Source organism: Stegostoma tigrinum, chromosome 14 (genome assembly GCF_030684315.1).
Source record: "Stegostoma tigrinum isolate sSteTig4 chromosome 14, sSteTig4.hap1, whole genome shotgun sequence".
Taxonomy (NCBI): domain Eukaryota; kingdom Metazoa; phylum Chordata; class Chondrichthyes; order Orectolobiformes; family Stegostomatidae; genus Stegostoma; species Stegostoma tigrinum.
In genome coordinates, this window is record NC_081367.1 from 40,775,649 (window position 1) to 40,919,827 (window position 144,179).

The following is a 144,179-nucleotide window of genomic DNA, read 5'->3' on the forward strand; positions in this document are numbered from 1 at the left end:
CAGTTACAAGACATTATCCATGTGCAGTATGATGACATCAACCAATTCTATGGTGTAGAATGATCGGTCAGAACTATTAGCTGCCATGTCCCCAACATCCATCTTTATAGATGTGCATTTATTCTTCTTAGCAAGCGATTTACATGCAAAAGGAATTCTGAATCTTAAGGTTAGAACACTGCTTTCCTCAAACTGAGGCATGTTTCCTTTGCTTTCACAAAGGTGTCCTCCATTATATTTACATCCAATGCATTGGCAGTTTTAACTGGCCCCTCTGCAAATAATTCTTCAATTTCTCCATTGTGTTATTTTTGTTACACCTGGACTTTCACTCAGCGTAATGCAAAGCCTTGTCAGTTCTGCCATTAAAAGTCTCTGGTTGAAGATTGACAACTGCAGAGCTTCTGCACATTTTGGTAGAGTTCTTTAGAACAGGTTTTTCTTCTCTCAGCAGACGTGCTATCAAAGTATAATCTCTTATGCCCAAAACAATTCTAACTCTGTCTCAGTGCAGTCATATATAGTTAATATTCTCCCTATCTTCCCAAATTCTGATATTGAATACAGAAATAACATTAGTAAATGGTTCAAAATTATTCTAAAAGACTTCAAAATTTCTCCAGTCTGGCTTTTTTGCTCCTAAGTGTGGTCCAGGGTGCAATACATATTGTAGCACTCTTTCCTCAAAACAAGCAACTGTTTTGCTGCTCTTTTTTGTTTAGACTTGCTTTGGCTCCCTCACAAATTTGCACTGAGACTGTAAGGAGTTCTAATGCTATTTGAAATTTCAACAGGATCAAGCTTGGAAAACTTAAAGGAAATTCATCCTGCCATACAAAGTTTCCAACTGAACTTTTAGAATTGTTCCTTGGAGGTCCTTAAAGTAACTGACTCTCTTCTAGCTCTCAAAAATCCTCACAATTTCAGGTACACACTTCTATCGCCATGTTCCTTGTGCTGGCTTTAATGGTTCTTTCCCTTCCATGTAGAAAATAACCACATCAAAAGGTCACAAGTTAAGAAGTCCCAGTGTACAAGCTACAACACTAATAGATTGGATGGTTTCTACCTGTTCTGTAACTGATGCTGTATCATAGACAGCTCAACAATTTTGGCAAATAAATTGACCACAACAGTGGAAAAGATGCTATAAAACTGAGCATGGTACCATGTGCTACATTAGAGCAAACACTCCGCAACAGTGATAGCAGGCTGTCTAGAATGACTGTCAATCTTCTTACTGTGCATTCTTCCGTGCAGCCTCCCTTTAAAGTCCTTATCCATGCCACTCACACCCCTGCAATGCATGGTCACAACTTCTAACAGTTGTAGCAGATAAACCTTTTCTCTCCCCCCTACATCTGTTTGCAGCATACTCAGACCAGTGATTCGCCTTGTGCAGAGTCAGGCCCTATAGCGATCTGTAAATTTTCCACAGTGCCAATACCTGAGCCGGGAACAGTGGGTGCTAGATTAAAGGGTGGGGTGTCAATTGTGGAAGTCAAGTGCAGTTCATTTTTGTTTCACTGGTATTGCTGTGTCTAGCTGGAGGTGATGGGCAGAGGTGTCATAGAAGGATGCAGTCACTGACTTTGACAATTCAATTAAGATCAAACATCTTGTGGTAGTGCTGCCAAGTCCTCAGGTCCAGGCTGAGGGAGTTGACTTTGTCTGCCACTGGTTCCCAACCCCTTGTGAAGGTGGACATTCAGGGCTTTCTGACTATGTGTGCCTCTTCTTGCTAAGAGAGTCAGAGCACCACTAAGAGTCTCACATGCTGCTCTGCATGCAGCCAACCAGCAGCGCAGGTCATAATGAGTATGAGCAGAAATCCTGGAAATTAGCATGTAATATGCTGCTGTCTACCGAAATAAGAATAGGTGGGCACAGGTCACAAAATCTCAAAAAACATGGGCGTCAGTAAAATTTTAACTTCTTGTCTTCACATAAACACTGATGTATTCCATTGGCCTGTGTTCATCCAGTTCACACTTTGTTATCTTGGATTCTCCAGCATCTGCAATTCCCATTATCTCTGATCATAGTTTAACCTCACTGTGAAGCCTCTTCCAGGGATGCCTAACCTGAAGAAGCTACTGTCCTCCCTCCGGACCAGCCTCTGGAAATCTCTCTCCCACTGCAACCACCTATATTCTCCTCTATGCATCTTCAGTCCACCTCCCCCTCTCTCCCTATTTATTTCAGAACCCTCTCCCCATCCCCCTCTCTGATAAAGAGTCCAGGCCCGAAACGCCAGCTTTTCTGCTCCTGAGATGCTGCTTGGCCTGCTGCGTTCATCCAGCTTCACACTTATCTTGTATTCCATTACCAATTGGTTAAACCTAACTTAAATTTTTGAGTAATATATTTCCAATGAATCTACCTCAGCCTGTTTAAATACTATCACATCACGCCGACAATTAAGGATGTTCAAGATATATGCATTTTTAAAGCTGATGCAATTTGGTAATAGCTCTCATTCCCCTGTTTCCTCGAAAGCTACAGTAACAAACTCCTGGAGGGAAATTGCACATGTCTGATTTGTAGGCCCATTCATGTGAAAGTCTGACATTATCAAAGCATACTCAGCGCTGTTTACAATCAGAAGATAGAAGAAAATTAAACCAGCATTGATCACAATATTACAAAGGGCCACAATGGAAAAGTAAATAAGGTTCACACTGGTGTATCCAGAAAGGTTACATTAATTGCTATTAGCAACTCAAGTAAATGGTACATCAGCACTTTCTCAGGGACAATTAAGAAAGGGCAATAAATTCTGGCTTAGTCAATAACACTCACATCCCACAAACATATAAACTACAATCTGGGTAACTATAGTGAAGGACCACATCAAAATTGCCTGACTGAGAGAAATGGAGATAGATATTCACACTGTATAATAAAACAAAGAACTGTGGGTACTGGAGATTTGAAACAAACAAGAACAGAAATTGCTGGAGTAACTCAGCATCTGTGGAGAGAAGTCAATGTTTCAAGCCCACTGACTCTTCTTCAAAACAGGGATAGGTGTTCTAAAGAAAGGTCAGTGCACTCGAAACATTAACTTTGTTCCTTTACACAGTTGCTGGCAGACCTGCTGAATTTCTCCAGCACTTTCTGTTTCTGCTTATTTACATCATGTTCTTTGTCTAATAATCATCTCAAGATTTGACAAAGACCTTTGAATTCACAAGAATTATTTTCCTCAAGTATTTTGTTTCTTAAAGCATTCATCACTTTTATCGCTTCAAAGGTTGCAACATTTTTCTGACGATACACATCTCACCAAATATCATGCTAGAGTTGGAAGTTGTTTGTGCCTGTTAGATGTGGGAACAGCTATTTGACTGTAATTCATGTTCAAACATGGAGGTCAGAGCTGGCCTGAAATAGAAGCTTGCCTAAATCATTCGGATGAGCTGGACTTGCTCTCCCGTAGGAATGAATTTCAGGGTACCCATCTCATCAACAGTAATGTGCTGGGGAGGGCTCCACAAAAACACAATGGCAGTAATGTGCTATGCAACTAGGGGAAGCACTTATAAAGAAATTATTAATACTCATTGCTAGTGATTTTGTCTTAGATTACAGCATCCAGGAAAAATATGGCAGATTTAGTGCCTGCTTCACTCCAGAGGATGCTAATTTCTTGAGGGACCTTCACTTAGGTATGAAAAAGAGGCCTTGGAATTATAGAATCCCTTTAGTGTGGAAACAGGCCCTTTGGCCCAACAAGTCCACACTGAACCTCAGAGCATCCCACCCAGCCCCATCCCCCTGCAACCCACCTAATCGACACCTCCCTGAACATGATGGGTAATTTAGCATGGCCAATCCACCTAACCTGCACATCTTTGGACCGTGGGAGGAAACCGGAGCAAACCCGCACAGACACGGGGAGAATATGCAAACTCCACACAGACAGTCGCCTGAGGGTGGAATTGAACCCAGGTCCCTGGCGCTGTGAGGCAGCAGTGCTAACCACATAGCCACCGTGCCGTCCCACGGGAGTTGAAATATAATCTCCCATTTTTTCAGGTGCATGATTCGTAATCAGACGAAACCAGGTCCTGTTTAGGCAGCAAGCATACAAACTTAATACTGCCTCCTTGCCTGATTTTAACATTAATCTGAGCTTGGGGAACTTGCTGGCTGAACACTTAACAGAGAATGTGGCCAGCACACGTTCTAGTTAGCCTGTACGTCTTAAAGGGGATCTGCAGTAAGGAAACAATTGTCAATTGTCAGTATGACAAAAAGCTGAATAAATAGAACATCAGGGGATGGAAAGAGGGGTCTCATTTTCAACGATAAAATCAAAAGTCACAAGGTACCAGGTTTCTTTGAAATCACAAGCTTTCAAAGCACTGCTCCTCCACCTGACGAAGGAGCAGCATTGCGAAAGTCTGTGATTTCAAATAAACCTGTTAAACTATAAGCTGGTGTCATGTGACTTCTGACTTTGCCCACCCCAATCCAACAACAACACCTCCATTTTCGAGGATACATTAGGCCTAAATGATGGAGACATATAAGGAGAGATTACATTGCCATGCAGGGACTTGGGGCGTGCTAGTCCTGAAAGCACAACAGAAACGGGAACAGGTGGCAATGGAGGTCAGTGCTCACCAGTTTGTCCAGACGACATGAAAGCTGTGCCACAAGGCATTGAAAGGCCTTATGCTATGGTTATCACTTGTAGCCTTCAGGTACTTCCAAATATCCAATTATGGCAGACACATCATCCAAATATGGTGCATCAGCCACTGGCATCCTTCCATCTCTTGTACAGAATAAAGTACAAAATACACCTCTTCTTGACTCCGTTCCCTGAAAATAACAACTGGCTCAGGAGGAGAATTGAGAACAATACCACAGAATTGATAAAGCTATATTGTCACTTTATCTGACACTTGCAGATATCGACACTGAGGCAAATATGAAAAATAATGTTTGGTCTGAAACAAACAGATGAGCCACCAGATGCATGTGGGCTGCATTCAGGCCAACTATTGGGGGCATAACTCTTATCTCAACTCCATAATGTTAAGTCACACACAGTTCTGCTACAATGGATTCAGATGGGCACATTGATGGGGAAGCCTGCTGATGAATATTGATACCAAGATGCTTGGAGCTTTGCCAGGCTTACCAGACAGCCTCCTGTCACCATACATAAAGGTGTCACATGACTTTGCACACAGCCTGCAACCCATCCTATTAACCCTGGAAGTGGTGCCCAACACTATGACAGAACATGTGCGCCCAGCATGATGCAGGTTCTAATGTCTTCTGCCTCAGCTTCCATTAAAGGACAGTAAAAGCCACTCCACATCGCAGGGCTGCAACAGAAGCTCAGGCAGAGATCAAGATATCCAAGTTTGCTGCCAGATTGACTCAGACTGCTGTGATCTTGGCTGTGGATCACAATATTCAAAGAAGCTTGCAGATTTTCACAGCAGCCCAGCATTCTGCTCTCCAACAGATTGGGAAAATTGCAGGAATGTTATACTAGAGAAAGGCCAGTATTTCTATGGTGCAGAAACCTACTGCCCCCGCCCCCCCCCCAGGATGACTGTATTCATTCTCTCGCTATTGTACTGTGCCAATTTTGTTCCCTTTTAGCCAGCCAGCTCAGATTGCTCCCATTCAACATTCGCTTGAGTTTCTAACAAAGCCGTCCGCAGTATTTATTCCCAGTTTGGTGGCTCCTGCAGTCCCTGGGGCGGAGCGTTCCACAATTTAATAACTGAGTGAAAAGCTTTTCATCAACTGTTTTACGTAGCTGTTTTATTTTTAAACGGTGTCCTTTACCTTTAGTCTCTTCCACAAGATGAAACAGCCTTTCAGCATCCACCCTGTCTTAATCAGCTAAAAATCTTATCTTTTAGATTTTGTTAAAATTGCTTCTCATTCTTCTGTATGCAAATAAGCCGAAGACTTACTCAACTGAACTTTCTATGAATAAATGAACAAATAAAATAAAACCATAAGACTATAAGGCATAGGAGTGGAAGTAAGGCCATTCAGCCCATTGAGTCCACTCCGCCATTTAATCATGGCTGATGGGCATTTCAACTCCACTTCCCTGCAGTGTCCCCGTAACCCTTGATTCCTTGTGAGATCAAGCATTTATCGATCTCTGCCTTGAAGACATTTAACATCCCGGCCTCCACTGCGCTCCGTGGTAATGAGCAGAAGTCAATCATTTGGTCCCTTGAGCCTGCTTCACCACTCAATAAGATCAAGACTGATCTGTTTGTCTTTAAAATTCAACTTTCCCATCTATCCCGATAACCCATGGTTCCTCCACCTAACAATTATCAATCCATCTCTGTCCCAAATATATTCAATTACCCTGACACTACCACCTTCTGCAGCATAGAGTTCCAAAGCCACACAACACTCTGAGAAATGGTCTCTCCTCAGGTGTCCCTGAAATAATAGCCCCTAAAGTGGTATCCTTTAGTTCTGATTGACTGACAACAGGAAACATCCTTTTCATGTTCTCTTTGTCAAGACCATTCAAGATCTTAGACACTTCAATGAAGTCACACCTCACTTTTCTAAACCCCAGTAGAAACAACTGCTTTTCTTCAAGCATGCAGGTACAGCAGGCAGTGAAGAAAGCTAATAGCATGCTGGCCTTCATAACAAGAGGAATTGAGTATAGGAGCAAAGAGGTCCTTCTGCAGCTGTACAGGGCCCTGGTGAGACCGCGCCTGGAGTATTGTGTGCAGTTTTGGTCTCCAAATTTGAGGAAGGACATTCTTGCTATTGTAGGAGTGCAGCGTAGGTTCACGAGGTCAATTCCCAGAATGGCGGGACTATCATATGTTGAAAGATTGGAGCGACTGGGCTTGTATACACTTGAGTTTAGGAGGATGAGAGGGGATCTGATTGAGGCGTACAAGATTATTAAGGGATTGGACTCTCTGGAGGCAGGAAGCATGTTTCCGCTGATGGGTGAGCCCAGAACCAGAGGACACAGTTTAAAAATAAGGGGTAGGCCATTCAGAACAGAGTTGAGGAGAAACGTCTTCACCCAGAGAGTGGTGGATATATGGAATGCTCTGCCCCAGAAGGCAGTGGAGGCCAGGTCTCTGGATAGTTTCAAGAAAGAAATAGATAGAGCTCTTAAAGATAGTGGAATCAAGGGTTATGGGGATAGGGCAGGAACAGGGTATTGATTGTGGATGATCAGCCATGGTCATAATGAATGGTGGTGCTGGCTCGAAGGGCTAAATGGCCTACTCCAGCACCTATTGTCTATAAACATGTCCAGTCTGCCCAATCTAACCTCAATACAAACCAATTCATTCCAGGACTGCTTCAAACATCCTTTCTTAAAAAAGGGAAACCAAAACTGGATACACCAGTCAAAGTGTGAATTTACCAACACTTTATGCAACTAATGTAGAGCATCCACTTTGTATTCCATTCTCCTGATAATAAATGACAACATCTCTTTGCCTTCCTAATCACATGTTGTATATGGGTGCCATCTTTGTGGCTCATGCACTGGGACACCAAGATCACGCTGTGCTATGGAGTTCTGCGAATGGTCCCCACTTAAATAATGCGCTACTTTTGCATTCTTCCTGCAAAATTGAATACGTCCAATTTTTCCTCACAATATATTCTATAGCCAAATTTTCATCTATTCATTTAACACATCTATAACTCCTGATGTCTTCTTCACAACATGTTCTCTACCTACTGATTCCTTCGGCCAATTGGCAAATTAGCAACTGTAAGTTTGGTCACTTCACCAAGGATAGGAATTGCAGTCATACAATTTCCAAGCATAAATTGATAGTACTCCACTTTTCACATTTTGCAAACCTGAAAATGGCTGATTTATGCCTATTTTCTATTTCCCGTTAGCTAATTAATCTTAAAAACATGCTAATCTATAATTCCTAATGAATATTTAGTTAGTATTGTAACCTTAGATGTGGCACCTTATCATATTCCTTCTGAAAAACTAGCAATAAATTAGATGGCTAAAGTAAGTGACCTCCAAGAAGTCAAAATCACAGCTGCAGATGGGGGCGCAATCTGATCCAGTTGGTAACAATGAGGACCACAGATGCTGGAAGCCAGATTCCATAGGTGTGAGGCTGGTAAAGCATTGCAGGTCAGAAACATCAGAGCAGGAATATCAATATTTTGGGCTGAAACCAATAATCAGGACTGAGGGTTGGGAGAGGAGCCCATAAATAAATAGAGGGAGGGGGCTAGAGGCTGGGGGAAGGGTAGGCAAAATGGTGATAGGCGGATGCAGGTAGAGTGTTATTGCGTTTGATCAGTGGGAAGGGTAGAGTGGATTGGTGAGTAAGAAGTTGGACAGGTTAGGTTAGGTCCGGTTAGGGAGGTGAGAAGAAGAAGGAGAAGGGCTGGACATGGGATAAGGCTGGGGGTGGAGGGATTTTGAAGCTGATGAAGTCAGTGGAGAGGCTATTGGATGCTAAGATCCCAAAGTGAAATATCAGGTGTTGTTCCTCCAGTTTACCTTTGGCCTCACTCTGACAGCGGAGGATGCCAAGAGTGGACATGTAGTCAGGGGAGTAGGAAGAAGAAGTAAAATGGATGGCAACCAGAAGGTTGGGTTGGTGTGTTCAGAGTGCAGATGGTCTGTGAACTGACCCTCAAGCCTCCCTGATATAGAGGAGGCCACATTGGGAGCAATGGATGCAATAGATCAGGTTAGATGAAGTACATGTGAATCTCTGCCAGATCTGGAAGGATTGTTTGGGGCCTTGGATGGAGGTGAGAGGGCAGGTGTTGCAGATCTTGCAGTTGCCAGGAAAGGTACCCAGTATGATGGAGAAATTGATGGGGAGTGTAGAGCTGAGGAGGGAGTCATGGAGTGAACAGTCCCTGTGGAAAGTGGTCAGTGGTGGGGAAGGAAATATCAGTTTGGTGGTGGGGTTTGATTGTATGTAGCGAAACTTTGGAGGATTATGCATTGGATTCAGAGCTTGGTGAGGTGGTACCTGAGGACTAAGGGAACTCTATCTTTATTGTTGTTGGACAAAGAGATTTTGAGGGAAGAAGTGTGGTTGAGGACATCCTTAATTAGAGAGAAGGGGAAATTATGGTCCCAAAAGTAGGGGGAGGGCTGGGATGTCCTGGATTAGAATGCCTCATCCTGGGACCGGACAAAGAACAAAGAAAATTACAGCACGGGAACAGGCCCTTCGGCATCCAAGCCTGCACCGACATGCTGCCGTCACAGCTAAGACCCCCTCCTGTTCCAGGGACCGTATCGCTCTATTCCCATCCTATTCATATATTTAGAAGACTAACAAAACTCTGTAGATAAATTCAGGGGAGATGTACCCAAAAACCAGTAAATCTACCTAAGGATGTGAGGTAGGCCATTTGGGACTCAGATGAGGAGAAATTTCTTCACCCAGAGACTGGTAAGCCTGTTCAATTCTCTGCTGCAGAAAAAGAGGTCAAAACCAAAACATTGAACGTTTTCAAAAAGGAGTTAGGTGTGGTTCTTATGGCTGAAGAGATCAAATGATATGGAGAGAAAACAGAAACAGGGTACTGAGTTGGATGATCAGCCATGATCACATTGAATAGCAGAGCAGACTCAAAGAGCCAAATGGACTACTCCTGCTCATTATTTCTATGTTTCCATGCTACTGTTCATGAGCTACTATATGGGATAAAATGTCAGTGATGCTGTTGTAATGAACACTGCATCAACCATCAAATTTAGATCTGATCTGCAACAAATAGAATAAGGAGGCAATGGGGGTGTGTGGTAAAGGGGTGAGAATCTCAGAAATAGGAAAAGCACCAAAGTCCATGATTTCTAACCCTAACTTTGTTCTAAGTTATGTGAGCCATCTTATGAAAGTACCAGAGGGCAGCAAAGAGACAATTGTAAATGCTGGGGTTATAAGGAGTGCAAGACAAAGCTGTCAGTCACGAAAGGTACGAGTTACAAGCCTTACTTTAGCTAACCTTGTGACATTCATTGGCCTTTTTCTTGCATTGCAACCCTGCCTTTGGGCCGAAGCTTCTGTTGCATTTTAAGCTGCGAACAAATAACTGATTAGCATTGGCAAGCTACCTATTTTATTTAAAGCCATTAAGTCAACCACTATGGAGATTTTGTTCCATTCATATCTGATGTGTTCCAAGTGTAGTGCCTGTTCAGAGTCTGAAACTGGGCTTAAATCTACTTCATTCTATTTTGCCCATAACACACAGTTTAAAATTTGTCAGCAATATGATCTGATGCAGTATAATTAACATTTTCTGCCTGTCAGTGTGCTGACTCCAAGAACCATTTTCTCCAACAATTCCAAAGACAACTTGTCGGCTGAAAGTATTTCTCTCAAGTATTTGAAACATATGCTGTTAATATGTCATTGCATAACAACTGAAGTCATTTGATAATTATGGCTTAAAATAGACACAGAGGTTCTTTACATTCAATATGTGTAGAAAATATGCAATTAAACTCTCATAATGAGTATGCATTGCTCAGTTTGAACAGTTAAAAATAGGTTAGTTATTTTCACAGCTAGCATGCTTCAAGTATTACAGTCTTTCAAAGTGAATTATGGATATGTATACATAATTCCATGGTCTACCATGGCAACAAGCATTTCACTAAAACACTTTGAGGTGTGCGTCATCCAAACTTCCTCAGTGATCTTTCAGACACAGGCACTGAACTTTATGACCCAGTGTTAAAGCCAATATTCCTTGCTGGCGTTTCTGAAGTTCACAGGAAGGAATTGTATCCAATTTCAACCGAGGTCTTGCTTATGCTTTAATTTCAGTTTCAATGTAAGAAAATGTGTTTTTATTAATGCTGGTATCTAGCATGAAATGAATATACTAATTCTGACCACATGATGCATTTTCCACCTGTGTTAGCTATCTGGAGGACATCTTAACTCTACAGCCTTCAGGGAAGTATTTTTGAATCTTGCACAACCGCTTTGAAGCCAAAGTTCCATGAATGTGCTCAATTGTCAGAACAAAATGTGGCTATGAAACAGATTCAAATTTTTGATTTGATGTGATCTTCCTTTTGTAATTCCAAAGATGTAGCTCACATTTTTTATTACATCACAAATAGTATCAAACTAAATAAGCAGTCGTCAACACTTTGGATATTTGTAACACTGCCAATGATTGAAACTCTGCTCTTTTCTAAATAATATTATTCTGGGAAATAATAATGTTGGGGGACTGCAGTGGTCATAAAGTATGCGGAAGGGAAATATAAAGATCTTTTTCTTTCCGTAGACTGATGCCTCTGCCCAAAAAGCGGCTGAGCGAACAAATGTAATCCTACCACTTATTCATCTATTTAGTGAATGCACAGACAATAGATACCCTTGTTAATGCACTGTAATTGATACAAGTACATTATAAAGTGCCAATTTTCTAACTGAAATTGTTACCAGAGTGTTAAAGAATTGAAGGAAAGGGTGATGATTTCCTTTTGTTTTGCTCAAATTTAGCTACAGGAATGGTAAGGGGCAAATCATAAGATCACTGAATGAACAAAGCCCAACTGATATGGCCTGTTCTTTTCAAGTCATTTTGATATGTTTGAATTAGCATTGTAGCCAAAGGTTTGCAACAATGATTATAATGTGCTGCATTGTGCAGTACATGTGCAAAGTTAACATTAAGAGATATAAAATGCAGATAACATTTAAACTAAAGCATTTGGGAACGATTAGGTAGATTCTGATTTTGTATTTTTGTTTCTGTGACAAAACTGTACTTTCAAATCTGACTATTCATTGATATTATCCAGAAAAACTAATTAAAGAGAAGGCAAACATATTTAAAGGAGAGAGTGACCAATATGTTATTTGGGACTTTTTTCTCTAAGAGCTAACACTTCTATAGTACTAATGATAAGTTTTTGGGCCAAATGGTACCTCTGGGGGTCTACTGTAAGCAAACAAAAACATCTGGTTATATCTCTAAAAGCAATATTGCTGCTGGATGGAGAGTGAGAAATGGTCAGGAGATAGAAGTAAAGAGAAAGAAAGACTTGCATCTCTATAGTCCATTTTTCAGCCTCAAAAATGTTTATGGTCAGTGAAGGGCTTTAAAGTGTGGTTGTTGCTACAATCTAGGAAATATTTCATTATGTTGCCAAGTTGTGACAGTAAGCTCCCGCAAACAGCAATGCGGTAATAACCTGATAACCTTCTTTTAGTGATGCTAATTGAGGGGTAAATATTGGCCAGGCGCAAAGGGTCGCTCCTCTTGTTCTTCCCCAAAATAATGTCATGCGATCAATTTATGACTACCTGAGACAGCAGACTGGGATCATAATTTAGTGCCTACCTGAAAGATGGCAACTTAGATTTTATGTACTCCCTCAGTATTGAATTGTAGAGTCAGCCAAGATTTTTAAGCTTGATTGTCAGGACAGTGATTTAAACCTTCAATCTTCTGACTCACTGGCGAGATGGATTATGTCAGTAATGTTGTTTGAAGTATGTTTTGAAGTCCACTTAGGGGAGATAGAAAAAGGAAGATTTCCTCTTCTCAGGGTACTTATTTCTCAGCAGAAATTGGTCTGCTGCTAGGTGGAGTGCTATGGAAAAGCAGTTTGCAATGTTAGGGGGTGGAATCTGATGAAGAAACAGGATACAATCCTCCTGAGATGCTGCTGGGCCTGCTGTGTTCATCCAGCCTCACATTTTATTATCTTGGATTCTCCAGCATCTGCAGTTCCCATTATCACTGATACAATCCAGGTCTACCGAGATACGAATAGCCAGTTTTCTACTCTATCAAACGGATGATTAAATGTGTGTGCCTCTAATAGTTTTCCTTCATTGTCTGCACACTGTCTAAGGCCACATGCTGAATCTTTAGAACACCACTTTTTTCTAAATTATGCAGGCAAGACTACTCTACAGCACAGCATAATTAAAAACTAAAAGTTGTAGCTATTATTATTTGGTTACTTAAAAAGTGATACCATAAAGTCATTACCATGTAGCTAACCTGCATGTTCAACTATTCACACACATTGTATTGCGAAGTGGATAAATACAAACAACAAATCCTGTTTTTGTGAGCTGTTGTGGCGGTACGGTGGCTCAGTGTTTAGCACTGTTGCCTCACAGCACCAGGGACCTGGGTATGATTTCCCCACACTTGGGCGACCGCCTGTGTGGAGTTTGCACATTCTCCCCGTGTCTGCCTAGGTTTCCTCCGGGTGCTCTGGTTTCCTCGCACAGTCCAGAGATGTGCAGGCCAGGTGGATTGGCCATGCTAAATTGCCCGTGGTGTTCAGGGATGTGCAGATTAGGTGGGTTATGGGGGATGGGTCTGGGTGAGATGCTCTGAGAATCGGTGTGGACATGTTGGGCCAAAGGGCCTGCTTCCACACTGTAGGGATTCTATGATCTATGCCATATGTAATTGTGACAGCTGCAGTCCATGAGATTTGGTGGTAAGTATGTAAAGTGGCAGAGTTAGAGTCGTAGCCCAGAGGAGACGGTGGCACTTAACCTTGTCGAGCACAGATCATTGACTTCTCCCTGCTCTCCTGGACATTTACCCAGGGAATGGCAGTAGCCCAGACTGTCCTTTTAGCCCAGGGTAGCTGGGTCTAGTAAGTTGGCTTTCTTTGGTTGTCACCAGAATACAACATTACTCACCTGTTCACTGTCAGTATCTCCTGATCCCGTTCAATGAACCGAAGGACTAACTAGCCTGTCTGGGCCATTTCCTCATGGATAATAGGGCAGGACCACAATATGAATGGTAGTTCCTGGCCTGTAGTGACTGAAGTGGTGTGTAACTGAGGTTTAAAAATATAGTGTCCATGGCATGAGCTCTGCAATGCCTTGATAGCAGCAAACACTTCTATATCCCCTACAGCACAATTTCATGAGAGCTATGGTACTCCAGGTGTCATGTATCTCCCTCCAGAGAGTGGGAAATTAAGCACGATATGTAGAAACTTACTGATGTAGTCTTGAATATATACAATGATTGAGACTCTTAACCTTCTAGGGCAGAATTCTAGAAATTTACTACCCTATGAATGAAAAATTCTTCCAAGCCACAGTCCTAAACATTCTGCCTCATATCCTGAGACTGCATTCTCAAAATCTAGACACCCCTGCAAATGGAAAATCCTCCCTGCCATTACCCTTTGAGCCCCACCAGGAATTTTCTTTTTCTGAATTAGATCACCTCTCATTCTTCCAAATTCCAGACAATAAAGGCCCAGGCTGTTTAATCTTTCTATGTAGAACAATACTTGCATCCCAAAAATTAGTTTGGTCAACCTTATTGCACATATATAAAATGAATTATGAGCAGGAATAGGTCTTTTAACCCTTGGGGCCTACTCCACCATTCAATTGCTGAAGTGTTTCTTTTCTTTATTCTTCCTAGTTATGTGGATGTCACTTGCAAGACCAATGTTTGTTTCCTATTCTTAACTGCCCTTCAATTTTTTGGATTACTAGCTGTTAGGATCCCCCTGATGGTAATACTGGAAAATACTTACTCAAAATACTTACAGTGCAGGGCTGGCACGGTGTCTCAATGGTTAGCACTGCAGCCTCACAGCACCAGGGACCTGGGTTCGATTCCAGCCTCGGGCAACTGTCTGTGCAGAGTATGCACATTCTCCCCGTGTCTGCGTGGGTTTCCTCCAGTGCTCTGGTTTCCTCCCACACTCCAAAGATGTGCAGGCTCGGTGGATTGGCCATGCTAAATTGCCCGTAGTGATCAGGGGTGTGTGGGTTATAGGGGGATGGGTCAGGGTGGGAAAGCTGCAAGGGGCAGTGTGGACTTGTTGGGCCAAAAGGGCCTGTTTTCACACTGTAGGGAATCTCATCTTAAAAAAAACTGTAACAGAAAGTGGGGAGAGGGGAGGAGTTGCCCTGTCTATCCAATGTCTACAGGAAGCAATTTTCTTATATCCCGGCAACTGAGGAACAGTGCCAATCATGTCATCATTAAGGATGAGCTGAGTGAACTTTGACACCTCTGCAACTTCAGAGTAGGATGAGGATGGCATTCTTTGATACAACTGTAGCCTAAGGTTTTCCTGCCAGTTACAGTGGAGGTCTGTCTCAGGACAGATACAAGTTCCAGTGCAGACTTGTGCTGATTGATAATGATCCTATACCAAATTTTGTATTTCACATTAATCAGTGAAATGTTGCAAATTTCTGATCTCCTATCTCTTGCATGCATTAACTGAAGATTTGCATTTGTACATTTTTTTCTAAATTCAAGCGGTACTATTTATATATGCAATATTGTGATAGTGAACTTCCTTTGACGAATTTTCTTCTCAGATGAGATGGACGAGAGATAAAATATGAGATTTCCCACATGCAGGGAGCAAACAAAATAAGCAGAGATAGGCTAGCCTAATAAAATATGCTTCAGGTTAGACTCACTGCTACTGGCCAAGATGCATTTCTGACAGATAACTGATGTACTGATTTTGTCACATTCTCAAAACTGCTGCTTACTGGATGGTTTGATTCATAATTAAACATTAGCCATGCTTGATGCAAGGCATATTTATCAAAATATTTGTGATTCCAAATAATAATTTGTTTCTGAAAGGAATAGTTCAGAAACTGTATTTAAAGGATTCATTATCTATTAGAATATCTAGCTCACAGTAAGTAGCAACTTGAAGAATAAATGTCAACAGTAAGTAGACAGATATACTTTCAATTTTATTGTATCATTTAGACCACATGATGAAGAGTCTTCCATGAGTAATAATTTACAATTGATGGATTAGCTCATTCATTTCATCCAAGAACTTGTAGAATGATGAACTGTTGAATGAGACTGATGTTCTTTCTGTGCAAAAGACCTACTGTGTGAGATTGTGAAGACTCCTGTCCACCAGGAACATGGCTGAAGCACCTAGAAAACTGAATAGTTACACATTACACCTGCCTATGGTTTGTGTATGGAGTGTCCGTCTCCACCCTTTGTTAATAATTGATGGCAATAACTGATTGGCAGAGGAATCACTTCTTTTGACAAATATATCCATTTCTTCTTAGATAAGAGCAAATAAAATAAATTTTGCAAAGAAGTGTAGATATTGTCAAATTAGCTACATATGCTAATGTTAGCTTGCTTTGTCTCATTTTACTATCAACAAAAAAGAGTGAATGCCATTGCTTAGTCTTTGCTAATGACCTATGACTATCACATCATTGTAAGTTTGGCCTTTGGTTACTGCATTTAGAATGTTCACATTTTAGGACCTCACTTCAAATTTGATGATTAATTGTCACAAGTTATATGAGCCATAATTTTGGTCAGATAGAATATTGTTTAAGTTGCAACAATGTGTCTTTCATAATCTTTGTACAAAGTTTTATAACATACTTGGACAGTTTTCGTGGCACGCCAGTGTAGGGACGTTGCATGCTCCAGCCTGAAAGAGCTTGCCAAAAAGAATTTCATGATCATTGTCAATCAGATCAAAAGTGCTCTAAAACTGCTATCCACCCTGAATCAGACATGCACTTTAATGAGCAGGGGAACGTTTGAGAATCTCACAACTCGGAAAAGATCAGCTTTGTGCATGACAGGGGATGCATTTCTGCCTCATCATGTAAACCAGCAGGAGAATGTACTTAACAGAAACAAACATTTAAAGAAAGGATAATGAGGGGGGAATTTACAATTGGACACAATTGCTCTATACAATTGTAAGTAAAACAAATAAATTAAGTTAGTGAGTGAAAATAAGAAAGGTTTTTAATCAAACCAAGGGTCAGGTAGAGCTGCACTATGCCAATGTGCTGTATCAAGCCCTTACCAAGTTGATCAAAAAGCGTGTAGGCCTCAGAGAGGTGAAAATCTCAGGCAGCAGAGGCAAACAGGTCAACATACATAGATAAGGTCACAGTTGTTAGCTCTGTTTGGTTCGCAGACTAATGAACATCTAGTAACTAAGAACAATGAATAATACAACACAGAAACAGGCCCTTAGGCCCTCCAAGCCTGTGATGATACTTTTTATCCTCCCATACTAAAGCTGTCTTCACCTACAGAATCCATAGTCCTGTATTCCCTTCCTATTCATAAATTCATCCAGGTGCTTCTTGAATGCAGCTATTGTGCCTGCTTCCACCACCTCCTCTGTCAGTGCCTTCCAGACTCTCGCCACCCTTTGTGAGAAAAACTTTCTCTCCCTGCACCTCAAACCTGGGTCCCCTAGTAATTGACCCGTCCACACTGGGAAAAACCCTAATTGTTTCCACTTTATCCATGCCATTCACAATCTTATAAACTTCTATCAGATCACCCCTCATCCTCCTGTGTTCCAGTGAAAACTGGTGGCACGGTGGCTCAGTGGTTAGCACTGCAGCCTCACAGCACCAGGAACCTGGGTTCGATTCCAGCCTCGGGCAACTGTCTGTGTAGAGTTTGCACATTCTCCCTGTGTTTGCGTGGGTTTCCTCCGGGTGCTCCGGTTTCCTTCCACAGTCCAAAGATGTGCAGGCCAGGTGGATTGGCCATGCTAAATTGCTCGTAGTGTTCAGGGGTGTGTGGGTTATAGGGGGATGGGTCTGGGTGGGATACTTCAAGAGGCAGCGTGGACTTGTTGGGCCAAAGGGCCTGTTTCCACACTGTAGGGAATCTAATCTAATCAAACACTGTCTATTCAACCTTTCTTCTTCACTGAAGTTCCACATACCAGACAACACCCTGGTAAATATTTTCTGTATCCACTCCAAAGCATCCACTTTCTTCTAGTCGTGTGGTGACCAGAGCTGCATGCAATATTCCAAGTATAGCCTAACTAAAGTTCTATGAAGCTGCAGCATAACTTGCCTGTCCTTAAACTCAATGTCCCTTCCATGAAGGCAGTCATGCCATAAGCCTTTTTTACTACCTTATCTACCTCTGCTGCCACCTTTAGTGATCTGTGGACCTGCACATCCAGACCCCTCTGTGTATTAATACTCCTAAGGGTTCTGCCATTCACTATGTATTTTCCATCTGCACTTGGCCTTCCAAAATGCTTCATCTCACATTTGTCAGGGTTAAACTCTGCCATTTTTCTGCCTATGCCTCCAACTGATCTATATCCTGCTGTTTCCTCTGACAATCCTCCTCTCTATCCATAACACCACTAATCTTTGTATCATCTGCAAACATACTAATTAGACCAGCCACTTTTTCCTCCAAATCATTTTTATAGACTATGAACAGCAGAGGTCCCGGCGCTGATTCCTGTGGATCACCACTAATCACAACCCTCCATTCCAGAAAGCATCCTTCCACCGCTATCCTCTGTCTCAATGACTAAGCTAGTTCTGTATCTATCTTGCCAGCTCACCACAATACTGAGAGACTTCACCTTTTGTACCAGCCTGCCATAAAGGACCTTGTCAAAGGCTTAAAATAAAATCCATATGAACAACACCAACCCCTTTTCCTTCAATTATCTTCGTCACCCCCTCAAAAAGCACAATCAAGTTAATGAGGCATGACCTGCCCAGCACCAAACTATGCTGTCTATCGCTAATAAGTCCATTGGCTTCAAATGCATATAGATCTTATCCCTTGGAATCCTTTCCAATAATTTCCTTGCCACTGACGTGAGGTTCACAGGCCTGTAGTTTCTAACTCGTTCTAACTTATTGTATATGCCTCTGATAGAATCAGACTGAGGTTAACGCATGATTGGGCAACGCAATAAACACACTCTTCCCATTAGACCACAAGATAATGACCTTCACACACAGTAGAATACTTTACATTCTTATTATAACAAGTCCCCAGGTGAGGTTTCTCAATTCATTACAGTTCAGACAAGATATTGTAATCTGGTAAGCTATTAGATAAAGAGCAGTGAACAGGCTCCCTTTGATTGGCATGGATCAAAGTTACTTTAAACTGGATCCCTTCCCTTGTGGAACATGTCTTAGAGACCCAAACTTGCATTTGAAAAAAAAATTAATCACTCCATATTTAATTAACAAAATGAGTGAGTTTATTAATAACAATGTAAGAAATAGTATTGCAACACACTACACAGATTAGAAGTGAGATATAGGTCCAAGATAATGCAAGGTGTGTGATTTATAAATTTTTTAGTAAAAGCTATTTTGACGTTTTGGATTATAAACTAGTGGCATATGGGTTCTGTGTCTCTGATACTGTTTAATGATTAGCTTGTAGATACTCTAGCACAATGATGAATAATTTTTTTCTTTAAATAGTCTCAGAATAATTGTTCAGGAAGGCAAATGGGAATTTGTTTTCTTGGGAATGTTTATGAGCAAACAAGGTAAACAGTGCGGTGCATTAGACTCTCAGATAGGGGATTCTGATTTTTTTTTGAACTTGGGAGAATTTCCAATAGCTTGAGAAGAAACACCTTTTACCTTCAGTTGGGGCAGTTTGCAGAAGTCTTGACTGAATCTGGATGCACAAAAACAGTCGCTTCTGAGAAAGTTAAGCATTATTAATTGGGAGGTTACCACAGTCAAAGGAATTAAGTTCCAAACCAGAACTGTCGGATAAACTCCTGAATGAGTTATGTGAAACTGAAAGAGTCAAAGGTCAGTTGATGAAGGCTCCAAGAGAGGCTATCAGGTTTTCAATACGATGTAACCACAGTTAAATTAAACATTATTGATGTTAAGTAGTAGGAAATTCTGTCTGCTGCGTTCTGAAAAGGAATGCCTTGAGGTTAATAGGATTGTTCTCTTACCATATGTTTCAAAATCTTTTTGTTATGTTATTTGGAAATAGTATGGTTCATTCAAGTTTATCTTCATTTCTTTTTTGTAATAAACTTTTGTTTTACTTTTAAACCCAGCATTACATCTTTATGTTTCAGTGAAAGACCAGTCCATTAAAATAAGACAGTCATGACAAATCTTTTTCAGTTATTGCCAAGAAGAATCACACCATTGGTGTGCTCAAAAGGGGAGCTATTTTCATCTGCTTCAAGTCAAGGTGGTAAACCAGTAAAGATAATGAGAAACACTGGAGCAAATCAATCACCTTTTGATTTCCAGAGGAGCTAATGACAGAGAAAGTAATAGTCAGAGGTTTGCTTTGATGCTACAAAATGGTTTCATTGTAGAGAATTGGATTTAAGAATGGCTTGGTAAATGAAAACTTTTTGTGGGAGCGTAAAACAATATCCAAAAGAAGCAATTGGCTTTATTTTAGAAAATGACCTGTACAGGTTTAAGAATATTGATATCACCAAGAGTGATTGAACAAATAGTGGAGGTAAAAAAATCCCATCTTGAATTGCTTTGTGACTTTATTCTGATGAGATCAAAGGGTCAGAGATTTGGATAGGATGAAAAGGAGTCTATGAAGCAGGGATAGTAGGAACTACAGATGCTGGAGAATCTGAGATAACAAAGTGTAGAGCTGGATGAACACAGCAGGACAAGCAACATCAGAGGAGCAGGAAGAAGGGTCTGAAGAAGGGTCTAGGCCCAAAACATCAGCCTTCCTGCTCCTCTGATGCCATTTGTCCTGCTGTGTTCATCTAGCTCTACGCCTTGTCATCTCAGATTCTGCAGTTCATACTATCTCTGAAACAATTTTAACCCCACTGCGAAGCCTCTATGGATGCCTACCCTGAAGAAGTTACCCTCCTCTAAGGAGGGGTTAGGCCCAAAATGTCAGCCTTCCTGCTCCTCTGATGCTGCTTGGCCAACAAAGCAGGGAGTTGATTTAGCAAGTCCATTATTTGATACAATTTTCAAGTATTAAACTAAAAAATACGAAGGTGCAATGAATGAGGCTAAGAAGTTTAATCCATCTTCTTTAATAGAAATGGAACAAATGGATTCAGAATTGAAAACCTTACATAGAATAGACAACTCTGAAATTAAATCAGAAACAATACCCGAGTGTTACTTTTGAAATACAAAGTACTAGTGAGGAAATGGAAACCATCTCAATACCCAGTGATGAGGATTTAGAACATAGAACATAGAACAATACAGTGCAGAACAGGCCCTTCGGCCCTCGATGTTGCACCCACCTGTGAACTAATCTAAGCTCCTCCCCCTACACTATCCTATTATCATCCATATGCTTATCCAAGGACTGTTTAAATGCCCCTAATGCGGCTGAGTTAACTACATTGGCAGGCAGGGCGTTCTACGCCCTTACCATTCTCTGAGTAAAGAACCTGCCTCTGACATCTGTCTTAAATCTATCACCCCTCAATTTGTAGCTATGCCCCCTTGTACAAGCTGAAGTCCTCATCCTCGGAAAAAGACTCTCACTGTCCACCCCATTTAATCCTCTGATCATCTTGTATGTCTCTATTAAATCCCCTCTTAGCCTTCTTCTCTCCAATGATAACAGACCCAAGTCCCTCAGCCTTTCTTCAGAGGGCCTGCGCTCCAGACCAGGCAACATCCTGGTAAATCTCCTCTGCACCTTTTCCAATGCTTCCACATCCTTCCTGTAATGGGGCGACCAGAACTGCACACAATATTCCAAATGAGGCCACACTAGCTTTTTGTACAGTTGCAGCATGACATCATGGCTCCAGAACTCAATCCGGCTACCAATAAAACCTAACACACTGTAAGCCTTCTTAACAGCACTATCAACCTGACTGGCAACTTTCAGGGATCTATGTACATGGACACCAAGATCCCTCTGCACATCCACACTACCAAGAATTTTTCCATTGACCCAGTATTCTGCCTTCCTATTACTCTTCCCAAAGTGAATCACCTCACATTTATCCACATTGAACTCCATTTGCCACCTTTCAGCCCAATTCTGCAGTTTATCCAAGTCTCCCAGCAACTTGCAACATTCTTCCACATTGTCCACCACTCCACCGACTTTAGTGTCATCTGCAAACTTACTAACCCATCCGCCTATGCCTGCATCCAAGTCATTTATAAAAATGACAAACAGCAGTGGTCCCAAAACAGACCCTGAGGCACACCACTAGTGACCTGACCCCAAGCTAAATATTTCCCATCAACCACCACTCGTTGCCTTCTTAGAGAAAGCCAGTTTCTAATCCAAACTGCTAAATCTCCCTCAATCCTGTGCCTCTGTATTTTCTCCAATAGCCTACCATGTGGAACCTTATCAAAGGCTTTACTGAAGTCCATGTACACCACGTCAACTGCCCTTCCCTCATCCACATGCTTGGTCTCCTTCTCGAAAAACTCAATGAGGTTTGTGAGACACGACCTGCCCTTGACGAATCCATGCTGACTATCTCCAATCAAACTGTTGCTTGCTAGATGGTTATAAATCCTATCTCTTATAATCCTTTCCAAAACTTTTCCTACAACAGACGTAAGGCTCACAGGTCTATAATTACCTGGGTCATCCCCACTGCCCTTCTTGAACAAGGGCACAACATTTGCAATCCTCCAGTCCTCTGGTACTAAACCTGTAGTCAATGAGGACTCAAAGATCAAGGCCAAAGGCTCCGCCACCTCCTCCTTAGCTTCCCAGAGAATCCTCGGAAAAATCCCATCCGGCCCAGGGGTTTTATCTACCTTCACATCTTCTAGAATTGATAACACCTCCTCCTTACTAACCTTAATCCTTGCAATTCTAGTAGCCCATAACTCAGTCGTCTCCTCTACAATATTTTCCTGTTCGTCAGTGAAAACAGATGAGAAATAATCATTTAGCACCTCTCCGATCTCCATGGGAGAAGCTGGAACACATGCACCAACAGGTTCAAGAACAGCTTCTTCCCTGCCATTATTAGACTGATGAATGGTCAACTATCAATTAGTTGGTAGTTTTATCTGAGTGTGGTGGCCTGCCAAATTGCAATGACAAGTTATCTGGGCATTAGGAAAGCATTAAAACATTTTGCTGGCCAGGGTTAAATAAAAATGTAACCAATTTTGCAAGCCATGCCATGTGTAGTGGGAACCTCAACCCTCAATTAAACCTGATCTTCCATTCCAATATCAACTACTTATGATCCATCTAGCTGGTTTTTTAACAGATTTATAGGACCCCAACCTAAAACCAAGATTGGGAACCGATAGTTTCTAACAGTTACAAATGTTTCCATAAGATTGACAGTGTCTTTAGGGAAATTTACTACAGAAAATATAGCAGAATCATTAGTTCAAATTTTAAAAAGATGTGAAAGAGATAAAATGAGGCCCAGGCTCACGTTTTAGATAATAAACAGTCAAAAAAAGGATGAATGGTTCAACAGCAAATCAATTTACATCCTCTGCTTAAACCCATTATTTTAAGTTTCAGTAGAAAGAGGGCATCAAACTTTGAAAGATGTTATGAAGTTTTATTGCTAAGAATGACTAGATGATTAGGATAAGGGAGTTATTTTGTAACTGTTTGCCATGACTAATTCCAAGAGCGCACAGTATCTTTGCAGCAGCATTGCAATAATAGAAACCAGTGCACCACAAAATACAGTGCAGAAATATACTGTAGGTGATTCAGAGATGCGCTATGAGTGTGCAGAGGGGATGGTCTGTCATTTGTCAACATGGTGTTGCTGTCCATAGAGATGCCATGAAACAATGATGCTGGGTATCCAGGAGAGAGGTCCAGAGGTACAAGCGACATGCTGCAGTCACCAGATATCCACTGTGACTCTCAGGTCAGAAATTCCCTAATTCCTATCTGAGGTAGGTTGAGGAATTGGAGAGTGCAAATTAATGAGGTGAGATGTAGCCATAACAACTGCTGTAATGAGCAACAATACCTGTTAACAGGCCTCTCATTGCTCATTAGCAAGAATCTCATCTCGACCCCTAGAATGTAGTTGAAAAATGCACCTTGTTAACTTTCTTGATATTGAGAAAGGGCTTACTCAATTTCTAATGCTATTCTCCCAAAGTTCTGTCCACAGCCCATATCATCCAGGTCCCGTGAAGATTCCACCATATAGTTTTCTAGGAAGTGATATTTGCTAAATCTTCCAGTGATTTATCATGCAGGCAACTTGCCTGTGAAATAAACAATAGATAAGTGTCAACACTAAGTTAACCAAGAACTGAGTAGATTGTGGCTTGTGTTTCAAGTCAGGTTTAGGGCAAGTTTGCAGCAGGAAACATCACTTGTGCCCAGACGTTTGTTGAAATTCTTTGTAGCACCTAAAAGTACTCAAATAATTTTTGAAAGTCTACCAGCAATGAGCTGGACTTCTGAGATAGCAAGCTGAGAAGACAGAAGGTGAACAAAAACAAAGTTTCTGGAAAAGCTCAGCAGGTCTGGCAGCATCTGTGAAGGAAAAAAAAATGAGTGAACATTTCCTCAGAACAGCATAAGTCCAGTTCTGAGGAAGGGTCACCGGAGCCTAAATGTTAACTCTATTTTTTTCCTTCATTGATGCTGCCAGACCTGCTGAGCTTTTCCAGCAACTTTGTTTTTGTTGTTGACTCACAGCATCCACAGTTCTTTTGTTTTTTATGAGAGAGAAGGTGAGATAGTTTTAGATGTATGACAAAGAGGTAATGAATACTAGAACTAGGAGAGTTCTGACCTGAGGTGGTAGCATTTAAGATGTTGGCGATGCCTGTCTTAAATAAACAGTTTACAATGTGGGGAAGGAGATTTGAAGGGGATATCTTGAGAGAAGTAAATGGAAGGCCCAAGAATTTTGAAAATCTTGCTATCAGGAACAAGTAGCTAACATTGTAATAGCCTAATAAATACCTCACTTGAGTTTGTTGTGGGTGTGAGCCACATTGGAGTAGAAGGAAATGTGAGTTAAGAAGTTTGTTTTAAAACGTAAGCCTGTGTTTATAATAATTTTTGTAACTACCATGACTATATAAACTACAAAGTATATATTAGCATTCATGCAGTTTGATAATTAATTAGGGATTTATTCTGAGTAAAACTTTAATCTTGTTTTTGGATTGTTTAGTAACTACCCAGGTTTGACACTCTGGAAATATCTAAATTATTATGGATCTCTACCTGTGTTCGTTATACTTAAGTAACTAGTAATGTTGAGTACAGAATGTTTGGCCTGCTGTGTTCATCCAGCTCCACACTTCCTACATTACTATGGTAAGGGATTTACTCAATTTCAAATTGTTAGGAAAGAAATGGTTTCTTCATGTACATTTACAGGGGAGGTGCAGCACATAAAGGATCAAGTACTTGAACCGCAATCATCCTTAAGGAGTAGGAGCAGGTGTAGGCTATATAGTTCTTCAAAATTGTTCCACCATTCAATAAGATCATGGCTGCTCTCGCATCAAATTTTCTGTTTTCTATGATCCCTGAAATATCAAAATTCTGACTAATTCAACTTTAAATATAGCCAAAGATGGAAAACCCACAACCCTGTGAACTGGAGAAATCCTAAAGATTCACAAACCTCCAGTGAATCAATTCCCTTCTTCTGAGTGGTATAGGATCAGTCCCTATCTTGCCAAAGTGCCCCATGTTCTCGATTTCCAGTCAGAGGAAATTACATGTCAGTATCTACCTTATCAAGCCCCTTCAATGCAATCACATATCATTCGTTTGAACTCCAGAGAATATAGTTGCAGTTCACTCAGCCTTTCATCGCAGGCCAACCTTCTTATCCAATGTACCAATCTAGTGAAATAGCTCATGTATGCATTCCAATTCCTCCACAATAGGTTGCTACTTTCAAAGCAAGGATAGGAAGAAAGGTTCCAGCTACCTAGTTGCTCCAAATACCTGCCCATTAAGGTCATCAGAAGTTTCTACTGGACTAAAAAATGCCATAAGTTAATTTAAAACACCATAATCTGATCCACATCAGCAAGCAATGGTTGAGTGCTCTCTCAGAAGTATTCATGCCATTTTGGGAAGACAGGGTTATTTTCTGAGAGTGATTTACTCCCTCTCATTGATCACGTGCCCACTTAACAACACTATGATGGTTGCAATAGAAACCCTGGGCTTTTCTTAATGCAAGAAATGGAAGCAGATGCACCATTTTAGTCGCAGTAAACCCACTTTAATGATCTAACAAAGCAAGTCATGCCAGTGAAAATTGTATCAGAGATAATGGAAAGTGCAGATGCTGGAGAATCTGAGATAACAAAGTGTGGAGCTGGATGAACACAGCAGGCCAAGCAGCAGCTTAGGAGCACAAATGTTAACTTTCCATTTGATTTCAGCAGGAGGCATACTTCACACAATTATTTTGTTTGGAAGAGGTTTGTGTTTGTTCAAAACAAAATCATCTTTGACATCAAATTGCAAAATTCACTGTGATATGAAGCTTTTGATTTCATCTGCTCACACTAACTTAATGAATAGAGAAACATGGGAGCTTAAATTTCTTTTGTGAGCATCCATGTGCAAAATTCTGTGTGTAGAATATTAACACTAAATGTTTACAAATACAGGAACAGAGGCATAGAAAACAGCTCATGCAAAGGAGTTCTTCCAACATCTGACATGGGCATTATTCATTACCTCTGCTGTTACAAGTGTCCATATTGCAGATGGCAAAGCTCCCTGCTGACTTTATAGTACCAGTTGGCCTTCACACATCCACCAGTAAGCGTGCCAATGCTTGCAATTATGATTCACAATGGTTCAAGCCCTACAAGGCATGTGGCACACAAAGAAAAGAGTTCTTTGGCAGGTGTTAAATGAAGGTAAAGTTAAGGAAAAAAAATACATTGCTGATTTGTAGAAGTTCAGTGCTCAGCGTTAACCTGTTTATTTATTTTGCAGCTGTTAAATTGATAATGGGGGTCAACTTTGTGTGAAGCACAGGTCAGGCAATCGAGGGGACCGGCTACTGAAGTTATTGATTGGTCTCTTACCTGAGAGTGATAATTGGCCTTTTATGGTGACATCAATGGGTCAGTTATCAATGATAATGATGAGTCTATTAGATATGACATTTGTTCTGTTACTGATGTTATTTGTTCTCCTACTAATGGTGTTTGTCTGTTAATGCTGATGTTGTTCTGTTACTAGTGTTGATGGACCTATTCCCATTGATGCTGACGTAATGTCAAATTGACTTTAGTTGTGTCTCATGTAAAACCGGCAGAACAAATCATTTATAAAAACAGAAATTGCAGGAAAATCTCAGCAGGAAGTAAAGTTAATGTTTCATATCCAGTGACCTGTCTTCAAAGCACAGTCTAGTTCTGAAGTAGGAATTCCTGTTTTTGTTTCAGATTTGAAGCATCAGTTCTCTGTTTTATTTTAAAACAATTAATCAGCAGTGCTGCTTATAGGCAGCTCACTGTTTCGGAGGGTGACAAACATGGCAGACCAGTTTTTCAGCAGCACCTTAAAGTTGAAAGCTGAGAGCACTGAGAGTTGAATGGAGCAACAGTTCTCATGTCCTGGGAAATGATGTGAGGCAAAAGCAAATTGTGTGCAAGGTCTTAAAATGATTTGTAATGACTTAGCAATTCATGGCAGCCTTCGTAATTGCCCCCAGCTGACATATTCCAAACAGGTGTAGCCTGCAGAACCCAGTACAATTACATCTTTCATGCAAGGTCTATACTCCTACTTGTCATGCCAATAGTAATCATCTGCTCATGGAAATTCTGTTTGTGCATATTTAAATAAATTCTAGCATAAGATCCTTAAATAAAGTCCAAAATAACACAGTCAATTGTTTGCCTTTCCCTTGGACTGCTATTTGCATTTTTCTAGCTCCTTTTCTCTAAGGTACAGTCTGAGGACGATCATTTTCAATGGAAAGCTTACAGGTTTGAGGTGGCCCTGATATCATGACAGTCTGTTTCGAGGAAGGGGAGGTACTGACATCTGTAGCCTGATAGTTTTTGTGACATTGTTGCATTCTTTCTGCTATGCTGTTACACAGCCCATGTGGTAATAAATGTATCAGGAAAGAGGTTCCCTGCCACATTTCTGTGAACAACTGGAGACAACTCACTTGTAAATTTGAGTCTTGCCAGTATCACCCACATCTTGCATGTACTTTCCAGAAGTCTTTTAACAAGCCATCCAAATAAAAAATTTCAAAAGACATTTCTAACATCCACAGATTTGTTGAAGCTTTTCAAACACGTTTACTGCCAACTGATAGAGAGTGACATTCTACCCTATAAAAATGACCTAAAAATCCAGCACAAAGGATTTACTCATCTCTCTCTCTCTATCTCTCTATCTATATGGTACTTCACTGAAAATTCTCGAGGGGTGAAAGGTGAGAAGATTAAACGTTCATCAGCTGACTTTCTGCAAGACAGACTTTTCTGTGGGAGGTATAACAGGCCAGCTTCAATATATAGCCAAGCTGTTTTCAATTACCAATGGGACTGTAAAGTGGTTATTTATTGTATAATCAATGTAGTCTCACTTCAGCATCAGGAGGAGATTACATCTCAGGCAGTATTTCCTTCTGATTTCTATCACAATCAATGCAAACCAATTAGAGGTGACTTCACAACTTATCACTGTGCATTCCCTTCAGATGACTGATTTGTTATAGAAGCCATCTTTTTACTATACTTTTTGGAAAAGAATAACTTATTAAAAGAATAGAAATTTGGCCAACATGACATGATAGTGAAAGAATATATACATTTTGCTATTACTAATGTCATGTATTGTCGTGTTATGAATGTAGATTAAATAGTTGTGTGTTCACTTTACCTGAACGCTCAGATGGTTCATTAACAGCATGGACTGTCACTTGAAGTTACAGAGAACTATGTCTACAACTCCTCAAGCAATAATAAAGATTCTTATTTTATTTCCCAAGGTAAAATTACATATGCTAACAGTGAAAATGTGTGTACATTGTGGTAGTTACAAAACTATTTATACAGAAACAATTATTGAAACAGTTCAAAGTTTAAGAGTCTGGAGAATATACAGGGATTGACAATCTTCCAGAACTTGTGATGGTATAACCTTCCAGAGATTTAGACTTCACACAGGATGTCTATACAACTACAAATTGAGGACATCCAAAGTGTTTTTAGCAGGTTGATGTCTTGATGGTCTTCTGCAGCTTCATTATCTTCGCATATTTTACGTGTGTTTTGTGTTCAGTTAGAGTATTGTACAGTTCCATAGGTCAGCTTTTGTCTTTCCTCAATGTAATTTCATTCAATATAATGACATTTGAAGATCTACAGTCACTGCAACTTAGGATATCATTGCAAGTAACTATGGTCCCTACGTAGCAGGAGGTTCTACATTGGGCATGGGCCATTCCAGGATCTGATGTGTCACAAATGGTATTGAACATTGAGCAATGGAGATCATTGATCAAGCAACTGGACTTGGGCCTAGGATTTTACCCGCAGCCACTCCAGCACAGATGTCCTGGAGCTGAAATGACTTATCTCCAACAACCACAGGCACCTTCCTTTTTGTCAAGTATGCCTCAAACTAGTGGAAAGTTTACTCCTAATTCCCAATGATGCCAGCTTTGCTAGGGCAAATTGATGACACATGCAGTGAAATGTGGCCTTGATGTCAAGGGCAATTATTCTCACCGCTGGAATTCAGCTCTTCTGTTGATGTTTAAACCAGCCTGTAAAAAGGTCAGTGTGAAGAGTGGCCCTGACAGAGCCCAAAGTGAGTGTCACTGAGTAGGCTATTGATAAGCAAGTGTTGCTTGACCATACTGTTGATGACACATTCCACCACTTCATTGATGATCAAGGGTAGACTGATAGAGTAGTAATTACTTGTTTTTAATTTGTCCTGATGTGTGTGTCCAGGACATACCTGGGAAATTTTCCACATTGTTGAGTAACAACCAGTGTTGTAGTTATACTGGAATTGTTTGGATAGGACCATCACAAATTTTGAAGCACAAATCTTCAGTACTATTGCCTGTATCTATCCTAATTCTAAAGTGCGGAAGAATTTAAATATACTATTGGATGATTCACAAAAATAAAGCGGGCAAAGAAAGTAATTAAGAAGGAAATGGGGTGTTATGCTTTATTAAGAAATGAATTGCTGAGAAACTAAGAATGTTATGTCTTAATTGTACAGGGCGTTGGTGAGACCACACCTCGATGATTATAGGCTGCTTTAATATGGTTAAAGGTAATCCAAAGAGATTCTACAAGTACATTAAGAGCAACACAGCAAACTAGGGAGAGAATAGGGCCCCTTAAAGAACAATGAGGTTGTTTATGCATGGAACCACAGGGATGAGAGAGGTACTGAAGAAATATTTTGCATTTTTTTCTCTGGAGAAAGAAATGGAGTCGAAGGAACTCAGTGAAATAAATATTGATGTCTTGAAAACAGTCCACATTACAGAAGAGGATATGCTGCAGGTATTAAAACATATTAAGGTGGATAAACTTCTGGCACCTGATCAAATGTATCCCAGGATGTTGTGGAAAGTTAAGAAAGAAACTGTGGGACTCCAGCAGAGATATTTATGTCATCTACAGACATGGTTGAGGTGATGGAGGACAGAAGGGTGGCTAATATTATGCCCTTATTTAAGAGAAGCTGAATCTGATATCAGTGCCGGGTAGGTTGTTGGTGGGAATTCTGAGAGATAGGATTTACATGCATTTGGTGAGGCAAGGAATAAATAGAGATAGCCAGCTTGTCTCTGTGCAAGGGAAATCATGTCTCACAGACTTAATTGACCTTTTTTTTGAGGGCGTAACCAAAATGGTTGATGAGGGCAGAGCAGTTGATGTTGACTACACAGACTTTAGCAAGTCCTTCAACAAGTTTCCACATGGTAGGCTAATTAGTATAGTTAGATCACATGGGATTTAGGGAGAGCTTGCCAATTGGACACAAAACTGGCTTGACAGCAGGAGACAGAGGGTGGTGGAGGGTTGTTTTTCAGACTGGAGAGCCACAGGCAGTGGTGTTCCACATGGATTAGTGCTGGGTCCACTGTTATTTGTCTTTGTATACCATTTGGATGTGAGTATAGGAGGCATGGTTAGTAAGTTTGAGGATGACACTAAAATTGGTGATACAGTGGACAGTGAAAGAGGTTATCTAAGATTACAAAGGGTTCTTGATCAATTGGGCCAATGGGCTGAGGAGAGGTAGATGAAATTTAATTTAGATAAACGTGAGGTTTTGCATTTTGTTAAAAACAAGGGCAGGACTTATACAGTTAACTGTAGCACCTTAGATAGTGTTGTCAAACAGAAAGACCTAGGGGTTGTGGTATATAGTTCGTTGAAAGTTGCATCAAAGGTAGATAGGGTGGTTAAGGAGATGTTTACCACGCTTGCCTGCATTGCTCAGATGATCAAGCTTGGGAGATGGGACATCATGATGATTTGTTCAGGATGTGGGTGAGGGCACTTTTGGAGTAATGTGTACCGTTCTAGTCAGCCTACGGTAGGAGGGATATTATTAAATTGGAGAGGTTCAGAAAATATTTACCAGGATGTTGCTGGAACTGGAGGGTTTGAGTATAGGGTGAATAGGCTGAGGCTTTTTTCACTGGACCCTAGGAGTTTGAGGGTTGACCTCATAAAGGGTTATAAAATCATGTGGGGCATAGATAAGATGAATAGCAAATTTTCCCTAGGGTGGGCGATTTCAAGACTAGGGGGCATTTTTTTAAGGTGAGAGGAGAAAGATTTAAAGGGGACCAGAGGACCAACATTTTCGTACAGAGGGTGGATCGTATGTAGAATGAACTGCCAGAGGAAGTGATTGATTCAGGTACAATTACAAAATTTAAAAGACATTTGAATAGGTACATGAATAGGAAATGTTTAGAGAGATTTGGGCAAAATGCAGGCAAGTGGGGCTAGGTTAGCTGTGTTGTATGATTCTATAACTCCACGACTCTATGATCTCCTTATTACGGAAAAACTATATTGGAGCAATTCAGAGGAAGTTTACTTGTTGGATTCTTGGGATGAATTGGTTGTCTTAAGAGGAAAATTTTGAGCAACTAGGTTTTCACTGGGCTTTTGGAAAGTGAAGGATGATATAATTGACGTATACACGGTGGATGTGGAAACAATGTTTACTCTTGTTGGTGAGTCCAGGACTAGGGAACACTGTTTTAAAATTAGTGGTCTCCTTTTTAGGACAGAGATAGGGAACTTTTTTTTTCCTTCAGTGGGCTTGAGACTTTGGAGCTCTGTGCTTTAGAAGGTAGTGGAGGCAGGATCATTAGGTATTTTTGATATAGTGGCAGGTAGACTCTGGTCAGGCAGGAAATCACAGGTTAGTGGTAGTTGATGGGAATATGGGAATAACAAAAGGTTCAGATACAATCATATGGATGGACAGAGCATTTTTGAGAAGCCAAAACACATTCTTCTGCTCATATTTCATTTGTCCACATAGAACATGTGGCGACAAATGCTGGAGCCAGTGTTTCATGCACTACATTGGAATAAATGGATTGACGTTTGGGTCCAAATACAACTTATTTGCCATCTTCCACATTCCTAGCCCTTTGAGAGGTATCAATTTTCAATATTGTCTTCGTCCTGGGGTAACAACACCGTAGAATATTATGCATTTATGCTGACAATGCTTCCTTCAGTGATTTGAACACATGTCGATGGTCCTCCTATTGAGTCTACGGTACATTTTTCATTAGAGTTCGCTTAATGACAATGCTTTTGGGAAAGTTTAGTATGCATGAGGCTAGAAAGTTCAAAACTATCAGTCATCTCTGCAGGTCTTCTTTATATTGGGAAGTAGACAAATGTCTTACATCTTTGTCTTTTCCTCAGTAAGGACGGATTTTATTTCCACAGCTTGAATAAATAGAGTCATAATAGTTATTCTGATCCACATTCACTTGACACAACTTGGTGATGAAAAAAGTCCTCTGGAAGTGGCCATGATTAGAGGATGGTCACAATATTGAGATGCCAGTAATCCTGCTATTGCTGATTCACTTGTGTGCACCAGGTTTGATGAAAAATTATCATAGCTGCTTGTCATCAATGTGCTAGTGCAAGGGCTTGGCATTCATATATATTGTTGCTCTTGTCCATTTTATCATTATCTTCCAGAAATCCAGGTACATGTCCTTCAGGATTCTGCCTAATGGATGTTTACAGTAGCTGTTGTGTGATTGCCAATTTTCATGTGGCATTTGAAGATACTGGTGGTAAAACTTCTTGAATTCATCCGCACAATGTGTCACTTTCTGTTTGAATCTTCTTGCACTCTGAATTTTCACCACGTTCTATCTTAATACTAACATTCTGCCAGTGCTTAGATTTATGCAGGTTTTTGTTGTTGCTGCAAGAAGGTTGCAAATGCTTATTTTATTTTGTTGTATCCTTTGTACCTTCCAGCAGTAATTCTGGAACCATATGTTTGCATGGGCGAGCTCATTGTCTTTTTGCACCACATGATCCTTGCAAAGATTCTGGAACACAGTAAAGCTTTGCTATGGGTGCAACAGATGGCACTGCCTACACAACAAGCTTGCTTTCTATGTCCTGACTACTGTGCTAATACCAATAACTGCACCAATGCTTGCAGAGATTATTGCCCAGCAACAATGGCTTCATACTTTCTGCCATCTTTTAGCAATTTATCAATGTCATGAACTTTCTTTTGCTCCATGATGTCATTTTGGAAATCTTCATCTTGTGGCAGTTCTTGGAAGACATCAACTCTCGATGATGCTTTCTGAAACTTATTTTTATGTGAAGTTGTTTTTCTTGCATTTCCAATAGATTTTCAGTTCACCTGGATCCTCTTCATACAGGCCTGAAGTGTTGATTTTATGAAACCTCTAATTTTTAAAGACTACTTTCTTTTCAGAGCTGTTGCAAGCAAAGTGTAAAAAGTATAGCTCCATCCTTCTGCTGTCTTTTGCAAATACTACCAATAGACAGGCAAGAAGGGGTAAGATAAAGGAACCTTGGATGATGAGAGCGGTGGAACTTCTTGTGAAAAGGAAGAAGGTAGCTTACATAAGGTGGAGGAAGCTAGGGTCAAGTTCAGCTAGAGAGGATTACTCACAGGCAAGGAAGGAGCTCAAAAAAGGTCTGAGGAGACGCAGGAGGGGGCACGAGAAAGGCTTGGCAGAAGGAATCAGGGAAAACACAAAGGCATTTTACATTATGTGAGGAATAAGAGAATGGTCAAAGAAAGAGTAGGGCCGATCAGGGATAGCATAGGGAACTTGTGTGTGGAGTCTGAGGAGGTAGGGGAAACCCTTATTGAGTTTTTTGCTTCTGTCTTTACGAAAGAAACAAACTTTGTAGTGAATGAAACCTTTGAAGAGCAGGTGTGCATGCTGGAATGGATAGAGATAGACGAAGCTGACGTGCTGAAAATTTTGTCAAACATTAAGATTGACAAGTCGCCAGGCCCGGACCAGATTTGTCCTCGGCTGCTTTGGGAAGCGAGAAATGAAATTGCTTCGCCACTTGTGAAGATCTTTGCATCCTCGCTCTCCTCTGGAGTTGTACCTGAGGACTGGAGAGAGGCAAATGTAATTCCTCTCTTCAAGAAAGGAAATAGGGAAATCCCCGGCAATTACAGACCAGTAAGTCTCACGTCTGTCGTCTGCAAGGTGTTAGAAAGGATTCTGAGGGATAGGATTTATGACCATCTGGAGGAACATGGCTTGATCAAATACAGTCAACACGGCTTTGTGAGGGGTAGGTCATGCCTCACAAACCTTATCGAGTTTTTTGAGGATGTGACTAGAAAAGTTGATGAGGGTCGAGCTGTGGATGTGGTATATATGGACTTCAGTAAGGCATTTGATAAGGTTCCCCATGGTAGGCTCATTCAGAAGGTCAGGAGGAATGGGATACAGGGGAACTTAGCTGCTTGGATACAGAATTGGCTGGCCAACAGAAGACAGCGAGTGGTAGTAGAAGGAAAATATTCTGCCTGGAAGTCAGTGGTGAGTGGGGTTCCACAGGGCTCTGTCCTTGGGCCTCTACTGTTTGTAATTTTTATTAATGACTTGGATGAGGGGATTGAAGGATGGGTCAGCAAGTTTGCAGACGACACAAAGGTCGGAGGTGTCGTTGACAGTATAGAGGGCTGTTGTAGGCTGCAGCGGGACATTGACAGGATGCAGAGATGGGCTGAGAGGTGGCAGTTGGAGTTCAACCTGGATAAATGCGAGGTGATGCATTTTGGAAGGTCGAATTTGAAAGCTGAGTACAGGATTAAGGATAGGATTCTTGGCAGTGTGGAGGAACAGAGGGATTTTGGTGTGCAGATACATAGATCCCTTAAAATGGCCACCAAGTGGACAGGATTGATAAGAAAGCATATGGTGTTTTGGCTTTCATTAACAGGGGGATTGAGTTTAAGAGTCGTGAGATCTTGTTGCAGCTCTATAAAGCTTTGGTTAGACCGCACTTGGAATACTGCGTCCAGTTCTGGTCGCCGTATTATAGGAAAGATGTGGATGCTTTGGAGAGGGTTCAGAGGAGTTTTACCAGGATGCTGCCTGGACTGGAGGGCTTATCTTATGAAGAGAGGTTGACTGAGCTTGGTCTCTTTTCATTGGAGAAAAGGAGGAGGAGAGGGGACCTAATTGAGGTATACAAGATAATGAGAGGCATAGATAGAGTTGATAGCCAGAGACTATTTCCCAGGGCAGAAATGGCTAGCACGAGGGGTCATAGTTTTAAGCTGGTTGGTGGAAAGTATAGAGGGGATGTCAGAGGCGGGTTCTTTACACAGAGAGTTGTGAGAGCATGGAATGCTTTGCCAGCAGCAGTTGTGGAAGAAAGGTCATTGGGGTCATTTAAGAGACTGCTGGACATGCATATGGTCACAGAAATTTGAGGGTGCATACATGAGGATCAATGGTCGGCACAACATTGTGGGCTCAAGGGCCTGTTCTGTGCTGTACTGTTCTATGTTCTATGTTCTATGTTCTATGTTCTATTTAAGGGTTGTTTTATTTTTCAACTCTATCCTGTGCTGTTTTGAGCTACTACTCATTCTTATCAATAATTTGTTCCAAATCAAGTACTCAATGTTTGTGGAGTGTGTTTTTTTTTGTGTAGCCCTGGTGTGAATCAACTTGAGTGCTGTTTCAAGTCTTGTTTGAGGGCTTCTGAGGAGTTCAAGCTTGCATCACTGTTTTAAATTTTTGGGAGAAAAAAATCCCATCACTGAACTTCATGTCATGGTTTCTTGTGTTATCAGTAACACAGAGTAGCTTGAATTCAGTCTACCTAAAAAGCTCAAACAGGTTTATAAATAGCTTAGAGTACAACTTGCAGTTCCAGATAAGTACAAATGCTACTTCCTGGTAGCATACCTTCTGATAGACTAGACATAGCACTTAATCATGTGGATTACATCCTAGTGCTTGACTCATCTTCATAGAGCTTCAAAAGTGATAATACAACAACAACCAGTAGGTCACGTTTACCATTGTCTTAGATACAAAAAAACTTAGCTGGAGACGTTTGTTTATCCCATAGCTCCACATATGTGTCATATAGGCCGAAGATAGGTTACATGATGCATGTGTCATCTTTCTGTTCAACATTTTTTTTACGAATTCAAGTGAAATGTAAGCACAGTTGTAATATGAGCCCCACTTAAATGGCAGCTCTTGCAACTAACACACCCATTAACTCAATACTTAACTGAAGCAATGACAAGACAAACACTCCAAGGCATTTCACCAAAAGAGGACAACTACCCAGCTGGAATTAAAGAAAGATTCATGGGAGGTAACTGAACCAGATTTAAAAAGAATATGTCTTGAAGGTGGACAGTGACATACTAAATATATATATGAAATGTTCTGTGGAAATATTCCAGTGTTTAAAGCATATGGCAGAAGGCTCCAACAATGATTCTGATGCAGTGGGAATGAGGGAATTGTGTACAGAAGAACAGATTAAGAAAGATGGAGCATACTTCCTAAGCTTGCAAGTTGGACATTGTTGAGGACATCAGTACTAAAATCAATGCACTGTGGGAAAGAAACAATCCAGAAGAGGTCCTAAAGTTTCCAAAGCCTTTTTATACATGAAACCTTTAATTATATTTCATCAAACATCTAAATTCAAGCAGAATTTATGGAAGTAATTTTCTTAATTTAACCCTTTAAGCAAGCCCGAGTCCAACTGTTATAATGTATTCTGCGCATTCCTCAAACCCTTTCTCTTTTGTTTTTTTCTCAATCAGATTCTTCTCTCAACTAAACATTCGTATGTCTGAAATATTCATTAACAAATTGTGATGAATATAACCTGGTCTCAAAAATCTTCCCCATGGTGAGTGATGCATTTGGAATCTGATAGAAATAATAATTGGTTATCTTCGGCCACAACTTGGATTAATCTTAAAAGTACTTGGACAGTTTACAGCACAACTGTAAGCACATTTCTGTGATATTGGGAGCCTGAAGCATTATTTTTTTTTCTTCTGCATTTGGACATTGTTTGAACCTGACATCAGAAACTCATGCTGGCCATAAGGGTGTACATGTATGCCAAACTGCTTTACCGCCATATCCCCAGTCTTACTTGAATGGGAGGATATTCCAGTTTGTCTTTTACACATCCAAAGTGGATACTCCATATGACATAGCATTTTTTGTCTCATTTAGAACATTGGAAATAGGAATAGGGTAGGCCATGTGGTCCATTACACCTACTACCTTAAAACATGGTGGAATTTACTCATCGACTCTACTTTCCTATTACAATTTCCTTTGGCTCCCTTCATATCTATCATCATCATGGGGTCAAAATCCTGGAACTTCATTCCTAACTGCATTGTGGATGTCCCTATATTCCAGGGACAGCAGCACTTCAAGAAGGCAGCTCATCCCACCTTCCCCAGAGCAATCATAGATAGGCAAAAGAAAGTGTTGGCCTAGCCAACGATACCTGCATCTCACAAGCAAATATATTTTTAAGAATTCAGTCTTGAAAATATTAATCTACTGAACATTCAAAAAAATCTGTAGAATACAACATAGATTGCTGGCCCTCCAACTTGGGTGTCCATCCCATCTTTTGCCACAGTCACAGGGCCTCTGCAATATCGGGAAAATCATGTTTTTTTTTGAAATAGCAATCTGAAAAGGTTAATGTATATGAATGACATGTTTGGTCATTCACTTAGAATTCAACTTGATCTCAGAGCACTGCAAAATGAAAATTGTACACAGTTGGGAATGATGAGACAGATGTTTGAAATTGTCACAAATAAGAAATCTCATTATATTACGAAAACTTTTTAAAAACTGTATCAAATGATCCATATTTCAAAGTAATTTATATAACTGCATAAAACTGACAGAAGCGTAGTACAAGAGATATACAAACAGACGAATTTTAAAAATCATTTAATTTCATTCAATAGTATGAATTTTAATGACAAAATTTAATTTCAATTTTGTTTTAGAAATTTGGTACTTTATATAAATATTATTTGTGCAGGTATATTTGACTGATCTTTGCTGACTTTTTAAACAAAATTTAAGAAGTGAGTAGGATTTTTGTATCTCAATCTGGAGATTATTTGTTTTAAAATTCTTGAGATATGAAAACACAGTCAAGTTGCTGTCAAAATAAATTTGGACATTCTCTTACTCACAAATCGCTCTTAATCTAAACACCTTGGCATCAAATAACACCAAAAAATTATGAAGTGCATCATATTGCCACTAATACTCATACTACAATATTGAGAGTGACAATCCTTGACTATCAGTTAGACAAGAGGTTTACAAATTTGACCTTTACATCAATAATGACCACTGAAAGTATTTCCTGCAGTGAAATAGACAGCATAATGTACCTGCAGCTATTACTGACAAAATGAATGATGTGTAATGATTTTATTGGACAGAATCTTGTAGGGGTCTGAGCAATTTGGACTGTGATTGTGAAGCATAATAAAGTGAGAAGCCTTCCTCAATGTTTTATGTATTTGCATCTTTTATGATTTGCTGAGTGGTGAGGCAAGTTTTCTGCTAAGCAGTGGCATGTTGCCAAATAAAGTGGATTATAGCATGTTAAATGTTTTATTAATGACCCAATCTACTTCATTAATATTCAGCTTCCTGCAATACCAAAGGCACTGAACAAGTTAGCTGTCAAGAGTTCTCCATGTGGATGTTAGACTGGGTACTCGGTGATTTCATTTCGCTGCCAGCTGCAAGGAGCAGCCCATGTTGCTCAGCACCAAACAAAACTCAGGGCAAGATCCATGGCTACCAATCACAAACATCTTTCATCCACGGACATCGGCTTCTGAAATTTTGCCAACTTTGTACAACCGCTGTAGTACAGTCCAATACGCTTGCCAGCTGTTTAGAAAGAACAGGGCACACAAGCAACTAAAATTGAAAGGCTACTGCAAAGATACTTTGCATGCAGAGGACAGATATCAGGTCTCAAATTGGACAAGGCGACATCTTAGGGTTGTTTGCTTGCTCTCTTACCACTCGTTCATTTTGTGCCTAACTGCATGGTCATGCCATCTATACTTTGCCTTGCTTTGTTACGCAATGCCTATTAACACACTAGCACAATCAGGCAGTCCTCAGTCAAGGGGCTATACATCTTGCTGCAAGCACAGACACAGGACACAAACCTGGGAAATCCCTAATCCCAGGTGAGTCTAATGCATTGCTTTCCTATCAGCAGTCCATCTCCATGCCCCAGACATTGCTGACTACCTTACTCACACTAGCATTTTTGGACAGAGAGGCCAGGAAAAATATATGCATGTTACAGGATGCAGGGCAATGGTTCAACTGAAACCATAGCCCTATATACGCCTTGTTCAACTTAATGCAGGCTCTCAACAAAGACCTCAATCCATGGTATATCCTGAGTGGACATGGAGTTCAACTCATTTATAATCAGTGCTCCACAGAAAGTCACAACAAAAAAGTATTAGAAAGACAATGACCTGGAGAGGGTGGCCTTGCCAATGCATCCTCTTAGGCTTCAGTTCTATCATCCTCAGAGATTGATGAGATGGCTTCTAGCTGAGCCAACTGTTTCCCTGTGGTGATGGCGGGCATCCCACTTTGGCAGGGTGGCTCATGGTTAGCACTGCTGCCTCACAGCACTAGGGGCCCAGGTTTGATTCCAGCCTTGGGCAACTGTCTGGGTGGGGCTTGCATATTCTCCTGTGTCTGTGTGGGATTCCTCCTGCAGTCCAAAGATGTATGGGTTAGATGGATTGGCCATGCTAAATTGCCTATAGTGTCTAGGCTAGGAAATGTGGACAAAGGGTAGAGGGTAGGTCTGAGTGGGATGCTCTTCAGATGGTCAGTATGGACTTGATGGGCTGAACGACCTGCTTCAAAGCTGTAGGGATTCTATGAATTTGCAAAACAGAAGAGGGATGGGGTAGCAGCCAATAGTTAGAAGTGGTGTGCAATGGATAGCTAACAGCAGGGTTAATGTGAGAGTGGAGATGAAATGAAGACTTGCTCAATTAGCAGGAAAAGAAGTATTTCTATATCCCCACAGGAATGACCCCAATTTTCTTCTGTAAGTGCCAGATTCACTCCTAGGAGGGACTGAGCAGTCTGATGCCAGTCTCCTCTTACCCATCTGGGCCCTTTCTGCCTTTTTGATGGCTGCCTCCTGCTGGAATGAAAGAAAGGGAGGCATTGAGTGAGTGGAAAACAGGAATTACTGCTGTTAGTGCTAGTGCAGGTGCGGGACAGATGGTAAGGTGCCCTGGGCAATGGAGCAGGCAATGCACTGGCCATGCAGGGTTAGTGATGTGGGAGTTTGGAGAGGTGGAGAGTTAATGAAGGAACATGTTGAAGGCAACTGTCAAGAGTGGAAGTGCATGAGCCCTGGTGGGAACTGAAAATAGTGTCAGAGATAGAATGAGTATGAGGTAGCTGGGAGCAGGGTGTAACACTGGCGGAGCAGAGAAGGTCATTGGCCTTACCAATGCTGGCTGTTCCTCCATACCACAGAGATTATGCTGACCCATATGACAATCTCAGACCAGTCTTCCAGGTGACATGACCTTCTCTGCCAGTGTTGTAGAAAGAGGACTGTTCTCTTTGTACCATTAAGTCTACCAGGACCTCAAACAATTTTGGCACCATCTTGCCCATTAGCAACGTCTTCATTCTGAGTCTGTCACTAAGCAGGACAACTTTGGAATGCCAGTGCTAATCCAGGTGCACAGCAACTTTTTAAATATGGTGGGGGGGATGCTGGTCTCTCAGTTGACATCTGCTGAGCTGTAAATTCCTCTGGGAATGGTGTATGGTAAGAGGGTGGAATTGGAAATGAGGAATGTCATGGGACTGGGGTAAGTAGTTAAAGAGGTGAACTGATTAAGGCATGATGAGAAACCTTGCATAGCTCCATGACAAAAAGCCCTGTACAATCCTTGTCCCTAAATGCTCACACTTTGGCAAAAATTCATACGATTCAGCCCACAGTCATTTGTTTTATTTTACTACAGACTGATTGTTGAATTAATATTGGGAAAATGGGAACAAACAACCATGAATTCAGTAATTATTCCATCTTCTGGTGTTGTTGAAGCACATCCAGAAAACCCAATACCCAATACATTTCTACCACCAAACAACAGCAGCAACTTCTTAAAAAAATCTTAAATCAAACAATTTGCTGAAACAGGCCTCTTCCAGATACCTTGAACTACAAAATCAGGGGTGCATGTTTACCACAGATTTGAGCAATGATGTTGCACAAATGTCACAACCTGAGGCCAAAATATACAAGCAACACAAGCCTTGATATTCATTTTAACATGAAGCGTGACATAGATGGGCATACATGTAACATGATGATAGTTGTGTCTTGCTCCACCTTCTATTACTTATCATTTTTGCTAAAAATGTGTTGGTAGCAATATTTTAAAAATCAAACGTTGTGCAATTCTTTCTTCCGTTATTGATGATTCCGTACAATGCATTTCTCAGTCATTCCAGTGCTGCAGCACTGTGTTAAAAATGTCAGTCTGGGGAAAAAAAAATCTTTTTTGAAAACACAAGCAAGTGTTTTAAATCACTTGGATGTATCCTTGTGCAAACATGTACATAACTGTTCATATTGCTAAAACAATATTGCCATCTACTGATGAGCACTATAAATATACCACTATGGTTTTTACCCGACATTCTTGTTTATATATTTTCTGCTGTTTTCTGTTCAGCATGTGATTAAAAATTATTTAATCTTTCATTTTCAGTTTTATAAAGTGGGAACCGCAAAGTCCAAAAGAGTACTTCAACTGTCTGACAATATTCAAGGCTGCATTTCATGGCAATAGGGTCACATACATATTTAGACGCTGAAGATTTTGAGAAATCAGCCCAACTTACATAAATTCACAGCACCGAACTATTGTATTATCTGTGAAAATATGATATATGCACATCCTTTAAAATGCGCACTAGCAGGTAGATCAGCATGGGTATTATACTCACTCTGCGCTCACAGACCAATGTGTTTGAGACAATTGCACTGCATTTGTACACACTTCAAAAGTATGCAATTACTCAGGTGGAATTACTGTCCCAAAAGTATTGTAACAAGACCTGTGACAAAAATACCCTTTGGATTTCTTTTACATTTTACAACCATGGAACAGTATGCATATTCCAGATACTGCAGCTATCAAGAGCACTTAGACTCAGTGCAGGCAATGTCAGTGAGTCATTTGTCTGACTTTAATAATTCATTTTCCTTCCATAAAACTGTCAGCTCCAGTATCTAGAGGATTGTCAATTTTGGGCGCATACATATTTGCATTGGAAAGGTAATCCTCTTAAGGTTGTTTACAATCAAGTGTTGAATTCCTAATTGTAACATGTTCGACTTGGGCCAGTCAATTCAATCTATCTTTAGCTTTTAAATTGTTCAGTTTGATGGACTGCAATTCTTCCACTGCATTGTTTTACATTGCAGTTTGCAGGTTCCAAATTTCAGTTTCCACATGAACGAAAATATTTGGTTACAAGATTGAATATGTTATGAATGTTTTCTGATTTTTTTTATTTTGTGCTTTGATACCTGCATTGTTCTTCACACCTTTGAAAACCACTTAAATATATGTGTGTGTGTGTGTGTGTGTGTGTGTGTGTGCGTGCGTGTGTGTGTGTGGTGTCGCAGTTATACTCATTTGGGATTTCTGCATGACATTATAGCCTTGGGATTATGTTACATGTGAGGGTGCAGCATGCATTCTGTGCACACCTAATGAGGCCCATAATAGGATCAAGGTAAATTGGTTGCTGGTTTCATCAGGTCAATATCAATGAGAAGCAGTCAGCAGTTGATTCACAAACAAGTGTGATTATTTCTGATTAGAATGCTCTTCAAACTTCTCAGGTCTGTCCTAGACAAGGAGGCTACTGGGGAAAGAATGAACAGTGGTTGGAAGTATCTCACAAAGAAAAAGGAGCTCTCTTATTCCTGTCAGCTCCACATTATTTTTTGGTGGTAGTTTCCAGCATCCAGCAATCCTTTAATAGGCAACTGTGTTGGCAGAATGTGTTTGAGAAAACTGATCCCATGTACATATCGGGCACACTTTTCAGTTTAAGATGTCTACCCTACATGACCAGAGGGTACACTTCCCAAAATCCTTTGTTGATGCACTTTCAGTAATGAGGGAGTGCACCCACTATACACCATGTCAAGTCCTGCAGATCTCATTTTGCACACAAAAAGTAGACAGCACACAATCAAGTCAATACCTTTGTCAGACATACATTTTCCCCAGGACTTTTTTTCCGTTTGTTTTGTCCCAACATGGATTGATTTCTATTTAATTGACAGGAAAGAATAAAAGTTGCAAGCATCCTTCTACAGGAGTAATAAATCAGCATTATTCACCTAACAGTTTTATCATAATGTAAATACTCTGTCAGAATCTAATAAATTTAACTGAGGCATTGCCAATGCTGTCAACAACTACTTCAGCTATATTTAGCCCTTCCATCCACTCGTGTTCCAGTTCCATTACAACAGGCGTTTCTTCACATAACTATCTTTGGAAGTACACAAGTAGTTCTGTGTTGCTTAAGTGAACTGTTAAGTGGGTTCTACATTAATGAGGAAGGCAGAGGGATTCACAATAGCTTTTTTAAAGGAAGATTTCTCACTTTTTTACAAAGTGTCACTTGATAATATTCATTTTCTATTTTCTTAAGGCATGTGATAACTCAGATGTAATATAATACAAAGCTGCTGATCAGTGTCTAATATTTAATAGGCTGTCCAAAATCAGAAGAAGAGAGGAGAGCAGTTTACAAAAGCAGTACCAAAGTATACAAACTTAGTCAATTCAGTTGCTCAAGGCTGCTGTAAAGATTGAGTGGGATCAGGTTAGTTTGTGTTTTGTTTGTCTACAGCAGGTCAATGTGCATGTTTTAACCTCTTCCCTGCCTTTCACAAATAACAATTGAGGAAGATAAAACAAAGTAAATCAATCCCATGGTGAATTGCTGCAGCATGCATCATATGAATGCAATTTTTATATTCTGTGGCAGAGGATGTTTCAGGTAATTTAGAAAGCACTTAATGTTGAAAGGAATGTTTGAGGATACAAGCTGTGAAAATGTTCAGGAGCTATATAAAGCAAAGAACTTTTTAAAATGTGGTTTCATCATGCTCTGAACATTTTGAGCAAATATGTTAGGGAGCCTTTTTTGCTTTGTAGGAAAGTCACATTCAAATCTGGCAAATTGGATACATGCCACAGTTCATCTGTTTCAGGAGAATCTGTGCATTTATTACATACATTTCCACATTTTATAAAAATTAAATGGACATACAATAGAAATGTACTTCGAATTTTGACTTAAGGAAAGGGCTAAGTAGATTTTTAGCTAAGCAGTCTGTCAGAGAAGTTCAATGCACTTTGTTCCTATTTTTGTCTGCGTAGTTCTGCGCAATCTTATTTTACTTGTAAAACACATATGGTAACTGATGGAATGCTACACAGAGAATTTATTGAAAGAGTGTACATAGGGCAAGCACTGCTTATATAAATCAGTTAAATTTATTTTATTTGACACTGAAGTCAGCAATCGTTTGAACTTATGAATGTTATTGTGGCTGGGTTCTAACTGTCTGTTAAAGAGAAAACAGGCATGTAGGGAAATGCCTTAAGCTTCATGAAATTTCTCAGAGCTGACAATGTGGTTTATGGAAAGTAACTACACACTGTTATTATTGTAGGCTGTGTACCTAAAATCACATTTCCACATTCAAAGAAAGTATACAGAGACAAAAATATAATTTTAACATGTTTTATTCTGAAAGGAAAAGAATATGAAAAAATCCATATTATCCCACAGAAAACTCAAAATTACTTTTTTCAAAATTGATTATTTTGGAGTGGGCGGGAAGGATGGATGCCATTTCCGTCAAAATCAATAGAAAACTTTAATGAAAGAATCAATGGCTCTTTTCAGCTGGGACTCAATCGCAGTCTGAATTATATTCTCTTGAAGGTTTGGCAATATACCAATAAATAAGATTTCCAAAATTTAGATTTTTACATGCAATAAATGTTTTGTATTACAAATATATTCCAAGGAGATCGTCCTCCTCTTTGCTGATATTTTATGTAAGCTTCTTCTCCATAGTTTAAAAAATGTTACGAGCAAAACCAAGGTATGTTACGTGGGAGACAGTGTAATTTGAAGTGTGGCAGCAGTGATGAAATATTTCATCTGTATTCTTGGCAAGGTTCAAGATTTTCAAGTTTTTCTCTAACCCACGGAATCATACGAGGTAGCCATTTGGCTCAGTATGTGCTGTTTATTGCTAGACAAGCCAAAATTTCCCAGTTCTGCTCTTTTTCCGGTCTGTAACTTTATTTCAAATGTTTATCTGCCTTTCTCGAAAAAAAAATTCTTGCTTTAATTTTTCTCTGTGGCAAAGTATACAATGCTCCAATGAAGTTCTGCATATGAACATGTCTCCTGACTTCTCTCAATTTGTTTCTGACGATTTTAAATTGAAAAACCCATGTCATTGTCTCCTCAACCAGAGGAAGTGATCTTTTCCTATCTAAATTCTTCACAATTTTAATCACCTCTATTAAATTTGGTTTTTGACCGACCTGCTCCAACAAAAATTGTTTCAATATTTCAAATCCCTCCTGGTAATTGTAGCTTCCTGTCTCTGTTAAATCTAGACTGTCTGTTTTGATATATTTTCCATAACGGAACACCAAATCTATATATAATGTTCTAGTGTCATGGGAAGCAGGTTTTTAAAAATCTTATATTAAATGTGAAACTAGGTGAAACACTGGTGATAGTTTCTACATAAAGGTAAAACTACAACTCTTGTCAACCTGGGTTCAGTTACTTCCCTTCCTTTTCCTCCTTCCTCCTGTAGTTCTGAAAGGGTCCATTTTGGAGGCTGCATTAGAATCCATCCAATCAGATGATGTCACACAGTCTTGGGTGGAAAATAAGGCTGTCTAGCATGAGATAGATGAAGACACATGTCACCATTGGCTTTTGATATTCTCTGCAAATATATCTAATTAAATCAATACAAACATATGAATTAGGAGCAGGAAATAGGCCATTTGGCCCCAGAGCTTGATCTGCCATTAAATGTGATCATGGCTGATCAGATCACTCCAAATATCTGCACGCCTATGATCACCCCTTGCCTAACGAGAATCTACCTATCTATCTTTGCCTTAAAATATTTTCAACAACTCTGCTTCAGCTGCCTTTTAAGGAAGGGCGCTCCAAAGATAATCTCCTCATCCAAGTCTTAAATAGGCAGCCATTATTTTAAATCAGCAACCATTAATTCCATAATCTCCCACAAAAATGAAAAGTCCTTTCCATGCACACCCTGTCAACACACCTCAGGATCTTATGTGTTTCAATCAAGTTGACTCTTAGGGTTCCAAAGAGGATGCAAGCCTAGTTTGTCCAACTTTTCCTCAGAAGTCAACTATTCACCCTGTACGTTATTCTAGTAAACCTTCTCTCACAAATTTCCTATTTACTTGCTGTACCTGTATTCTAACGGAATATGCTTCGTTCATGTACTAAAACTCCTAGATCACTTTGTATCTTGGAATTCAATAACTTCTTGCCATTTAGATAATGTTTCCTTTTCTCCATCCTACCAAAATGTACAGTTCCACACAGTGAGATAAGAAGGTGTATAAAGCATTATGTGGAACTAGAGATCGTAGGAACTGCAGATGCTGGAGAATCTGACATAACAAGGTGTAGAGCTGGATGAACACAGCAGGCTAAGTGGCATTAGAGGGGCAGGAAAACTGACAATTTGGGCCTAGATCCTTCCTCAGAAATTTCTGAAGAAGGTTCTAGGCGCGAAACGTCAGCTTTCCTGCTCCTCTGGTGCTGCTTGGCCTGCTGTGTTCATCCAGCTCTACACCTTGTTATGTCAGATTCTCCAGCATCTGCAGTTCCTACGATCTCTAGCTCCACATAATGCTTTATTTGCCCAATCTACAGCAAACCTTTTATTAACCGGCACCTATGGGACCAGGAATGTGTCAGTTGATCAAAAAGTCCACATAATCAATGTAAAAGCACACATTAAGATAATACAAAGGGCAAACACATCACTGTTATCCTTCATTTGCAACAAAAATCATGTAAATAATAATGCAACTTTGACTTAAATAAAACTTATTTTCAGAGAGCCTTCTCACTCACACCCTTAATTCAATACTCAGATATCGCAGAAATTGTAACAGTACAATAAACTTCCAGTATTTAAAGTATATAGTTATTGCAAGTTTGTAACGTGCCAATTAAAACAAAGCTTGCTGTATACCCCTTTGAAGCCGCCTTATCTCCTCTTCACAGCATACTTTCCTATCTATCTTTGTGTCATCAGCGAATTTAGCAACCATCATTTTGATCCCTTCATCTAATTTATTTGTGTTAATTGTAAAGAAGTTGAGACCTCAGCATTGATCCTTATTACATACCACTCATTATATCTTTCCAACCCAAGAAAGACCCATTTACACATACTCTTTGTTTCCCCGTGGTTAGCCAATTCTTCATCCATGTCAGGAAACTACTTCACACAATGAGCTTTTAGCTTCTGCTTTAACCTTTGGTTAACCTTTGCTTTATTAATTGCCTTCTAGAAATCTAAATTCTATGCATCCATCAGCTCCCCTTTATTCAATCCAATAAGCTGGTTAAACTTGATTTCCCTTTCAGAAAGCCATGTTGACACTAACTGATTACCTTGAACCTTTCTGAAATATAGGACAAAGTATACAAAAAAGGTATTTTTGGGTGCTTGTGGTAAAGAGATCACAGTCATCTTGGGCAATAGTAATCTAAACTGGAAAAGTCTCCTTAGCAATGAGAACCTGGGTGAGGAGTTTGCAGATGCTTTCAAGACTGTTTATTAGGGCAGTATGTTCTGGAAATGACCAGAGCACAGATTATTCTAGATTTCATTTTGTGTAATGTGACAGGATTAGTAAATGACTTCAGAGTCAAGGCACTGCTAGGTAAGAGTGAGAACAATATAGTTGAATTTAATATCCAGTTTGAAAGGGGGAAGAGTAGGTCTAAAACTGGTATTTTAAATGCATAACTGAACTGGGACACTAATTCAGGAATAGGTCAATGGAGAAACAGTAGCATTCTGTTCTGTTACCCTGATGTACTTATGTAAGATATGATTTGTCTGGATAGCACCCAAAATGATACTTTTCATTGTATTTGGGTACACGTGACAGTAATAAATCAAAGCAAATTTTCAGAGGATATTTCAAAATATTCAGAATACGTGCATACCTACTGTGAAGAAAAATTCTTTGTGGAGAACACATCATCTATGATTAACCAAGAATTAAACTTAAGGAAATAGCATACAATTACTAAAAGAGTGGCTGATTAAGTATTTGGGCAGCATATAAAGAATAGTACAGAATAACTAAAAGATTAATATGGAGAGAGAAATTAGCGTATGAGAGCAAAATAGTTAGAAATGTCAAAATAGGTAGCAAGGATTTCTACAGATACCCAAAAGGTAAAGATAGAGTTAAACTGAGTGTTAATCCTGCAGAAAGTGAGAATGGGAAGTTAATAATGATTAAGAAACTGGCATGTGGAATGAATAAATATTTTGTTTCTATGTTCATTTTAGAGGGTACACAAATATTTCTGTAATAGTTGTAAATCAGGAAGTGGAAGGGAGAGAGGAACTGAGCATAATTACATTCCCTGGGGAGGAAGTGCTGAGCAAATTTGCTGGAATTGATGGCTGACTCGTCTCCATAGGACCATTGATCTAGGAACAGAATTAGGCCATTCAGCCCATCAAGCCTGTTCCACCATTTGATCATGTCTGTATGTTCCTCAATTCCATTTTCTTGCCTTCTTCCCATAACCTTTATCCCTTTATTAATCAAGACCTTCTCTATCTCTGTCTTAATGCACTCAGTGATTTGGCCGCCACAGCCTTCTCTAGCCCAGATCCACAGATTCCCCAGCATCTGCCTGAAGAAATCACTCCTCATCTCAGCTCTAAACAGCTACCCCTTCACTCTGAGACAGTGTCCTCAGGTCCTAGTGGGAACACTTTATTCACGTCCACTTAATCCAGGCCTCTCAATGTTCTGTACATTTCAACAAGACACTCCTTCATTCTCATAAACTCCATCAACCACAGACCCAAGAATCCTCATATGACAATCTCTTCATCCCCGGGATCATTCTTATAAACCTCTAGACCCTCTTCAAAGCCAGCACGCCCTTCCTTAAATAAAGGGCCAAAACTCCACACAGTATTCCAAATGCACTCTGACCAGAGCCTTATACAGCCTCAGCAATACATCTCTGCTCTTGTATTCTCGCCTTCTGAAATGAATGCTAACATTGTATTTGCCTTCCAAACTGCCAACTTAACCTGTGTGTTAACCTTAAGCCTGAACTTGGACTCCAAAGACCATTTCTACTTCAAACTTCCAAAGGCTTTCCCCATTTAGAAAATATTCTACGCCTCTTTTCTTCCAAACAAAGTGCATAACCTCACACTTTCCCACACTGTATTTCACCTGCCACCTCTTTGCCTACTCTCCTATTCTTAAAGCCTGTCTGCAGCCTCACTGCTGTGTGTCCCTTCATCTATCTTTGTGCCATCTGCAACTTTGCGCAATGCCCTCAGTTCCATCATCTAGATTGTTAATGTATAACATGATTAGTTGTGGTCCCAACACTGAGCCCTGTGGAACTCCACTAGTCACTGGCTGCCTTCCTGAAAAGGGCCCCTTTATTGTCACTCTCCACCTTCTGCCAGTCAGCAATTCCTCTATCCATGCCAGTACCTTCCCCTAATACCATGGGCTCTAATTTAGCAGTGTCCTGTGCAGCACCTTGTCAAAACTCTTCTGGAAAGTCAAGTAGATCATGTCCACTGGCTGTCCTTTGTCTAACTTGCTCATTACCTCCTCAAAGAATTCTTAAAGATGCGACCACCCCTTGACTCAGCTCTATTTTACCAAGCACTTCCAAGTACTCTGAAATCTCATGCTTGAAAATGAACTTTAAAATCTTACTAACCAGCCTAAAATTTCCAGTCTTCTGTTTCCCTCTCTTCGTAAATAGATCTGTTACATTTGCCATTTTCCACTCCCCGGGACACTTCCTAACTCCAGTGATTCCTGAGAGATCACTACCAATGCTACTACAATTTCCTCAGCTATCTCTTTCAGAACCCTGAGTTATAGTACGGCTGCTCCTGGTGATTTACCCACCTTCAGCCCGTTCAGCTTCCCTGCCACCTTCTATTTAGCGATGGCCACTACACTCACCTCTGTCCCTTGATTTTCGTGAAATTCTAGTATGTTACCTGTGTCTTCCACTGTGACAATTCTGATAGAATTTGTCCTAAGATTGCAAAAGATGAGGTTAATGAACTAGGTCAAGATAATGGGAACTGCAGATGTTGGAGACCCTTCTAGGCCCGAAACGTTAGCTTTTGTGCTCCTGAGATGCTGCTTGGCCTGCTGTGTTCATCCAGCTTCACACTTTGTTAATGAACTAGGTGATGTGTTAATGCAAAATTCCCAGACTTGCTAGATTCTGGAAATGTTCCTTCACATTAGAAGAAATCAAATGTAACTTTTCTATTCAGAAATGGGCAGAGGTAAGAAATAGGAAAGTGCAGGTCAGTCAGCTTGATGTCCGTCATGGAAAAAAGTGCTGGGATCAATCATTAAGGATATTATAGCTGTACACTTGGAAAACCTCAAGTTGATAGGGAAGTGATAATGGGAACTGCAGATGCTGGAGAATCTAAGATAACAAAGTGTGAAGCTGGATGAACACAGCAGGCCAAGCAGCATCTCAGGAGCACAAAAGCTGACATTTCGGGCCTAGACCCCTCTGATGAAGGGTCTAGGCCCGAAATGTCAGCTTTTGTGCTCCTGAGATGTTGCTTGGCCTGCTGTGTTCATCCAGCTATACACTTTGTTATCTATAGTTGATAGGGAAGTATCCGTTTTGTGAAGATAAAACATTTAACTAATTTATTGGTGTTCTTTGACAGTAACATGTAGACGTATTCTACTTGAATTTTTAGAAGGCATTTTACAGGATTCCACATAGTGTGTTTAGTGTGTAAAGTTGGAACTCACAGTCTAGAAGGTAATGCATTGGCATGGATAGTAGATCAATTGACCAGCAAAAAACAGATAATATGTATAAATATGTCTTTTTCTGATTGGCAGGATGTAATGAGTCCCACAAGGGTCTGTGTTGGGGCCTCAGTTTGTTTTACAATTTACATCAATGACTTGGACAAAGGAAATCAAGGTATGGTAGCTAAATTTGCAACTGACACACAAATAGGTAGGAAATTATATTGTGTCAACAAAGAAGATGCAAGTTGATATGGATAGCTTAGGTGAAAGGCCAAGTATCTGACAGATGTTGTATAATATGGGTAAAAAGGTATTGTTCACTTGGGCAGAAACAATATCAAGTACTACCTAAATAGAAAATAGTTCCAGAATTCCAAAGCACAGAGGGGCTGAGGTGTTCTAATGCAGAAGTCACAAAAAATTAGTGTGGAGGTGAAGTTATGATCTTATTCAAGCAAGGATGTAAATGCATCAGAAGCAGTCCAGTGGAGCTCTACTAGATTGATAGCTGGAATGAGCAGACTGTCTTATGAGGAAATGTTGGGTAAACTGGACTTATTTCCATTAGGCGCAGTGGCTCAGTGGTTAGCACTGCAGCTTCGCAGCGCCAGGGACCCCGGTTCGATTCCTGCCTCGGGTGACTGTCTGTGTAGAGCTTGCACATTCTCCCCGTGTCTGCGTGGGTTACCTCCAGGTGCTCCGGTTTCCTCCCACAGCCCAAAGATGTGCAGGTTAGGTTGATTGGACTTGTTGGGCCGAAGGGCCTGTTTCCACACTGTAGGGAATCTAGAGTCTAGATGAGTGAGGAGTCACTTAATTTGAATGTGTTAGCTCCTGAACAATCTTGACAAGGTGGTTGTGGAAAAAAAATGTTTCCACTTATAGATGAATCCAGAATTGGGGGCACAAATCAAATATTAGGTGTTGCTCTTTTCGAAGAGAGACAAGGAGATTTTTTTTTCTCTCAGAATTTTGTGACACAGTGGAAGTCTCCACCACAGAAAGTAATGGATGTAGAGTCATTTAATATTTTAAGGGGAGGAAGATCGATTCTTGATAAGCAAGCAAATCAAAAGTTATCAAGGACAGAAGGTAATATGGAATTCAAAATATAAACAGATCACCCATGAACTTTTTAAATGGCAGAGTACAATCGAGGGCCAAATAACCTATTTCTCATCATAAGTTTTATGTTAAGATGCAAATGTCCTACTAAAAGTATTTCATAAAAAGCTTCTAACATTTCCTTCTGACAAAGGTGAAGGTATATTTCCTGTATTTCCTTCAAACTGTATTCCTCACTTTTTGAATTAAGTGGTTTCATTTGCTATTTTCCCAACTAATGGGATTTTCTCCATATCAAGGGAATTTATGAAAATTTAATCCAATACATCAACTACCTCACTGGCATAACAAGGTGTAGAGATGGATGAACACAACAGGACAAACAGCATCAGAAGAGAAGGAAAGCTGAAGTTTCGGGCCTGGACCCTTCTTTAGAAAAAAATGGTCCAGACCCGAAACATCAGCTTTCCTGCTCCTCTGATGCCACTTGGCCTGCTGTGTTCCTCCAGCTCTACATCTTGTTATCTCAGATTCTCCAGCATCAGCAGTTCCCGCTACCTCTGAATCAACAATCTCACTGGCCCCTTGTTTCAAAACCTGCAAGTGAAGTTCACTATGAGCTGGGAACTTGTTAGCCTGCAGCTCCGACAGTTTTCTCAGTACCACCTGGTGGCTGTAATTTTCTTCAGTTTCTTCCGTTTTCTGGTTTACAGCTATTTCCGATATCTCATTTGTGTTCTCTGTATTGAAGACAGATCCAAATTCCTGTTCAATTCAACTGTAATCTAGTCACTTTCTTTTATTAATTCCCTATACAGTTGTTAACTCTTCTTAAATGTCTATTGGGAAGTTTACCATCTGTTTTTATATTTGTAGTTAGTGTTCTGTTACACTTTGATTTTTCTCTCCTTAAATATTTAATCTTTTACTTTAAATATCATCTCTAATCTTCTGGCCTGCTTCCCAGGCTTGTGCCATTTCTTTTGTTAAAATATGTTTTGTTTAGTCAAACATTGAAGGTAGGTCCATACATTGAAATTTTTTTTCTTGTAAGAGCATGTTTTCTCCTTTGTATTTTGAAATACCCCCTTCAATATCTGCCACTACAATTCTATTTACTTATCCTTTAACCTAATTTGCCAATTTACTTTGGCCAGCTTTACCTTCATGCCTTCATAACTGCTCAAATTTAAGTTTCAAACATGAGTTTGGATATAGTTGTCATTCCTCAAACTTAATGTAAAGATCAAACATATTATCTCTGCTTCTGCCTCAAAGCATTTACCCAATCAGATCAGCAATTAATCCGAACCTGTTTCACAACACCAGATCTACGATAATAAAATGTGAGGCTGGATGAACACAGCAGGCCAAGCAGCATCTCAGGAGCACAAAAGCTTTTGTGCTCCTGAGATGCTGCTTGGCCTGCTGTGTTCATCCAGCCTCACATTTTATTATCTTGGAATCTCCAGCATCTGCAGTTCCCATTATCCCAGATCTACTGTAGTCTACTCTCTGGTCAGCTTCAGAACACTTAAAACATTTGACAGCTTGTCATCTAGGTTAACTTTGCTCATCTGCTTGTTCCAGGCTATATGTAGGTTAAAATCCCCTATGTTTATTGCCATATCTTTCTGACAAGCTTTCAGTGTTTCTTCTGTATATTTCATCATGCTATATAGTTACTCATAGGGAACCTGAATGTGACATGAACATTTTGCCTTTCTTATACCCCATCTTTACTCAAGCTGCTTCTACATGCTGGTTTCCTGAACTTAGTCATCATTCTCTTTTGTGCCAATAATATATTAACAGAGCTACCCCTCTATCTTTCCCAGTTTCCTGTTCTTAATTAATGTAATGTATTGCTATCAAGCAGGAGACTAAACTACATCTTGTTGAAAACTGTTCTCAGTAAGACTCATTAGAGGTTTCTCTCTACCTCTGTTAATTAGAAAAGCCCATTTACTCAGCAATTATAAGGATAATTGGTGGCAGAAAGCTTCTCCAATTGCAAGCTACTGGTGTTGGTACCCTAAGGTCAAGTCAAGATGGTGTCCTAGGAGATATCATCATAAGTGAAGTGTGAGGTAGTGAGAACCCATTGTGCCCTGCCAAGCAGGGTGTACCTGCTGCTGTTCTGGACCATCTGCAGGACAACTGCTTCCAAAAGCATGGTTGATTAAGCAACTAACTGGAATGAAGGAGCAATACCTGGATGTCATTTTTTGTTTTTGAATCTGTTTGGTTAGAAGCAGATTTGGCCTGGCATAATCAAGATACCACAACCGCTATCATTGTGTGTGGGAGGAAGAGCAGAAAGGAAAAGAAAGGAAAGGTTGCTTTGTTAAGTGAATGCAGACTAAATTGAGAGATAATGGGAACTGCAGATGCTGGAGATTCCAAGATAATAAAATGTGAGGCTGGATGAACACAGCAGGCCAAGCAGCATCTCAGGAGCACAAAAGCTTTTTTTTTTTTTGACGTTTCGGGCCTAGACCCTTCATCAGAGAGGGGGATGGGGGGAGGGAACTGGAATAAATAGGGAGAGAGGGGGAGGCGGACCGAAGATGGAGAGTAAAGAAGATAGGTGGAGAAGGTGTGGGTGGGGAGGTAGGGAGGGGATAGGTCAGTCCAGGGAAGACGGACAGGTCAAGGAGGTGGGATGAGGTTGGTAGGTAGCTGGGGGTGCGGCTTGGGGTGGGAGGAAGGGATGGGTGAGAGGAAGAACCGGTTAGGGAGGCAGAGACAGGTTGGACTGGTTTTGGGATGCAGTGGGTGGGGGGGAAGAGCTGGGCTGGTTGTGTGGTGCAGTGGGGGGAGGGGATGAACTGGGCTGGTTTAGGGATGCAGTGGGGGAAGGGGAGATTTTGAAACTGGTGAAGTCCACATTGATACCATATGGCTGCAGGGTTCCCAGGCGGAATATGAGTTGCTGTTCCTGCAACCTTCGGGTGGCATCATTGTGGCAGTGCAGGAGGCCCATGATGGACATGTCATCAAGAGAATGGGAGGGGGAGTGGAAATGGTTTGCGACTGGGAGGTGCAGTTGTTTGTTGCGAACTGAGCGGAATTGATCTTTATTTCAAGGAGATGATGAGCTGGAGAAACAATGGGGGAGAAGGGGGGTCAGGAAAAGGCTGAAGTGAAACATTGCCCTCGCCACCCCTCATCCTTGTTTGCACTAAAGAAGGACTGAGCCAACCTGCAACCTCCCTGCCACCTCACTGCCTCCCTCCTGAGGCAATGCCTGAGGTTATCAGCATACCCTCAGCCACTGTCTCAGGCACCAAAACCTGTGAGAAAGCTTCTGAAGAAGGGTCTAGACCGGAAACGTCAGCTTTCCTGCTCCTCTGGTGCTGCTTGGCCCGCTATATTCATCCAGCTCTACACCTTGTTATCTCAGATCCTCCAGCATCGGTAGTTCCTACTATCCCTGTAAGAAGGCTATTTTCTTTTTGAGGATTGAGTGTATAGTGGACCTGGTTATTGAACAGGAGCTTGTTATCATTCAGATCTTTTTGGGAACGGGCCCCAAGAGTTGACAATGCAGTAGGTCACTTTATCAAATTTCCTGATTTTCCTTTCCAGTGAGCTCCTCTTCCCCTACTTTTGCCAACTGGGATAGCACTGATTCCATTCCGCCTCAGAAAGTGTAGCCTATGCCACGTTTTTTCCTCAACACCAGTTATTCATTATTCCAGGAGGAGATTGAGCAAAGAGATTTCACATAAACTATGAAGGCGGCTACAGATGACTTACTGATATTTTATGAAATGTTGGTCATTGTGGTTTCGTTGCTGTGTGAAATCTTAGACAAGTTGCATCAGAGACACTTGAGGATTACCAAGTGCAGGAGCAGGGATTGGGCATCATTGCGGTGCCCGGTGATCTCAAAAAGAGATCGAGGATCTCATAACTGACTGTGAAACTTGTGCTATTCACATGCTCGAGTAGAGAGAGCCATTGATCCTCCTTGCTTTGTTCAGCAAACCATTGGAGCAAATGGGAACCAAACTATTTATGTTTGAAAAACTTTCATACCTTAGTGCTGTTGACTATTTTTAATCGTTGATAGCGTTCAAAAGTTTACATACACCACCTCAGTTTTCAGTTTCTTGTATGAAATGTTCACCAAATGTCTCATCCCTGATGTGATCATGTCTGAAAATGGCCCAGAGTTTGCAAACATGTCTTTCAGCCAATTTTCAGCCACCTCTGGATTTGAACATGTGACCAGCTGCCAAGATACCCAAAGTCGATGGGAGGCTGGATTTGGGGTCCAGATGGTCAAATCCCTTTTGAAGAAAAGCCTTGATTTATATATAGCTTGGTTAAATTAGTGGTTCACCCTATTCCAAAGTAGATTATTGTCCTCAGAATTGCTAATGGTGAGTCAACTGAAGGCTCAATTTCTGAGGTTGAATTCACAGTTGAGTCCATGAGATTATAAAAGAGTTTGTAACAAGGAGCAGTTTAATCAGGCGTAGCAGGCAATTCACTAATATTGATATTATGCTTTACAATTGCCACGCTTGTACCAAAGGCAATGGGTGTGGATTAGGGACATTAACAGGAGTGGTGTGGTTGTCCAAGAGTCAGCAGACCAAAAATAAGTGTATATTACCCATACAGCTGAGGACATTGTATGGAGGGACCATAGGTATTATTGTCTCCTTGAAAAATTGTCCACTGTTGTTTGATTGGGAGAATCTAATGAAGAATGTCATGACAGAAGTGGTTCACTGACTAATGATGGTCAACGTTAGAATCAAACTTGGTAATGCTCAAGATAGAAACCTACTAATGTTCCAACTCCAAAGAGGTTACATCATGAAAGATTTCTGAAATCTCTAGACGCCCGAATTTGTAAGTCAGAAACTTAGCACAAAATGTGGTATTAAAATTAAAATATCTTTGAATATATACATGTTAACTGTAGATAAAGGGCTTGTGGAGATATGCTGAATGCCTTTCAAAGAGTTAAGGTTGGTGATTGCATTAACTTCCTCCCACCTGATGATGTCTCCCAGTTGCAGGTGTAGATCAGGACCATTTAACACAACATCTCAATGGAGATAAAAGTGTCATCCCTGGCAGACCATTTTTTAAATCTGTGTCTAAATAGTCAGTTAATGTAACTTACACCTGTTGCTATTATACACGGAACTACATCTTGGTATTAAGACAAGTGCCTTTTCACATTAAAACTGAATAATGGTTTATAATCTAACAGAGATAGGGCCTTTGATCCCAGTATAAAATAAGAGAGGGTCCTCTTGTGGCACAATAGTAGTGTCTCCCTCTCTGGGTTCAAGTTCCACCTGCCCCAGAGGTATATCTAAATCGGCTGATAAATAGTTCTTTTTTAAAAGGGGAATTGGTGGTTGCTGTCTACTCAAACATAATCAGTTCGTACTGTAACAGATGGCTAAATGTATTCAAACCCTAATCACCTTGGCTGTTTTAGGGTTGTGATTGACACATCCAGTTTGTGACAATTATGCTGAAGAGTGTAAAGGAATAGTTGAAGCAGTTCTTCTAGTCAAACCTTTTGATTCTGATCTGCATTTCCCTGGTGTTGGGCAATACTGAAGCTCAGCACCCTCAGATCTTTCTGTTCATCAACATGTGTTAGTATCATTCCACCGAGTTTATACTCCGGTTCTTTATTTTCTTCCCAAAGTCCACTTCTTCATAAATGTAATCATGTTGCCACAGAGATAAGGATGTGTGCATGGGTTGTCAACCATAGTACAGAGACAGAGTATTTACATTTTCATTTCCATTTGACAAAATTCCTCAGGTTTACCATTGAAGTTGAGGTTTTAGCTTTACATTTGTGTACACTTTTATTCTATAATCTGAATGCTGAATAACATCCCAGTTGGTGATGCAAAAGCTTGTTTCTAATCTCATAGATGTACATCATGAAACAAACTGTGTCATTGACAATGGTAGAATTTGACTGGCATTTGAAAGGCAACTCCACACCTTTTCAGAAGGGTAATTATTCCACATTTCCTTGACATGCCCACAACGTTTCAGATTAAAGCTGTTTATTTTCACTTCTTTGGTTCAGGATTCAAAATTACCCTTTGTACACTGTTTAAATGACACATATAATTGGTTGTTATTACCCAATCATAACCCAAGGTGCTCTTTAATTTGCAATAAGTAGTTATTTACTTAGTTTAGTTCAATAAATCTATTTTTCTCTGTCAAGACATACTGTCCAGCAAGGTGACAAAATCTATCATGTGCTTACTTGACTTCAAGCATTCAAGTACACAGTATTACAATTAGAATGATATTTATCTCTGGATCAAGTAACTTCTGTTAAGGAAAATCACACAAAAAACACATACCACGTATGGATCACAGAGGAATTACAGCGAAAGAGAAAACAGTACTTTAAAAATCTGAACTGTACTTAACTGTGCTGAAGCTCCTGAGGCAGAACTCATTGCAAGTAAATTGTCAGACCATATGTTCGTCATGTTCAGCATAAGTCATTAAACCCAAGATAAAAAAAATACAGAATTGTTTATACTACAGAGAAAAATGATCAATGAGACCAAATTTAGTATGTGACTAATAACTATCATTTCAAAAAAGGTTGCAGCTACAAATAAATTTTGATACCGTCTGGATGTTGATATTAGAAGGCTTTTTTATGTTGCTAAAATGCAGTTTTTTCTTGTGCTAAGTCTTAATATTTCATGTCAATAAGATATAGCTAGTTTTCTACTCATATCTTGCAATACTTTTTTAACAGCATGCTACTGGGATTCAGGACCCGATGAAGGGTCTAGGCCCGAAACGTCAGCTTTTGTGCTCCTGAGATGCTGCTTGGCCTGCTGTGTTCATCCAGCCTCACATTTTGTTGTCTTGGATTCTCCAGCATCTGCAGTTCCCATTATGACTGGGATTCAGGAGATAGTTTTGTGTTGATTCAATCTAGAAAACTTGTACCCACACAATATTGTGTAGGATAGATTTTTCATGGTATCATTTTATATCTAATCGAATTAAAGACAGATTCCATCATTTGGAAAAAGAACAAAAGAGCAGAATTACATATTTGTCCTGAAGCCAGAGCAATTAATATTATAAACAGACTTAGAGTAAATATCAGGGTCTGTGAAATGCTTTCTTTTAACTTCCACTACATAAAGTCTAATGTGACACTATTATGACGGATTACTGTGCTGTCAGAAGTGCTATTTCTAAGACAGAATACCAAACCAAATCCCCATTTGCCCTCCCAGTTGCTCGAACTTCCACAGCACAATTTCAAAGAAGGACAGAGGAATTTTCTCCAGGGTCTTGACCAATTCTTCTCCTCAACCAGTGTCAACAAGACAGATTTTCTTGGGAATACCCTGTCTGCAATTTCGCTACTGCATTTCCTACATGACAAAAGTAATTTGATGTGGAATTTTTACAGATCTGACTTCTAGATGGATGGATAGATGGAGGACAGGTCATGATTGGTTAGGGATGGGAGTTGGGAGACATTGAACCGAGGAAGCTCTGAACTAAAATGGAAGTAACAGATCATAAGAGGAGTGGGCAGTGGGGCCATGTGGTAGAATTAGATCAAGGTGCCATAGTTGGAAGGATAAAAGAGATTAGAGGGAATAAGAGGTGGGGGTTGGAGCTGCAATTGAGGAATTCCATGAGGAGGGCACCTGATCAATGTAATGAGTGTGAAGGTAATAAAGTCAAGTCAGCATAATTTTACCAGGGCAAAGAGCTCCTCTCTCATTTAAGAGCATGGCTTGTAGTAATTTAACTATACCTTGGTGGGGCAGGGTTGGGGGGGGGGGTGGTGTGTGGAATGGCATTCAGAAGGATAGTTCTTCCTGGTAACCTCAGTCAGTGATGGGAATTGAGTCCATGTTGTTGGCATTGCACTGCTTCACAAACCACCCATCCAGCCAACTGAGCTAAACTGATGCCTATGAAGGTGACACTGCTACATGAAATGACTAAACTATTTATGAAATGATCAGTAATAATGTAAAAGTATTATATGAGCTATTATATGAACTATTATGTACTTTTTTACACCATTATTTTCATAATTTGAGTGGAGCATTTACTAATGCGAAGTATTAAAACCAATTGACCTATTTATGTGCCACATATTTATGCACTAGTAAAATTAAGCTGAAGCAGCCATCAATGCTTGAACCATTTTAATTCTTCCAAAATGTTTTGGTCGATGAAAACTACTGATAGATTTCCCTGATTTTGCAGAATTTATTCCCACTGTGTTGCTGGAATTTTGAATGGGACAGTTTAAATAAAATGTAGAACTAACCCACCAGGCTTCCTGCTCAAACCTGCTTCTTCGTGTTTTGAGCGTACAACACAGCAATGTGTGCAACACGATGGGTGGAACCTTCAAGGGGCCTGAATGGCATGGTGTGCGCTGAGAAATGTGGCAGATACAAAACAACATTTTTCACTGTACCTCAGTACACTGTGCCTCAAACCAAGTGGCATCTCTGGGCCGTTTGCTTACTCTCTTAGCACCCACTCATTTTGAGTCTAATTGGATGCTCACAGCATCTCTGCCAATGCATTGCCATGCCTTTCCCCATCAAACAGAGATACCAGACTGACAGTACTGTTGTATTACCAGGCCATTTGTCACAGGCACAAAACGAGGAACTTGTCATGGTAATCAGCATTCCTCAATCAAGTCAAGAGTGATAGCCTTTGGTTAGGGTGTCCCAGCACAGTAAGTTAAGGGCAGCACCTAACACCAGTCTATAGGCTTGGACATAATCAGAAAACCACACGGTGCTATCAGAGTCAGGACTCTCTCCTACTAAAGGGTGAGGAGCCAGATGTTGGATAGTTCTTGATTATTTTTCAGACATATTGTGACTTGTTTACCTGGAATGAGAGAAAAGCAGGTTAAGGTGAAATTGGGTAGCACAGCTTTTGATTTTGGTACTGGTTGGAAAAAGTCCAGAGTAAATGTGTTGGCAGCATAGAGGCCATGCACGATTAGTGATGTGAGGGCTTGTGGTGGGTAAGAGTGAATGAAGATAGATGTTGCAGGCATTACTGAACATGGTAAGCCACAAACCTTGGGTGGGAGCATGGTACAGTAACAGATGGATTGAATGTAAGGTATCAAAGAGAAGATGATAGAACTTATGCTGGTGAAGTAGTGAAGATGTCATTGACCTTCTTCCTACATTGCTGTAATTTCTCCAGATGGTTGAGCCTGTACTCACCCAGGTGGCAACTTCAGGTAGTCAGGTTGGGTTTGATGTGGTGATCTCCTTAGCTGGTCTGGGGGAAGAGGACGCTCTGCCTTGGCAACACCCTGATGTCCAGGTTATTGCCCACAAATTGAGGGGTCAATCTTCCATGATCTGTCTTGTACAGGACAAATGCCAGGAATGGTGTAGCCTACTCCACATAAACAATGCTTGTCTGGGTGAACAACGACTCTTTAAAGATGACAATGGCTGCAGAGATATTGGTTGATTCGAGGATAATGTATCAGTGGCAAGTTGCTTCAGGGAATGAAAGTGTAGAGTGGGGCTAGAAGCACACAAAAAGGTGCAGGCGGCAGGAAAATTAGTTACCAAAGCAAGTTAATAAGATGCAGCAAGAGAGTTGGCTAGACTTTGTGGAGAGAAACCATCAATGAAACTCAATGAAGCTGGGGAAGATTCAATCCAAGGTCTTCATTGAATCCTGAGACGTCCACCTAACAGTGCATGTACCTCATAGCAGAGATAACATGACTACAACAAATCAGGAAGGGCATTTGCACATGATTGGACATCAATCTAAACACTTCCTTTCTCTTATATACAAAAAAGCCAATTTGCTTTTCAATGCAAACACACTATCTGTTTGAATTATGAGAAGGGAAAGTCCTCTCAAAGCAAAGGTAAGTTTTACTGAGAACATACAGAATGGACTACAATGACAGCACTGGGGCCTCGACTGTAATATTAATCTGAGGCTTGCGCAGAAAAGGTATTTTTGGTCTCCTCAGCAGACCACAGGTGTTGGAGATGAAAAACCGCTTCCAGAAGAGGATGAAATGGAGAAGTTACCCTTCAGGCTATGAGGAACAGTCAGCTTCGCTTACTTAATGCTGGGGTCCATTTCCCTAATCCCTGGTGACACTGCCCCTCCATTTGATATTAATAGCCAGGCAGCTGCTTCCCACCACTTCCAGATTTTTTGAGAAGGATATTTGCCAATGGAATAGATGGGCCTGGCTGTTAAAATCCTGAACATGCCAAGTGATTGTATCATCACATTCCAACCCAGAACCTGTTTTCCAGTAAGTGGCCAAGCTATGTGGATCAGTAGCATCTATGTTTAATCACTGGTTTATACAAAAGTTATCTGAATTAACTCATTTGTATTGGAGGTGCAATGTTCACGCACTAGCATAAAGTCTCAGTATATGAATTAGTTCAGGTGATGCAAATAGATCATTGTGACTGGGGGAAATCAGCTATTTCGAACAGATTGGGAGCAAAAGCTCAAGCTCAACCGTGATGATTCCTGCAGTCAACATCTTGCAAGGAATTAATTGTCAAGGCAGACAGATGTATAAAACAATGACCAGGACGACAAGGACATATTGAGCTGTTACAACAAGGAATTTGTAAAATTTACAGAACTGGAGCAGATAGAGACTTCAAGAAGAATTGTTTTCAAAAATAATTGAGCATCTATATCTAAAAAGAACGTGTTAGGACATTGTCGTACCAAATGTCATAGGAACTGGAGTAGGCCAATCAATCCTCAGGCCTGCTGTGCAGTTCAGATAAATCGTGACCGATATGTACATTTTACTGTCTCTGCTCCATATCCGTTGATAGTCTCACTGAATAAAGACTTATTATTCTTTAGAGTTACAACTATCATAGTATTAACATGTTTCTGGGGAGAGTTACAAATTGCCAGCAAATAGGTATGGAACCATGCTCTCTGATTTTGTTCCTGTACAGCTGAACTGTTATTTTAAGATTATATATATTTCATATCCCCACCAGAAGAAGTAGCTTTGTATGTATACTGTCAAATGCTTCCAAACTTGTAAACATGCATTAACATTATATATCAAATTACATTAGCCACTTAAACAAAAATCAAAACAAAATAAAACTGACCTTACCACTTGGATAAAACATGACATTATGCAAAATTAATTGTATGCACAGTTCTAATATGCAATGATGTGACTGTGGAAATTACAACAGAAACTAAATTAGGCTATTAACTTGCCTTTTTTTCAAATCCTCGTTTCAGTCGCCTCTTTTGGGGCTCTATATTTTAAGTAACAGCAAGACTTGTTTTCATGTTGTGCTCTTAATAAATGCATGAAGTTACATTTTCAGAAGAACACACAGAATTGTAAAAATAATTCATAAAAATATGGGCCATAAATTCATTAAAAAAGCCAGTACATATTAACATCAAATTATACTGAAATATTAGTTATTTTTGTGTGAATAAATTGATGATATTAAAACAAATTTCCAGGACCTATTTATTAAACACCACAAATTTAGGTTTTTAGCCATGACTGATTATACACTCGATGTCTCCTTTGTAGGCAGTCATCCAAGATGAATGAATCAATTAGTGTTCTTAGACAGTTACCCTAACCAGACAGCACAATTACACAAGCCATTGCTATAACATGGATTTTCCAGATGTTGACCCAAACAGCTTTCTAAAGAACAATCGCCTGCCCCAACTTCAATTTGTACATGCATTTGCACACAGATAAGCAGAGATGGTGTATAGCAGCACGTCGAATACATAACGTTTACAACTGTAAGAACAAGAAACAGATGCAAGTAGGTGAGTCCCTAAAGCCAGCTCCACCATTTAATTTGATTATGTTGGATCTGATTGTAACTTTAAATCGAATTCCTTCCTTCCCCTGATAATGGTTCACCTAGTTGTTTACCAAGAATCTATTCACTTCTCAATTGACACAATCTTGTCAGGAAGTCAGTTCCAGAGACTCATAACCCCTCTGAGGACAATTTAACCTTATCTCTGTTTTAAATGGGCAACCCCTAATTTTAAAGCAGTGACCCATTAATTCTAGATTCTCCCAGAAGAGGAAACATTCTCTCCACATCCACCCTATCAAAGTCCCTCAGGGATCTCATATGTTTCAATTAAATCACTTCTTAGTTTTCTAGAGGCCAAAGGATACACGTCTAGTCTCTCCAACCTTTCCTCATAAGACAAGCCATCTATTCTGGTTATTAGTGTCATAAACCTTCTCTGAACTGCATTCAGTCCATTTATATCCTTCTTTAAATAGGGTGATTAATACAATACTCCATATGTGGTCTCCTCAGTTCTCTGCACAACTGAATTAAAATCTCCTTACCTTTGTATTGAATTCCCTTTGAGATAAATGATAACATTATATTAGTGTTATGTCTCACAGTCAGTGTGTTAGTAACCTTAAGGGGTATGTTCATGATATCATCAGTATATCATAGCAATTGATCTAAGGATATGAAGATCTTATGCTTCAAATCACTCAATTGTAGAATGGCATTGACTGGAAACATGTTCCTCTGCTGTAAGCTACTAACTTAATAATAGCTCATGCTTGTGGGTGCCTGAGGAACATAAAATTTGTATATAATAATTGTAAAAAATATCTGGATACTGTAATGTCCACATTTAGATTCTTATTTGCAGGAGATAACATACATTAAAGACAGAGATAGTAAGAACTGCAGATGCTGGAGAATCTGAGATAGCAAGGTGTAGAGCTGGATGAACACAGCAGGTCAGGCTTTTTTCTTAGAAGGGTCTAGGCCCAAAATGTCAGCCTTCCTGTTCTTCTGATGCTGCTTGGCCTGCTGTGTTCATCCAGCTCTATACCTTGTCATCATACATTAAAGACACCCTGTTAAAGCTAAACACAGCATTGTTCAAGCAATGGCCATAAAACCATAAGATGGAAAGGTTTAGGCCATTCAGCCCCACCAATGTTCTCCACCATTCAATAGGGCCATGACAGATCTGACAATCCTCAGGTCCACTTTCTCATCCTTCCCCCATAACCCTCAATTCCCATCCTGAACAGAAATCTATTTCAGCCGTAAATACACACGGGGATTCTGACCCTACATCTCACTGTGGCAAGGAGTTCCAATGAATCATGACCCTCAGAGAAGAAATTTCTCCTCATCTCAGTCTTAAATTGGTGCCCCTTTATTCTGAGACTATGCCCTCTGGTCCTAGACTGTCCATGATGGGAAACATTTTCCCAGCATCTACCATGTCAAGCCTCTTAAGAATCCAATATGTTTCAATGAGATCGTTGTTATGGACCAGATGGAACTATATCAAAAATATATCAAAATATATTAAGACCATAGCCTAGATCCCACTGTTTTAAAAGACAAGTGTAAGGTGTTGTGTGCCAGATTCAGATTCAATTTGATTGGTCAAACTACCAGGCTTGAAGCAAAACATTCTTACGCAGTAGTTAAAATACTGGCAAAAGAAAGAAAGAACAGAAATAATTTAGCTCCACTGTCAAAAGTAACAGAATAATAGATTATTTAACTACTAAACAGCAACTGTTCCAATATATCAACATCCTGTAAACACACTCTTGGCAAAGGCAAATTCAGCAAACTAGATTGTCTGACATAAAATTCTGGCAACAGGGAGTGAACCCAAGCATTTAGCTGTAAGAGAGAGAAATAAGAGTTTCTACATCGAGCTTCAAGACTCCAGCAACTACTGAAAGTTAAACTAAAATCCTGGTTCTGTGCGAGTTTGACACCATGCCTTCATGCTGCTTCTATTATTCCAACTTTAAAAAAAAATCCAAGGGCCTCAAAAACAATTTATTTTATTTGTTGGGAAGAGACTGTTTTAATCCTTTGTCTCAATCTCTTCACATAAAAAAAGGACAAAATACACCTTTTAATGCCATAGTATTGTCACATCACCTCTTGTTCTTCTAAATTCCAGTGAGTAGAGACTCAACCTGTTTAAAATATGTTCATAAAACAATCCTCCCATACCAGGATCATCCTAACGAACTGCCCCAAAGAAATAATATGTCCTTAAATAAAGGGACCAGAGTTGCTCAATGCTTCCAGGTGTGGTCTCAGCAGTGCTGTATACAGTTGCACTAAGACTTTTCTGCACTTTGACTTGAAATTCCTTGAAATAAGGTCCTGATTACCTTCTGCACCTATGTGCCAACTTTCTGTGTTTCATGCACAAGTGTCTTCTTGTTGCAGCTTTCTTCAGTTTTTCTCCTGTAGCTAATAATCTGTTCTTTTATTTCCTCCTCCATATGAGCAATTTTGCATTTCCCATATTGTACTCCATTTACCAACCTTCTGCCTGGTTACTTTACTCACCAATATCTCTCCGTAAACATTTTGTATCCTTCTCACAATTTAGTCTTTCCACGTTTTTGTGTCATCTACAAATCAAAAAAATCTAATATTTTGATGGAAGATAACTTTGAAAACTAATTGAAGACCATCCAGACAACAGTGAATTTTCACAACAGAGAATTCAGATAAAGGGATAATTTCTTAGTCTTCAACAGCACCAGTTTCTGAGATTACAGAAAGTTGCATGGATTTATAGAAAGCACATGAACCACCAAGAAAACTGACCTAATTTCTTTTTGATTAGAATTTTTTTTTTAATGACAAAAACATACCTAAAATTGCCTTTAGCATAAATAAATGTGGCTGTCTAACCAACACCTAACAAAGCACACAGGGGCCCAACACAAGCCAGAGAAGGAGCAAGACCCTGTAACTGGTATAATACAAGTTTTATTCAATGAACTGGAGTAAATTAAAATGATCATAACAACATTGACATTGCAGTCATCTGTGGATGGACAGTGTTAGTTATTACATTTGCCCACAGGACCTCTGGGGCCTTTGTGAACAAGGTAAGAATGTGTGTTTCTCTTTAGTTAATCACAGTAAATAATCTTTACTAAGATGTGGATGCTTTGGAGGCAGTGCAGAGAAGATTGGTCAGGATGTTGACTGGTCTGGATGGTTTTCGTTATGAGGTGAGGTTGGATAAACTCGGATTGTTTTCACTGGAAAGATGGAAGCTGAGGGGTGACCTGATGGAGGTCTGCAAAGTTATGAGAGATATGGATAGGGTAGATAATCAGAAGCTTTTTCCCAGGGTGGAAAGGTCAACTTCAAGAGGACAGGCGTTAAAGTTGAGAGCAGGAAGGTTTAGGGGAGAAGTGCAGGGAAAAGCTTTCACAGAGGATGGTAGGTGCCTGTACAAACTGCCAGTGGAGGTGGTGGAAGCAGGTACAAGAGCAACATTTAAGGTGTATCTCGATCGACACATTAATGGGAGGTGAACAGAGGGATAGAAACCACATATGGGCAAAAGTAGCAAGCTTAAGTAAGGACTAGGAATAGGAGCAGACTTGGTGGGTCAAAGAGCTTGTTCCAATGCTGTATTGTATATTGTATTATATGAAAGCAGGCCTGAGTTTTCATTCTCAAAGTGGGCAAGAGTTGGGAAAAACTCTGGCTTTGCATTTCTGCCTTGAGGGAAAGTACCCACAAATGTGGAATGTTTGTTACTGAGGGATGGATAGGGGCTGCAGCCTGCAACTTAGCAGGGAAAGAGATTAGAGGCAACAACAGGGACTGCTGAGTAGTAAGACAGCGTGTTTAAATGGTCTACCTCAATGTTTTTGGATTTCTTTCCAGTTAGAATGAAAAAATTATAGCCTTTAGCCATCAGCCCTCACACTCCCTCATCACCCCACACATTCTACATTCGCCACCAATGGCAGCTCATGTACCCATTAATCGTGTATGGACCCATGACCTGCCAAACTATGGCACTTGACATACCAAATCACCTCACGGTCCCCATCAGTCCCTAATGGATCCTAAAGCTCCGAGCCAAATGATGGCATTTCCGTGTTCTTTTACTTACTATAAACCACAAAGAAGGAATGATACCTATAGTGGCATAAGAAGAGTTGGAAAAAGCTTTAACACAAATCCATTCATTCATTAATTCCCACTTACTGCAAGCCAATAAGTATGTCAATCATCCCTTTAAAATATTAATAGTAGAAACTGCAAGTATTTGAGATATGTTAGCCTTGTATAAATACAGATTGATCTATGCTGTCTGTTGCACACAGCGCCAGAGCTATCAATCAAGCAATGATTTCCATGGGACTCATGCGTTTCAAAAGAGTAACGTATTTCTAGGTGTTTTGACAAACTTCATGAAGCATTCTTGATTCAGTGCCCAAAAATCCATTAATATGACAAAGTCATTAGGAGGCAATTCTGAAGTTGTTTCAAAATACATACGATGTGTTGTGGCTCATGACTATTTAAAAAGCTGGCCCAAGCCTGTGAAAATTGAAGAGGGCTATGATATGCCAAATACTGCAATGGTGCTGTCCAAAGGTACAGACTGCAAGGTGTGGATTCAGAACTCAACTAGCCTGCACCCTTAAAAGCCACTCCAGAAATTCAGAAACCCTGGGACTGGGATAGGGAATCCCAGAATCAGGACTTTCCAACATTTTTAAAGAGCTCCCTTGTCGGCATACTTAACACATTGATTGCAATTACACACTGAATTCATTATGTTAATTAACATAACCTGCATAAGCATTTTAATTTAATTAGCCATTTATCAGACACACGCTTAAATACACCCACACACACACGCACACGCACACAAATTATTTCATCCAAAATGTTTGCATAGTTGCAGATACATTCTGTTTTGTTCAAAAAAGCTGACTCCAGTTTAAAATATAGATAGATTCCAAGCAAGACTTCACATCTAAAATGCAGTGTCTGACTTAAGAAGAGTCTGGATTTTGCATTTCAATCAGTAGTCTCCTTCCTAATTCATTAAAGATTCAACAAGAGGCATCCAGTTTTAGGGTTGTTACCTACCTACTTATAAGTTGTGCCTTATAGCCTGTCTCTCACACTATGCCTGAGGAAGGAGCTGAGCTACAAAAGTTTGCATTTTTTAAATCAACCTGTTGGACTATAACCCAGTGTTGTGTGATTTTTGACTTAGTTTAGTTAGAATATAGTATTGGTCAATATCAAGTATCTGAACCCAGTGTGAATCTCTGAATTGCCAAACTGTGAGAATAGTTTAACTCTCAGTTGTCATCTCACTTAGCAGGACTGAGAAAACCTGAACATGACCAGGGGAAAAGAACAGTTGCATCAGTTATTTGTAACAATTCATGACATTTTATTTTGGATGATTTATTCTGTTACTGATAGCAACAAGAACAATTCTTTTCCCCAGGTGTACTAAATTCCTTTTAGAACAACCGTGCTTGACACTGCCCACCATGGTGAATAGATGAGATAACAAGGTGTATAGCTGGATGAACACAGCAGGCCAAACAGCATCAGAGCAACAAGAAAGCTGATGTTTCGGGCCTAGACCCTACTATCTCATGGTCAATAGATGGTTAGTTCAATAGTTACCCGCTATGTGAGCTATCCCTTTTCTGATGCTGTTAATGCCAATGGAATACAACAATAGCAGCTATTGATTCTCACAATAAGAGCTTCAATATGATCCTTTAATAACTTGTATCTACCACATTGTGACCTGTCATGTCCTCTACCTGGACAGCAACATTATTAATGTTGAGGTATTGTGACAGCAACAAAACGATACAAAGACAATTGAGTAAATATCTCATATACAAACTAGAGAACTTCTTTCATGCGCTAACAGAATAACATTCCAAATATATAGCTCTAATTGACCTAATGCACACCAGTGGCAGTTAATATAAAGATGACTTGAAAAATCTGCCATTGCAACATTTATATTACTGACAATATTACTGTACCAATGACAATAAATCTATTGAACTTATTAAAGGATAGGCTCTTACTGTAAAGCAAAATATATGACAACAAAGATTGTCTTCAGTTTTGGCACTGAGTGTATGAGTTTACACCCAAATGGTATGTAATATGCCAGACTCCATTTTGGGTAGGTCAGTAGCTTCAACACCGAGAACGTACTTCAGAAGTATGTATGTCAGACAGGTAGTGATGTCAAACATCATGTAACACTGATGCCATTTTGAGTTAATGATTAAACATTCTGTTTAGTGGCTTACTCTTGATTTCATGTGTATTCAAGAGCTGGAAGGACTGTCCCTTAACTCTATCCCAACTTATTCAGAGATCAATTCTCAAATTAGTTGCAAGTTGATTTTAACAGTCTTCTGCTGAGTTAGTCGAAAATGTTTGGTGGTGTGCACTGTGAAATGAAGTAGTCCATAATGGCACATATTGTATCATGGCACATTGTGGAGACATAAATAATGTTTTGTGGGAAGCACAAAACTCAGAAACATGCCAAAACTGTAAATGATTCCAACTCCTTCATTGTGCACCTGGGTTTTATGGCCATGGTCAGTGTACCAAAGGTCAATGCCCATTGTCTTGGCAGGCATATGTCTTTATTCTGTGCCGGTCCACTAATCAGACAGCATTTTAAGCCTGTTGAGAGATCAGAGGGTGGCTAATGGGCAACACGGGTTATTCCTGAACACTTGGTGCGTGGGTATGCAACCCGCCTACACACGGGCAACATACATCTAGTGGCAGCCATTGTATCACACAAAGTGTCATCAAACAGATATTGGAATTCTTAAGCAATGCCATTATTGGATGGATAACTCTGAAGGAAGTCTGCAGGGCTTTTCCAAAAGGTGCAACACAGTATGGCATGGTCTGCTGCATCCTGCATAACATCATTGTCATAAGGACATAGGCCATATCACCAGATACAGAGCAAATACAAGGTTAAGGAAGACAAGCAGGATCCAATCACCTTTTCTAGCTGGTCTCTGTGTGATTGGATGGTCTGACTGTGGTATCAGTTAACACAGTGCAATTCCTCATTCCACAGTGCCACATCCACTTCTCTCTGCTGCTGACAATTATAGTATCCATTGCTCACAATGCAAACAAAAAACATAGAACAAATATTCGAAACCAATTTTATCAAATAAATGATCTATGATTATATCCAGAAGTCAGTTCATCCTCCTATCTATTCCATAAATGTCTGTCTTCAGAATACCTTTGCCTGCCCTAGAATTTCTACACAATGAAACATGGATAGCTGAATCATGGCTAATGGGAGGCTGCTGACATTCAATGAGTGAGAATGCAGATAACGTTCATTTTGGACTGTCCACCTTGGCATGTATGGCACCAATCTGGGCTGGTTGGCTGACAAAGACACTGGCAAAGTGATATTAGTGGGAGAATGAATGATTGGCGTAAGCCTGCAAGAGGACAGTAGGTTAGTGTTCCACAGATGCACAGCCAGTATTCCTGGAGCAATGTCTCAGTAATCCTGGTAATTTGCTGGAGCACAGATTGTTGGAGTTTTGTGACATCAGACAAGCTCCATTGAGTATTGGCATTCGCGGCAATGATGGCAGAAGTCTGAGCATATATAGTAGTAAGCTGAGTGTGCATTGCAACAATCAGAAGATGCAATGCCTTGAGTTTGAACTTGCACTGTAATAACATCTATATCTGTTTAAAAATTGTATAATGGGTAAAATCAAGTTCACTTCCAGGTTCAGCATGGTAACTCTGGCAACACTTTTTTCCTAAAAGCTGTAGAAACAAAAGCAAAAAGCTTAGCAGCTGCACAGTTTTCTCCTCTGATTTTCCAGCAGTTATCCTATGATAGAAATATTTCTGGAATCTTTTATGTTGTCTGGTTTATAATGATGACAAATGTCCCTTAGTGGCTCCCATTTAAGTGATTGCATCCAGCTGCTAATGTCGTGAACAGTAAATCTCACAAGCAGACAGCAAAATAGTAGAGCGCTGTCTGAACCAACCGGTTCAAATTTTACAATTTTCACAGACAAGAAGAGATGAGAAAGGGTTTGTACTGTAATACCAACCAGCAAATCAACCCTGATAATGAGAAAAAAGAAGTATTTACCTCTAAACACCCAAAGCCAAATGTCCACACTCTCTTAGATAAATACCATTCTGCTTTGCTTGAAGGAACGTTGTATTAGATGAAAATTCTACATCAAAGCTAGAAAATAATACAAATTAATTGTCTTCAGTAAATTATTTCCAAAATGGTCTAATGCACAAAAAGAACAGAATTTAAATTCACAATTAGCAAAGTACTGTAATAGAAATAACGTTTTAAATCTATATCTACAATAGAACTTAAATGTGGTGTGTACAACTTCCTGGTCAAAGTGTTGATCAACCATAGGGATATGGGGATGAAAAGCAAATATATCAATGCAATCATTTAACTCATGTCCAGGTCTTCCAGTCTCCAGATATTTGCTAACTGTCTGGGACCTTTAACTTTCTGTAGGACATTGCCCGGCACCTGGAGTCCTCCGAGAAAGTTCCTGATGCTGACTTTGCGTCAGAGGCATTGGAAAGCTGTGGCTTAGGTAGCTGGATAGTTAGTCAAGAAAAGTAAAAGAGATTAAACATATTATAACATTTGGTTGACTGTAATTTTGATACCCCAATCACTCACACAGATCACCCCACCTGAAACCACAGTTAACACTCAACATCCCACATCTTCACTCTACACCCAGCCAACATGTCCTCTTCACCCCACCCACGTTGACCAACCCTATCCAAAACATGACTCCAGTCCTTGACGTTCTCCTCAATCTGATTCATCCAACCCTCTCAGCTACTTCCTAACCTATGCCATCACCCAACTGTTGGCTCCTTAACCCTGCACTCACTTACCCAGCTTCCTGGTGCTCTACAGCTTTATCTGCCAAGCACTTCTACCAATCCAGCACAATACCTCATCACCCACCTACCGCCCTATCTCTTCACCAGTCATTCGACTAACCATCTCCTCACCCAAGTGTCACCCTAACTTCTAACCCACTTAGCAACTGATTTCCTTGACAGCCTGGCCCATTGCCCCCTTATCCTCCAGCTGCCCTATCCCTCACACATTTATTTTACACATTTTTTGTTGTCTGTTATCAAAGAGGTTTTTGACCTTTATGTTTCAGAGAACAGCGATTACTGTTGGAGGGTTGAATCAGAAATATGGAACTCTGGGGGAGGGTAAATAAAAAGGAGAAAAGTGACTATCCAAATGGGATTATCATTCCTCGGAAGATTCAGACCATAGTTCCTCCTCATTTTTCTTTTCTTTATTGATACCAGACCAGAGCCAGCAAAAGGCTTGGATGGCAGTCAGCTGGAAAGGTTGAATAAAGGATATGCTTAATGTTTATCTTCATAACAATGCTCACATAAAGTGATTATTCAGTATTTTTTAAAAATCCCCTGAAAATAACCTCATGCTGTCATAAGTAGGAATAATCTTGAATGCAATATTGGATATAAATTATTGCCATGGGTTGCCACCAGTGTGGCTGACCCTGTCTATTTTTAGTACATCACTAACATAACGTTAGACATATTGTTAGCCAACGTATGGGAAAGTATTTCATATTCTGGTATTTTTAACTGATCATAAATTTTATATAACAGCTGAAGCCGGAAGCTTCTTTTTTCCCCTCAATTGGTGTTCTAAGTTTGAAATGATCTTAATTATTTATGTTAGTTCCTGAGTCGTGGTTGACTTAATGCCAGCTGACAGAATAGCTCTTTAGTTTGAATGTGAGGAATTTTGTTATTGGTTGATTTTTCAAAGAAAGTTTGCTTTAATCTTATTGAATTAAAATAAAGCACAGTTCATCAATCTCTTCTGCAAAACTTTGGAAAATGTTTTTCTTTCTCACATGGTTTTGTTTTCAATATACTGATTAAAGGAATGAAAATGTGCTGTGAGTGAATCAACTCTATGTAAACCAATATGGGGGACTTTCTCATGGCCTAGAATTGACATTATTTTCTGCGATTTGACATCACTAGAACGGTTGTAGCTTTGCAGAACGCCTTAGCACAAAATACAGAAGATAATGGAATTGAAATTCACTCCACAACATGAATTCTTTGAAGATTTCATCAAATTCCATCAATGTCCAACTAACTGACAGCAAATTGAACAATTTTTTTTTGGCTATCTTGACTGAATTAAGGGGTGGTGGATCACACCCATACAGCTAGTAACAAATGGTGGTGGCAGACGCAGGACATGCAGTGGGCAGAATGTTGGTAGAGAACAAAAACAGGCGACAATAAGAGGAGCTCAACAACATTTACCCCAGCAGAAGGAACTGTTTCCCTGAGGAACGTAATGACAACAGCAGAGATGGAATGGAACTTAAGAAAGGGGATGGAGGTGGCATGAGAGGGATAGCGTGAAAGTTAGAATGGTATGTAAGGTGTGGATGTAATGATGGAATTAGGGACTCTGGCAAAGGTAGGGAAAACTCATTGATATAATTTAGTATTCTGCAGATATTCTACACAGTAGGAATGAGGAATAATTAGATTTGAGTGTTAGAAAACTGCTAAGTGAATTAAAAGGCAGCAGTGGTATTGATTCTGAGACGTTAACAGTCCATACAGTGTACACAATCTAACTTCAGATGTAATGTGGGTTTTGTCTCCAGCAGGGCATTTGTACTTGAATTAGCAATGCTAATGTTAGCTCTTGTAACAAAAGAAATAGACAAAGATAGTTTGGTATTGAACATTTCACCAGATGTTTATTATAGCTCTTGATATTTACAAATATAGCATTCACAAGCATTTCATACCTGGGGTAATATTAATTTGTGTCACAAAGAATGGTACATTTCAGCCAACATGTCATGCTTCAAGTGATCCCGGTTAAGATAGAACGTGACATTGTTATATCCTCATGTGATGGTACAGTGATGATATCATGAGCTGGATCTAAAGGTACCTATAAAAATAACTGTGAGATGTAACACAAAATATATGCAAGGGAGGAGCTGTTATAATCAAACTTGAAAGAACTGCAGATTTTTAAATCAGAAACAAAAATACAGGTTACTAGAAAAGTTCAGTAAGTCTGCTGAGGTTTTCCAGCAATCTCTATTTTTGGAGCTCTTACAATGTCACCCTAAAACTTTACCCCTAAGCAAGACACCAAATTTTCACTTCTGACATAGGTGCAGACTTAAGGAATTCCCTGGCTTCAGAGAAAAAAGTGCACAAAATAACAGGATTTTTGTTCCAGGAAATTGGAAGGGTATATCATGTGGGTGTTTTCTGGAATTGGACCAGCCATTTCTGGCAACAGTTTGTATACTGTCAAGGGCAGAAACAGGCTGCTCAAAGAGCCCATCTCTACAATGTAGGATTTTGTCCCAGTTATTGGGTTGATGGCATTAAGGCCATTGCTCTTCACATATCCTCACCCCAAACCACGCTTTACCCATGCCAAGCAATGTCCCCATTCTGAACCATGTTCACTCATATGAAATAGTCCATCATACACTCAATGCCAATTCCAAGGGCCGCTTATGCCCTCCCTGTGAATTCATGACCTTTTACCTAACATTAATGTCCCTCATCTAACCAAAGTTGACCTATGCTCCTCCATTAATTCCATGACCCCTCACAGGCCCTATGCAAATGTAGCACTGACACATGCCAATGACCCATCCACTCCACCGTCCATACTTTGCTCCTTACACACTCCATGCCACCTCATTCTGGATACAATAATGCGAAAACCTCAGAATCCATCCTGAGACGTAACAAAATAAATCTCTCAGCATTTAATATTGTTTTCTGTATAGTGAACTGTCTGATTCTTAAAGGCCAATCAATAAATTTGAATTCCTTCAAGTATTCCTTATAAAAACAAATATTTGTATGACCCCACAAAAGATTACTAATCTGAGACTATAAAATGTGAGGCTGGATGAACACAGCAGGCCCAGCAGCATCCCAGGAGCACAAAAGCTGACGTTTCGGGCCTAAGCCCTTCATCAGAGAGGGGGATGGGGTGAGGGTTCTGGAATAAATAGGGAGAGGCGTGAGGCGGACCGAAGATGGAGAGAAAAGAAGATAGGTGAAGAGGAGAGTATAGGTGGGGAGGTAGGAAGGGGATAGGTCAGTCCAGGGAAGACGGACAGGTCAAGGAGGTGGGATGAGGTTAGTAGGTAGGAGATGGAGGTGCGGCTTGGGGTGGGAGGAAGAGATGGGTGAGAGCAAGAACAGGTTAGGGAGGCAGAGACAGGTTGGACTGGTTTGGGGATGCAGTGGGTGGAGGGGAAGAGCTGGGCTGGTTGTGTGGTGCAGTGGGGGGAGGGGATGAACTGGGCTGGTTTTGGGATGCGGTGGGGGAAGGGGAGATTTTGAAGCTGGTAAAGTCCACATTGGTACCATTGGGCTGCAGGGTTCCCAAGCGGAATATGAGTTGCTGTTCCTGCAACCTTCAGGTGGCATCATTGTGGCACTGCAGGAGGCCCATGATGGACATGTCATCTAAAGAATGGGAGGGGGAGTGGAAATGGTTCGCGACTGGGAGGTGCAGTTGTTTATTGCGAACCGAGCTGAGGTGTTCTGCAAAGCGGTCCCCAAGCCTCCGCTTGGTTTCCCCAATGTAGAGGAAGCCCCCGGTGTGGCTTCCTCTACATTGGGGAAACCAAGCGGAGGCTTGGGGACCGCTTTGCAGAACACCTCAGCTCGGTTCGCAATAAACAACTGCACCTCCCAGTCGCAAACCATTTCCACTCCCCCTCCCATTCTTTAGATGATATGTCCATCATGGGCCTCCTGCAGTGCCACAATGATGCCACCTGAAGGTTGCAGGAACAGCAACTCATATTCCGCTTGGGAACCCTGCAGCCCAATGGTATCAATGTGGACTTCACCAGCTTCAAAATCTCCCCTTCCCCCACCGCATCCCAATACCAGCCCAATTCGTCCCCTCTCCCCACTGCACCACACAACCAGCCCAGCTCTTCCCCTCCACCCACTGCATCCCCAAACCAGTCCAACCTGTCTCTGCCTCCCTAACCTGTTCTTCCTCTCACTCATCCCTTCCTCCCACCCCAAGCCGCACCTCCATCTCCTACCTACTAACCTCATCCCACCACCTTGACCTGTCCATCTTCCCTGGACTGACCTATCCCTTCCCTACCTCCCCACCTACCTTCTTTTCTCTCCATCTTCGGTCCGCCTCACGCCTCTCCCTATTTATTCCAGAACCCTCACCCCATCCCCCTCTCTGATGAAGGGTCTAGGCCCGAAACATCAGCTTTTGTGCTCCTGGGATGCTGCTGGGCCTGCTGTGTTCATCCAGCCTCACATTTTATTATCCTGGATTCTCCAGCATCTGCAGTTCCCATTATCACTAATCTGAGACTAATCTCTTACAGTTGGCATTTAAACTATGAATTTACAGACCTTCCAACTCAGACACAGCCAGGCTGTTTATTCCCAAAACTTGAAGGCCTATGAATGTTATGAACTTGCCAGGTTGACAGTTCCACTAACCTTATTTGTTACTACAAGATAAAATCCACTACCCAGCAAAAATTGGACCTGTTTGAACTCAGTACTTCTGAGTCCAGGCTTCTTCCATGTTTGCACGACTTTTGTAAGGTCTGGAGACCATGAAAATCTCGGCAAGTTTGTTTGTTTATAAACGGGAAGATGGAAACAGAGTGAAAATATACATCGATCACCAAGAACAGTAGGCAGATAGCAATACTAACTATATGATTGCAGGGGTTTTTTTAACTGCTCCCCTGCCAGTAAAATTATTAACTCATGTCTTATTTGTACCTTTATTTCTATTGATAGATTTTCCTAACTCATGCCAAATCATTTGCCCACTATTTGGTTCAGTTCTAGTTTAACTCAGGATAACAAGAGCTCCTACTACGCAACTCCAAATACCACTTGCTGGAACAAGATCTCATAAAAGCACACTTTAATCCAGACAGTCGTCAGATTTGTCTATCCCTCCTTTTTAAATTGCTGCTCTCGATTTTCATTGGGTGGGTTCCCAACATCAGACACTAAACCCATTCAGTTTTCACCACAATATGTTAATCATCAAACTCAGAAGTACTAAAGGGTTCACATTCAGAAAAAAAACCCAACTTACACAGCAGCTGAGGGTAATAGAAAATTATATTCTAAGAGTTTTCTTTTGTGCCGAGTTTTTTTCCCAGTGTCTTTTCTGTACTCCTCTCGTAACATTTGCAATATACAGCCACAGGCACATGTCCACAAAGCACAGTATGAAAGCTAGTAAATTAGCAATAACTTTGCAATTTTTCACTAAGTACATCTTTTCATGGTCACAATTTATGGAAATACCTGAAATGGCCAATGACCTTGACTTTTTCCAAACTAATCAACATAAATGAGTTGGCTGCATTTCATAAAACATGGACTACACAGATTGAATTTCTATGTTGTAGTACTGACCTGCTCATTCTAAACACTTCAGTAGCATGTTGATTAAAAAGTTTAAATCTGGTCCTGAATTTTCAGAACATTATGGCTATTGGATAAATCCAGTAACCAATTTTCAGGATCTAATTCATTGCACCATAATCCGCACTGAAAATTAGGAGCTGTTCATTTCATTTACCCAACCCTATTTAGAAAATCAGGGACACACAACTACATGGTACGATCACAAAAATCAAAATACTGAAAGCAAGAGAAAGCTCCAGCATCCAAAAGGTCAATCGGGAATACAACTGTTTCTCTTTGTTAGGCTTAACCAGAAAGCAAAGTAGTACTGATTACCAGAATTGCCATGTCAATGTCAAAAATATTTTTCTTTAGCAGCTTCTATTGATTAAACGATTAATCTTTTACAACTATATTCATATTGACAATTGCAGAATGTCTGAAACATGCAGTTTAATCCTGGAAGGATATTGTCTGGATAGATAATTGTAGAACACAGATTGCTGATTGCCTCCCAACCATATGCTCATTCCCTCTGCCTTTAGGAAGGACAAGCTTTGACACAGTATGAAAATAAGCAGCTGAACTTTTGAACCTAGTTCTCAAGGTCCCGATAAAATGCCATCATGTCATAGAAGACTGCAGGCCTACTTTTCATTAAACCCAGAATAACTTCAGGTTTATCTGTAATACGTGCCAGAAGTAACATTCATGGTTCACTAGAAGGTTAGTAGGTTATATTTTTCACATTATATTCACACCCTTCCTGTCTACATGCCACTTTCAATTAAACAAGTTTTAATATTTGAAGTATTCATGCAGCTGCACCATAACATACCACACATCACTGTTGGTTTTGCGCATCACACGTGACAAGATGACCTCTTTTTCCAAGACTATTCTCGAAAAAATAAATGCGATGGCTGCTTTTAAAGTTAGAACAGTTTGTACAATTGGCGCAAAGAAATATTCAAATTATCTTAAAATTAAGTAAGTGTTGTCACAATCAGTTGAACATTTAGCTAAGAAAAATGTATTATGGTGATTTTCCAATTCATGCGTTAAGTAGAACCACAAATCATCTATGTATTGTATTTGTCCATTTAACAATAGATCTATTCTGGCACAAGATTGCTTTCAAAAGATTATTAGGTTCCATTCACATTGAGGCCATGTCTATGAGTTGAGGACATCTGGTTCATTGAGGACTATGATTCCAACAGTTTATGCCTAATGACACAGGTGCAGAGTGCTACAGTTAAACATAGCATGGAATACTAAAACAATGTCACAAAGAACTGTGTAGAGCAACAAATTGCGTATATTTCTCACGAGGTGGAAAAAAGACTGAAAATAATGTAGAAAGGAATCTGGACCTGAGATTCATTCCAATGTTTAGCCTATAAACTCATTGTGGAACAAAAATAAACAAAGCAAACTGAATGCTGATTAAGAGTCTCAAGAATTGAATTACAAAGAAAGAGAGAAATCTGAAATAGGGGAATCTTGTAAATATTAAAGTTTTCTTATAAAGAAAACCAAACAACTACAGTCTACTGTTAAAAGTTAACAGATGAAATAAATAAGAGTTAAAGTAAACTTTATAAATTACTGTGTTGTAAGAAAATGACATTCTGGTGTCTAAGACATAGCTTCTTCTGCTGAGAGTTACTTGTGGCCCATCTTCACCATAGACCACCAAACAGCCACTTAGATTAGTACAGGAAGGAGGATTGGTAGCGGAACCGTACTCCAACCACAAGCCACTGGTGGCTGGTACCTAGGTATCATATCATATATAACTAAATGGCAATGGTAACCTGCTCATCACTGTTGTTACAGTAATAACATATATAATTTTGTATCCAAAATAACTTTAGCTAGTTCATCACAAGTCATCTATCTTCCTTCTTCTGTAGAGGTGCTATTAATTAATTCAACACTGATAGATTAGGATGTTTAGAAATGACAGAAAAGGAAATGATTTAATTATGAATAGTCAGTGCTATTTAAAATCAAAGCTGAGGAGATTCAGGGCAAAATTTAGATTGATACTTTGGATAAAAAGATTGGCTATAGGGTAGAAAACAATGGATACTGGATAGAGATATAAGTTTAGGCTGAGAGCAAATATTGAGCAGGGTGCCTGAAGGCTCAGTATTTGGATTACTGCTCCTTCTAATTTCCTAGAGTGACTTAGATTCTGAAAGTAAATAAGTTAATATTGCACTTGGGAGCATGCTAAGATGGGTAGTGGAATTGAGCAAGGCACTTCTTATTACAGAAATACAGAATTAATTCTCAAAAATGACTGTATTGAATAGATAGTTGATGATCTCAATATAAACTAGTATTGCAAATAGGGGAGAAACAAATAGATACTATGATCTTATATGACGATTTACAGTAGAACTTATTCACAGCCACATCCAGAATAAGACAATTCAACCTTTTTTATATCCAAGATAACAAAGTGTGAAACTGGATGAACACAGCAGGCCAAGCAGCATCTCAGGAGCACAAAAGCTGACGTTTCAGGCCTAGACCCTTAATCAGAGAGGGTGCTTGGCCTGCTGTGTTCATCCAGCTTCACACTTTGTTATCTTGGATTCTCCAGCGTCTGCAGTTCCCATTATGTCTTTTATATCCATCTATCTCAATTGTACCAACTGATGCACAGACACTGATAGCCTAGTGCAGATCAGATGAGCGAAACTCTGCTATCACCTAACATTAATACATGTGACCAATCCATAAGGCATTGCCAAATTATACTTAAGATTAGTAAATTTTTGATTGATTCCTCTCTAGCTCAAGGTCACCAAGACTATTCAGAAAATGTATTCCACCAGTGCTAGGATAAGCTAACTCAGCTCAGAGTAGGAAACTGAACCTTTCAACTTCCCACTCTACTAGAAAATCATAATGGTCATAAAGGTAACCTAAATATTTTTACTTGCAGCTACTGTTTCTTCAATCATCTCAGGTCACATTGAGAATAATGTTTACATTTTTTGACAACTGGCTACATATTATGAAATGCAGGGCAAGACTACCAATGATGGAAACAAATGTGATTCATTTATTCTGTTCTTTAAAAACATTGATGCCATCTATCATGCAATATCTGTGAAAAAGATTTGTTCTAATCTCTCAAAATGTACAAGGAAAATGTGAATGAAGTCATCATAGGACGCCGACTGCATAAATGTACAGTCACCAAATGATTAAAATGAAGATTTGTAATCTTCTTAATCAAAAGTACTGTCCAAAGGATTAAAAGTCACCAACTTGAGAATTGTAAGTAGGGTGGTATTGTGAAGATTTTTTGAAGCAATACACATTTTACCAGCAGCTGACTTGATAACCAAAGAAAGCAAGAGTTCATTATGATCAGTGCTATAGGTGATGCATAGCTAATATTCCATTAAGCTCCATCGCATAAATTGTTTATATCAGTTATAAATTAGTTAGCTAACAAGGTTAACAAAAGAAAAAGGTGGGCTGGACAGTGCACATTAATTCTATGAAGTTTGATACCAGTGAAGTTGGAAGCAGTGTTGGTTTTTCATTAACCCATTGCCTAATGATGTGGACTTACCTTGTTTCAGCTATGAAGGTCTGTTAAAATGAAATTCCAAAGGGGAGCTGAAGTATTTAGAATGTCATGCCCTTAAAATTAGCAAATAACTTTATTGATGCACTATTAAAATGTGGTAAAACTTACCGCCAATTTCTTGAAACTGCCTACAGCAATTCAAAAGTCATTTTGATGGTTTAAATTACTGCAGACTTCCACTATGTTACCCCAACGTATGTGCAGCATCTAATAACATGGTATTCATTCAAATAAAGAATTCATGCAAATCATCCTCATTGTACTCATAATTTTGTTAATACATCCAAAGACAGTTAATAAGATATAACCTCCTTAGGACAGAACATTTCATTCATGTCTTATGTGGTGAATAGTTAACCAAAATTGCTCATCAACTTTAGATACTATTCAAGCCTAAGGGTAGAAGTCAGCGATAACAGTATTGTAATGCATATCAAAATACTCATGGGTCAACCAGAACAGTAAGAATAAGTTCTGGATTTAGCTACAAAAAATTAAACTGTCATGAATGAGGTCAAATTGAGTATGTTGAATTGTTTAGCCAGACAATATGTTACCCAAATGCACCATAATGTTAGTTAGAAAAATATTATGCTTCTTAATATGTAAAACGTTCATATTATTTCTGTGAGAGTGACTGATTTGATTTATTTCATAAGATTTGAAACCAGCTCAGCTATACCATGAAATTGGGAAAATAGTGCAGTATTTTACTTATGCGTGCATCATTTGAAATCTATTTGATGTAAGATTTTGTTATTTATTTTTCCAGAGTTGTTTTTGTATAATTGCAGTTATAATAAGTTTTATCTTAATCCCTTCCCATCTTTTGATTCAATGTAATTTTAATCTTCTTTTGTTCCTCCACTCCCTCTAGTTTGAATGTTGAGAGAGTTGAGATTAAATGTGCACAAAGTTCTAACCCCTTGCTAAGTAACTTCACCTTCTAATAAACCTATTAAAAATATTGCCACAGCTCTGTTTGATCACATGCCAGATTAATCTTTTCACAAACAAAAAGCAATTTGGTATCAAGGCTATCACAAAGGCTCATCATTAGATTTTAATTATCTTAATGTGGAAAAAATCATATTCACTATTTTCTGAATATATTGGTATTATAGATTTAATGCCACTGAATAAATCATTAAAAGAGAACTTAACATTTTGGTTATAAACCTTCATCAGAAGTGAATAGGTAAGTGTCTTAATAGGTTTAGAAAGAAAAAGAAGTACTGCAGAAAACTATCACATAACGTATGAGATTGTTTTGACAAATCAACAGAAATATGGTAAGAGGAACAAAAGAATATAAAGCTATCGAACATTGTAAAATGCATAGAAGACATATACATAAATCAGACACCGCAATAAATGTGAATTGTAAAAGAATGCAGGAAATCTGAAGTGTAACAAGAAGACTTTGAAAGTGCACAGTGAGCTTGCTTGTCCTGAAAATATAAAAGAAGCACATTGTGCTGGCCATTTATGCTTTAGTAATTGTTAATGTCTTTCCTTCAATTTTTCCCATTTTCTTCCCGTTAAACTTGTTTTACTCCTTTCATTTATCTTTTCAAGATCCTAATGAATTTGATGTTACATTATCTTTTGAATTCCTTTCTACAGCCTCATTGAACTTTCCTTTTGATATTACTCCACAGAAGCTGGTATTCCATCACCAAGTCGCCCTTTATTTACACAGAGAGACTCCTTGACACTGATTCAGCTCACTCAGAGGCAGCTCTCAGATTGAGCAGGATGTCTGACATTTCTGTTCTGAGTTGTCAGCTAGTGCTTCCTGATTGGACCAGATTAACAGCCCCAATCAAGAAACTCATATTCCATGAGATCCACCTGGCTGACCTTGTTACAATGGCTACACCTTTCTGGCCACAAATTCTCGCTATTATAACATGTCTTGCTACAATTTTAACTAGGCAGATTGTTTTACAAAACATCACTGCTGACCACATTGACATCTGTAATGCGCTATTGTGGTGTGGTTGTAGTGTCTTTACATTCTGGAACTTCTGGGATCTGATGATCATCCTATCTCTTATCCCCAGAAAGTGACCAGACAGAAATGTATGGAATATTAAAATGGTCTTTATGACTACTTACAGCAAGGATTCTTGTGTATCTAAAATGACATACTGGAGACCTTGAGCAAAGGATTACAAAGTAAGTATAATCTCGGGTTCAGTCACAAGAAATTAACATGTACCAAATAAGAGGTGCACAGTTATCTAAATCCAATCATTATTATTGATTAAGCTTAAATTATGCATGGAATATGAATACAGTTAATCTATCAGTACATGGGTGCACCCATCAAATTGTAATACACATTCAGTGTGAAGGCTCATACACATGAAGACACATACTATCAGGTCTGATTGAGTTAAAGGCTCCAAAGTATCCTTAAAATTTTGTATATCAGAATATTCCGCCTGATGTATCTGGTATTTTAATGACAGCTTTCAAATCTCAAAAGGTTCAATGAATAAATAACCTCTTTGTGTAGCTGTAGCATTATCATTATCATTCCTTTGCTATCTTACAGATAATTTGGCTCTTGGAACAAATGGTCCTGTGTACTGTTTAACGAGCAGTTTAGTGTCCTTGTGAATTTATTCACAGCTAGCAGTTTGCAGTGTGTGCCATTAAATATTGCTCAGCAAGTTATTTTGTTATAATATTATTTTCAAATCATTTTGCCTACCTCAGGGCCAGAAGATCCGCATTCAAGTCCCACCTGCTCTGAACATGTGTTGTAATATCTCTGAACAGGTTAAATAAAAACCCATTTGCAAATTTAATTATAAGCCTTGAAATTTTTGTGGGAATTTGAGAAGAGGATATGAATGTGGAGGACCCAGATCACTTTTGAATACTTCAAGGTATAATTTTTTTTTCATTTCATGTGAAATGTTACACACTGTCAGGGGTTTTGATGGATGTAATATTTCCACGATTAAAAGAGATTATCCTGGACTCTCGTAGAGCTTAGAACATAGAACAGCACAACACAGTACAGGCCCTTCGTCCCACGATGTTGTTCTGACCTATTATCCTACTAAGATCAATCTACCCTGCATACCCTACATTTTACTATTCTCCATGTGCCTATCTAAGAGCCGCTTCAAAGTCTCTAAAGTAACTGGCTCCACTATTACTGCTGGCAGCACATTCCATATGCCCACCACTCTCTGTGTGAAGGACCTACCTCTAACATCTCCCCTATACCTTCCTCCAAACACCTTAAAATTATGCCCCCTCATAACAGTCATTTCCACCCTGGGAAAACATCTCTGACTATATACTCTATCTATGTCCCTCATCATCTTGTAAACCTCTATCAGGTCATCTCTCATCCTTCTTCACTCCAATGAAAAAAGCCCTAGTCCCTCCAACCTTTCCTGATAAGACTTGCCCTCCAGTCCAGGCAGCATCCTGGTAAATCTCGTCTGCACCCTCTCTAAAGCTTCCACATCTTTCTCGTAATGAGGTGACCAGAACTGAACAATATTCCAAGTGTGGTCTAGCTAGAGTTTTATAGAGCTGCAACATAACCTCATGGCTCTTAAACTCAATTCTTCTGCCAATGAAAACCAACACACTATACACCTTCTTTACAACTCTATCAACTTGGGTCACAACTAGACAGACCTATAGACAAAGACCCCAAGATCCCTCCGTTCCTCCACACTGCCAAGAATCCTGCCATTAACCCTGTATTCTGCATTCAAATTCGACCTTCCAAAATGAATCACTTCACACTCTTCTGGGTTGAATTCCATCTGCCACTTCTTTGCCCAGCTCTGCATCCTGTCAATGTCCCATTGCAACCTACAACAGCCCTCCAGGTGGCCAGATATTTCTTTCTAAAGCATAGATGGAAGCTCTGCCTGGGAACCCAGCAGAATTTCTGCCATTGCACTCTCCATAGAAATTGCCTGGGAAATTGCTGATTCTGCAAAGCAATTCCTCTATGCTTGAAACCTCTGAAAGCATCAATTTAAATTGGAGGATTCCACTGCAGCTCAGTAAATAGTTAGGTGATTAAATACGTTGTCTCAGTTCTGACTAACTATTCCATTGGTGCCCAACTCACTTTACACACCCAATACTCCCAGACATTCAACACAACCCAGACCCTGAACTGGCATGTCCCTCTCTATCCACAGGATCTAACACCCACCCTCATGCACAGAGCTCTGGGCCAGACCCCAGTCCACCTCCCCCTAATTCAGACTTAACACCTCTCACCCCACTGACCTCTTTCCAGGACCTGACTGCTCACCCTTCCAAGGCGAGACCCCATTAACCCACCACCAGAGCCAAATTTATTTGCCTCATCATCAGACAGAAACTACCAACGATCCGATAGGAACCCAATATCTTTCACCCACTCTCTGATCAGCCTAAGCACTCCATCACTTTCCTGACCACCTATCTCCCTATCCAACTGATATCCTAGTCTGCCACACCTTAACTTCACAATTACCTTGTGTACATGGACTTTCACAGGAGCTATCAAAGCTGCTGTCTGTGATGGTGGAGCTTTAAACTATAGAAGTGTTAGCTGATTACTGTTAAACAGAGGCATGGTTTCCTGATTGCTCTGTGTGACGTAGGACTTGTCAGAATGGAAGTATGGCTTCGCATTCCTGTAGGAACCCCTGATCGGCCCCCTGTCAGAAATGTATGGGTCTTTTGTTGCATTAAAAAAAGGAGCAGAAAAGCAATCTGCATGAAATTCACTATGCTTGCTGAAAGTAAATGATCATTTTTTGATCTGATAACACAGCCCAAAAATGCAGTTTACATATTGTGCAATAACTCCATTATGTACTAAAATGCAATAATTAATGATTTTCCTGCAATTTTTTTGAAACAACATGAACAAATTTTCCAAAACATCATTATTCTTGGGCAATAGGATGCTTCCAAAGCTCCACTATGCAGGCTGGAAGCCTTCTCGCATTACAAATTAAAATTGTACCAGTTGCCAAACAGGTAAAAGCCAAATAGCTACATCCAGTGTCCAAGGCTTTTAAATAATGTTTTATTTCCTGTTTGAGGCATCACTGTAACAAAATAGATTTCATTTCCAGGCTATTCCCCATTCCTTTATACAAAGAATACTGCCAGCAAGAGTATTTTTGTTTCTTTTTATAAGCAGCCGCATTATTACCAATAACAAAAACAAAGGTTGCTGGAAAAGCTCAGCAGCTCTGGCAGCATCTGTGAAGAAAAATCAGAGTTAACATTTTGGGTCCGGTGACCCCTCCTCAGAACTACAAAAACTCTTGAGGATGTTTTAACTGCTCCACCAATGTCATTTTCCATAAGATAAGAAATTGAGCATGATGATGGTTGTTGGCTGAAGAATTCAACATATCTTTATTACAAATACCTGTCATGTACGGACTTTACATTCCTCAAGCATATAAATGTCTGGGTTAATACTAAAGCTATTGGTTTACAATAGTGGAACATGGTTCCAGTACAGCGTCTTGCTTCAAACTAACTAAGGCAAGGTGGAGTATGAGAACTTTATATCCAAATGTGGCAATATCTTAAGCAATTCCTCTAGTCTACTGTGAAAAAGTAGAAGCTAACTCCAGATACAATTATCCCCCGCCACCGTCCTACCCACCCCTACCCTGCCAACACACACATTGGAAGGTCATGGTGTAATGGCAATGTCGTTGGACTGGTAATCCGGAATGCTAGGCTAATGTTCTGAGGGCATAGATTTAAATAAAAACCTCAAAAATCCCACCATGGCATATATTTGAATTTAATAAAAATAACATCTGAAAGGGAAAAGCTAGCCAAATGGTGATCATGAAAGCATTGTCAATTGTCACTAAAAACAATCTCAGAATAGAGTTCCTACAGTGTGGAAACAGGCCCTTCAGCCCACCAAGTCAACATTGACCCTCAGAGTATCCCATCCAAGCTCATCCCCCTATAATTTATCTAATCTACACATCCCTGAACATTGTGGACAATGTAGCATGGCCAATCCACCTAACCTGCACATCTTTGGACTGTGGGAGGAATCCCACACAGCGAGGGGGAGAATGTGTAAAATCCGCACAGACAGTTGACCAAGGGTGAAATTGAACCCCGATTCCTGGCACTGTGAGGCAGCAGAGCCAACCACTGAGCCACAATGCCACTCCTAAAAGATGATCACCTCAGCCCATGCAGGAATTGCACCCAAGCTACTAGCATCACATTGCATTGTAAACCAGCTGCCCAGACAACTGGGCTAAACAAAACCCTAAAACCCTGGGCTTGTCCAAGGGTTGAACCCAGGACCTCTCGTATGTCAACGCTGTACAGTACCCTAAGCGGGAATCATAGTCTGGTTCACTAATGTCCATAAGGGAAGGACGTCTGCCATCTTTTCCGTATCTGGTTTGCTCATGACTCTAGACCCACAGCAATGTGGTTGATCTCTAAAAGTCCACTGGCGACATTCCTTGAAAGAATGTCAGAAAAAAAATCCTTCCTCTGGGTATTTCACTCATCACTGACTCAAGTGCTGCTTGATAATGCAGTTGTTTGGGATTGATTCCTGGTTTAGCACTAAACTAACTCATGCTGTCCACAATCACAATTTGATAAAAATGTGGCCCAGGCCTCAAGATTACTTGGAGCTTAGGCTTTACCACTCCAGTCCATAAAGTGGTATCCAGTTGGCTTGTGAACCCAAAAGAAGTATAGACATTAATCCTTATGCCTTTATGCTTAAATTTTAGTTACTTCTCTGTATGGGTTGAATGAATTGTCAGCTGTCAATGCACTAAAGAGTTATAAAATCAAACGAAATAGCTATAACATGCACAGGTTGACAAGGATAAAAGAAAAAGAAAGAGAGGGAGACAAATGTACCCTTTTCTTTCACTGAGGAAAACTAAAACTGCTAAAAGCAATATTAGTTAACAGTCTTCAAACCAGATTACAGTCGTTCTTTAGATGAAAGGTGAATAGTTCAACTATGATGAGAACACACAATGATAGCATTCACAGAGTGGCACAATTTAGAAAACGTTTTAACAGCTCAGTGCACATTTAAATAAAGCATTTCACAGACGCCTGGAATTGACTTCCAAATGCAATCTGGAAACATATTATTTGGGAGATCATATCTGAAAATGTCATCATTTGCAATAGAAATTGGAAATTGGGACAAAAAGTGCAAGCAGAGGCCTACATTTTCAAACTGATGTTCTTAAATGTTTACATTAACTCTTTTAAGATGATTAAATCACTACTAATGCTAAATAACCACCATTTAGAAAGTTAATGTGAGCAAATAGAAGATGAAGCTCAATTTCAACAATGCATGAGTACCACGGGATAAAAACAAAGGCAGGTAGATGCAACTGAACACGTAGCAACAATGGACTAACTGTATGAGGGAACAATTTCTAGTTCTAAAGTATTGGTCATTCCGTAGATTTAAATTTCAGTGTGAAAAGAACAATACATACTGTTCTTAAAAATAAAAATGCGCATTTTAGTAGCAAAAATGAATAATAAAAATAAAAAGTGAATAATAAAGATGAAAAATGAATAATAAAAAATTAAGAAAAATGAACATAAAAAATGAAAAATAGAAAGAAAAAATAAACAAGATTTCTAGGCAACAACTTACCAGTATGTTAATCGTTGTACAAATGCAACATAATCAACCAAATATTTCAAACAGAAATTTCAAATTTAGTCTATTTTTAGCAGTAATTAGGATTTCTGTCAATATCAATCAAGGAGCATGTTCTTTATGATAGACTGTTGCAGAAACTATTTGTTTGTTTATTTTCAAAAGCACATCAGGTCGAATTTTTATCTGGGAGCAGATATGCATTTTCAGACACAAATAACCATACGTAGGCCTGGATTTTTATGGCCAAGGTGGATAGATTAAGGTTAGGAATCCTGCAGTGGGTAACTCACCTTCTGACTTCCCAGAGCCTGCCCACTATCTAAAAGGCACAAGTCAGGAGTGCAATGGAATAACCCTCACTTGCCTGGATGACTGCAGCTTCAACAACACCTGATATGCTTACCATCGTTCAGGACAAAGCAGCTCAGTTGATTGACACCAGATTCACAAACATTAACTCTTGCCACTACTAACCCTCAGGAGCTGCAGCGTATCATCTACAAGATGCACTGTAGAAATTCACCAAGGCTCCTTCTAAACCTACAATGACTACCATAAAGCAGGATAATGGTATCAGATACATGGGAACACCAACACCTGCAAAGTTTCTTCCAAGCCATTCACCATCCTGACTTAGAAATATATCACCATTCTTTCAGTGTCATTTGGTTAATTTTTTGGAACTCTCTTCCTAAAGGCACTGTGGGTATACTTTTGCCTCCTGCAGGCGCCGATGGCATCTGTACAGTCACGGCAATGAACAGAACAGCTCTTAAAGATATTATTTCCTCTTTCATCTTCGAGGAAAAATCCATTGATGCCCCAGAGGAAACATCAGCAATGCTGTTGCCTGCATGCCTCACCAACGCAGATATTGACACCTCTAGAAATGTTGGGTAGATTAGAGTCAAAAATATATTCTGGTGGGCATATTACTACCACACCTCCACAGCAGATCCATTTGCTGGCACTCAGAGGATTGTCAAGGCAGACACCTGCTCAGCTCCAAGCAAGCGAGGACCCCATGGATTCAGTTGTTCATAACTTTATTCAGCGGCACAAGCAGACATAGGAGCAGGCATCAATACAGTGTGGATCTGGAGGAACATATCAGGCAGCATCAGAGGAGCAGGAAAGCTGATGTTTAATCAGGTCTGATGAAGGGTGTAAACCTGAAATGTCAACTTTCCTGCTCCTCTGATGTTTCCTGACCTACTGTGTTACTCTAGCACCACACTGTATTGATTTTGACTCTAGCATCTGCAGTTCTTGCTATCACAGGAGTGGGAAGCAGGATTTTTGGAGTCTTGTGGGAACCTGAGAGCCTGTGTGGGCAATATCAGAAGCGAAGCAGCTCCTCAATAATGTGATCATTTAACAGAAACAGCACACACAAATACCATTTGAACAACGTTCTTCAACATTGTCTGGGGCACTCCAAGTCACAATGAAGCCTTTCCATGGACATTACACATTGTTGTCCTGATACAGATGTCTGCTATCCAAGCCCCAATGTTGTCCTATTTCTTAGGTAATGATGTAAATTTTTGAATATGAATATTTTGGAGCCTAAGGGAGTGATGTGGCCATGCCCTACATAGTTTACACGCCCTATGGAATCTTGAAAGGTAATTGAAAGTTTCGCAAATAAAGTGAATCTTTACAGGTCAGTTGACTTTACATTTTATATCCATTAATAGGCTGAATTTTTAATGTTGACTAATGCAGTTAAAAGTGCTTGCGGCCAGGATGTTTACTCAAAACAGGAAGTAGGTGAATGCATGAGGTCCACATATAGAATTACCTGATTATAGATGCAGTTCAGCTGTACTGAGAGAGTCTGTTTATTGCTATTGCTCTTTGAAGAACCTCACATCACAAAAATGCAGCGGTCCTCCCTCAGATTAAAAGAAATCTACTGACTCAGCCTATTCTAGGCGTGGTGGCTGCCATTTTTCAATGCAATTGTGCACCTGTGATTTGGATGAAGATGAGAGGACAGATGGGTAGTGCTTTATGGAATGAATTACAAGTTCAAACCATCAGGCTAAATGATGACAATGTAGATCTGACACCACTACACAGATCAGTGCAGGCATTACCGAGGCTTGCCCAGGATAGATTTTGAAGTGCTAACTACTGATAATCATTTATATTATCAAGGACCATGGATCACAGGGCAGTATGATTAATTATGTTCAGAAATTCACTGGCTTTTTCTGACGTGCCAAGGTGCCAATGCAGGTCGGCCCATATTCAAAAGGAAATTAATATCTATTAATATGGGGCTGATATTTGAATGCTTTTTATTTAAAGCATTGTGAAACCAATATTCAATCCTGCACACCAAGTATTATGCTTACTACTAGCCCTTTGAAAAGTACACTGGTCAGATAGCCAAGAGAGGATAGGATCCTGCTGCACAAATTCCCAAAATGATGACAGGGTGCTGTGGGAGGGAGAGAAAAAACACTAACTGCTGCTTCACCAGACGATCTTGATGAAGTAATTAAAAAGGACACTACTTGGGTTGCACAGCAATATTCTTTTATTCAACCAAACAAACATTCTCTGGAAATCCGTATTATTAAAAGAGCAAAAGTCCATTGTTTACAAGCCATTCGTAATAAGGATAGCACTAAAAAGTTGTGTTTGAATTGCTCAGTCAGGACTTAAGTCTCTTAATTAAATTCGGTCAGGGTCTAGTAAATTTTAGTATTAATTTAATTGAAACAACTAACATCACTGTCAATAAATTCAAGTAAATAATGCATATAATGCTTTATGCCCGAGGTATTGACTGGCTTGTATTTTACACACTATTACAGGTATCACATTAATGAAAGCATTCAAAAATACATTAATTATCATATATAAATTCAAACTTTTCAAAAGAATCAAATCCAACCAGGGAGAATTTGATATAATTTCAATTTAGAAACACTGAACTATTAGGAAAATGCTTCATAATTGAATAACCATGCCCAACATGCAAGAAAGTAAGGAATATTTCTTTGGCAGCTGAACTGGTTCTGCCTGCCAAAAGCTTCTTATTGAAACCACAAGATTGTCACCTAAGCAAAACATCGGTTCGAGTCATGCTTAATAGATGAGAGTTAAGGCACAATGAATATGCTGAACCTCTGACATCGAGATTGGTTTTATTAATTGAATTTCCACACAGCTGTCACTTCAGCCATTGAATTGTACCTTGTTATTTTAGTGGCTGCAAATCTTTAAACTAGTATTATTGAACTTCCTTTAAAGAATAATCCCATAGAATGAATAAACTGGATAAGATCCCTGGCCAAAATGCAAATCCTAATAAAGTAATGCAGTACGACATACATTTGGCAGAGATGCTTGCAAAATACATTTTAAATACAGCTTAAAGAAAGAATAAAGTAGGAAGAAAATACTGAAGTAAAACAATACCATTTACTAGAATTGGGATGATTTCATTTTAATGTTCTCCAGGTGGTTTGAAATTAATCAACATAAAAGCTACAGCTATATAGAATTGCGGGCTAAAAGATATTAAGAGAATCAGTGTAGTTCCAATGGTATAGTAATTCTAACGGTTAGGCCATAATGCTACAAGTAACATAAAGTCAATTGTATTGTAAGTTATTAAGTGTCCTATCATATGAGGAAATGAACAGGGCAGAATCAGAACTTTGGGCAGCTTTCCAACAGTTTATTAGTTTCGAGGTGAATGACTACCTCAGAAAACTAGCAACCAATGTTTTTACATTTCATACAGAATCCATAAATTCTGGTCATGTGTGCAACAAAATTCAAAATATTGAAACAGTTTAAAACATTTTTTATGTCCTTATCACCTAATTAAGTCTGAACTGGATCCATTTATATATCAGTATATTTTCACGTGGAAATGGCATGTTGTCAAATTGCTGCAAGTATATTTATTGCAAAATATGTATGTACAAAGCATGAAGTTACATCTTTCAATCTCTGTAAATTATACATATAGTTGATGCCTAACATAATGCAAACTGATCAAAATTTGAACAAGAAATGTGCCTCTTTTAAATGTTACAGTTCTGCCAGTAGTTAAGTTGTAAAATGGGATGATGATAATTTGGCTTCATTGTTTTCACATAATGAATGTTCCATTTACACTAGTAATTTTAATGCTCTGAGGAGCATCCTGATCCAGTTCAAAAACTAGTACTAATATGAATAAAACAACTTAATTAACTCATGAGTAATGGGTCAGGTCAATTACATTGTCACTTGACTAAGTTGGAAGTGTTTATACATTTTGTCTCAGAGTTAAAAAACACAGTTGAATGATATCCTTTCTGTTGGCTCCTTGTAACTACAGAGAGCTTCTATATATTGTCACTGATTGCCCTGTTTCTCTGTAACAAATTTTCAGCATTCCATTATTATCTGGCCTTCTGCACTTCTAATTTGTGCCTAGTTGCTTTGATTTTATTTCAGCAATTAACTAGGTTAATTCTAATTCTCTAACTACATGTTTGAGATCCTGTAAACATTTCAAAACTATGATATTACTGTTTTCTGCTGCTCAATTTAGTTTAAATTTAAACAATTTGATTAGCCTAATCATCTCTGCATAATATTCCATCTGACCTTATTCTGCCACATAGTTGCATATTACTGCATTGTAATCAGAAACACGCACAGTCACCTGAAGATTAACCTTTACATGATGGCTTAGTGCTCAGAAGTGACATTTTACTTTTCTATCCTCTGAGAAAGGACTGTTAAATGTCTAACCAATATAAATCTATATAGAATAGTGTGTCATTTCTTTTGTTCAGTTATCAGTTTATTGCTTAGTTAATCTGTTTAATGGTTTATAAGCTAAGTTATGGTTTACTGAAGCATTTATTCTGCAATCATCCAAAATGGAGTGAAATTACTGGAGGGCTGTTGACACAACAGCAGTTCAAATGCCTCAAAGTGCGTGTTCTGGTTAGTTACAAATAACCTGCATACAAAGTTGATTAAGTCACACACCCATTTATCGGTAGTAAAAGTTCACCAATGGAAATACCCTGAGATGCTGGATCTCAGAAAAATATGTTTTCATAATAAAAGATTGTTGTAACATTATAGAGAAAATTACAAATGAAACCACAATTCCAAAAAGAGAATATTTATTTACAAGCTTTAAAACTTAGTTTCCTGTCTATGTTTCACCACTTAAGTTCATAAAAAAAGTTGTAGGGCTGGATGAACACAGCAGGCCAATCAGCCTCAGAGGAGCAGGAAAACTGGTGTTTCGGGTCGAGACTTTTCAGATTTTTTTAAGAAGGGCCTCGACCCAAAACAGCAGCTTTCCTGCTCCTCTGATGCTGCTTGGCCTGCTGTGTTCATCCAGCTCTACACCTTGTTATCTCAGATTCTCCAGCATCGGCAGTTCCTACTGTCTCAGTAATAAAAAGTGTTTATTTCCAAAACCCTCTCTATGTTTCTTTTATTGACAGTGAAAAGGCTTGCTCAATGTTGTCATTTTACTTCCTTTGAAACATTTCTCTTCACTTGTGTGCATTTGATTAGGTAGATTGACTTTGATGAGCCAAGACATTTCTTGTAAAATACAAACCAGGCTGAAAATATACAGAAATTCTAGTTCAACAGACTTTTTAAAAAATAACAAAAAACAGAAGTTGCTGGGAAAGCTCAGCAGTTCTAGCAGCATCTGTGAAGAAAAAAAAAATCAGAGTTAATGTTTTGGGTCTAGTGATCCTTCCTCGGCATTGTTGGTAGCTAGAAAACTGTCGGTTTATATGCCAAAGATAGGGAGGGGGGATGGGGTAGGGAGTAAACGATAGGACAAAGGATAGAGCCCAAAGAGAGAGAAGGGCAGTTGGATAGAAAAAGAAGTTGATAGCGATCTGGCCAGGAGGGTGAATAGCTGTTAATGGGGGCTTTCAGTGACTAACAATATGTAGTGTGTTATGGGAGGCTATGTGGTAACAAGGCCTGGTGTGTGGGGTAATTGAATGCAGAGAGCTGCAGGGTCTGCCAGCAGAAAATGAGATGTTGTTCTTCCCGTTTGCGCTGAGCTTTGCTGGAACCCTGCAGCAAGCCAGAGACAGAGATGTTGGGAGGGAACAGGGTGGTGCGTTAAACTTGCAGGCAACTGGAAAAGCCTAGGATCTTTTTTACAAACAGAACATAGTTATCTACATTCTGCTTGCAAAAGAAGGGCCTAAACTCTCCCATGTCCTAGCCTGCCAACCCCACACACCAGGCCTTGTTATCACATAGCCTCCCATTACACACCAACTGTTGTTAGTCATTAATAATTATTCACCCTCCTAGCCAGGTCATTGTCAACTCTTTTGTCTATCCAACTGCTCATCTCTCTCTTTGGGCTCTATCCTTCATCCTATCATTTACTCCATACCCCATCCCCTCCCTATCTTCAGCTTATAAAGCAACGCTTTCCCAACTACCATCAGTCCTGAGGAAGGGTCACTGGACTCAAACATTAACTCTGATATTTTTCTTCATAGATGCTGCCAGACCGGCCGAGCTTTACCAGCAACTTCTGTTTTTATTCTTGATTTACAGCATCCACAGTTCCTTCATTTTTGTAAAATTTAGATTTTTATCCATTATTCGCAGGGAGTTGGTCAATCCAATAAGGAACTAAATCAAGCTCTCTTGGCAATGTCAACGGATAGTGTTTATGTGGCATTGCGTCCAACCACAACATCAACAGCTTGTCAAAATCATGTCACCGGCACTGGGCTTATTTTTATGCAAATAGCCTGTGGAGCCACAAATGCTTTAAAAATGTTCTTAATGGTCTGTATTATCTGATAAAGGCTCAGTGTTATAGCACTGCCACATCGCAGCACCAGGGACAAGTGTTTGATTCCACCTTCAGGTGACTGTGTGGAGTTTACACCTCTTTGTGTCTGCGTGGGTTTTCTCCAGGTGCTCAGGTTTCCTTTCACAGTTCAAAGATGCGCTGGTTAGGTGGATTGGCCATGCTAAATTTTCCCAGAGTGCCCAAGGATGTGCAGGTAAGGTGGATTAGCAATGGGGAATGCAGAGTTACAAGGATAGGGTGGGAGGTGTTGGTGGTGGACTCGATGGCCCGGGTGGCTTGCTTCGGCACGGTAGTGATTCTATGATATTCAAAATCTATCTATCTATTTACATCAGTAATCACATGCATCGAAACAGGACTCGAAAAGGTAACTCAGACCTATTCCTTTGCTTTGTTAAGCTTACTCATCTGCTACAACTTTGAAAAACAAAAAAAAATTATTTTTGCAAAAACTACATTGCTTTCCAGCCAGAAAGATAGATACTATGAATATTCTCACAATAGATTAACATGCACGACATAAGAATTTACCTTCAAAGTATATTTTATGTTAACAAAAATTGACATCTGACTAACAAGATCAGCTAATTTGTAATGACATCTTCGTGTGCCATACATGCATTTACAACAGTTTCAAATAATTGTACTTTGCTAATTATGCAATAGAATTTCAAAAATGAATGTAAAAACTGCACATGTTAAAAATATTACAGTAGGCTGGAAGAACACTTGCTATGAATCTATGACATATTTTGCATTTGATGAGTTTTGCATATACCTGCAGGACACAAATTAATCATAAAGGATTGCACATGGCCATTGAGAAGTGTGATGCCTTCAGCATTTGTGCAAACATGCCAGAAATCACATCTGTAAAGTGTATTCCCCTATTGTACTGTGATAAAAGAGGTACAATGGTTCACAAATATTTGTCTATCATTTTCTGAATGAGAATAAAGATTTATATTTTCCCCACATCTGAGATTTTATTGAAGGATGCTATTTCACTGGATGAACAATCTTTTTGCCTGGTATCATTCCCTCATGAATAACCTCATCCTTCAAATGAAGGAGAAATGGAAAAGTAAAGCAGTCTTATGGGTGCAGATGTACAATTCCTTGGAAGTTGAATCACAGATAGACATGGTGGCGAAGAAAACATTTAACATACTTGCCTTCATTGGTCAGTGCATTGAATGTAGGAGTTGAGATGTCATGTTTCTTCGGTCACTTTCAGAATACTACATCTAATTCTGGTGTCCCTGCTATAGAAAATCTATAGAATCCCTACAGTGTGGAAGCAGACCATTCGGCCCAACGGATCCACACCAACCTTCCAAAGAGCGTCCCACCCTGACCAATCCCGCCACCCCATCCCTGTAATCCTGCACTTCCCATGGCTAACCTACTTACACCCCTGAACACTATGGGTAATTTAGCATGGCCAATCCATCTACCCTGCATGTTTTTGGACTGTGGGAGGAAACCGGAGCAGCCAGCAATAACTCATGCAGACATAGGGAGAACATGCAAACTCCACAGAGACAGTCGCCTAAGGATGTAATTGAACCTGGGCCCCTGGTGTTTCGAGGTAGCAGTACTCAGCCACTGAGCCACCCATAAAATAATGTTAAATTTGAAATGGTTCAGGGCAGTACAGTGGTTCAATGGTTGCTTCACAGCGCTAGGGTCCCAGGTTCAATTCCACCCTTGGGCGACTGTCTGTGTGGAGTTTGCACATTCTGCCTGTGTCTGCATGGTTTTCCTCCGGGTGCTCTGGTTTCCTTCCACAGTCCAAAGATGTGCAAGATTGGCCATGCTATTGCCCATTGTGTCCAGGGATGTGTAGGTTAGGAGGATTAGCCATGGGAAATATAGCGTAACGGGTGGGTAATTTTTGGTGGGATGCTCTTTGGAGACTCACTGTGGAGTTGTGGGGCCAAATGGCCTGCTTCCAGACTGTAGGGATTCTATGGTTTACAAGAACATTGCTGGGATTGGGGATTTGAGTTACAAGGAGAGACTGAGGCTGACCATATAGTGGTTCATAAAATCTCGACGGGCATGGATAGGGTGAATAGCCACGGTCTTATTCCCTGTGTAGGGGAGTCTAAAACTAGAGGCATCGGCTTAAGGTGAGGGGGAAAGATTTAAAAGGAACTGAGGGCTAACTTTTCCACGGCTGCATGTAAGGAACGAGAAGCCAGAGGAAGTGGAGGAGATGGGTACAATTGCAACGTTTAAAAAAGCATCTGGACAGGTACTAGAATAGGAAGTGTTTAGAGGGATATGGGCCATATATTAGCAAATGGGTCTAGATTATTTTAGAGCCTAGTGGTATTATCACTGGACTGTTAATCCAGAGACCCAGATAATGTTCTGGGGACACAAGTTCAAATCCCGCCACGGCAGATGGTGGAATTTGAATTCAATAATATATGGAAATAAATATCTAATTATGATCATGAATCATTGTTGATTGTCTGAAAAACCCATCTGGTTCACTGATGTCCTTTAGGGAAGGAAACTGCCATCCTTACCCGGTCTGGTCTACATGTGACTCTATCTCCACAGCAATGCGGTTGACTCTTAACTGCCCTCTGGACAATTAGGGATGGGCAATAAATGCTGCCTAGCCAGTGATGCCCTTATCCTGGGAATGAATGAAGAAAAGAAATCTGGTCAGAACAGATGAGTTGGGCTGAAGGGTCTGTTTCTGTGCTGTATAATTCTATGACTCTATGACTGTAATTCACATAAACCTTTCATCCTGCAGCAGCCTCGCACTGCAGCTCACTGCAGTCTTTGCATTAATGAAGATAAATTTTACAATATCAACTATGTCATTTTCAATATTTTGCTTGACTAGGCAACTCACTCGAAATATGGCTCAGCATAATTATTAGTGGATTATATTTCAGAAAAAAAGTTAAACTGATGTTCTGAATACTTCCAGACATTTTGCTGATGAAAGGAAAAGAAAATATTCTGAAACGTTGATTTTATTGTTCCCTATTTCCATCATTATTTCCTTAAACACAAGGCCATAACAACAAAACTGCATCCAAGTGAAGTCCACGTTCTGTTTTTAGATTATGAACTATATATTTTGCAGAATATTAGTAGACATGGCTCGTAACTCTGGCAGACACAGTATAAATTGGGTAATTATATAACCCAATGTCCCTTAACAATTCTTTCAATTTAGGGCTTCATTCTGCACACATCTCACTCACCCATATATACGAAACAATCAGCAGCATTTCATACTGATTGTCAGTGTTTCTGCTTTTATGTCACCACTTCAACATTTTCTGACACAATTAACAGGGCTTTTTAGCTTCAAAATCTTTTTGGAAAAACACCCCAGAATATGACAATATTTTCCTTCACATATTTCTCCAAACTAGAATGCCCCAGCTAATAAATAAATCTCATGCCCTGAGTGTACACACTCTCATCATAATGGCATTAGTAAAAGACACTTTGCTTCCTTTCATTTGTTCCTCTCGTAAACATACCTGAATATTGGATATTCCTGCATCTGATATTGCAGTGTGTTTGTGTGCATGTTCGGTAGAACCATTGCTTTGCAAATCATGAATTTTTTTTATGGAATACAGATTCAAACTGTAAAATGTAATCTCCAAATGTGGAAAAGGCATGAATTTACATATAATTAAAAGGAAGAGTAATTATATTGCATTAATTGAGTAATACTGCATTAATAGAATAATATGCATTAATAGATAAAGTTATTGTTCTTGTTTACTCTCCATTTGATTAATAATCCTAATCCTACTTGTTTGGTCTGTTTCCATTTCCTTTGATTCCCCGAGAAATCAAAAAGCAGCCTACTCCCTGCCTTAAATATATTCAACAATGGAGCATACACAACACTGTGAAGTATGAATTCAAATGATTCATAACTTTGAGCAAAAATAGTTCTCTTCATCAAGGGAGACATGTACCCAGGTATTCCCCAGTGGCAGAATGAAACATGCCATTAGCATCACGCCGAAGGTGGGTTCAAAGCAAGAACAGATTAAATAAGCTAACAGAAACCAGCAAAATTAGTACCCATCTTCACTTCTCTCTTGCAGCAGCACGTGGAAAAACTTTTGCCATGCCTTACCCTCCAATACTCACTTCACCTATCACCACAAGAACATTAATCAATCTTCCATCACGCTCCAAGTACATTCAACTTCTAAACTCCACACTTTGTACTGCACATCAACATTTTCTCACTTGTACAACCAGCAATTTTTATATCATCGTGTACGCATCCCTTCAAATTGTTCATGGTACAGAGGCAGACTACTGAACCAAATCCGCCGTTCTACATCTGGCTTCACAAAACAGTAAAATTAAGATTTTCAAACACCCTCAAAATTGAACCCAATGGCTCCAAACCAGACCTTTGAATAATCAATCCAGCCTTAAACAGAAGAGTTAGCAATTTACTAACAATGTAGTAAATTTAGCACAGCAAGGTCAAAGAACAAGGTTACCTAATTGGTCTATGCCTTAAATACAGTAGACTGATAGACTGACCATTTCCTCCACAACATCCTAGTTACCATTTATATCTGCCATCTGCTTGAGCATAAGGTCTTTTCCAGACTTAATAGAGCCAATTCCGAGATACTGACGTCCTTAATTTCCAGCTTCTGCTATCAGTTTAAACATAATGCTCCTCCCCAGTTATGAAGTGTCTGCAGTACCTTTTGATCAGGAACAAACCTGCAAACAATTTCCAGGCCTGGGCTTACAAATAAATAAAAGTTTATTTGGTCTGATTCCCTTTCACCACAGTCCAAAAGTCATCTTTAGCTTACAGTTCCTATGTCACAAACCCAAACCAAAATTGATAAGAGAATGAAAGTAAAAATAATGAAAAATCAGTGAGGGATCTAACAATGCTAATGAAATACCATCATCAATTTACTTTGTATCTTTTCCAACACTCACAACACGCATAAGCCCCACTGTCCTATGACTTTCCCAATTTTCACTAAATCCAATTCTGTCTTTCTGCAGCTAAAGACGATCAATAACAGCAAGGATAGGACCAACACATACAGAGTTCCATGCAAACAAAACAAGAAGTCCTGAAGATCACTGGTTCATGCAGGGACTTGTCTGCTATGGGTGGAGAGACTAATGGCTCACTGGAAATAAGACGGTTGGGGCAGTTTCCAGGGAAGTGAGCATTCACTTGATATAAATGAACAGCATTTCGGGAGAGTGATGCATGTTTTTTTGTGTAGAGAGTAAGAAACAGCAAGAAAGCAGAAAATAACATGTGGTTGTAATTTATAATTAGTTGGACCTATAAGAGTCTTATCACATTGTACAGGAGTAATAACCTGCACAACTGTCACAGATTGTCCATGGGGATATGGATTAAACTTTTGCTGGAAAAACCAATCAATTCAGAACTTGCTTAACCTTTCTGTGCACATCTGAATCACAAATATTATTTATGTCCTCCATGATAGTCCAAAATGACCTAGAGTGTACAGGCCAAAGTTAGCTGTGACTTTAACATGAAATCTGATGGAACATATAGATTAACCTCCACAAGCACTGCTTCTTGGGCAATTATAAGTATTCAAACCTTGGTGATGTATTCTGGTGTGAGGATATTGGTGGGGAATGTTATGCTCCCTTGTGAAAAACTGACATCTGTCTGTAGCTCCTCCTCTTAGTTTAAAACATAAAGAAAACAGAACATTTTCAGTGGGGAACCATTGTCTCTTATGCAATTGTAGAGAAGAAATTGTTGCATTGTGGTTTATCTCTGTTATTGTAGAATCAGACTTTTACACTGTAAAAGGCCATTCAACCCATCATATCATTCCAAACTTGCCTCATTAATTTACTACCCCACCTTTGTGTTGATATTCTTATCTGATATTCCCCTGATTCTACCACTTGCCATACACAGGAGTAACTTGCCATTGCCCAGCTATCGCAGAAGTGACCAACATCCCTATCATTGGTGCCATCTTTGAAAGGCCATTGAGCAAACAGACAAATACGACCACTCTGGTGTTGCTCCAAATTGTTCATGACATTTGCTCCAGATATGGCAGATAGGGGAATTTGGTACCACGCGTTTCAGACAGGCACCTGGAAGTCCTGCTGCTTGCAAAGGAGGGCCATCCTTCTTCCCCAAGACTGACAAGTGAGACATCATCGGACTCAGACAGCCTGGCCGAATGTTGCCACCCAGGTCAGTAGACTCTCAGTTATTTGGAGGCATTCCCAACAGTATAAGAGAAGGTCAAAGACTTTCTCTCATCCATCAGGGTAAGTGTTACCATCTTCTGCTTGCCACCCTGCACTCATTCTTTCTATCTTACTGCACTCACCTCCACATGGATCTACTCTATCAATCTCACTATTGCATGCAGCATTAAACCTTCCTCACTCTCTGTCGCCCAATTCCCCCACGCTACCAGCCCTGCATGACCTCTGTGGGGCCCACTCACTCAGAGATCTGACCAGACATTTCTCCTCAGCAACCAGCATGAACAGCTGTGCCACCTAATTTCACATCTCTTAATCTTTCCCATTCTCTCATTCCAAGAGCAAACAGCCCACAGTAGAGCAGATGGATTGCCTGACATTTGACTCTTCCACCCTAATTGGAGGGGAATCCTAACCCTGACTGCCTTAAGTGGTGACTGAGCATGTCCAGGTGGCTGGACTGATATCAGAGATTGTCCTTGGCTTACTGTGTTAGGAAGACCTGATTAAAGGCTGTCTCCCTTGACTTGACTGAGTACTGGCTCTTGGGTTTATGTCTGTACTAAATGGCAGGGTGATATTGTAGTTCTGTCAACTGAGGGGGTACAACTGCAAAATGGCAAGGTAAGGCAGGGGTGCTGTGAGCATCCAGGAAGGCTCAAAAATTAGTGGACGATAAGAGACAAAAAAAGGAACAGCACTGACAGGCATAATGATCAGAAACAATGTGAACTGTAGATGCTGGAGAATCCAAGGTAACAAAGTGTGAAGCTGGATGAACACAGTCCTAAGGTGCTGCTTGGCCTGCTATGTTCATCCGGCTCCACACTTTGTTAGCACTGACAGACAGCCTGGTAGAATCTGTCATCTGGTCAACCTGTCCCTCTGCAGCAGCATTGCAATGATACCTGTTGGAGAGCCCTCAGGTGCAGCTTTAAAGTTTAGAAGCATACTGTACATGAATCAGAGATATATAACAGTAATGCAGAGTTTGGAACATGTCCAGTGGCAAGGTCTGACTACATGGTATGCATGGTCAGGGAGTGTGCCCCAAGATGCTGGTATGGGGCGTACTAGATGAAGCAAGTAGTAAGCTGAAGTTGTCTGTTAACCACTCAAACTTCCATGTCAAGAAGTTTCAGTGTCCACTTTTGTTCTGGCACCTGCTCGGTTATGAGGCTGTATACTAATAAGGTGAGATGTGTAGTTCATTAAGCTAACAACAAGCAATAATCCCTGTTAAAAGACATCTCACCATCTTCTGGAGAGAAACTTGTCTCAAATGACCTCAATGCTTAATGTTTCAGTGTTGAAAGACACAATTATTGCTCCCAACATTGCAATTGGCCCCACCCAACTTCTTACTTGATTATTCCCGATTCCTCACAATTGCTCAAATCGTTCAGGGCATTACGAGATTCCATCCAATGAGTTTGGGTTTAACACAGATTGGTCAAGGAGAAGGCTAAGTCAAGAACTCTATCCAGCTTTCAATTCGAAGCAACTCTATTTATAAAGGATCAATAGGACATACTACGATACATGGTAATCAATGTCCCAGGCGCTGATCACTTTGTATATTCATATTCTCAAGACTCTTTGATGGTTCTAGTTGAATAAAACAGTATGGTTTCTTCTTCTAGGCTGTTCTGAGTCTCCCCATATTATACCTATTTATGCTCAATTATGTACAGCTTCATGGCATCATCACACAGTTGCTCCAGGCTCCTGCGGCAAAGATATACCACTCCCCAAGGCTTTTCTCTCCACGTTATAATAATTAATTAACAGTTTTATACATTCTCAGACAAATTACCTAGATTACTTCTTTTTGCAATAACCTTCCCCAAAACTTTGACTTGATTCATCTGATTCAATTGGTAGATCAGAAAGTCTCTGACCAGAAGTGGAAAAAAATTAAGACAAAGCTGGTAGCATTTTCACTGCTGCTTCGATTATGTCAGAGATTCATTTGAACTGGCTGAAGGAACTCATGGTAATGCATCTGCAGCAGCGTATGAGAGTTACAAGGTGTTTATATTTCTGCTCCACTCTTAGCATCAGGCACAGCTGTTAGGTCCATTAGAAAGAAATGAAGTACTCCATCTGTGAATTATTGTTTTTCATATAAAGAAGCTTACTTTGTTCCAGTATTTATGTGTTCTTCAAGGTTCTGTTTTGAACATGAATGTGCATGTTGGGTTACAAATGATTTGATTTGTTGTGTGGTAAATTCTTCAGGTTGTAGCTCATTTCAAGAAATAACCTTTTTTGCTCCAATCTTTGTTGGATAGAGACGGGGCAGTTTTGTTTCAGCAGAGTAAAGTTTTTGAACTGTGGCAAGTATGGCAAGATACTGTAGCATTTGATCGTTTAGGATTTTATATTGATGTTGTCATATGCAGTGTATTGTTCCAAAGAGAGATCTCTATCCTGTAGTGAGATGATTTATTTTACTTTAATTAGCAAACATGCTCTGTAGAATTTCTGCTGCATAATCCTTCTTTGGACAGTTTTCTACATTGTGCATCTACCATCATTTGGACTGCTCATTCTACAGATGGATCATCCTTTGATTTTAGTTCAAGAGCTAAAATATTTAAGGGAACAATAACACCTTTGTCACAAATTCTCTTGTAGATTGTCACAATTGTGCAATTCAAGATGTTGCATACATATCACAAATGATCTGCCAACTCTCCTGGAATGTGGAATCTGCTATTAAAATGTAATTCTGCTAATGCCATTTGTTCTTGAAGTAACATATTGATCAAAAACTGTTATAAGGTTGTCACATGTAATTTGCTTTTCAGTGACCAGGGGTCTATGTAAAACATGAGCTGTTGTTGTATTGATTAAAGCTGTTGATGAATCTTTGTTGTTGTGATTAATGCTGTTGCACAAAACAAGCTGTAAGCTGCTAAAGTTTTCTTTTCTCCCCATTCTTGGGATGCAATGTCTCTGGCTGGGCCAACATTTATTGCCCAACCCTAGTTGTCCATGAGCAGGTAGTGGTGAGTTGCCTTCTTGAAGCACTGAGGTCCACGTGTTGCACATGCATGTGTTGGAAACCCACAATGTCATGAGGGAGGAACCTCCACATTGGGGCTTTTCTGGCAATATCTTTGAATGAAACTGAGTTTGGTGAAATCTTTCCGTAACAGTAAATGTTGGATAGGTAATTAGTTCCTGTTTAATCCTGACCTCAAATGCTGCTTAGGAATTTGAATTATTTTGTTTTTCTTGTGCTCAGTAAAAGTTGGTGGACTGAATCTTAATTTTTGGCTAATTGCAACTTGCAACAATTTTATTTCGCAAGAACTCAGCATGAGGCCTGGTGAGATTTCTTGCCAAATCATAACAAACATGCCTCATTATCTATCTACCCTGCCCATTTTTCATCCCTCGTGTCAAGCCACATTTTACTGCACACAGTTCCCAGAAAAACTCACCAGTCGCTTGCTAAAATACTGGCATATCTGAACCCTATGCCATATGTAAGAGGCCACCATACTCCTGGACAAGCACAAGCATTCAGAAGCTGCCCTGTTCATTCCTGAATGGAATTTGAACATGTTGGAGAAAGGGGAGATGGTGCTCTGATTCTTTGTCCTGGCCATGCAGCTGCTGCAAGAAAGAAGAGTCCTCTCGCTGGTGGACAAAGCTAACACATTCTGGAAGTCTGGTTGAAGGATCATTGCCACCTCCACAGTCCAGAGTTATGGCCAGAAATGCTGTGAAAATATTCCAAGGAAAGAAGGTGGCCTTCTGTCCACCATCCCCATTGCCAGGAGCTCCTGGCCCCTGAAAGCAAGGCAAGGTATCAACTTCCTTTATCAGCCATTTCTTTACCAATTCTACTCTGTTCCTTGTAGCATTTGACTTATTGCACAACTGGGCTTTAAATATGGCTCCTGCCAGCAGAAAAACTAGAAAGCTCTGGAAACAATTCCACTTCTGCCACCGGAACGCAGAGGATAACATGAGAGAAGCAGCATGGTCTATAGTGCATACATAAAATGGTGAACACCTTAGAAATGTGCAAGGAAACTCACTCAAGCACATGGAGAGAAATTCTCTGAAATACCCCAAAACTGACAATTTGCCAAATGTTTTTGGGAAACTCAAGTTTGGGTTTAAGACACTGCTCAGGAACTATATTCAGGCTTAGATTTCAAAGTAACACCATTGATCATGCATGTTTTTTAAAAATTCACTCATGGGGTGTGAGTGCCTCTAGCTAGACCAGTACTTATGTCCTATCTCTAATCTCCTGGGGGCAGTTAGGGTCAACCATATTACTGGGGGTTTGGAGTGACATGTATGTCAGACCAGGTGCAGATGGCAGATTTCCACACATTCATACATATAAATTTCAGTGAACCAAATGGATATTTGTCACCCTGAGAATAGCTTTTATTTTTATTAACTTCAAATTTTACAATCTGTCACATGAGGTTCAAGCCGACCTGGTGGTAGGACTCTGGATTACTAATCCAATCCAATGCTATTCTGCGAACACCTCCTTTTGTAATCTTGGGGCTCAGGATTCTCGAAAGTTCCAGTGTAGTGATAGTATGGTTTAGTCCTCTAGAGAATTCTAACTCTGCCCACACTGTCATTTCTGCTCAGTAGAGAGCAGCTCAAAAAGATTGTCATTTGGAGAAATCCAAGTCCTGAAGCCCTTAAAGTTACCTCAATATAGAAACTGTTCATTGTTCTCATCGTATTTTCTTATGAGCATTTGGAGTTTGAGTGCTTCAACTTGAAATGTAGATAAAGTTGTGTGTTAGCTGAAAGTAAGTAAATTACCTAATAAAACTGACCTCATATGGCAAGAATACATATATACATCCATTACTAGGATAATGAATCTATAATTACTTCCACACTTTAGGCTACCAGATCCTCAAAGTACCAACAAAGCTCTGAGAAAGACATCTGGATCACAATGAGATCTGCAAGTAATGAGAACCAAGCAGTGAAACTGCCATTTTAAAAAAAATGCATATCTGCTGCCAGAAGAAAAAGATTGTGTTGTTCATGCTGTACCCTTTGAGAATGATGCGTTCTTGCCTGAAAGTCAAAGAGGTGAGAGTCAGCCAGGGTACAATAGTGGCAATTGATTCTGCCAGACCATTGCACAGACAGTAAAGGATGAAAACTATGTAATACACCAACATCTTTAGTTGTAGCGAGGCAGCTTCTACAGAACTACCTTGAAATACTAGGTGCTGCTCAGTTGAAGTCTGAAATGGGCAAATACTGTAATCTGCAAATTTGTGGGCCAAAGATAATGAAACACTGAGGTACACAAGATATGATTGCTTAGTTTTAAGAGTTTGTGACCAAAAACAACTCAACCCTAATGCCCTGCAGTTCTCTTATTTATCAGATAGACTTGATATCCTTAAAAGCACACAGTTCCACGAAAGCATTCTGCATTGTAAGGTGTAACAGACTTAAACATTTTTAAAGTTTGCAAAAGCATGTTAAAGTACTATAGGTGCTGTAAAAAGAAGGAAAAAAACAGAAATTGCTGGAAAAACTCAGCACATCTAGCAGCATGTGTGAAGAGAATTCAGAGTTAAAGTTTCAGGTCCAGTGACCCTTTCTCTGAACTCAATTCTGATTACATTAATTCTGATTTCTGTTCACAGATGCTACTAGACCTGCTGAGTTTTACAACATTTTCTGCTCTTGTCAAATTCAGACCCTCCCAGCTGCACAAAAGATCCCAGCTAACCCTTTCATAGAAAGGAGGGGAGTAACACTGGAACCCTGACAAATATTTAACCTTTAATCAATTTCACAAGAATAATAAAGAAATGTTATCATGACAAAGTTGTCATTTTGGGTTTACTGCACGCAGATTAGCTGCTACATTTCCTACAACAGTAACCACATCTCAAAGTAGTTAATTCACCATGCAAGGCAGTAGAAAAATTTGTATTCCATTTTTATATAGCCACATTTGAAATTCCTATGCGTTTTCAATGCTAAACATTAAATGTTGAAGATTTCCTAGGTAGTGATAATAAGCATCTTCGAAACTTGGCTGGATTGAGATAATGGATTAAAGTACAGTTAAAGGCACATCAAATTCTAAAAGAATATTTTTTTCTCACACAGAAATTCAGCTTCATTTGTTAAAGACTGTAGAATTGCAATGAAAAGTGTAACACGGTACTTGTCACTAGGAACAGATTCAGTACAGCTGGATCCTAGAGTCAATCCAAATTTAATCCTTGGCATGCATTATGGGTCTCATGATTAATACAGATTAGGGATTTTCACCTTGGTTTAATAGGAAACACAGCACTTGCTAATTCATTGGACAGAATGAAATGGGTGTAGAGTTTCCAAACCCTCCACTGAATACATCAGTGGGAACCTCACCCCATATTGGTTGGGGATGGGCATTGTACCCCATCTGGGAAACTGCTGGTCATCTCATGGAAACCAGTTGCAGGCCTACAGTGCCTTCAAGAGTTGTGTATTAGCAGGTCTGAAGGAAAGGACAGACAGTGAGACAAGTAAACATACTTTAAAACTGCAGGTTTTAAACTGAACCTAAATGTTAACCGACAATGGGCATTAATGAGTGCATTCCCCATGACAATGCCTCTACAGATCAGAGTTCACTTGATATCTAATCAACACTTTCTTCTCACACAGTAAGTATGTTTTGTCTTGAATTTGTATTCATGCAAATTTTGAGAATGAGACTAGAAATTTCAATAGAATGTGTGTTATTTCCAGCAGCACTCAAAACTCAAATGTGAAATCTTATCCCATCAGGTTTCAATTTATGTTGGAGAATTTAAAATATAAAACATATTCTAGATTTTCTTACATATTATACATTTTTATTTACTTTATTTACTCTACTATAGCAAATGTTCAATTTTCCTTTCTGTCTCATTTTTCCTTTTAATCAAATCCTTGTTTAATGTCCGTACCAAATTTGACATTCAATTCACCCATTTTAACTTACATTTCCTTTGCAGTCCCAGCACAATAACATAATCTGCTTAGTTAAGGGGCTACACAGTTTCTTGCCCTATTCACTCACGTCCCAAGTGTCCTGTTTTCCTCATGGCCCTATTACCAGCTCACACATTGGACAATTTGTCATGCAAACATTTTAAAAACCTAAACATGCAAGGGCAAGTCCCTGCCAGAGTAAATTATGCCCCATTATAATTAGTGGTCTGCCTTATGAAGGAATAGAGCAGCATTCCAGCTGCAACACACCTGTTTGGAAAGGTGCCAGTTGTAAATAAAAGCCATCAACACGTTGTGTGCCACCCCTGGCTATCTATCCCACCGCCGTGCTGGAAAATTCCTTGGCACAAACAGCAGCCTTTCAACCTGTAATTCTATTGCTGGTGCCCCTGGCACGTCATTAGGAATAATGCAGAAACATCAGACAAATCTTCAAATGAGCTGACCATTCATTATTTGGTGACATCAGCCTATTCCTTTACAAATACATAAACACCTAAATGGCCCTGGCAACAGTGAGTTCACTCAGATTACTGGCTCAAGTATGTTGATGGGTTTTTATTTTTAAGAAATGCATTTTAAAATTCCTGTTCAAAATTTTCATTAATGAATCAAATAAATGAATTAGCTGAGTTACTAACTTCACTAACAACTCAAAAATGAGTGCAGCTGTTACTATTCCAAAGCAAATTATTAGGCTACAGCCTGAATTAGCTGAGTCAGAGAATAGACTCAAAGAAATGTTCTTTAATTTGAACAAAACTCTGCATTTGGCCTTTAGTAACTTCAAATATGTTTCTACCATTCAGGGGTAAAAGACATAGGAGATTTGAGTTTCATTGTTTGTCTTTCAGTAATGAAACATATATAATGAGGTAGGTCTGGAAAACAGACAAGATTTGTAATTTCCATTTTAATGCAACTGAGTTCAAAGAATGCTATAGGTACTGCACTTGGAGTGTTGTGTTCAGTTTTGGTCACTACACAGAGTACAGAATATCTAGGCTCTGGAGAAGGTTTGAAAGTAAGGAATCAGGATGATGTGTATCCTAAAAGTGTAAGGACAGGCTCCAAGAATTAGTGTTATTTACTTTGGTGAGATAAAGGTTCTGGAAAGGGAATTCAGATTAACTTAATTAAGGGATTAGACCTATTTCAATATTATATATATCTCATTTGAGATGAATAATGAGATGAATAATAGTGTGTATAAAGAAAAGATAAAGAATGAAGTAAGAATCTGCCAGTGTAATTTTTTACAATGTTGTAACCTCCAACTTGTGTTGGAAGCCAAGGACTTGAAACAACCATGTGGTAATTTGCCCAATGGTAAACAACTGCTTTAAAAAGTTAGAAAATTAGTACAGATTCTGAAAAGAAAGTTCTGAAATATGTGGATATAAAACTATTGCATGAATATTTTCATATTGAAATATGGGTATGTAGGGAAAAAACAGTTAACAGGTATGAAAATTTACCACCGAATTATCCAAAATGGCATACATGTGCATTTTCTAAGTTTTGTTCTGATGACAAGAACACCATGGATGATTTACCCATTAATTTCAAAGTTCCAAAATGCTTTTTCAACAAAAGAGGTCTACTACAGAGACAAAGAACTGCAAGTGTAAATTCAGTGGCTGGCTGGCAAAAAGTGTAGTGGGACCAATAGGATGGAACTCCTAAGTGAATCAAAGAAATTTCAACCAGATTGGAATCAATCTGTTACGGCTACAAAGATAAAATATAAAGACAGATGACTGCCTGCTAAACAAGAAGCCACTTCTGTGGATTATGTTCTGAACTGCAGACATGTTTGTGTTTTTCTCTTTAAACAATACACAAAGGCAGGGTTTTAAAAGCCAGTAGCAGCTCTACTGGAATGAGCTGGTGGCACAGTCTGGAACCATAATGAATTGGGAAACCTCATCTGCTAACCAGTTGTAACAATTTGAAGTTGAAAAGAACAAAGTGAGGACAAAAGTAATTGGAGAAAACCAAATTCTCTGAGTTGATTGGCTTGTTCTTCAGGGCAGGGAATAAGAAGCTGGCAGCAGTGTCAGATGCCTAACCTTCCTGACTGGTAGCATGAGACCCCTGAGATTTTAATGGCTTGCCTTGTCTTGACAGATGTAGTGAGGTTCCTATCCCAAGCTGTGGGAAGTGATAGGGAACACAGGTGATCCAAGCATTCCTTGTGAGGTCAGAGAAGCAACTCTGTCTTACCCACCCCACACCCGGTCTTGTTATGACACGGGTTGCTTTAAGCAGTCACCCATTCCCATGTGCTCCTTGGCCAATTCTCATATTATACAGGCTGCATTCAGCACAGCTCACCCATTTTCTCCTCTTAAATCTTATTATCACTGATTCACCTTTTAGTCTGTCCTCTCCTGCTATTCCTAATGTCCTTCTTTACCTATTCCTTTCATCTAGTTCTCCATGGGCTCCATCTCTTCCTATCTGCTCACCACGCCCTGCCCCCAACTTTGACCTCTGCATAAATACCACCTTTTCCCTTGTGCTAACAGTTCTAGTGAAGAGTCACTGGACTGGAAACATTAACTCTGCTTTCTTCCCACAGTTGCTGTCAGACCTGCTGAGTTTCTCCAGCAATTTCTGTTTCTTTTTAATGCGATAAGATCTGCCTTTCAGAATATAAAGGGAAGTTCCTGGGTGGAACTAACTAGTTCTCTATTTGTTATTAAAGGTGTGGGAGAATGTTTCAGTAGTAGGAATGTGAACTTACTCTTAAACTGAGCGTAATATTTCACGTACATTTCAGATGTAATGTAACTTGCTACCTACACTTATTTATTGTTCATCAAGATTGAGCATATCTTCTGCTGAAAACTTCATGTGGTTATCCTTCTTCACATGGTATCAGTAATTTAGGCAAATGCAAGAAAGAAGGTTTGGTACCAATCAAAGCCCAAAGTTTTTAGCACCACTGCTGTAATAAAAGTTATAATCATTGACTATGTTTTGAGATGAATTACTGTGCCCAGTTCTGGTCACCCTGTTGTAGGAAGGATATTATTAAGTTTGAGAATGTTCAAAAGAGATTTACCGGGAATGAACGCTTTTAGTTAAAAGGCTGGGACTTTTCTCACTGGAGCGTAGAAGATTGAGAGGCGACCTTACAGAAGATTATAAAATAATGATGGGCATAGATAAGGTGAATGGCAAATGTCTTTTCCCTAAGGTGCGAGATTTCAAGATGACCGGTCATATTTTTAAGGTGAGCGGAACAAGGGTTTAAAATGGCATGAGGGTCAATATTTTTACACATAGGGTGGTTCATGTGTGAAATGAAATTCTAGAGGAAGTGGTGGATGCGAGTATAGTCACAATATTTAAAAGCACTTTATATAAGCACTTGAATAACAAATACTTGGAGGGATATGGGCCCAGCCCAGGCAGGTGAGACTAGATTAGTTTGGGAATATGGTCTGTATGGATTGGTTGGATTGAAGAGTCCGTTTCAGTGCTGTATTATTCCATGGCTCTATAACTCTACTGGAAATCTACTGTTGCACTTAAATAATTCTAGCATCATAAAAACAAACATGTTGAGCTGTAACAATTTTACTTTTATACAAAATTTCTAAAACCTTTGTGCAATTAATGGAATTGACTGCAATTAATTATTTTTGGTGATTTTTCGTGAAATGTTTGTATGTTGTGTATACAATGCGGAGATGCAAAAAAGGTTGTAGTAAAGAAAAGTTATAGATTTCTTCAAAAGGAATCAGTGCAACACTGATTTAGATTTCAAGCTGGAAATGTGATCATTTGTAGGTCATTTATCAACAAACACATTTCATCTATTGTGGATCATTTCGAGATAAAGTTTACATCTCATGTTTTCAAATGATGGCAATGGATCTGAATATATTGAGGTAATAGATACATCAAACATGAGCTAACTCACAATATAAATTAATTTAAAATTTCCACCTTTCAAAACTGAATATCAGAATTTCTTTCAACACAGTCCTACACACAGAATCTGACAAATTGGTCCTTTCCACAGTTGACCTGTTATCTTTTGCTGTCTCACTTAATACATTTCGTTTAAAGTTTCCAGCATCAACCAGAGAAAGGTCAACATCTAATTCTTATGCCTGCCCCATTAACCATTTCTGAACTCTGAAATTCTTATGGCTTTTGGTCTTATCTAAATGAAAAATATATTCAATTTTACTATCAAGTTCACAGAATAATTACAAGTGAAAAAGATCACTAGCTCTTTGTTAATTCAACAAACCAGCAGTAACCAGTGATTTTTCCAATAGTTTGTAAAATTATTTCAGGATTTTTGATTTGGCTGTTCTCCAGTGTCTTCAGCTTGCTAATGAGATGATCCACAATCCAATGGAATCAACATTGGATGGTATCGCTGTGAGTGTAACTTCTAAACATTTTGTATAGGAACCGAAGAACTGCGGATGCTGGAAATCAGAAATAAAAAAAACAGGAATTGCTGGAAAAGCTCAGCAGCATCTGTGGAGAGAAATCAATTTCAGAAATTTCTGTAAGTTCTTTGTGTGCTTTGACTTCAAAACAATTTTTAATAGTGGTCCATGTCCACTAAACTCAAAGCAAAGGCAAATAGCAAGCAGGCATACTTTTGGCTCCAGCCTGCCCATTCTGGAGAGCATCTTCAACACGGACCTGATGATGTTCTCTTCAGTTCCAGAGACCAAGCTGGTGACACTTCCAAGAAGTTTAGTTTAAAGAAAGCCTGGCCACTGAAACCCACTGGAAAAGCTAGCCAACACCATGTTCCATACAGGGCCTAAGAAACATAGCACCCACCTTGAGGGGTTTCTTGTTTTGTCACAAGCTTCTGGCCATCTTTTGTCTTGTGATGGAGAGAATACATGGATTCTGCTGATGCCATAAATTTCTAATGCTGTTGCCAACGTGTTCTGAAAGGGTCCTGGTGGTATTCTGCTGGACTCTTAGCAGGAGATGAGATGACCAGTATCCTTTGATATGATTAACAATTTTCTCCCTCTTCCATATGGATATTCTGAAATAAAATAATTCCAAATAAAAAAAGTGTTTTATCAATTTTATTTTCTTTGTAAATAAAAGGGTTTTTCAGAGTCGTGGCATAAACTCTCACATATTTAACATTCGATTTCAACATTTGCCAGGTTTACTTAGGGTGAAAATATTTTACTATTATATTGCCAACAAAGGCTGTCTTTTAACTTAAAAGAATGTCTTTTACATTCAAGTTCTTATCCATATTTACTGACAGCTGGTCTGGATCAGCTCTGGATAAAAGACATTACACAGAGTTCATGTGAAATGGCTTGGCATTTGCAGACTTCCAGTGAGTTGCTAATCCATAACGTAGATGTGTGAAGACTTTGGTAAATGTCTGTCATCTCAGCATTTGGCACATATTTCGAAAAAGAATGAGAATCACTGTTACATGCAACACAAATCCACACATTGGTCTCTCCCCAACTTTTGCAGATGCTTGAAACAATTCATAACTATAAATGAAGCTAAATTTAATCCTTTTTCAGAATTTCCTCTGGTATGCTAAGGTATTGAGCCATGTGATTGCTTGTAGCTTAAATGGCTTAAAATTCAATGGACAAAAGAGATTTCAGTGAGCCACCAATCTAGTCGTTCATCAAGCTATAAATGCTGTACTGGAATAAAAGTACAATTTTAATAACCATACATCCCTGCATTTCTTGTGTGAGCATTTCATTTTATAAAAGTGGCTTTGAATGCTGGTCACGTTGCTATGCAAAAGGAAAAGTGTGTGAAATACAAAGCAAAGGATGGGATTTTTGGGGGCAGGATGTACAAAATACCACAGTGGGAGTTCTTGAAATATTTTTGTGCCAAGTTAAAAGGAATTAGTAACAGTAAAAATCTCCATTAGTTTCTACTCCCAGCGATAAAATTACAAGTTTATTAATTATGAACATTCTCTGTATTTTATACACTCAGTCAAAAAGTGCCCTCGTTCCATTATCCCATAATGCAGAACACATGCTTCGCTGAACTAGGAAGGCTATTCTGCATGATCATGTTTCATTTATTGCTATTTCACCTGAGGCAACGAGATTCAAAGGACATCAGTGCCTCAGTCAGGGATGTTTATTAACACTTTAAATGCTAAACTTTTATTTAAATCACTCATACTGCTATAGAAGCAGCAGCATGCTGTAAATCATGTCACGTGTGATTTAATCTCTAAAATTACCAACCCACTAATAAAACGACCCTTTAAAAACACAAAACATTGATCGAATTCAAGTCCACCCATGTCTGTTGAAACTGATTTGTTTGATAGTCTTTAGCTGCAAATTACTACTCAGATGTGGCCACACTCTATTCCACAGAAAATGTTTTTGGCAGAGATGTCACAATAAGTAGGCCAATACACCGGATCAAAGTTTCTGGAAAAGCTCAGCAGGTCTGGCAGTATCTGTGAAGGAGAAAACAGAGTTAACGTTTCAGGTCCGGCGACCCTTCCTCAGAACTGCTGGTGGTTGGGAAAACGTTAGTTTATATAGAGAAAAAAGGGAGGTGGGTGAGGTAGGGTATAAACGATAGGATAGAGCGCAAAGAGAGAGAAATACAGTTGGACAGACAAAGGAGTTGCTTACGGTCAGGCTGGGAGGGTCAGTAGTTGTTAATGGGGACAGTTAGTGATGAACAACAGGGGCGATTGATGGCAGGCTAAGTGGTAACAAGGCCTGGTGTGTGGGGTATTCCCCTCCCCATCTTTCCCTCCCCTGCCTGATCCGCCTTTCGCAGAGACTATTCCTTTCGAGACACCCTGGTCCACACTTACTTTACCATATAGCCTGCCATTACACACCCCCTGTTCTTAGTCACTAACAGCCCCCATTAACAAAAACTGACCCTCCCAGCCTGATCGTTAGCAACTCCTTTGTCTGTCCAACTGTCTTTCTCCCTCTTTGGGCACTATCCTATCATTTACTCCGTACCCCACCCACCTCCCTATTTTCTGTATATAAACTGATGTTTTCCCAGCCACTATCAGTTCTGAGGAAGGGTCACCGGACCTGAAACATTAACGCTGTTTTCTCCTTCACAGATACTGCCAGACTGGCTGAGCTTTTCCAGCAACTTTGTTTTTGTTCCTGATTTACAGCATCCACAGTTCTTTTGGTTTTTATCATACTTGATCACTTTAATTTATTTGGGGGAATTAGAGTGGGATAGACTAAGGATTTGTGATAAAACTAAGCAAAAATGTTTTGTCCTTTAATCTGTAGAGGTCAAAACAATGATACAGTAGTGTTCTAGCTCTGATGTTAAAGACTTAATGTCAGTGACTTTCAACAATGATCTCCTTTACAGTAAGTTCCAAGTTTTAATCATATTATTGTTAGGGAAGTAAATAAGACAGGTTATTTTCCACTGAGATAATGAAAAATTAGGTTACCTACAGCTACTAGTGGCTCACTTTGAAGCAAAATCCAAGAGAACTGTGGATATTCTGAACTGAGGACAAAATGTGGTACCAGTTTGTGACCGTCCAAAAGTGAATGAATCCATTTCTACAACAGGGTTCCCATTGCATGTGCAAGGACGCAGCTCACTACCAAAAAAGGTGGGAAGACTAATTAACATTTACTGTGGAACTCAATCATAACGGCAGAAAATAATTAGTGAAATTAATTATCGTCATAGTTTACAATAGATATCAATCACAGCAAATTTTAATTATTTTAAAATTAGTTTACTAGTTAACTTTAGAGTGCTTATTATAAGCAACATAACGTGCATCCAACAGTGAAACTATTAAATTACTCCAAGAACTCTGAAATTTAATGCCATGCTGTAACTTGGATTTAGTGTGGTGCATACTAATTTTGACACTTAGAGTGTAAGGATTAAGAGCACTAAAGAATGAAGTGTTTCTTTCCTTTACAGATCGTTTAACAGCAAGCATCTGTGCTTTTGATTCTGTGTATCCAACAGCAACTGAAACTGCGTCTGACATTGCCTCTGCGCTACATCAGGTATGAGATATCCAGACTGGAATGTACAAGGGGTCACGTCGCGTGAGGTTCCCGTTAGCACCGTTGTCTGACAAATGGTTGACTGTGATTTCTGCCAATTCTGATTCTTTGTCGTCATCTGCTGGTTGAACAGTGTAAGGTTGCGCAAAGGGAAAATAAAGACTAAAATAGCACTTTCCATTTGCTCAGAATATACGCAAGTGCCAGTACTTTTGATTTGGAATGTTTATTTTGTAGTGGCTTCTATTTAAACAATGGAGACTATGAAGTAATGAGGGAGGCGTTGGCTAAGGTAGAATGGGAGCAACAACTTTATGGTGGGTCAGTTGAGGAACAGTGGAGGACTTTCAAAACGATTTTTCACAGTGCTCAGCAGAAGTATACTCCAGTGATTCAGAAGAACTGTAGGAAAAGAGAGAGCCAGCCATTGATCTCTAAGGAAATAAAGGAAACTATCAGATTGAAACAAAAACACATTCAAAAAAAGCAAAGAATAGTGGGAAACGAGTAGGCTGGGAAATCTTTAAAAGCCACAAAAAATTTGTAAAGAAAAATAAGATAGAATACGAGTGTAAACTAGCTCAGACAATAAAAACAGGCAGCAAAGTTTCTATACATATGTAAATCATAAAAGAGTATACACTGGACCTTTAGAGGATGGGAAGACCGATTTAATAACTAGGAATGAGGAAATAGCCGAGACATTAAACACTTATTTCATGTCGGTCTTCAGAGTGGAAGACATAAATAACAAGCTGAAAACTAATGGCAAGAAGGTTATAGTAAGCGAGGACCTAGAAACTATCATTATCACTACGGAGGCAGTGCTGGGCAAGCTAATGGGGCTAAAGGTAGACAAGTCTCCTGGCCCTGATAAAATGCATCCAAGGGTACTAAAAGAGGTGATGGGGGAAAATAGCAAATGCTCCAGTAATTATTTACCAAAATTCACTGGATTCTGGGGTGGTTCCTGCAGATTGGAAAACAGCCAATGTGACACCACTGTTTAAAAAAGAGAGTAGACAGAAAGCAGGTAACTATAGGCCAGTTAGCTTAACTTCAGTATAATTAAGGAAGAAATAGCAAGACATCTGGATATAAATTGTCCCATTGGGAATACCCAGCATGGGATCATGAAGGGTAGGTCACATTTAACTAATTTGGTGGAATTCCTCGAGGACATTACTTGCATGGTGGACAATGGCGAACCTGTGGATGTGGTGTATCTGGATTTCTAGAAGGCATTTGACAAGGTGCCACACCAAAGGCTGCTGCATAAGATAAAGTTGCACGGTATTACAGGTAATGTATTGGCATGGATAGAGGATTGGTTGACGAACAGAAAACAAAGAGTAGGGGTAAATGGGTGCTTTTCTGGTTGGCGGTCAGTGACTAGTGGTGTGTCTCAGGGATCAGCGCTGGAACTGCAAGATAACAAAGTGTGAATCTGGATGAACACAGCAGGCCAAGCAGCATCTCAGGAGCACAAAAGCTGACGTTTCAGGCCTAGACCTTTCATCAGAGAGGGGGATGGGGTGAGGGTTCTGAAATAAATAGGGAGAGAGGGGGAGGCAGACCAAAGATGGAGAGAAAAGAAGATAGGTGGAGAAGAGAGTATAGCTGGGGAGGTAAGGTGGGGATAGGTCAGTCCAGGGAAGACGGACAGGTCAAGGAGGTGGGATGAGGTTAGTAGGTAGGAAATGGAGGTGCAGTGGGGGGTGGGAGGAAGGGATGGGTGAGAGGAAGAACAGGTTAGGGATGCGCGGACAGGCTGGGCTAGTTTTGGGATGCAGTGGGGGAAGGGGAGATTTTGAAGCTGGTGAAGTCCACATTGATACCATTGGGCTGCAGGGCTCCCAAGCGGAATATAAGTTGCTGTTCCTGCAACCTACGGGTGGCATCATTGTGGCACTGCAGGAGGCCCATTATGGACATGTCGTCTGAGGAATGGGAGGGGGAGTTGAAATGGTTCACGACTGGGGGGTGCAGTTGTTTATTGCGAACCAAGCGGAGGTGTTCTGCAAAGCAATCCCCAAGCCTCCGCTTGATTTACCCAATGTAGAGGAAGCCACACCGGGTACAGCGGATGCAGTATACTACATTGGCAGATGTGCAGGTGAACATCTGCTTAATATGGAAAGTCATCTTGGGGCCTGGGATGGGGGTGAGGGAGGAGGTGTGGGGGCGAGTGTAGCATTTCCTGCGGTTGCAGGGGAAGGTGCTGGGTGTGGTGGGGTTGGAGCGGAGTGTGGAGCGGACAAGGGAGTTGCGGAGAGAGTGGTCTCTCCGGAAGGCAGAGAAGGGTGGGGATGGAAAAATGTCTTGGGTGGTGGGGTCGGATTGTAGATGGCGGAAGTGCTGGAGGATGATGCGTTGTATCCGGAGGTTGGTGGGGTGATATGTGAGAACGAGGGGGATTCTCTTAGGGCGGTTATTGCGGGGACGGGGTGTGAGGGATGTGTTGTGGGAAATGCGGGAGACGCAGTCAAGGGCGTTCTTGACCACTGCGGGGGCGAATGTTGCGGTCCTTGAAGAACGTGGACATCTGGGATGTGTGGGAGTGGAATGCCTCATCGTGGGAGCAGATGCGGCAGAGGTGGAGGAATTGGGAATAGGAAATGGAATTTTTGCAGGAGGCTGGGTGGGAAGAGGTGTATACTAGGTAGCTGTGGGAGTCAGTGGGCTTGAAATGGACATCAGTGGGTTTTGAGAAGATTTGTAGCTCAGGTTGAGGTTCTGGATGTGAGTTTGCTCGCTGAGCTGGAAGGTTAGTTTTCAGACGTTTCGTCACCTTTGGAGGTAACATCATCAGTGAGCCTCCAGTGAAGCGCTGGCGTTATGTCCCGCTTTCTATTTATCTGTTTAGGTTTCCTTGGGTTGGTGATGTCCAGAATGGTGACGAAATGTCTGAAAACTAACCTTCCAGCTCAGCGAGCAAACTCACATCCATGGACATCAGTTTCTAACTGGTTACCTGAGATGGAGACTGAGAGGTCCAGGAAGGTGAGGGATGTGTTGGAGATGGCAAAGGTGAACTTGAGGTTGGGGTGGAAGGTGTTGGTGAAGTGGATGAACTGTTCGAGCTCCTCTGGGGAGCAAGAGGCGGTGCCAATACAGTCATCAATGTAACGGAGGAAGAGGTGGGGTTTGGGGCCTGTGTAGGTGCGGAAGAGGGACTGTTCCACGTAACCTACAAAGAGGCAGGCATAGCTTGGGCCCATGCGGGTGCCCATGGCCACCCCTTTTGTCTGTACAAAGTGGGAGGAATCGAAAGAGAAGTTGTTGAGGGTGAGGACGGGTTCGGCTAGGCAGATGAGGGTATCGGTGGAGGGGGACTGGTCCGCCTGCGGGACAGGAAGAAGCGGAGTGCCTTTAGGCCATCTGCATGGGGAATGCAGGTGTATAGGGACTGGACGTCCATGGTGAAAATGACATGTTGGGGGCCAGGGAATTGGAAGTTCTGGAGGAGGTGGAGGGCGTGGGTGGTGTCACGGACGTCGGTAGGGAGTTCCTGGACCAAAGGGGAGAAAATGGAGTCCAGATAGGTGGAGACGAGTTCAGTGGGGCAGGAACAGGCTGAGACAATGGGTCGACCAGGGCAGGCGGGTTTGTGGATTTTGGGAAGGAGATCGAAACGGGCTGTGTGGGGTGGGGGAATAATAAGGTTGACGGGATTCCGTCGGCATCGGCTGTGGGCAGGGCTCCGTCGGCACCAGTGGTGGGTGGGGTTCCGTCGGCGGTGGGAGGAGCGGGGTGGGCGGTAGCAGCAGCGGTGAGGGTGATGTGTGTAGTGTTAGTTCTGGAAGCGGAGGCGGTGACTGCAGCAGCGGTCGCATTCGGGGTCCCAGAAGTGGTGTGCCCGGCGGTGGGGGATGTGACGTCATCGGTGGGTTCACCGGCCCTGCCCACAGCTGACAACCTCATCGCTCCACCCACAGCCTCCACAGCCAGCAACCCCAGAGGAGACAGCCACACTGAGCCCTGCCGAATCTTCACCATCCCCCCAGACCTCCCATTGACTGAAGACGAACGGTCAGTCCCAAGCAAGGGGCTCACGTTTGTCCCCCTCCACCCACACATCAACGAATACCAGTCACGTTTGGACATCGAGCAGTTTTTCCGTCGCCTTCGCCTCCACGCTTACTTCTTTAACTGGGAACCTAACCCTCCCTCCACTGAGTCAGTCAGCAACTAACCCATAAGTAGTTGATAATTCCTTTAAATAGATCCGATAGGAGGTCCTTCTTGCTACTGAATGCATAGTGAGATGAGCAGAGATTTAAAAAGGGTATTATCTGCAGTTTTGAGCTCCAAAATGGGGCCATTGTTATCAAATCAGCCCTATGTAACAGTTCTGAGGAAGGGTCACCGAACCTAAAATGTTAACTCTGACTTTTTCTCCACAAATGCTGCCAGATCTGCTGAGCTTTTCCAGCTACTTCCGTTTGCATTCCTGATTTACAGCATCAGCAGTTCTTTGCGTTTTCATTTAGCCCTGTGCAATAACTTACATCATGATCTACCAGGTCTGCATTTTTCCCATAAGCATTAAATGGATGTTTTCAACAATTTGATATCCAGAACAATTTACTACACATGTGCTATGTCATAGACATAAGGTTGAAGCTCCAAGGGTGCTCATATAGTGCCCAAAAAGTGCGAATAATGCACATTTTATATAGAGAAAGCAAAGTGTAGAGTTGGATGAACACAGCAGGCCAAGCAGCATTTTATGTCCAGTCTCTTAAAATTGAAAATTGTTCAAGTACCTTCAAAAAATGTAGGAATAAGCCAAGGAAGAAACATTAGAAGATGTAAAAAGGCACTTAAAGGACAAGAGGGAAATGGAAAGGTACAGGGATTTCGAGATTCAATTTTAAAGTGCAGGACATAAAATGAATGGTGTTACTATGTTTGCCATCAATTACATGTCAAAGATTGTGAAACACAAAGCGCAGGATATTTTTGGATGTAGGAAGCACATAATGTGAAATCTGAAATCATTTTGATGCCACAATAGACAACAGTAACCATAGAAATCCCCATTAGTTTACTCACTTACTGCTTAAGTGTTAGAACAGCATTTGTAATTGCCCAGAGTGACGTAGATGGCTACAAATGGAGCTGTGATTAGCTTTGTTAGCAAAGTGCGTCAAAATCAGTCACAATTTCAAAATGCCTACACAGCAGGGTCAGCTCTGTTTTGTCTAATATTTCTGTGCTGGATCAATCTTTTCTTTATGGTTTATTATTTGCACACAATTTCTTTAGAATTACGAGATGTGAATTATCAATCTCAGATAGAACTGATCGACAGATACATCATTCCATTTCAATCATATACTTTAATTTTGAATTACATATGGAACAGTCCTGTATTGTCAAATATTTCATTGAAATTCCACTCCTTAGAGCTGTGATGGCATTATCGCAGCTGTCCATTGGAGGCAGGACGGAAACTTTGAGAGGATTTACTGCCACTCCTCCATGATGAGCCCGGTAGGCACTTAATCATGTAGATGGCCGGTGAGTGCGCACACCAACAGCCTTCCTGCCCCATCACCAACTGAGACCCTTACTTGGGCATTTAAAGGTTTCACCCCACCTCTGCTTTTCTATTCACCCTCCCACCTTCACTCTACCCATAAAATTATGACGGGTCTACGTAAAGTTCTACATCTCTTCGGAGACAGATTTATAGCCAGAAGACATGGACTTGAAGTAATGAAAGAATGAGTAGAGGGGAGTTAAACGGCCCTGAAATTCACTGCCTAGTAGGCAGGCAGAAGTCTCATTACATTTTAAAGAAATACATGTGTACGTATTTGAAGTGCTACAAACTGCAGAGCTGGAACAAAGAATAAAGAAAATTACAGCACAGGAACAGGTCCTTCGGCCCTCCAAGCCTGCACTGACATGCTGCCCATCACAATTAAAAGCCCCTACCGTTCTGGGGGCCATATCCCTCTATTCCTATCCTATTCATGTATTTATCAAGATGCCCTTTCAAAGTTACTATAGTATCTGCTTCCACTACATCATCCAGCAGTGAATTCCAGGCACCCACCACCCTCTGTGTAAAACACTTGCTTCGTACATTGCCTTGAAACTTTGCCCCTCACACCTTAAACCCATGGCCCCTAGTAACTGACTCTTCCACCCTGGGAAAAACTTCTGACTGTCCAATCTGTCCATGCCCTCCATAAGCTTGTCGACCTCTATCAGGTCGCCCCTCAACCTCCGTCGTTCCAGTGAGAACAACCCAAGTTTCTCCAGCCTCTCCTCATAGCTAATGCCCTCCACCCAGGAAAATGTAAGCACTTTTTTAAATGTTATGGAGGTTTCTGTCTCTGCCACACTTGCAGGTAGTGACTTCCAGATTCCCACCATCCTCTGGGTTAACATAGTTTTCCTCACATTCCCTCTAAACCTTTGCTCCTTACCTTAAATCTATTCTTCTGGGTCCATTACTATTTGGTCTTTAAATGCTCCTACTCTTTCCTTAGTTCTCCACTTAATGTCTATATTTTCAAACCTTGATAAATAACTTGCTGTTAATTTTTTTTGCTCTTTTCTTACTCCCTTTTGTTTCAAAACATTCAGCCCTACATTTACGTGTCAAGATATTTTTATTATGAAGATTAGTATCTGATATAAACTTCCTCATGTTAATCATTTTCTGTCGTATACATTCTCTAATATCCAGTGAGTCTATATTTGGGAATTCTGTCTTTTTTCTTCGTGAGAACATGTGCTGTGAACTCTCCCTGTCATGTCCTTTAATGCCTCCTACTACAATATAAGTGATTTATCTTCAAGTAGATGTTTCCATTCCACTTTCATCAAATCACATTTTGGTTTATTAATCTTGGCCTTCTTTAAAGCTTGTACCCTGAGACGACTTTTGTCCTTATTCATACCAGCACCATGACAACCTGGATTATAAGCACTACCACTAAAATACTTTCCACTGATACCAATGCTGCATTCCCAGTTTCATAGCTTGAAGCTAAACTCACAATTGCACAATGGGCACAATTGCCCATTCTTTTGCTGAGTTTGCTTTACACAGCCTGAAAACGTTTCAAACTTTCATATTGTTTTTACACCAATTAATAAATGGCCAATTGAAATCCCCTACTATTTCTGCATTTCTCAGGAATTTCTCGACAGATTAGCTCTTCTGTCACTCAATGACTGTTTGAGGGTCTACAACAAATTGTTACTCATGTGACTGCCCCTTTTCTGTTCCTAAGTTCAACCTATTTACAGTAGATTGCTGCACCGTCCATATCTAACCCTCTTGTGAATGCAGGATTAGGCTACCTGCTTGGGCCTCTCGAGGAGGAGGAGGAAGAAGAAAGAAGGCATTCAGTATCTCTTTATTCTGGATGGAATGTCTTTGAGCCACTAATCAGAGCCCACTTTCTCCAAAATCTCATCTTCACTTCTCCACAGTTCCTCATCTATTCATCCACTGTCTATGGACTGTCAGATCTTTCCCTTGACCTAAATCCTGAAAAAAAAGGCACCACACCAAAGCACCTACCCAGAACATCACTGTCTACTATTGCATGCAAAATAGAACTATTTAGCTTTGGGCATTCTTTATCTGCCAATTGTCTGGTTGCTTTTGCCTGGGATATTGTCCTTACACTGTGCTGCTGCTGTGGATGCAGCTTTGCTCTTGACCCTCACTGGGTGGGGACACTGCACAAAGTTTTATGGGTTGCAGTTCTGGGTTTTGAGAGCCCGGCTTCAGACTTGAGGGCAGTCAGTGTCGGGGGGGCAGAGGGTAGGTGTCATCTGGCTGCTGCCAATGTCTGAGCTCTTATTAGAGTGGTAATGCTGGGAGCAAGGATATTGTTGTCCTGAGAGGCCAGCAGTTTGGTGGAACATGTAGTCTTAGTTTCTGCTTCTGGAGTAGTGCCTTTTAAAAAGCAGTTTGCTGTGTGGCTGTTGGAGCTTTTCTTTCCCTTCATTTACAGGATAAGGCATCATTGGGTAAGCAGCATTTATTGCCTATCCCTAGTTGTCCAGAGGGCAGTTCAGAGTCAATCACATTGACTGTGGGCCTGGTATTACATGTAGGCCAGACCAGGTTAGGATGGCAGTTCACTTTTCGAAAGGACAAAGTGGACCAGATGGGTTTTTCCCGACAATCAACATGGATTCAAAGTCATCATTAGACTCTTAATTCCAGTTATTTTTATTCTATTCAAATTCCACTATCTGCTGGAGTGGGATTTGAACCAGGGCCCCAGAACATTATGTGAGTGCTTGGATTAGCAGTCTAGTGATAGTGTCATATGGCCATTGCTTCCCCCTACGTTTGAAAGCTTTTTTGAATCTGGCATTCCTAGTCATTGCAGCAGCAGCCGAAGCTCACTACAGGAGCCAGCTATATGGGCTGGATTAACAGCCGAAGTGGTAGCTCCATCCACCAACTAAAGACCTGGCTACTGTCTAGCTTTTTGGGATAGGATACAATGATGATCAGCCACTTTTCTGTTTTTGGTATGCTCAGGAACTTACAGGAGGAGGATCTCACCTCCAAATAATGCTGGTCATACGGAGACCCAGCAGCTCTTCCAGCCCAGCAATGACAGCAGTGTGAATGATAATGGGAACTGCAGATGCTGGAGAATCCAAGATAACAAAGTGTGGAGCTGGATGAACACAGCAGGCCAAGCAGCATCTCAGGAGCACAAAAGCTGCCATTTCGGGCCTAGACGAAACGGCCCGAATTGTCAGTTTTTGTGCTCCTGAGATGCTGCTTGGCCTGCTGTGTTCATCCAGCTCCACACTTTGTTATAATGATAGCAGTGTGCCAGCTAGGACTGCAAAAGGTCCACGCAGGCATGTCAAATGCAATAAACATCCTGACCTGCAGGCCCATTAGCCTGTGTGCTGACCCATCAAAGTCAGCATTGGAGAAATTAACATCATTTTCATTTTTAGAATTCTAAAATACTGCATTTCAAATAGGATCAAAATTTGTTAGAAAAACAACCTCAATGCAATGATTCTTGTGTAAATAACTCAGGGCAGAGTCTCTATGTGGGCAAAGCCTTTCTTGGCATTGAGAGCATTTAGTCATATTTTCCACCTGTCTACATTGACATGAGATTCTCACTGGTGATCAGCGAGACATCTAGTTGCAGGGTTTGTCGCTCATTATTTCTCTCACTCTGATGTAGTCTCACCTCAAAATGCACTCTCCTATTCTACCACCCTCCAGATGGAAAACAGGCACTGGTCAGAACAGGTACCAGGAGGCTCCTGCTTGCTGCTTCCTCCTCCAGATCTCCAGTTAGAACACTCAGCGCTAGCATTTCAGGGCACACCCATAGGCAGAGATTGCACATGCTCCATACCCACAGACACTGGTATCTGACACACAGCAATCTCTCCATACTCTCACAGCATTTCTTCAATCCATTTACAGTATGCTCCTGCACTTTAATGATGCACCTCAGCGTACGCCCATGCGGACAGCCTCAACTGGAACCTTGGGTTCATGTCGCACTACTAGCCATCCCATCACATGATACACTCTCACACACACGCACACACATACACACTCAAACTCTCTCTGTCCCGTCACATATCCACACAGACACAGACACAGACACACACACACACACACACACACACACACACACACACAGACACACACACACACTCTGCCTCCTCCCCTCACACACATAGATGCGTGCTTTCTCTCTCTCTATCTCTCCAGCCCACGCGCACACACACACACAAACACACACACACACACACACACACACACACACACACACACACACACACACACACACAAAACGCTCCCACACACAGATTCTCTCTCATACACACACTGTCTCTCAAGCACACACACACACTCACACAAACACTCGCACACACACAGATCCTTTCTCATATAAAGGGGGAGGTAATGGCCGAGTGGTATTATCACTGAAGTGTTAACGCAGAGACCCACATAATGTTCTGGGGCCCTGAGTTCGAATCCCATCATGGTAGTTGGTGGAATTTGAATTCACAAATATCTGGAATTAAGAATCTAATGATGACCATGAATCCATTGTGATTGTCAGAAAAGCCCATCCGGTTCACTCATGTCCCTTAGGGAAAGAAACTGCCATCCTTACCTTACCTTACCTGGCCTGGCCTACATGTGACTCCAGGCCCTCAACAATGTGGTTGACTCTGAACTGCCATCTGGGCAATTAAGGATGGGCATTAAATGCTGCCTTGCCAACGATGCCCACATCCCGTGAATGAATTAAAGAAAAAGGAAGCACTGTCTCTCAAGCACACACACACTCTCTTTCTCTCTGACTAACACATACACATTCACTCTGACTCTCTCTCTTCCCCCTCACGTGCACACACTCACACACACACTTTTTCTCTGTCTATCTCCCCCACCAACACACACACTGTCTCTCTCTCTCCCGCACTGACACACACACACATTCTGTCTCTCCCACACACACAAAGGGACACACTCATGTGAATCTATAGGGTGAATGTGTACTTGCAGATACATTCTATTTTGTTCAAAACAGACTCACCTGACAGACAGTCAGTCAATGCGGTGTTTTATAAATTCTTACTTCAGAAATAAAACCTGTCTGACATCAAACCAAAACACAAACAGATTCTAAACTAGGCCTCATGCAAACATAAGATAACAAAGTGTGGGGCTGAATGAACACAGCAAGCCAAGCAGCATCTTAGGAGCACGAAAGCTGACGTTTCGGGCCTAGACCCTTCATCAGAAAAGGGGGATGGGGAGAGGATTCTGAAATAAATAGGGAGAGACGGGGAAGCGGACTGAAGATGGATAGAGGAGAAGATAGGTGGAGAGGAGAGTATGGGTGGGGAGGTAGGGAGGGGATAGGTCAGTCCGGGGAGGACGGACAGGTCAAGGGGGTGGGATGAGGTTAGTAGGCAGGAAATGAAGGTGCGGCTTGAGGTGGGAGGAGGGGATAGGTGAAAGGAAGAACAGGTTAGGGAGGCGGGGACAAGCTGGGCTGGTTTTGGGTGGTGGTGGGGGAAGGGGAGATTTTGAAGCTGCTGAAGTCCACATTGATACCATTGGGCTGCAGGGTTCCCAAGCAGAATATGAGTTGCTGTTCCTGCAATCTTCGGGTGGCATCATTGTGGCACTGCAGGAGACCCAGGATGGACATGTTATCTGAGGAATGGGAGGGGGAGTTGAAATGGTTCGCGACTGGGAGGTGCAGTTGTTTATTGCGAACCGAGCAGAGGTGTTCTGCAAAGCGGTCCCCAAGCCTCCGCTTGATTTCCCCAATGTAGAGGAAGCCACATGTATTGTCTGACCTAAAATGTCACCTCTTCTTTACACTGATAAAACCTTTAGTTCTCTCACAGCAGCGACTTCAAAGAAATTCAGGGATATTCATATACATATAAATCAATTAAATCCTTTTTACTGATTAAAGATTTAATAGCACCTGAGGTTTATTTAATATATCCTCAGCAGTGATGTGACCCTTTGATCTTTTGCTTATAATTTCAGGATCTGATACTACCTCTCTCACTAAAATTTGAAGAAGGACCAAGGGTCTGAAAGCTAGTGATTTCAAGTAAATCTTTTGGCTATGACCTGGTATCGTGTGACTTCTGACCTTGTCCACCCCAGTCCAACATTGGCACCTCCACATCATCATATACACCAGCAGGTATCAGTGGAATGCTGCAGCAAGGCTACATTGCAAATAGGCAGGCACCCATCTTATGGAATGGAACACAAAGCATCCTAGGGCTAGCAATGTTCCCACAGTGTTTACTCATTTTGGGCCTCCTGGATGCTCACAGCATTCATTGACCTGCCTTGTCCCCCTCAGACAGAGTGACTAGACACACAGTACATATGCCTTGCCTTTTAGCACAGACAAAAAGCCAAGGATGCCAGCATTAGTTGAGGGAATGGTCACATTGCTCTATGGCACCATGCTACATTAGTCTTACACCTGGACAAGTGCTAGTACCATACACAGCAAACTCCATACAGGTGATTCATAAAATGGCCATGTCTCAAAATCGAAGGCAGAAGTACTCAGTGAAGTCAAGGAAGATACACTTCAGTCAACTGATCTCAGCATTGTAAGTCAAAGACAGCCCCCAGTATCTATCCAAGGACTTGGGCAAGGTCAGGCAGCCACTCAGGATGGTCAACTCATAGGATGACTGCTCTTCAGCTCCTCACATCTTATCATTCACCTTGGCTCTTTCTGCCCTACTGTGTGTTGTGTCCTCTTGGAATGAGAGAAAGGGAGAGATTGAGTGAGATGAAAGTGGTTAGTATAGTTAGCGCTGGTGCAAGTCGGGGAAAAGTGATGGGGTGCCCCAAGTGTGCAGGTAAACAATACAGAGGGTATAAAGGCCATGCAGAGTTAGTAGTGTGGTGGTGCAGGGGGTGGAATTGAGTGAGTCAGACCAAGTGAGGGAGTATGTTGTATGTAATAATGACAGTGGTGGGCATGAGCCTGTGTATGATTGAGTAGCAGAAATGGAGTGAGTATAAGGTTGTAGAGAAAAGATGGTAACACCTACCCTGACCTTTCTATACTGCTAAGCGTTACTTTAGATGACTGAAATTGAATTGACTCCATTGGCAACTTTGAACAAGCTGTGCAGAGTCAACTGGCATGGCCTTTTCTGCCATTTTTGAAGAAAGAGGGCAGCCTTCATCTACACCTCCAGAATCTCCAGACCCCTGTCCACAGTGTGCCAATTTCCTCATCTCTGACATTACTGGTGCAAATGTCACAAGCTGTGTCAGGCAGCTCCAAACTGGCTATCTTTGACTGGATATACAACAGCGTTTTAAAAATGACACCAGTGCCAGGATCACAGGATATCCTGGTTTCTGGTTACCCTGAGTGGGAGAATCAGGTGAATGCCGAACAAGAGGGCCACCGTAGGGACGTGGTAATTAGTTAAAAATTCAGGTCTAGGACAATACTGCAAGAAAACTCACTAGGCCTCATGGAGAGAAACTCTCCATGCAACAAAAAAGACACATTGATAAAATATGGTAAAATTGAGCTCTCAGTTACCTGTGCCAAGTTAGAGCTGTCCCGTAAGAGTAACTGTGCACAAATTGATGGATAATTTGTGTCACTTTGCTGTTGATCTGATATGGAGACACTGGTGTTGGACTGGGGTGGACAAGATCAAAAATCACATGACACCAAATTATAGTCCAACAGGTTTATTTGAAAACACAAGCAAACATTATGCCTGAAGAAGGATCTGAGCTAAGAAAGCTTGCATTTTCAAATAACCTCATTGGATAATAACCTGGTGTTGTGTGATTTTTGATGTTGATCTGATAGGAGACAGTAGTTGATGCCCTTCCTGTATCAGTTTCAAGAAATTGTTGTATTTTGCTGTGAAAACAATGTAAACATACTACTGAAAACAAAGAACAAAAACAAAGTTGCTGGAAAAGCTCAGAAGGTCTGACAACATCTGTGAAGGAAAAATCAGAGTTAACATTTTGGATCCGGCAACCCTTCCTCAGAACTGAGTTCTGTTTTTTCCTTCACAGATCCTGCCAGACCTGCTTCGTCTTTCCAGCAATTTTGTTTTCATTCTTGATTTACAGCAAACACTGTTCTTCCTGTTTTTATACAGAAAACAAGCATTGATATGGAATAATATATACACAATTGAATGATAAGATTCATTTCTCTGTAATCCTTCTCAACCTTTCCTACTTAGAATGGAACAACTGGTACAGCGGAACCTCATTTTTGCAGGCAGTGAGATAACAAAGTGTGGACCTGGATGAACACAGCAGGCCAAGCAGCATCTTAGGAGCACAAAAACTGATGTTTCGGGCCTAGACCCTTCATCAGAAAAGAGGGATGGGGAGAGGATTCTGAAATAAATAGGGAGAGAGGGGGAGGCGGACCGAAGATGGAGAGAAAAGAAGATAGGTGGAGTGGAGAGTGTAGGTGGGGAGGTAGGGAGGGGATAGGTCAGTCCAGGGAGGACGGACAGGTCAAGGGGGCGGGATGAGGTTAGCAGGTAGGAAATGGAGGTTCGGCTTGAGGTGGGAGGAGGGGATAAGTGAGAGGAAGAACAGGTTAGGCAGGCGGGGACGAGCTGGGCTGGTTTTGGGATGCAGTGGGGGGAGGGGAGATTTACATCACTCACTGGGGAGATTTACATCACTCACTTTCCTGGACCTTTCTGTCTCCATCTCAGGCAAACACCTACAAACCGATGTCCATTTCAAGCCCACTGACTCCCACAGCTATCTAGAATACACCTCTTCCCACCCACCTTCCTGCAAAAATTCCATCCCCTATTCGAATTCCTTCGCCTCCGCCGCATCTGCTCCCAGGATGAGGCATTCCACTCCCGTACATCCCAGATGTCCTCGTTCTTCAAGGACCGCAACATCCTCCCTGCAGTGGTCAAGAACGCCCTCGACTGTGTCTCCCGCATTTCCCGCACCTCATCCCTCACACCCCGTCCCTGCAATAACCGCCAAAAGAGAATCCCCCTCGTCCTCACATACCACCCCACCAACCTCCGGATACAACACATCATCCTCCCACATTTCCGCCATCTATAATCCGACCCCACCACCCAAGACATTTTTCCAACCCCACTCTTGTCTGCTTTCCGGAGAGACCACTCTCTCTGCGACTCCCTTGTCCGCTCCACACTTCCCTCCAACCCCACCACACCCGGCACCTTCCCCTGCAACCGCAGGAAGTGCGACACCTGCCCCCACACCTCCTCCCTCACCCCCATCCCAGGCCCCAAGATGACTTTCCACATCAAGCAGATATTCACCTGCACATCCACCAATGTGGTATACTGTATCCATTGTACCCGGTGTGGCTTCCTCTACAATGGGGAACCAAGCGGAGGATTGGGGACCGCTTTAAAGAACACCTATGCTCAGTTTGCAATCAACAACTGCACCTCCCAGTCGTGAACCATTTCAACTCCCCCTCCCATTCCTTAGATGACATGTCCATCCTGGGCCTCCTGCAGTGCCATGATGATGCCATCCGGAGGTTGCAGGAACAGCAACTCATATTCCCTTGGGAACGCTGCAACCCAATGATATCAATGTGGGCTTCACCAGCTTCAAAATCTCCCCTTCCCCCACCGCATCCCAAAACCAGCCCAGTTCGTCCCCTCCCCCCACTGCATCACACAACCAGCCCAGCTCATCCCCTCCTCCCACTGCATCCCAAAACCAGCCCAGCTCGTCCCCACCTCCCTCACGTGTTCTTCCTCTCACCTATCCCCTCCTCCCACCTCAAGCCGCACCTCCATTTCCTACCTATTAACCTCATCCCGCCCCCTTGACCTGTCCGTCCTCCCCGGAGTGACCTAAGCCCTCCCTACCTCCCCACCCATACTCTCCTCTCTACCTATCTTCTCCTCTTTCCAGCTTCGGTCCGCCTCCCCCTCTCTCTTTATTTATTTCAGAATCCTCTCCCCATCCCCCTTTTCTGATGAAGGGTCTAGGCCCGAAACAGCAGCTTTTGTGCCCCTAAGATGCTGTTTGGCCTGTTGTGTTCATCCAGCTCCACACTTTGTTATCTTGGATTCTCCAGCATCTGCAGTTTCCATTATCTTTGCAGGTAGTGAATTTGCTATAATTTTTTTCTTCAAGTTTTGAATGAAATCTTACTTCTGCTTTCTGTTTTGCTTTTCTCTCATTTAATTCATTTTTTCTTTCCCACTCGGATTTTCTGATGTGACCTGATTTTATGATTTGGCTCAAATTCACCCAGTTTCCCATTTAGTCACTCTTCTGGTTTGCTATATTTAAATTTCAGTGGCTAAGGGCATACAACCTTGGTGCCATTCTTAAGGAAGGTTCCAGTCACCCCAAAGATCAGGATGCTATTGCTAACTCGCACATCTATCAGCTTGCTGCACCGAGAATTTCCGAATTGAAGTGTGCAGTAAAGATTCCAACAAGCTAGGTACAATAAACCCAAATTCTGCATTATAAAAACAATAAATTTTGGACCGTTGTGTTTAATGCAATGTTTATCTTCTACAGTTTGTTGCTGTAGACATACAGTACTTGCTTAATCTCCAAAAGGGCAAATTATAATTCATTTATAAAGTTAAAGTTTGTAAGATACGTTATAAATGGCCTACATGAAAGCAATTCTTTTAATGGGCTGTTTCAGCTTTCTTCAATCTGTACATTACAAAATATATTTCATCCAAAATATCAATCATAATATTATTCAACAGGTTCTTTCAACAATATTTATGCATTTACATTAGCTGCGTGAGCTTTCCATAATTTCACCGATTATTCCCATAAGTTAAATGTGTTGCATACATGGAGAGCATGCGACTTGCATGGGTGGAATTTTCCCAAAGTCTGAATAGCATTGGTAATAATGAGAAACTGGGACGATGTTTGAGAATGAGAAAATAAGATTCTCAATGTCAAGAAAAAAGGCCTGATTTTTCTCATATTTTCAGTGGCTAGATGAGAATCTCATAAGTATATGGTGAGGTCCCTTTTCAAATGCATTAACACTTGATTATTACCTAATCTTGTCTCGTGCATATAAATGTTGCTACTCTTTCAGGCACCAGTGATAAGCTAGTTGATACCAATTCCCAGTTTGAAAGTCAGAGCAGTTATCTGATGCCTACAGGTCACCAGCCTCTTCACTGGGCCCCCACCTCGGCCAGAGTTCCCCAACATCCCAGAGAACACTCAGCGGGTAGCACAGCCTGCACCCTCTACCCACAGAGGTTGGCATCAGCAAAGCACCAGCTTCACCTTGTCAGCACAACTATTTCCAACTAACAATACGCTTCAGCTCTTCTCTATTGTGCTTGAGCTCACTGACACATGGCTTTGCAGTGCTCATGCCTTGCCACCCATCTCATAAATGAGAACATAAATGCACCTCTATGATCTTAGCTTGTTTTCTCAATGCTCACCCACTTTGCACCTACTTGGATACTCATAGCAGCTCTATCTTGCCTTTTAGCACATTGACACTTCATTCATAGCTTTCAAGCTCACAGAATTTCTTTCTTGCCTTGCCTTTTAGCACAGGCAAAATGCCTTGCAGCTTGTTATGCTGCGTTACCCGGGTAATGTGGGGCTGACGGTGGGACAGCAGGGTTTCAATAATTCTACGATACATTTGTGACATGGCTTGTATTGTTTATATCTGAACAGTACCTCAGAGGTCCATGTTAGGGCATCCCCTAGCCGGCCTTATCAGATGCTTCAATGTCCCGCTGTTGTGAGCACTAAGGTTAAACCTGTGTTTGTGCTTTCACTGCAGATCCCAGAAACCCCATGAATGACCATAATCTTCTCTTGCTGAAGTAAGGATTTTCCCTCCTCACAGGAGTAGTGAACAGATCCCCATCACACGCACCAACCAACAACCCCAACCCGTCTTTGCATCTTGGGCCGTAATGTCGGCTACCTTCTCCTCCAATCAGACAAAGGGAGGGAAGAGAGTGTGATGACTGTGACAGTTGTTAGTGTTGGTGCCAGTGCAGGAAAGGTGCTGACTGTGCGAGTAGGAAACACAGAGGAAATGCAGGCTCAGTAGATTAACAGGATGGGGTGGAATAGATGTTGTATATAGTAGTGAGAGTTGCAGACCATGAACCTTGATGGGTAAGGTGCAATAGTACAGTATTAGTGAGTGTGAGCATTTAGTACACAGAAGTTTATTTACATTCTTGCAAGATTGTTGCGCGTTCCTTCCGACCATGGATTCTGCACTGATCAGGGTGGCAACTTCAGACCAGGTTGGCAGGGCATGGTGTTCTGGTCTTCTTTGATAGTCCTATGCCAGCAAAGTAGGATGTCAAACGTCAAAGGTACAGCAAACACTAGGGACAACTGCTGGCTTAAATGTTTGTATTGGTGTGCAGCCAGGGCTTAAGTATAACATCTGCAGTTTAAAATTCAGAAGGAGACAGTACTGCCGAGCTCTCCCAAGCTCTGCTGAGCACAAGATCTCAATATGTGGAGAGGGGCTGCATGATTAATGAGGTGAGCAATGGAGTATTGCACATGGAACCCTCCATAACATGCCCCAAATCGACACAACCAAAATATGGGAAGGTTCAGCCCATGTTATGTAATTAGACATAGGTTACAGCACCAGAACAGAACTAAGCAATGAAATGAGGTGTCAAAATCTGAAACTACAGTTTTATTTGTAAAAAATAATGTTTCTTTGTCAATAAATCACAGTGCTGGTTCTTATGCAATCATCCTTCAGACTTCAGATGTCACACTTCAAATTGAAATGTACAAAAAAAAACAGAAAACCAGTTACTACAGGCTACTTTTTGTAGGATGGGATTTTTGCCAGAAGTTTACAGCACCTGACAAAATGCAAACATTGATCACTATCAGACATTAACCTTCAGTTATGATTATTTATATCAGATATTCTTTGGGGCTTACGGCACAAACTACTTCTAACACAACTCAATCTGTTAACATTCTGAGATATAACTTCCACCATAATAAACCAGAATATTGTCCAATCAGAGTAAGCAACACCATATGAAATGCATCAGTTACACAGGCAAATGTTTAGCTCATTCCAAATGTCAAATTCAGAAGTGTCACACTTTACTATATAGCGCTTTCCCGAAATGATTGTAAAAGAGAGATGTTATTTCTTTCCAGATCTTTTCATTGTGAGGCAATGCATGTATAAGCATATGTAACTACTTGGACTTTCCTGTTCATTTCTTTTCCTAGGAGATGGGTGGTTGATCAGTTGTTTTATAGGAAAAGTCAATTGAAGCATAATTCCATTTCAGCAATTAAACATCACAGTTGTACTCCCAATTACAAACTACGAACAATGCCATAGGAGGCTGCTCTCAACATGCTTCTCAAGGACAATTAGGACCTGACAACAAATACTAGCCTTACCAGCTATGCTCACTTCCCATCAAAAACTTTATTAAAACTTGCCACTGTTACTGGGTCTTTAGGAACAGGAAAAGGCTAGTTAGCCATTCAAGCCATGACTAATCTCCCACCTAACTTCTTGTACACACCTTTGCCCATGCTCCTTAATGCATTTGGTTAACAAAAGCTATCAACTTGCTGATTTAAAATCCGACTGATCTATCTTTAATTATCATTAGTGCAAGGGAGTTCCAAAGCTCAACCACGTTTTATCTAAAACTATTTTCTAATTTCACTCCCGAACAGTCTGGTGTCAATTTTTAGACCCTGCCCCTAGTTCCAGACTCCCAAACAAGTGGAAATAATTTCTCTCCATCTATACCATATGTGTTCCCCTTAATATCTTGAAAACTTCAATCAAATCACCCACAACCTTCCAAATTCCAAAGAGTGCAACCCTCGTTTGTGTAATCTATCCCTGTAATTTGGCATTCTGGTAAACTTACACTATACTATTTAAAGTTGATACATCCTCCTGTTGTGCTCTCATAAGAGCACAGAGTATGCAGACATTCTATAGCCAGGGCTTTGTTTATCTGAAATATTACTTCTAGAGCCTTATACTCTAATCTTCTAGATATACAGAACAGCATTTGATTATCCTTTTTGATTATTTACTGTACTTGTTCGGGACATTTTAGTGCCTGAAATATCAAGTCCATTTGGAACTGCTTTATTTCTAGGTTTTCACCATTTAGAAAATATCCTAGTATTTATCACAGAATCCCTACAGTGTGGAAATAGGCCCTTCTGCCCAACAAATCCACATCGACCCTCCAAGCATTCCACCCAGACCCATCCCCCTGTCACCCTCCTAATTTATACATCCCTGAATATGGGCAATTTAGCATGGCCAAACCAACTACCCTGCACATCTTTGGACAGTGGGAGGAAGCCGGAGCGCCCGGAGGAAATCCACGCAGATACGGGGGGAACATGCAAACTCCACACAGACAGTTGACCAAGGATGGAATCAAGCCCGGGTCCCTGGCACTGTGAGGCAGCAGTGCTAACCATTGAGCCACCGTGCGGCCCTGAGTGATCCTTCCTCAGGTTCACCGACGAAAACCTTGTTACACCTTTTACTTCCTCTAGATCTTTTTCGATCTAAAATGGACGACCTTCTGTTTGCCTGTCTTGATATTCATTTGTCATCTTTTGAAAATTCACTTGAATAGTCAATACCATTTTATATTTTTATCTGCACCATCTTGCGTCATTGGCAAACCTGGATATGTGGCTTTCCATCCCATTACTCAAGTCAGTAATAAATAGACTGAATAGTTGAAGTTTCAGTGCAAATCCCCATGGGACACCACTAGGTACATCCTGCCAATGAGGACTTGCCCATTATCCCTAATCTGTCTCGAGCTATTTCGCCAATTTCCTAATCAAAAAATTTCCCTGCAATTCCACAAACCTCAGCTTTGTTTAACATTCCATTAAGAAATATAATTTATTAATTTGTTTTGTCTTGCAGCTCAAATCTTTGTCTCAGGTAAAAATTGGGGATAGGATTTCTTGTCCTCTGTCAGGGACTGTGTAACAAATTTTGTTTGTTTAAAACAACAGAATTTATTGTTGCAACTTTGATGGAAACCCAGAAAACAGCAAAGGTGGCTGTTTCTGTCAGCAGCATTTCTCTAGAGTTGTGCAGTTTTCCAGTGAAGATAGAGCAGGAGATCAGGAGAAGCACCATAGAAATCCCAGGCATGTGTGTCTGGTGTCTCATTACCCTTTAGCTTTATTTCCAAATAAAGTCAAAAGCAAATTGATTGGGAATTGAAGTGGAGGTATAAAGATTGACATTAAAGGCTGAGCTTTGATTTGGAGTAAATCACAAGGTAAATTTCCTATACAAATTACAATAAAAAGCAAACATTTGGAAGTGGTTACCCAGTGGCAGAACTATACAAATGGTAATAGTGCCTAATTAGAGTATCAAAGAAATACAAAAATGTTTGCAACAAATCTATGGAACAAAATGTTTGGCAGGCCAGAGTTGGAACACAACAGATCTACAGGCATATATAGCTGCATGATCCAATCGTTTGAATGATGATGGACAAATCCCATAATGATTCACTACTCAAAGAACAGATTGTCTGCATTAAGTTCATTCTTCACATCAATCACTTGTTCCTGTTAAAAGCTTTTTTCTGATTAACTGATTAATCAGATATGTTGCTTGCATACATCATCCTTAAAAACTGAAGGAACAATAAACAAAGACTGTATGTTAAAGAAACCTATGTAACCCTGTAAATACCATTTGTATTGAAGTGCCACTTACAATGAGTTGGGGCCATCATCTTCCACAATTACCTTTTGCAACTGCAGTGATTAATGGACTATCGACAACAACAGAAAATTTTTATTCATGTGGGCATTGCTGGCTGGATCAGTATTTATTGCCCAACATGGTTTGCCCTTGAGAAGGTGATGGTGAGCTGCCTTCTTGAACCACTGCAATCTGTGTCGGAGAGGAACTTGTACACGATAGTATTTCTATGTATCTGCTACCCTTGCCCTTTAGTTGGAAGCGGTCATGTGTTTGGAAGGTGCTGCATAAAGAGTCTTGGTGAGATTCTGCCGAACCCTATTGCACCTTGTAAATGTTATACACATGATGGTTGTTTAGTTCATTTGGCAGGATGGCTGGTTTGCAAAGCAGAGTGACACTTATAGTGCAGACTTAACACCCACATCAACTGAGGTTATCTTAAAGTCCCACCTTTTCAATCCTGTCCCTTGCCTGGTGTGGTGACCCTCAGGCTAAACCACAACCAGTCATCTCTGTCCAATGACAGTGCAGCTCTATGGTCTTCTGGGAATATGGCAACTTTACCTTTGCATATTGCTGCTGAGTATCAAAGGTAGAGTGACTTAAAGTTTGTGGATGCAGTGCCAATGAAGTGGGCTGCATTGACCTGGATGGTGTCAAATTTCCTCAGTATTGTTGGAGCTGCACTTATCCAGGCAAGTGGGGTCCATTCCATCACATAGTGGACAGGTTTTGAGGGGTCAGGAGGTGACTTATTCGGAACAGACTCTGACCTGTTCTTGTAACCATTATGTTTATATGACTAATCCAATTGATCTTCTGGAAAATGGAGTGAATGTCAAGGAAAAGTAAATAGATTGTCTCTTATTTGATGGCTCCTGGCCATTGGCTCAAATATGGACAAAAGAGTGAATTCCAGGGGTGAAGTGAGGCCTTGTTGAATTCAAGTATCCTTGAATTCCCTGGCCAAGGGCATTGTGGGTCAACATACAGCACGTGGACCGCAGCAGTTCAAGAAGGCAGCTTACCACCAACTTCTCAAGGGCACTTACAGATGGGCAATAAATGTTGATCAACCAGTGATGCCCACGTCCAACAAATGAATGAAGAAAAGATGTAAACATGGAACAGAGACCCTTTGAGGTCACAGAAAACACAGGTGCGTTCCAATTTATTCACGCGCGCACCTTTGTCATTTGTTCATTTGTTCAAGAGTGTAGATAACGGCAAAAGAATTACATAAGGATACTGACAGACTCAGTGAACGAGCAGAACTGTAGCAGATGGATTTCAATGCATACGAGGAAGAGGGTATTCATTTTGGTCTGTAAAAGGATAGATCAGGGTGGTTTCTAGATGTTATTAGGTTAAATACAGTAAATATCCTAAGAGACTTGGAGATTCATGTGCATTGATCTTTAAAATGACACAAGCGCAGAACAGGTGCAGAAAATATCAAGAAAGCTAACGAATATTGGTCTTTATATCTAGAGGACTGAAGGATAAGGATGCGGGACAACATTTCGTGCTGGAAAAGCAGAAATGGTCCCATATGGGTACGAGACGAGGTTGATATGAGGGAATGTCCTGTGACAAAGTTCAGGTAGGTGAGGTGGTCCTGAACAAAATGTGAATCGTATGAAAGCTGTTACCCAACAGATGGGGCAGGAGTAAAACATACGTGGCCTCTCAGAACACTTGGAAGGCCTGTCAGAAACCATAGGGAACCCCCCCCTCCCCCGTCAGTCTAGTGTTGAGGAAACTTCAGAGTTTGAGATGGATGTCGTCTCGATACCGTTACCACTAGAAGAAGAGGAGGAAACTCTCCCAAAATGCTCCCAAGACATGGCCTATGGTCTGGTACATGCCACCTGTCTCAGAGTCTAAGTTATAAGAACCGGAACTGGGGCAAAAATATTGCGGAAAAGCTACAAGAGAAAGACCAGGCCTACATCCTTGGACTTAGTGGTGGAGAGACGTAGTGATTGAAACCTGAGATCTTGTTGGCTGAGATCCTTGATTAGGGTTATTAACCCGGGCCAATCAGAGAACCCTGGGCGACCGATATAAAAAGGAGATTCACTAATAAATCTTAAAATAGAACGAAGTGTAGGCTATTCAGCCCCTCATGCCTGTTCCACCATTCAATGAGAACATGATTGATCTGTGGCCTAACTCTATTACCTGCCTTTGGCCCAGATCCCTAATACCATTTGCTTAACAAAAAAAAAGTTTAAAATTAACAACTGATCTAGCATCAACTGCAGTTTGTGGAATAAGTTTCCAAACTTCTCCCATCCTTGTGTGCAGAAGAGGTTCCTAACATCTCCCTTGAAGCATTTCGCCCTACTTTTAGGAAATGCTCCCTAGTTCTAGAATCTCTGAAATGGTGAAAATAATTTATCCTTAATTGTCCTATCTTTACTGAGCAATATGTTGAAGGCTTGGATCAGGTCACCCTGAATTTTACAAATTCTAGAGAAAATTGCCCTAGATGTATAATCTGTCCTCATGACTTAACTCCTGCAATCCAGGTAACATTCTAGTAAACCTAATTTATACACCCTCCAAAGCCAATATCTCCTTCCTAAGGTGTGGTGCCCAGATCTGCTCATGGTACTCCAAGTGAGTTCTAATCAGGGTTTTGTACAGATGCAGCTTAGCTTCTGCAATAAGAGACAAGAAGGTGTAGAGTTGAATGAACACAGCAGGCCAAGCAGCATCAGAGGAGCAGGAAAGCTGACATTTTGGATCTAGGCCCTTCTTCAGAAATGGGGGAGGGGAAGGGGATTCTGAGATAAGTAGAGAGAGACGGGGAAGTGGATAGAAGATGGATAAAAGAGAAGATAAGTGGAGAGGAGACAGACAGGTCAAAGAGGTGGGGGGACAGCCAGTAAAGGTGAGTGTAGGAGTGGAGGTAGGGAGGGGATAGTTCAGTTCAGGGAGGACAGACAGCTCAAGGGGGCGGGATGAAGCTGGTAGGTATGAGATGAGGGTGGGCCTTGAGGTGGGAGGAGGGGATAGGTGAGAAGAAGGACAGGTTAGGGAGGCAGGGACAAGCTGGGCTGGTTTTGGGATGCGGTAGGGGGAGGGGAAATTTTGAAGCTTGTGAAGTCCACATCAATTCCATTGGGCTGCAGGGTTCCCAAGCAAAATATGAGTTGCTGTTCCTGCAACCTTCGGGTGGCATCATTGTGGCACTGCAGGAGGCCCAGGATAGAGATGTCTCTATCACTTAGAGGAGGTATGTGGCTGGCTTTGGTTTTCCTGCTGTTGTTTCACCCTCCCCCACAACATCCAGAAGTATCAGGCTTAACCTGGTGTTGCAGAGAGGAGCTCGAACCCCTCAGATAATTAAAACCAAAATACCCAGAGAAGCTCACCTCACCTCATAATCTGTTACAAAGGGGGTCTTAAATGAAATGAACTCCTGACAGTCACTCTGTAATCAACAAGTAACAATTTATTTACTTAACTCTAACAATGAAAAAATTATCAGAACTACTAACAAATCAAACCATTCCCCCATAACTGTTATCTATTCCCTAATAAAAGGAAATTCTCATGGTATGCTTCCCTAATAAATAGAAGTCCTACTTGTATAAACCAAAGTAAGAAAAACGTTAAAAGCTAGGCTGTCAAAACTACAGTCGGTATGCATCTTCCGGAATGTTTCGCACACTCTCTGCTGATCCTCAGCCAGGAACGCCTTGCTCAGTAGAATTCTGGTGTATGAAACACCTCACTCTATTGAATTATGATCTCCGAAATATTAGCTAAGAGTCCCATGGTACCTTTTAGATGGTACTTACTCAGAGAGCTTAAAGGTTTCTGCAATAGCCAGAGTTTTACTCTTCTGATGGCAGTTCCTTCTTCTTATATATCCTTGATGACCTGTCAATTGTCTTATAATAGGAGTGGCCCCATATACATACCACATTTTAAGACTAGAGATCAACCAAACAGTCTAATCTTCTTTTCAAGTTTCAATGTGATCCATCAAAAGGTCATGTACTATGTGTTATTGTGTGGAAGATAGCTGCTTATTTATTGATGGTTCGGTTAAGTTTGCTGCAATCAGCTCTTGTCATAAGTAAGATGTAAAATTTTGCATGGAATTCGTTATTAGGTTCCACTCAGTGATATTTCAGATGAGAGTGGGCCATAGGTACAGACTTTGCATTTATTGAAGACTAACCTCAAAAGAAATCTACCCTGCTTTACATTTTTAATAACTTTTTGCACAAAGATATTGTGAAACCACTGTAGTCTTTTGAAATGGCAATATCAGTACAATTTTTATTTCAGGACAATCTGACAAGTTACCCGAGATGTTCGGCCAATTAAATAAGATTTTTCCATGTGTCACAAAACCTTGTGACTTGAGTCCATTGTTAGGCAGATGGAGATTTACAGTGTTAGAGACATTCTTTCTCGAATTCTGGTTA